A 144,179-nucleotide genomic window follows, 5' to 3' on the forward strand; every position below is an offset into this window, starting at 1 on the left:
GTTGCACTGTCCTCCCCGACAAATGAATACAGTGAGGATTTTCAAGAAGAGTGGCATGAGTTTCTACCACTCAGGAGTACCTAGATTTATGAATTAACGGTGATGATGGAAGTCTGTTAGCATCATTTCCATGCCCTAAAATCTTAGAAAGCCATACCTTGAGAAAGATTTTCTCACTCTTTATAGTATGGCTTATATTTTTGTCTACCTGTTCCAGGTAGAGTTTTTTTTCTTTCTTTCTTTTTTTTTTTCCCCAATATCTCAAGCTATATAAGATCGTGGTGATTGTAATAGATAATGGAAGCCTGATGGATAGCTAAACTAGAATTTATAATCTCAAAGAGAATATTAAAGGCTAACCTGGAGGAGGGAGGCTTCCAGAAGACAACAAAAGTCCATGAAGAATGGGGCACTTCTCAGCAACTCTCTGGAAGCAATCGTACTGAACAAAATTATACTTCTTCAGCATAATTAAAAAGTACCAGCAGTTAACTTCCACTTTGGGAAGGCGAATGCAGGTCTCTTCTAATTTGTTTAGTGTATATTTTTCTGGGGTCATTGTTACCCTGTTAGCATTTTGTTCTCTCATTCATCTTCTCCTCTGGACAAAATGACAAGATGGAAAAAATCACCTCAAAAAAAAAGAACAAGAGGCAGTAGCCACTGACAGGGACCTAATCAACACGGACATTAGTAAGATGTCGGAATTAGAGTTCAGAATGACGATTATACAGATACTAGCTGGGCTTGAAAAAAGCATCGAAGATATTAGAGAAACCCTTTCTAGACAAATAAAAGAACTAAAATCTAACCAAGTCAAAATCAAAAAGGCTATTAATGAGGTGCAATAAAAAATGGAGGCTCTGACTGCTACGATAAATGAGGCAGAAGAGAGAATCAGTGATATAGAAGACCAAATGATGGAAAATAAAGAAGCTGAGAAAAAGAGAGATAAACAACTGCTGGATCACGAGGGCAGAATTCGAGAAATAAATGATACCATAAGGTGAAACATTTTAGAATAATTGGGATCCCAGAAGAAGAAAGAGAAAGAGGGGCAGAAGGTATATTGGAGCAAATTATAGCAGAGAACTTCCCTAATTTGGGGAAGGAAACAGGCATCAAAATCCAGGAGGCACAGAGAACCCCCCTCAAAATCAATGAAAATAGGTCAACACCCCAGGAAATAAAGACTTTAAATGACACACTGGACCAAATGGACTTCACAGATACATTCAGAACATTCCATCCCAAAGCAAGAGAATACACATTCTTCTCTAGTGCCCGTGGAACATTCTCCAAAACAGATCACATCCTAGGTCACAAATCAGGTCTCAACTGGTACCAAAAGATTGGGATCATTCCCTGCATATTTTCCGACCACAATGCTTTGAAACTAGAACTCAATCACAAGAGGAAAGTTGGAAAGAACTCAAATACATGGAGGCTAAAGAGCATCCTACTAAAGAATGAATGGATCAACCAGAAAATTAAAGAAGAATTTAAAAAATTCATGGAAACAGATGAAAATGAAAACACAACTGTTCAAAATCTTTGGGATGCAGCAAAGGCAGTCCTGAAAGGAAAGTATATAGGAATACAAGCCTTTCTCAAGAAACAAGAAAGGTCTCAAGTACACAACCTAACCCTACACCTAAAGGAGCTGGAGCAAGAACAGCAAATAGAGCCTAAACCCAGCAGGAGAAGAGAAATAATAAAGATCAGAGCAGAAATCAATGAACTAGAAACCAAAAGACCAGTAGAACAGATCAACGAAACTAGGAACTGGTTCTTTGAAAGAATTAATAAGATTGATAACCACCTGGCCAGACTTATCAAAAAGAAAAGGACCCAAATAAATAAAATCATGAATGAAAGAGGAGAGATCACAACCAACACCAAAGAAATACAAACAATTATAAGAACATATTACGAGCAACTATATGCCAGCACATTAGATAATCTGGAAGAAATGGGTGCATTCCTAGAGACATATAAACTACCAAAACTGAACCAGGAAGAAATAGAAAACCTGAATAGACCTATAACCACTAAGGAAATTGAAGCAGTCATCAAAAATCTCCCAACAAACAAGAGCCCAGGGCCAGATGGCTTCCCAGGGGAATTCTACCAAACATTTCAAGAAGAATTAATACCTATTCTTCTGAAACTGTTCCAAAAAATAAAAATGGAAGGAAGACTTCCAAGCTCGTTTTATGAGGCCACCATTACCTTGATCCCCAAACCAGACAAAGACCCCATCAAAAAGGAGAATTACAGACCAATATCCCTGATGAACATGGATGCAAAAATTCTCACCAAAATAGTAGCCAATAGGATTCAACAGTACATTAAAAGTATTATTCACCACGACCAAGTGGGATTTATTCCTGGGCTGCAAGGTTGGTTCAACATCTGCAAATCAATCAACGTGATACAATACATTAATAAAAGAAAGAACAAGAACCATATGATCCTCTCAATAGATGCAGAAAAAGCATTTGACAAAGTACTGCATCCTTTCTTGATCAAAACTCTTCAGAGTATAGGGATAGAGGGTACATATCTCAGTATCATAAAAACCATCTATGAAAAACCCACAGCGAATATCATTTTCAATGGAGAAAAACTGAGAGTTTTCCCCCTAAGGTCAGGAACACGGCAGGGATGTCCACTATCACTGCTGCTATTAAACATAGTACTAGAAGTCCTATCCACAGCAATCAGACAACAAAAAGAAATCAAAGGCATCCGAATCAACAAAGAAGTCGAACTCTCACTCTTTGCAGATGATATGATACTTTATGTGGAAAACCCAAAAGACTCCACCCCAAAACTGCTAGAACTCATACAGGAAATCAGTAAAGTGGCAGGATATAAAATCAATGCACAGAAATCAGTGGCATTCCTATACACCAACAATAAGACAGAAGAAAGCAAAATTAAGGAGTTGATCCCATTTACAATTGCACCCAAAACCATAAGATACTTAGGAATAAATCTAACCAAAGAGGCAAAGAATCTGTACTCAGAAAACTATAAAATACTCATGAAAGAAATTGAGGAAGACACAAAGAAAGGGGAAAAGGTTCCATGCTCATGGATTGGAAGAACAAATATTGTGAAGATGTCAGTGCTATCTACACATTCAATGCAATCCCCATCAAAATACCATCCACTTTTTTCAAAGAAATGGAACAAATAATCCTAAAATTTGTATGGAACCAGAAAAGAAGCCGAATAGCCAGAGGAATGTTGAAAAAGAAAAGCAAAGCTGGCGGCATCACAATTCCGGACTTCCAGCTCTATTACAAAGCTGTCATCATCAAGACAGTATGGTCCTGGTATAAAAACAGACACATAGATCAATGGAACAGAATAGAGAGTCCAGAAATGGACCCTCAACTCTATGGTCAATTAATCTTCGACAAAGCAGGAAAGAATGTCCAATGGAAAAAAGACAGTCTCTTCAACAAATGGTGTTGGGAAAATTGGACAGCCACATGCAGAAGAATGAAACTGGACCATTTCCTTACACCACACACAAAAATAGACTCAAAATGGATGAAAGACCTAAATGTGAGACAGGAGTCCATCAAAATCCTAAAGGAGAACACAGGCAGCAACCTCTTCAACCTCAGCCACAGCAACTTCTTCCTAGAAACATTACCAAAGGCAAGGGCATCAATGGCAAAAATGAACTATTGGGACTTCATCAAGAAATAAAGCTTTTGCACAGCAAAAGAAATAGTCAACAAAACCAAAAGACAACTGACAGAATGGGAGAAGATATTTGCAAATGACATATCAGATAAAGGGCTAGTATCCAAAATCTATAAATAACTTCTTAAACTCAACACCCAAAGAACAAATGATCCAAACAAGAAATGGGCAGAAGACATGAACAGACATTTTTCCCAAGAAGACATCCAAATGGCCAACAGACACATGAAAAAGTGCTCAACATTGCTCGGCACAATGTCCACAATAGCCAAACTATGGAAGGAGCCAAGATGTCCATCGACAGATGAATGGATAAAGGAGAGGTGGTATACACACACACACACACACACACACACACACACACACACACACACACACACACACAATGGAATATTATGCAGCCATCAAAAGGAATGAAATATTGCCATTTGCAACAACCTGGATGGAACTGGAGGGTATTTTGCTGAGGGAAATAAGTCAATCAGAGAAAGACATGTATCATATGACCTCACTGATATGAGGAATTCTTAATCTCAGGAAACAAACTGAGGGTTGCTGGAGTGGTGGGGCATGAGAGGGATGGGGTGGCTAGGTGATAGACATTGGGGAGGGTATGTGCTATGGTGAGTGCTGTGAATTGTGTAAGACTGTTGAATCATGGACCAGTACCTCTGAAACAAATACATTATATGTTAAAAAAAAAAAAAAAAGAAGAAGATAGTAGGAAGGGAAAAATGAAGGGGGGGAAATCGGAGTGGGAGATGAACCATGAGAGACTATGGACTCTGAGAAACAAACTGAGGGTTCTAGAGGGGAGGGGGGTGGGGGGATGGATTAGCCTGGGGATGGGTATTAAAGAGGGCACGTACTGAATGGAGCACTGGATGTTATACGCAAGCAATGAATCATGGAACACTACATCAAAAACTAATGATGTAATGTATGGTGATTAATATAACATAATAAAATTAAAGAAAAAAAAGCTAACCTGAAAACACTTTTTGAGAGGATAAGATGGAAGCTGAGGAATTATTCTCAGCCTTCACTGCAGATAAAATAAAAGGAAATGAGTCAAAATTACATCACTCTTATTTTAAGAAGACAGAAGGGTGCATTACCAAGGTGCATATGGAGTGCCTAGAAGTCATTAAGATTATGTGTCCAGAATGGAAAGAATCTTATCTCCCCAGAACTCTTCTTCCCTTCTTCCCTCTTCCATTTTTCTTTAATGGTCTACCAGCCTCAGAATCACTCCAGCTCAAAAACACAGACACCATCAGTGGCATTGCTACATGTAATCCGTGGCCACGTTCCAGCAATTCTGCCTCAAACATATCATTCATAGTTCACCACCATTATTCTAATTCCGGTCTGCAATATATCTCACGTGGAGTATTTTAATAGACTCTTAAGTGGTCTTTTGGAGCTCAGACTGTCATTCCTGGCATCCATTTTGCATTTTGTAACCAGTGTTCTTTCCTTAAAGCGCATCCCCATGCATGAATTTCTTTCACAGGCTTTACTTGGTGGGCAATAGGGAATTGTCCAAAGTTTTAAAACCCATCAGTGTATAATTCATAGTTTCTATCAAGAAGTATTTGTAACAACTTGTATTGTTTTTATGTCATTAAGATCTATTCCTATAATGTAATTAATGAATATTTAATGTTTATTGAGCATCTATTATATGGAGGAAATTAGAGATACAAAAATAGAAATCAAAGTTCTTTCTCAATAGCCAGTGAACTAATATAAGCAAATTTTATATTTTATCGTTCAGCAAGCTATGAAAATATATAAAATTAGCTAAGTATCAAGGGATGGAAGAGCAGTTCTAGTCCAGTATATTCTGTGATATTCCTTCTTTTGAGTTTCCTGTTACGAGTATATCAGAAACTGCTGAACTTCTTCCGGGTACGTTTGGATATGAGGGTAATGGCTTCCGTATTTTAGAATCATAATAACTTCCCCGTGTTGTCTATGACTTTGCACATGATTTAATTATGTTTATGACAAATTAATGTATCACTATTATTCTCATAACAACAATGGATTCTGTTGATGTTTCCTTTTGAAGACCTCAAGGCATCTTAAAATACTATTGTTTAATACAGTTTCTGTCTCATCTCATAGATGTATGTATGCACATTTTGCAAATAAAGAGGTGACATTGTTTCTTTCTGGATTTTGGTCTCATTTAAGAGAATCCATATTAAATTTGCTATGTTAGTTATTTAATATAAGAGATGCCAGATTTATAGTTAGAAATTTAGCTTAGTCTTAAGTTCATGAGTAATCAAGTTTAAGTATAAAAACACAGGTATGTATATACTCACAAATGCACAGTAATTTGAAAAGGTGCTTAGATTTAAAGTAAGTGAATTTGATCCTTCTTTAGGGTTACTGTTTCTAAGTAGACCTATGAACAAAGGTTTTGTGGAATTTCCCATATGAATTGGAATTCAAATTCAAATCCCTTGTTTCCATGATTTTCCATATTACTGGGGAAGACCTCAAAGTAAAGGAATGACATGACCTCTCCCACCATCCTACACCTACCCCCAGGAGATGAACATTTTTTAAAATTTTATTTTTATTTTTTAATGAACATTTTTTAAGAAGAGATTTAATTACTAACAATGGCAGCAACATGATTTAATGCAGAAAGTACAGGTTTCAATCCAGGCAGACCTGAATTTTAATCCACTGTTTTTGTTCCTTAGCATGGTGACCTTTTTTTTAGTGGTTAATGCTAAATCTCAGTGTGTTTTTGAAAAGTCTCAGTGTGTTTTTGAAAAAAGTCACAATACCCACTTCAGAGTTCTGATATGATGAGATGAAAGTTTATAAAGCACTTAACATGTAGCAGGCACTTAAAATAAGTGTCTCTTTCTTTCTGCTATTTTTATGTAATCCAGAGATCATTTTGGAAAATGTATCCATCTAATATTTTGTCCAAATAAGATATTCTCCTATTGCTTTCCGCCTCCAACCGTTTTCAATTCAAGGTGAGATAAGCAGATGGATATGCTGAAGGGCAAAGGACAAGGTCAGATCTATGGACATAATAACAGACTAAATATCTAAATAACAGAGCTTCTTCCCATTCCTCAGATGATGTGTAAGCATTTCAGGCAGTTAAAGTGACTTCTTTGGCCACAGAAATGGCATCAGGGTCTCTACCACTGAAGTGCCCAAGTGAAGCAAACTGGTGTGTGATACTGATACAGGTTTCCAAAGCACTTAAGAAATTCCTTCAGAACAGCTCATATGCTGGGAGAATCTAGCACAGATTTAACAAAATAAGAAAACTAGGACATAGCTCATTTAAGTCTGTAATTGCATTGAGGTTCACCACAAAATTGTGATCATATCAAAAAATATACTTTGCTTTCTTTCTAAACCCTTCTCTCTGTTTCTTTTTTCCTCTGTCCCTGTCTCTCTCTCTCCCCTCCACTTTTCTGATAGATTCCAAAGACAGAGATACTAATGATCCTGACAAAGTTAAATCTGAATACATTTTCTCATGTTTGCTACAGTTCTATATGGACAAATGTTTTCATTTTCATTCACTTATTTATCTTTAGTTAATTGGTTTGAATTATAGGAAGATATGGTTGCTGAATACATGATCGTAGTGAGCATTTGCTTAGTGCCAGACACTGCAGAGATGAGGTCATAGTCCATGTATTTGTTAAAATTACAGGCTAACTGGGAAGACTGGAATAACAAATCTTAAGCATTGGGATTTGTTATAATGAATGTCCCCATGCTATTAGCTATGGAAGCTTTAAGACCAAAGTAATATGCTTCAGAGATGGATTAGGTCAATAAAGCTGACACCTTCCATCTCTTCTGAATCTTGGAGGGCAGATAGAGATTTGCTAGTAAGTCACTCTTGAGTAGGGTAAGGGGTACGTAGTGAGTAAAGGGAAGGCGAAGGCATTTCATGAAGAATATGTAGAGCATAATGCAAAACCAAGTGACAAAGTATTTGGTGGGCTGTAGGAAATTAAAAACAGTTGCTGAGTTGAGAGTAGTGGAGAGACATTTCTATGCATCCCTGACAGCATTATTTTGTGAAAAGCTGTCTGTACTATCTCCTTTACTTCCTGTCCCTTTTTTTTTTTATCTCAGCCCACTCCCATCGGGCTTTCATTCAAACCACTCCACTGAAACCAGTTCTGCCAAGATTATTAATAGTCTCGAAGTTGCTAAGTCTTATTGTTAGTTCTCCTTCTCATCCGACCTCTAGTCCACATTTGACCAAATCTCTAACTCTTTAAAGCAATTTTTCATTTGGCTTTCAGGATACACACACTCCAAGGTGTCCTTCTACATCATTGGTCTCCCCATTTCATTCTACTTGGCTGGTTCCCCACATCCTCTTGACTCCAATTATTGGAATTGCCCAGCACTAGTCCTTGACTGTCTTCTCTACTCTGTCATTACTCATTACCTAGGAAATCCCATTCTGTTGTATAGCATTTAACTTAGATACTGGAAAATCCCCCACATTTACAGATCAACTCCTAAACCCCATACCCAGCCCAGAGGTGTACATTTAACTGCCTACTATCAATGTGGATTTGAATAATACCTAAAAAACATAGCAAAATTATCACATCAAAAAGGCAACTCTTAGCATTCTCCACCCAGTACGTGCACATGAATGTGAACATGCATATATGTGTACACACACACACACACACACACACACACACAACCATGTCCCTGCCTTTGTTTAAAAAATTTTAATAAATCATGATCAGGTCAAGGTTAGATCCCTAGGCATACCCTTGGCTCCTTTTTCCTTTATACCCTATTTGGTATCCATTAACAGTATCCTGAATTCAACAATTTATTATCAGCTTTACTATTACCAACCTAGTACACAAGTTTTCACCATATATGCGTCTCAGTAAAAACAACAAAAAAATTAGTATAGACTCTTTCATATATATATGTATATACGTATATATATAATTGTATATATTATACAATATATAGGTATATGTGTATATATAATATATATATGTATCTATAACTGTACATATATATTTATTTCTAATTGCATGTAATTACTATATTCTTACATTGACAGTGAAATTAATAGGATTTTAAAATATTTATTAAAATAGTGCAAAAATATACTTGCTCATAGTAAAAGTACTGTTAATACTTTAGTAGCAGCCGTTTCACTAAAATGGCTTCATTATACCTTGGTTTACTAACCCAAACTTAGAACTAGGCTTTTACCATGGATTATTCTGATACTATTTTTAGTTGCTGCAATAACTCCAAAAGTTATTTTTAAAAAAGATTGAAATTGTGCAAATGCATGTTTCACTGAATTTCTTCCATTTCTTCCATGTTCTTTAGATTTATCAATTTTATCCACCAATTGTGAACTTTTTGCTGAAATTAGGGCACTAAAAATGTCAACTTTCCTTGTGAAATCAGTTATTCTTGCAAAGTAATCACAAGAAGTTACATGTTCATGTTTTTAGCACACAAATTCAAAATAGCCTTTTAGAATATTTATAAAGTAGTTTAAAAAGTCTATTTCTAGGGTTAAATAGTATATTAAATAGTATAAGTAACAGGGTTTTTGTGATACATTTAACAAAATTTTCAATAACAAAATCCCATTAAAAACATTTTCAAATCTTCATTTCCAATATGCTTTTTCTGAAGCAAGCATTTAAAAAAAAAATTTAATTCCAGTATAGTTAATTTACAGTGTTATATTAGTTTTAGGTGTACAATATAGTGATGCAACACTTCTATACATTAGTCAGGGCTCATCATGATAAGTGTGCTCTTTTTTTTTTTTTTAATAAGTATACTCTTAACCCCCTTCACCCATCCCCCCACCCACCTCTCCTCTGGTAACCAGCAGTTTGTTCTCTCTAAGAGTCTGTTTTTTGGTTTGTCTCTTTTTGTTGTTCATTTGTGTTTCTTAAATCCTACATTTGAGTGAAATCATATGAAATTTGTCTTTCTCTGATTTATTTCACTTAGAATATACCCTTTCTATCCATTGATGTTGTTGTAAATGGCAAGATTTCATTCTTTTTTATGGCTAAGTAATATTCCTGTGTGTGTGTGTGTGTGTGTGTGTGTGTGTGTGTGTGAGAGAGAGAGAGAGAGAGAGAGAGAGAGAGAGAGAGACACAGAGAGACAGAGAGAGAGAGACATCTTTTTAATCCATTCATCTATTGATGTATACTTGGGCTGCTTTCATAATTTGGCTATTGTAAATAATGTGCCAATAAACATAGGGGTGCATGTATCTTTTCATACGTTTTCATATTCTTTGGGTAAATACCTGGTAGTGGAATTACTGGATCACATGGTAATTCTGTTTTTAATTTTTTGAGGAACCTTTATACCAGCACACATTTTTTTAAGCTGTTACTGTCTTACTCATTGTAAACATAATGTTTACCTTGAAAGGACAAATTAATCCTCTTTCCCCTAAAATATCTTTTAATAGACTAATACTAAAAGTCATTTGTTACATGAAAGGACTCATATTTGACATACTTGTCTTTTGCAAAGAAAAATAAATGTTTAGCTCTTCTTTGCATTTAATAACTTTTTAAGTGCTTGAACACAAAATAATAAATGAACTTCTCCGAGGTGAATAGAATTTCATTGCCCCATCATATCTCATTACAAAAATGTAAAAATCTAAAACTGAATGGAAACTTTATTTTATATTAGGCATAGATGCATACCAATTACATTATATAGGAAGACACTGAAGCAGGCAAGGAAGCAAACACTTAAGGGATCAAGGAGGGCACCCTGAGAATGCCACACTGTTGAGGGAAATTGAATGAAAGCAGAAATGTGTTAACCCCCTGGGATCTGACCATTGGACCAAACGAGAGCACTAGTGTCAATCTAGCTTGCAAATAACAATAAAGCTTAATTTTTTATATAAAGTTAAATAACATTATAAATGGAAGTTCTAATCATTTCTTTTTCAACCATGTGTATTTATCTGTGTCCCTGGCCCTATACACAATAAATTGTTTTGTCTATTTCTCTCTATCCCTTAGGCATCATTGTTGTTTTTCATAATCTCATTTTTATGGTTTGTATCTATGTGTCTATTATTCCTTTCTTTTATTGTTAGGATGTAGTTTCCATAAGGGCATGATTCTCAGCTGTCCTGGTTCTCAACACTATTTTCATTACCTAAAACAGTACCTCTGTGAGATAATAGAAAAAAATATATATTGGTCTCTGTCCCAAGTTCCTGGCATGGAGCTCCTAAAACCCTTGTTAATTTCCTTGTTAAGTGGTGCGAGTACTGGGAGCATCTCTTGCTCTAATCTTTGGTCTTTGACCCCATCCCAGACACAGATCTCCTAAAACCCTTGTAAATTTCCTAACGTGTGATAAAGTTGTCTTCTGTGTGTTAATGAGGTGACTCTTGGAAAGCACCTAAAGATGGGGGCCAGTGGAACCAACCATGTCACTAAAGGCTTAGAAATTTCAGTCTAACCCCTTGACCTCTGGGTTGAGTCAATGAGTACAATAGCCAACAATTTAATCAATCATAACTAAGCAATGAAACCTATATAAAACCCCAAAAAGACTGATTTTGAAGAACTTCTGGATTTGTGAAGATGGAAAAGTGCTGGAAGAGTAGCACCCCCACAGAGCTTATAGAAGCTCTCAAACCCTTTCCACATACCTTGCCTTATGCATCTCTTTCATCTGGATGTTCACCAGTATTCTTTATCATATCCTTTTATAATAAACCTGTAGATGTAAGTAAAATGTTTTCCTGAGTTACCTGAGCCACTTCAGCAAATTATTCAAAACCAAGGTGGGGGAGGTGGTCGTTGGAACCTCTGATCTATAGCTGGTAGGTCCGGAGCACAGGTGATCATTTGGGTTTGCGACTAGCATCTGAAGTAGGAGGGGAGGCAGTATTTTAAGACTGAGCTCTTGACCTGTGAGATCTGATACTGTTTCCAGGTCCATAGTGTCAGAATTGAGTTACATTGTAAGACACCCGGCTGGTATCATGGAGAATGGCCTGGTGTGGGGAAGTGTCAGAAGTGATATGTGTGAGGGTGGTATTCTGTGGGATGAGTGAGGAGACACACAGAAGAGAAAGATTCATGGGTAGAAACTGAGTTTTTCCAATGAAGCCTGGTTTGGAATGAATGTTCAATAAATATTGAGTGAATGGGTTGAATGGAATTATTAAAATTCTTTCATGATTTTTCTTTGCTCAGAGGGCAGTGCAACTTGCATTTGATTTATTTTAAAGATCAACATTAGTGATAAATGTGAGTATTTAATTTAGTGTTTTATTTTAATTTTACTTCAAGCAGAAAGGAAATGACAGCTTTTTCAAAATGGAGAACAAAATGTTTTTTTTTAAGCCCCCCCCCCCAACATACACACACATATTGGGCACTGCTTATAATAATTCTCAAAGTTTTGGCTTTTATTTTGTCTTAAGTAAGATAAAGATTCTCACCTTGTTAATAAATATTGGATTGAGATTTTATCGTATCCAAGCTGAGATTTAGTACCATGAAATAATTATAAACATTTTAAAGGTATCTTGCTAGCAATCATTCTTTAGTACATGGACCTAGAAGTTTCCAACAAGCATGTCTTGAGAATATAATTAAAAGAATATCTATGGAGAAAAGTGACTCCTCCAATATAAAGAGTCTTTATTCCATTGGCCATATGCTCCCACAGCTAGGTAAACTCAGGAAATTGAATATGGCACAAGTTTAGTGTAAATACCAGAGATGAGACGAGCAAGGTAAGACATTTTCCTTTTCAAGGATATCATTGCCCACAGCTCTGCCCCCTTGCTTTGCAGAAGCACAGGGTCCCTCCTGCCATGGTTGTGGATGCTCAGGGAGGAATGTAGTTTGGAGGAGAGAGGGGCTGAGTCTGGCACCGCTCAGCACCATCTGCTCACTCTTGGATTCCACAGATGTTCTATACCAAAAAACTGTGTACATTAAGGATTAACATGCTCGGTGAGCACTGAGAACCCCACCCAGTGGAACATCTCTGTGGGGAGGTTGTGGCAGGGTGACAGGGAAGGCATCCCCCCTGCTGGACCTGATGCAGGGGAGACATTGAAAGAAAAAGGAGTCTCCTGCTTCCTTGAACAGCCCACTTTGCCAAAGAGTGCATCTGAGTGACTGGAGCTAAGAAGCAAATTGCACACCGTGGAGAGAGTAAAGTATGGTGGATTGAGCATTGGACAATGAGTCCAAAAGATTTGGCCACTGTTCCTGGCTCTGTCACTGACTCCTTTTGTGACCTTGAGGAGGTCATACAACTTAGCTGTGCGTTTGATTTTCTCATTCTAAAAGCCACCGGTTTCTCTTATTTTTTCTGTATTCTTCTTATTCTCAGAAGGATTTTTTTTTCTGTATTTGTTTGACTTTCAGATATGTAAACTCTTCCAGAATGTCTTGGGGGTTTGATAAGTCCCATGTATTATCATAAGAAACATATTTAAATAGCTAGCTTCATAATTATGTTAAAACTGGTTTTAGTGTACTCTCTCTTCCAAAGGCTTTCTTTAAAAGAAATATAGCAAACCATCTGTCACGTTTGGATAATACTAAATGGTGGGAACTTTGGTGCCCTTAAATGTAAATATAAATATATAGATATAATGAAAACTAATTTACTGTGTATCTTTTATTTTCATTATAAATAATTATTACTAGTTATTCATCATTTCTTAATTTTTAGTATTTATAAAAATGTGATGAAATATAAAGAAAGCAATCAATATAGTCTGTTCTCTCAACTGGTTATATTTAGGTCCTGTATCAACATATGTACTGAGAGAATAGACTGACCATCCCTAGCCATTCAATTTATCTTTTCTTACATTTGCACAACAGTCCTCTAGTTACAGATTTAGTTATGTTGCAAGAGTTAAAGGTTGCCCAGATTTGAGAAACTTGACCATGACTTGCCTGGAATTATGAGGCATGAAAATGAGGTTCCCACTAGAAGCCCTTCCTGCATTGTTCGGGTGAGTCATGTATGGAATGTATTAACATTGCCAGTAGAGAAGTGGTGTAGGCAAGAATAACCTAGATTCTGATTCCAGCTGAGGTCAGGCATCTGACTGATTGGTTGGTTCATTTGTATAGGACTAATTAGGTAGGAAAGCAATAGGAACTGTCCTGGGAAAGAATATAGTCGAAGTGTAAGAACATGCATCTTTAAACCGAGTTTAAATCCTGACTCCATCATATAGTTGTTGTGTGATACTGGCAATTTAACTAACATCTCCTTGTGCTTTGCCTTCTCCTTGGTAAAATGGGAATAACTAGTATCCCAGTCCCATAAAGCTTTTTGTGGCGATTGAATGAGAAAATTCATGAAAGTGCTTAGCATGGTGTTACCTAATGATTAGCTTTGTGGCGCTTGTTGTGGTTAGATTGCTGAGAGATTCCTTTACTGACTCCCCTATAAGGCATTGTCTAAGAATGACTCATTGATGAAGCATCTATTGCCATGTCTTAGGATGGGTCCCCACAGAAATAAATGCTGAGATAAAGATTGAATGCAAGCCATTGATTTGGTATATGATCCCTGAAACACCAGTCAAGTGGGGAACTTAGACAAGGAAGGGAAGGAAGGCAATGTGGAGTATGTTAATGAGCAGGTTACCTCTACAGGCAATTGAGGCTCATTCCCATTGCTGACCTCTAGTAGATCTTATGGAATGTTCCTCAGAGGTAACCCTCCCAAGAAGTCAGGATGTTAAGGTATTACCCTTGACTTTTCTCTCAGTGGATGAGGGCTGACGATCGAGATATTAACTTCCAGGACATCCATTCTGCTCAGTTTTGTCAGGGGGCAATTGTAGGAGGACATCTTGGCAAGCACAGAGGTGCGCATGCTGACATTGAAAGAAATTGGAGTCTCCTGCTTCCTTGAACAAGAATGCATGGAGATGAGATGCAGACTAAGCATATAACGCCATGCTGAGGCTGGCACATACTATGGATCATGGATGTGTTTATTCAAAAAGGGGATCCTTCCACTATGGATATATATAACAAATTACCATGGAAAAAATAATTTAAAAATGAAAAGATAAAATCCCATTTAAATTTGTAAATAGGTTTTTGGGGTGCCTGGGTGGCTCTGTCGGTTAAGCATCTGCCTTCAGCTCAGGTCATGATCCCAGGGTACTGGGATCAAGCCCCCTACGTTGGGCTCTCTGCTCGGTGGGAAACCTGCTTCTCCCTCTCCCTCTGCTGTTAGCCCTGCTTGTGTGCTCTCTCTCTCTCTGTCAAATAAATAAAATCTTAAAAAAGTAAATAAAATTTTAAATAGGCTTTATTTTTCAGAGCAATTTTAGGTTCACAGCAAAATTGAGTGGAAGGTACAGAGATTTCCCACATCCCCTGCCCCGCCTATCCCCTTCCCTGTTAGCCACACCACTACCCCCACCCCCCAGAGTGATACATTTGTTATAATTGATGAACCTACACTGACACATCAGTATCGAGCACAGCCTATAGTTTACCTTAGGGTTCCTGCTTGGTATCATACATTCTATGAGTTTGGAAAAATGATGGTGGGATTCGGGGCGGGATGCCCTCAAATACACCATTTTCAAATATTGATTATTTTGCATTACAATTACATAGGAAAAGCTGATACAAGAACACCCTGATCTCCTTTGTCCCCTAAAGGCAGGACATAAATCTCCCACATGAAACTACCTTGCCTGTACCAGGAGGAAAGGAGACGTTCCTACTGCCAGAGATAGGAATTTAAGGCCAAGCGGCTGTATAAACAAACCTTGTTACTCCTTTACTAATTTACTACCCCAAGTACAAACTTCTTCGTCATTAATTTCTTGTTTCTTTGTTTACAGGGTATTGAGCTGCCTCTTTTGGTCACTTCTTTGAGTTTCATATTTTTATGAGCTCCCTTACATACAAATTAAATTTGTTTTTCTCCTGTTCATATGCCTTATGTCAATTACTTATTAGACCAGCCAAAGAACTTAGAATGGAAGAAAGGAATACTTTTCTGCCCGTACAATGATGTGTATCCAGAATTATAGTATCATACAGAATAGTTTTACTAGCGTACAAATTCTGTGTGCTCTGCTTTTCATTCTTTCTCCACTAACCCCTTGGCAACCACTCTCCATTGTTTTGGAGAGCTGGCAGCAACTCTCCATTGTTTTACCTTTTTCAGCATGTCATATAGTTGGAATCACAGTATATGGCCTTTTCAGATTGGCTTCTTTCACTTAGGAATACGCATTTAAATTTCTTCCTTGTCTTTTCATGGCTTGACAGCTCGATTCTTTTTAGCACTGAAAAATATTCCTTGTCTGGATACCACAGTTTATTTATCCATTCACCTACTAAAGGACGTCTTGGTTGCTTCCAAGTTTTGGCAATTATGAATAAAGCTGCTATAAACACCCATGTGCAGGGTTTTGTTTAGATATAAGTTTTCAACTTTTTGGGTAAATACCAAGGAGCACAATTGTTGGATCATATGGTAAGAGTATGTTTCGTTTTGTAAAGAAATCACCAAACAGTCTTCCAAAGTGACTATGCCATTTTGCATCCCCACTAGCAATGAATGAGAGATCCTGTTGCTCCACTTCCTGCCAGCATTTGGTGCTGTCAGTATTCTGGATTTTCTTTATTGTACTAGATGTGTGATGCTTTTGAATTGTTCTTTCAGTTTGCATTTCCCTGATAACATATGATGTGGAACATCTTTTCATATGCATATTTGTCATCTGTGTATCTTCTTTGGTGAGGTGTCTGTTAAGGTCTTTGGCCCATTTTTTAATTGGCTTGTTTGTTTTCTTATTGTTGAGTTTTAAGAGTCTTTTGTATATTTTGAGTAACAATCCTTTATCAGATATGTCTTTTGCAAATATTTTCTTTTGGTCATTTAATTTTTACAGCAATCCTATGAAATAGATTTCTAATATTATCCAATGTATCTAAATGAGATAAAGGCAGCCCAGAGATTTGTTCTGAATTAATTTTCTCAAGCTCCTGCAGCTAAAAGGTGGCAGAATTGGGACTTGAATCCATGTCTATACCTGTTCATTAAAATGGAGTAAAACCTGTTTCCCAGCTTCTATTCTAGACCTATTTTTAACATCTCTCCAAAAGTAATTTAAATAAACACAATTAAACATAATTGCTCTTTGAAATGATATTTTACTCTTACATTTTCAATATGTGAAAATCTGCCTCTTGATAAGGATATACTTTAAAATAAATAATATATAATCAAATATAATTGTTTAAAAAAAAACAAGCTTTTTTAAAGTCTTAGGAGGAGGAAATAAAAACAAATAGAGTCTGTGAACTAAAAGTTCTGAGAATGCAAGAACACAATTTTATGTGCTTATAGCAATTAAAAGAGGCTGACAGAATGACATTTAAATGCAAAATCACATTTTAATATGACTGGAGGGGCATCTGTGTGCAGTCGGTGAATGGGAGCCAATGGTGATTAATAGATGGTGCCATGATCCTTGAACGTATGGTCCCACTTCAATATAGCAAACATCAAGGTTCAATATCAGCTTTATTTGCTTGTTTAAAAAAAAAAAAAAAAAAAAAAAACTAGATTCACAGCATAAAGCTGCTTAGTGTTAGAGCCCAAGATGTTTAAGAAAATATAGTGGTGGAGGTGAGGCATGGCCACTGTGTGCTTTTCAGCTCTGCTCATTTAATCTGGAAAACAAATAGAAGGACAGGGTATCTGTGGATATGGCAGGATCTGTTAAATATATAAAAATAGAGAAAAACGCAGGAAGACCTCTTTCTACAGAATTTTGTTGACCAGGATGGTCAGGTACCAGAATCATAAGCTTCAGTGTAGACCTTCAGCAAGTTATGAAGCATCTGCAAAAAAGGACTGAGGAGAATTCCTGTATCAGGGTTGTATGAGGACTCTATCAGGCAGAGCATGTAGATAGGCAATCATATATCCTCCTTTGTATGAGACAGTCCTGGAGTAATTATAAATTGTATGCCCTTTCACTTTTATGAGTGTCTCCGTTAAAATTACAATTAAAAGGTCACCCTACATAAAATGAACATAGAACAGTGCATGGAGCAAGGGAGTTATCAATGAATGTTAGCTTGTTTTTATTAAAGTTGTTTCTATTATTATTATTTTATATTAATAAGATAACTTTTATATACTATGTATTTTCAGCATATCCTAGAAGTTAAGTAAAACTGATACTTTTTAACTTCTTAAATTAATTCATAATTTACAGGGCCTTTAAATTGGGGATGAAATATGTTTCTATTAAGATGTGTTATATAGAATCTTTTGTTTTAATATCTGCTAGCGGAGCTGTGCATTTACACAATCAGAGTTCAGATCCTAGTTGATTCTTTCTGATTTGGACTCCAGTGCAGACATGACTGGGGGGGGGGGGGGTGTCGATAAAATTTGTAACTAAAGTCTGTCATCAGCTTTTCTTCTTTCTTGTTTTACATTAATATTGTGGTTTGTGGGATACATATAATCTCACTCCACTCAAAACGTGTTTGTTTTTGGCATCATGTTGTTAGAACCAGATTTGAAAGAGGAATAGAGATATCCAATCTCTATGAACACTTCAATTAAACCTCTTAATATGTTATATGAAAATTTTATGCTTAAAGCGTAGATAAGTATCAAGAAACTGTAAGCTCCTCAGTGGTTAGGTTTGATTCTATTCATGTCTGTCATCCCAGAATCTGCCACATTACAAGGCATTTGGCATATTGCACATGCAAACACACACACACACACACCTAACACCATTCCACATGCCACATGCATATACTTTTTGAAAGAAACTGAATATATCTTTGGAAAGCCAATAAAACTTGAGCTGGAGGCAAGTGACTAAATCAAAATAGGAAAGAGCCTCTTACCTGTGAATTGAGAAAAAAAGAATTTTAAATAAAAGTGTTAAAGCTATGGTCCAAAGAACCTTTTTTGGGATCAGTGTGAGATAAATCATAAAATAATAGCAATAATAATTAGAGAGAATTTAATAAAATAGCTCCCAAGAGAAAGAAAAGTGTGCTGCCACACAACCAAAGTCTATATATATATCTTTTAAATGGACTCACTGTAATATTATAGTAGATTAACAGAACCTGCAGATTCTTGGGTGTTCTGCTTATTGTCAGCTGTAGCCTTATTCTCTTCCCCCTTCAATCTGGGTTAAATTCAGGTGATTCTATGCAAAATTTGCAACCTTATGGCATCAAGTAGAAACTCAAAGGGCTTGGAAGAAGCAATCAACGATGGCTAGAAGGGTAGTGAGGTTATTGTCATGTCAGGTGTTCTATGTTCCTTCCATTTTACCTTTTGGAATTAGGAATGTCTAGTGAAAGCCTGTATTTATCCTGTGTCTGCCTCACCACTTCATGTTGGATTTTTAAAGGGCAAATAATTATTTCAATGGTCTGTAGGTCATAGCCAAGGAGTTGCACTTGAGGCGCTTCACCCACAGTTGGACCTCATTTAGATAACCATATTCTGGGCCTTGAGCCTGAGTTGATGGTATAATGAGATGATAATTTGGGGGGCCTTGTAAGGAGTAAATACATTTTCCATGTGGTGGAAATGTAAATAATTTGTGGTCACTTGGAGGATTGTAATGGGTTAAAAATGTTTTTATTTTGGCTAATCCTTCCATTGACACTTGCGGTCTAATACTTCTGTCTTTAAATCTGAGCTAGCCCTGTTACTTGCTTTACCAATAAAATATTGCAAAAGTGAAATTCTGGGATCTCCTAGGCTTGGTCATGAGAAGCCTTGTGGTTTCTATCCAGGTCTCCTCAAACATTGTACACTTTATGCTAAAGAGACCTGAGGTTATATAGAGCCCAGATGAATCAAGATCTCCAGTGACCTCTGCCAAAGTGCTAAGTATGTGAGTAGACTAGTCTTGGACTCTTCTGACCATTCATCTACCAGCCCTGAGTAATCCTGGTTGATGTCATGGAAGTGAAAGAATCACTTTCCTGAATCCTGAATGAATTCTTGAACATTTTAGATATAATATGATTGTTTTAATCCACAATGTATTATACTACATATATATAGTATATTATAATATACTACATAATACCATATAATACATATGGTATGTAATAGGAATAATCATCAATTTCCCATTCTTCGTTGCCATCTCCTTTAGGTGCTTGGTGAACACCAAAGCCTCCCTGAAATCTGTTGAGGATGGGAGTACAATACTACTGAGGTGTAAGTGTGCATGTGGTGTGAGGCACTGTATTTTGGACACAATCAAAATGTTTAAAGGTATTAAGTGATAGAACAGTGGAGGAATTAAAAATGAGATTGATCTGGATTCAGATCTCATTTCTACCATTAACCAGCTGTGGCCCTTAGCTTAACCAGTAAAGCTGGATCTCATAGCAAGGCTGAATGTGACCCTCTGTGCATCCTCCTCACATCAAATAGTCTTTGTTGTTATATGAACAGAGAACACTGGTTCAGTCAAGTAAGGATCAGTATAGTGGTTTCATAGCAGAAAGAGAAGAAAACAGGAGGCATATATTTATTTTTTATTTTCTTTTAGTCTGGTTATTTTTACTTACTTATGTTTATTTTTTTAAGTTTTTATTTAAATTCCAGTTAGTTAACATACAGTGTAACATTAGTTTCAGGTGTATAATTTAATAATTCGACACTTCTATACATCACCCAGTGCTCATCACAAGTGCAGGTTTTAATCCCCATCACCTATTCAACCCATCCCCCTGTCTACCTCCCCTCTGGTAGCCATCAGTTTGTTCTCTATAATTAAGAGTCTGTTTCTTGGTTTGCCTCTCTTTTTTTTCCCTGTGCTTGTTTTGTTTCTTAAATTTCAGATACGAGTGAAATCATATGGTATTTGTCTTTCTCTGACTTATTTCACTTGGTATAATACTCTTAGCTCCTTCCATGTCTTTGAAAATGGCAAGATTTCATTCTTTTTCATGGCTGAGAAATATTCCATCACACACACACACACACACACACACACACACACACACACCCCACATCTTCTTTATCCATCCATCAATCAATGGACATTGGGCTGTTTCCATAATTTGGTTAAAAATAGACACATAGGTCAGTCGAACAGAACAGAGAACCAGAAATGAACCTACAATTCAATTAATCTTCAAGAAAGCAGGAAATAGTATCCAATGGGAAAAGAGAGTCTGTTCAACAGTGTTGGGAAAACTGGACAGCCACATGCAAAATAGTGAAACTGGACCACTTTCTTACCATACATAAAAATAAATTCAAAATGGATTAAAGACCTAAATGTGAGAAAGGAAGCCATTAAAATTGTAGAGGAGAGCACCAGCAGTTACCTCTTTGACATTGGCCATAGCAACTTCTTTTTTTTTTTAAGATTTTATTTATTTTTTGACAGAGAGAGAGAGAGAGCGAGAAAGGGAACACAAGCAGGGGGAGTGGGAGAGGGAGAAGCAGGCTCCCCGCTGAGCAGGGAGCCCGACGTGGGGCTCAATCCCGGGACCCCGAGGCCATGACCTGAGCCGAAGGCAGATGCTCAATGACTGAGCCACCCAGGTGCCCTGGCCATAGCAACTTCTGACTAGATATGTCTCCTGAGGCAAGGGAAACAAGAGCAAAAATAAACTACTGGGGCTTCATCTAAATAAAATGCTTCTGCACAGTGAAAGAAATAATCAATAAAACTAAAAGGCAACCTATGGAATGGGAGAATATATTTGCAAATGACATATCTGATAAAGCTTTAATATCCAAAATATATAAAGAACTTCTAAAACCCAACACACAAAAAACCCAAATTATCCAGTTCAAAAATGGGCAGAAGACATGAATAGACATTTTTTCCAAAGAAGACATATAGATGGCCAACAGACACAGGAAAAGATGCTCAACCTCACTCATCACCAGGGAAATACAAATCGTAACTACAAGGTGATAACAACTCAACACCTTTCAGAATGGCTAAAATCAACAACACAAGAAGCAACAGGTGTTGGTGAGGAGGTAGAGAAAGGGGAATCCTCTTGCAGTGTTGGTAGGAATGCAAACTAGTGCAACCACTCTGGAAAACAGTATGGAGATTCCTCAAAAAGTTAAAAATAGAACCACCCTAGAATCCAGCAATTATAGTATGAGGTATTTACCCAAAGAATGCAAAAAATACTAATTTGAAGGGATACCTACACCCTGATATTTTATAATAGCATTTAGAACCATTTGCCAGATATTAAAAGGTGGATGTCTTGAGGCCAAAGGTAATTGGAATCCCTTACCCCTGAGAGCCTATATAGGGGCTTACATAGCCCCCCTCATATCATCTGGAGAATTAATAAAAAATTAATTAATAAAAAACCAATTGATGGTCAGCATGTTGTGGTCTAGCAGAGATGGAGGTCTCTGAGACCCCACCTTCCTAATGAGTTCGCATCTTCCATACTCCCTTTTCCCTACTTCTCTTTCCAAGCAGAAGAGAGAGAGTAGGGGAAGGGGCAGAGGGAATCTCAGGCAGACTCCGTGCTGATCATGGAGCCTGATGGCGGGACTCAGTGTCGTGACCCTGAGATCATGACCTGAGCTAAAATCGTGAGTCAGATGCTTAACGGATTGAGCCACCCAGACACCCCTCTATCTCACAAAATTCTTAAGAGGGTTAAGTAAGTAACGTAGAAAGCAGTTACTGCCATGTCTGGCACACACGTTGCATATTCTCAATAAATTGGTGAAGTATGGAATAGGATTAGTAGAAGTATTTGCTGTGTTAATGAGAGTAATAATAATGGCAAACTGATAGCATACTTGCTGCGTGCCAGGCAGTGTTCTAAGCACTGGGTGTATATTGAGTCATTGGGGCCTCATGGTAATACTACAAAGTTGGTATTACTATAATCTTCAGTTTAAGATAAGAAAACTGATACATATATGAATAAAGTAACATGTCCAAGTTCACACAACCACTGATGCTGGTAATTATGATGGAGGAGAAGGGGACAGGCAGAAAGAAAAGAGGAAAAGAAAGATGGAGATGGAAAGACAGGAGAATGGGAAGGAGATAAGGGCACAATGAGTTCGTTATCTACTGTACTTCTAGAGTCAGGGATTTGAAATCCCTTCTTTTAATATTCATTGAGACTGGAAAAGACATAAAAGTCCATTTTAACTTCCAGCTTGAAAAACAAAAATGTGAGAGGGACGCCTGGGTGGCTCAGATGGTTAAGCGTCTGCCTTCGGCTCAGGTCATGATCCCAGGGTCCTGGGATCGAGCTCTGCGTTGGGCTCCCTGCTCAGTGGGGGACTCTGCTTCTCCCTCTCCCTCTGCCCCTCCCCCGCTGCTCTCTCTCAAATAAATAAATAAAATCTTTAAAAAAAATAAAAAAAATGAGAGGCAGTGCATACATTCATAAGGTCAAAGGTCTTGCTTTATAGATACCTATGCTCGCATTGTCCTGCTCTAATCAATTCATTTGGACAAACAGGAAATGTAACCAAGCAACCATGGGAAACCAAAATGATCACATTTAGAATTTGGTAAGAAGTGGAATGAATTTGAATGTTCTTTACTGCTGGAGCTGTAATTATAGGTTTTAACTACCTGCAGGAGGTTACAAAGGTAAAGCGAATGGAATAATTCAGCATGAGTCAAAAAAATATATATCATTGAGTGGGGTGCAAGAGAATGTTTATATAAGAAATAATCATTCTTACTAACTTTCATCCAAGGCGATTTCATAATTGATCTAAAAATATAAGTGATAAAATAATGTTTGCACTTCTCCTAGAAGGAAGACTCTCTTTAAGACTAGTGATACCTATAATTTGTCATGAAAAACACTTTCCCCCTACCTTCATACTCTCTCTGCACCACTTCAAAGGAAATCAAGCACTTACAGGCATTTCAAGAGATATTTGTGTCTGTTAGAACAGCATCTCCTAAAATTAAGGCAGCATGTTAATTATATCAGAATCACATTATAAATAAAGATTCTTGGACTCCAACAAAGATGTGCTATAACAATCTCTGATTGTGGGTCCTAGGAATCTTGCATTTTTAATAAGCAACCTAGGTGATTTTATTTTGTTCAGTTAAGTTTGAGAATAAAATTAATTCAAGACATTTTTATGGAATAATCAAAAACTTTTTTGAGTACAGCTCTCTGAGCATAATTTTGGGTCCTTAAATAGTTATTCCCAACGAACTGAAAATTTTATCTTAGAAACATTGTCTTTCTAATACAGAGTAATCAGTTTTCTCAACTTCTTAGCATTGGGACAGTAATACAAACACAGGAGTATTGGTACTCCTAAATTTGGGCTCAAAGCCAATTTGAATATCTCTTAGACACCAGCATAGGTCTGCATCATCCCAGGCAATAGGAGAGAACTAAAGAAGAGTGATGGACAAAGATGAACAAGTTTCATCATCCTGCATCTGAATCAGATTACTGAATAGAGAGAGGAAACTTCATGAATGATAATACACAAATAAAGAAGGAAACCTACTTTATATTAATATTGTATAAAACTATTATGTAATGTATAAACTATATACAAATACTCTCCTCTCTGTGCTCTCATTTGTTCTCTTTCAACTGGGTAAGGAATCCTAGAAATTCTAGAAAGGGAAATTATTGATAAAAGTTTACAATCTCTTTGTCTCCATTTGCAAGGACACTAATTCTTTAACTGTGATGAGCAGAGAACATCATTATTACAGCCTTTAATAACAAGAAGAACTAACTTAAGTAACAGAATTAGATTTGGATATGGGAGTGGCACCTGGATGGCTCAGTCGGTTAAGCATCTGCCTTCAACTGAGGTCATGATCTCAGAGTTCTAGGATCAAGCCCAAGCCAGGCTCCCTGCTCAGTGGGGCGTCTGCTTGTCCCTCTCCCTCTACCTCTCCCACCCGCTCATTCTCTCTCTCTCAAATAAATAAATAAAATCTTAAAAGATTGGGACATGGGAGGAGAACAGGCAGCATCAATGGATTGAAATTAGTGGAAGATGGATTTTTGATTCCATGTAAGAAAGAAATGTTCATAAGTTTAAGATGGCAAAAGTAGACTAGGCTGTCATAACTGAAATTATAATCCTGTAGGAGGATCCAAGCAGAAGCCAAATGGCATCTACTTCTCTTGAGGTAAAGAAGATAGGATGGCTAGTTGGGATACTAGCTAAGAGGATGCCTGTTTTTCCTTCATGTAACTAACAACACTTTTTTTGTAGAATAGTAGTCTTTTTTTTTTTTTTTTTTTTTCTTAATTCCACAGTTTGTTGCCATCTTCCTTCTACTTTTGGAATGTCTGTGGTTTAAAGGGTAAACTTCAGAGACATGATGAATATGTAGGGACAGAGTTAAAAAGTGTTATATTTCCCAGCAGATTATATGTTTTTCACCAGCTGTGGCATATTAATCTATCTTAATCCCTGAGCAGTCTGTCATTAGATACCCAAAAGAATCAGACTGTCCTATAAACTAAAATTAAAGATGTAAAATGGATATAATTATGATCAGGTTTTATACTTATGTCAATGCCAATCTAATTCACCTGACCATAAGAACATTGAAATAAATGCATAAAAGTTACTATATATCTTTTGAAGATTTATTTATTTGGGGGGAGCAGAGGAAGAGAGAGAGAATCTTCAAGCAGACTCCCCACTAAGCAGGAAACCCAACACGGGGCTCAGTCCCAGGACCCTGAGATCACGATCTGAGCAGAAACCAAGAACTGGACGCTTAACCAATTGAGCCACCCAGGCACCCTTGGATGTATGTATATATATTTTGAAAACATTTTTTTTTCTCAATAAAACAATTTATGTATGTTGATGAAATTTAAAACAAGGTTTAGGTTAATAAGAGATGCCTAAATTCAGTTTTCTATATTTACCTAATCTCCTTTGTGGACAGAAACTCAAAGACATTTTACTTTTTGAAAATAAATACAATTAGGCATCTAATTAACTCATTTGGTAATTTTTTTCTTTGTGTGGATTAAATTTGTACATGCTGTATATAAAGAGATCATTATTACTGGGAAATTTAAAAATGCAGGATTTTTAAAGACAATGATATAAACAATTACTAGGTTAGGTTATCCCAATAAGGATTTTATTGTACATTATTGAAACATCTTTCTTCAGAGAAGTTTAAGAAAGTTTTGAACATTTTGTAAAAACAAAATAATACATACATACATACATTTGAGTAAACAGATTTTTTTTAATTTAAATTCAATTACCCAATATATTATACATCATTAGTAAACAGAATTTTTTTTTTTTTTAAAGATTTTATTTATTTATTTGACAGAGACAGCGAGAGAGAGAACACAAGCCGGGGGAGTGGGAGAGGGGAGGGAGAAGCAGGCTTCTCGCAGAGCAGGGAGCCCAATGCGGGGCTCGATCCCAGGACCCTGGGATCATGACCTGAGCGGAAGGCAGACAGATGCTTAACGACTGAGCCACCCAGGCGCCCCAGTAAACAGAATTTTTAAAGAACCAAATTTTCAGGTTATATCCAGTCTTTGAGGTGTGGCTATCTCCTAGTTTTTAAAAAGATTTTATTTATTTATTTGACAGAGAGAGAGAGAGAGTGAGAGCAGGAACACAAGGGAGTGGGAGAGAGAGAAGCAGGCTTCCTGCTGAGCAGGGAGCCCAATGTGGGGCTCGACCCCGGGACCTTTGGACCATGACCTGAGCCAAAGGCAGACGCTTAACAACTGAGCCACCCAGGCGCCCCTCAATATCTCCTATTAGAAATTGTATTTATTAATGACTAAATGATAGAGAATACTCACAAAAACATATAACCAAATTTTGTGTGATTTTTTTTTACACTAAGATTTTTAAGACAAAGTGATTTTATACTCAATTTTTACCAAATGTATTTAATGAAAATGAGATACACAATCTGATCCTAGGTGACATAACCGTGTGTGTGTGTGTTAGTAATTCAGTCTACTCAGATTAGAACTTTTCACTATGAAACATTTGCTACCATTTTTACCAGGTGGTCATGTGAATAAGTTCAAGCCTATAAAAGTCTGTACAGACAAGCCCAAGTCTTCCTTTCCCAGCTAATGCCAACTCTTAAAGAATTGCCAGTATCATGATATATGACCTATTCTTTTCCTTCAGGCCCTGTAAGCTTTTCTTTCCCATAAGAACTTTTCAAAATGAACACTGAAAACCCACCCGCTCTCATTTAAGTATTATAAAATTTACTACTTTGTTTTTTTTTGCATGTGTGCGCTTATTTATTTATTTTTTATTATGTTAGTCACCATACAATACTTCATTAGTTTTTGATGTAGTGTTCCATGATTCATTGTTTGCATATAACACCCAGTGCTCCATGCAGTACATGCCCTCCTTAATACCCATCACCAGGCTAACCCATCTGCCCACCCCCTCCCCTCTGAAACCCTCAGTTTGTTTCCCAGAGTCCATAGTCTCTCATGGTTCATCTCCCCCTCTGATTTCCCTCCCTTCATTTTTCCCTTCCTTCTCCTAATGTCCTCCCTGCTAGTCCTTCTGTTCCACATATAAGTGAAACCATATGATAATTGTCTTTCTCTGCTCGACTTATTTCGCTTAGCATAATCCCCTCCTGTTCCATCCATGTCGATGTAAATGGTGGGTATTCATCCTTTCTGATGGCTTGAGTAATATTCCGTTGCATATATGGACTACATCTTCTTTATCCATTTGTCCATTGAAGATGACACTACAGATAAATGGCTGGTATCCAAAATCTATAAAGAACTTCTCAAACTCAACACCCAAAAAACAAATAATCAAGTCAAAAGATGGGCAGAAGACATGAACAGACACTTCTCCAAAGAAGATATATGAATGGCTAACGGACACACGAAAAAATGTTCAACATCATTAGCCATCAGGGAAATTCAAATCAAAACCACACTGAGATACCACCTTACACCAGTTAGAATGGCAAAAATTAACAAGGCAGGAAACAACAAATGTTGGAGAGGCTGTGGAGAAAGGGGAACCCTCTTACACTGTTGGTGGGAATGCAAGTTGGTACAGCCACTTTGGAAAACAGGATGGAGTTTCCTCAAAAAGTTAAAAGTAGAGCTACCCTACGACCCAGCAATTGCACTACTGGGTATTTACCCCAAAGATTCAAATGTAGTGGAAAGAAGGGCCACATGCACCCCAATGTTCATAGCAGCAATGTCCATAATAGCCAAACTGTGGAAGGAGCCAAGATGCCCTTCAACAAATGAATGGATGAAAAATGTATTACTTAAAAAATAAATGTAATTTTTATTTTGAAAAAAATTGCAGAAAAGAGGACTGTATACTGAAATTCCATACACCTGTTACTCAGTTTTGACAATTATGCAGGCATTGCTTCATATGTTTAAACCATTCTTCTTTGCTCTCCTGTTTAAAAAATTCCTTTAAATATTTGAAAGTGTAACTCAGGCACCATAGCATCTGACTCCTACTCAGCTACAATGCATATCTATCTATCATCATCATCTGCCTATTTCAATGTATCTATTACTATTATATATATAATGAAAACTTAGAAGGACATTTTCTTACAAAATAACAATGTCATTATCACAACTAATATACTTAATAATTAAAAATTCTATTCTTGGAAGTCTGGTTTAATGAGATACTCAAAAATAACTCTATTCTTGGAAATCTTTGGCTCAATGAGATACTCAAATTCACATGACCTGTGTAGTCATCTTCAGCATGGACAGGTACAGGAGAGAAAATAGAACCTGACAGCAGGGAAGAATCCCATGTGTTTCATCAACAGGCATCCTCACATTAGTCCATATAACGGACCAGGGCCTATTCTCTGTGTCTCTGGGTAAGTCTCATCTAAGGTATGAGAGCATGAGATCATACAAGTAGAAGCTCGAGCCATCCTGGCTCAGAAGCTCCATATTCCAAGGGATCCCAAGTTACAAAAGACACTTCACTCAGGCAAGATCCAAGCTCTGGTTGCCCCATAATGTATTTACGATACATTCCTAGAATTCTTCAATGAGATGCAATCTACCAATCTTAGGATGACTTTGCTATTAAACAGTATTGCCAGGAACAGAGCTGACATTTCATTTTTACTGGGCTTTTGGGAGAGAAGAGCTAGAAACATTTTGAACCAAGGTCAATTTTTCATGTAAAAGGGGAAAAGGATTTTTGACCTTTTACTCAGAGTTCACCTACAAACACTAATCCCTTTGACATAAAAAAGCAAGTCAATACACAATTGGACACAATACACAATCAGGATTTGAACTACCAAAGGGTATTAGTATCTCCTCCATTCCGAGATCAATTGGACTTTATGTGGGGGGGAAGGATTAATTAATTTTACAGTGTCTTTTTTATCCTGATGATCATGAGGCAAATTTACATTAAAAAAACGCTAAATGAAAGTGTAGAACACAACAAGCAGAGAGCAGTAAATCTTTTGTTGTATCCCCTTTAACACGAATGTCTTTCAAATATAACATCAGTCAATCTGGTTTCATCAAATCTGAAGGCACAGTTACAACCCTGTCAAAAAAAGAACACTATTATTCTTCTGGTATGGCACTTAAAACTCAAACTGCAATACCAAACTTTATATTGGGTACAGGGCTAAATCAGTGTATAAATTTAGTATTTAGGGATTATTCTATAGGTGCAGCCTTGGCACTCCTAAATTTAGCAGTAGAAATTCCCATGCAGCTGCAGAAATGCCTCCATATTACTGTCACTGCCATCCTAAGCATTGTTCAGGGCATGGTTGGGACACACCCCACACAAGGGGATTAGGATGTTCCACAAAGATGTATCTTTGTAGTACTAGAATTTTGGCAAGTTGCTGCTGATGCCAGTGAACTCTCTTTAGATGTCAGACCATCATGTAGTCTTCCTAGCATTATGTTCTAGCACACAGCATTTTTCTTGGTTCTTCTGGTCTCCAGCACAGTGGGGTTTAGAGGTGCTTTTCCATAAAGTGGAGCCTCAGGACAATTGCAGCCAACATACTAGCTCTGACCCCTTGAACTGTCTGCAGTTATAGTCACAAAAAAGGGGTCTACAAGTTTGAGCACCCACTTTGGCCCCTCAGTTCATGATTTGACCTGTTATCTACTGTAATCTCCACAAATGGCATCGATGCACTTGCATCAATGCAGAGTCACACCTGCCAGCCAAGTTGCAGCTGAATTACTGGCCAAGTCAGTATCAGAGCTGATGGGGTCACTGGGCAGGATTTCTTCTCAGTATAAATTTGCTTTACTCCAGTTTTCCTTCATTCCCCCAAATGGGAATATCTATCTCTTGTCACACGCTACAGAATTTTACCACTACATTTAGATGGATTGACCCCCACCTTAGGCATTAGTGTCTTACTATCATCAAGTTCCCAATTTAGTTTTTCTAATAACACTATGTCTCAGCCAAATATGGTTGATTATCTAAAAGTCTAGCCCATGGGGCGCCTGGGTGGCTCAGTCGGTTAAGCGTCTGCCTTCGGCTCAGGTCATGATCTCAGGGTCCTGGGATTGAGTCCCGCATCAGGCTCTCTGCTCTGCGGGAAGCCTGCTTCTCCCTCTCCTTCTGGTGCTCCTCCTGCTCTTCTCTCTCTCTGTCAAATAAATAAATAAAATCTTTAAAAGAAGTCTAGCCCACTGCTGATACTTTTTTGTAGGATTAACTCTGGGTGGCCATGGGCTCAATTACATAGTCAAACTCACAAGATCCAAATAGGCCACTTTGGGCAGAAGTTTCCCTCAGAAGGGCACGTGGCCAGAAACAGTATCATTGCAAAGGAATCCCATGTAGCAGTGTGGGTTAAGGCCATTTTCTTCAGTGGTTGTTCTCAGGGGTAAAGCCATTTTTCAGCGACTGTTCTTTAGGCCTCCAGCCATGTAATAGCACAGGTGAAAAAGGACAAGTCACATCAATTAAAGAAAAAAATGCTAGCTTAGATTTTTAGTGTTCCAAATAGGAGACAACTCTGTAACATCGGTGTGTGTGCATGGCCCAAATGGGTCCTGAAACAGAACACACCCAGTTGGAAAAGTAACCTCATGGAGCAAGACTGAAGTCTCTCTCCAGGTACTTATAATTCACTCACAGTCATCTCAGTCCAGGTGAAGAATCTCTACCATGGGTAATTTTTAGCGTAAGCAATATTGCTTGAAAACACAGCTAACGTTTTACCTTTATCAGGTTTTCAGGGAAATATAACTAGAAGCTTCTTAACTGAGGGCCATTTTTTTTTTCATGTAAAAGAAGATCGATTTTATAAATTAATTACACAAAGCAATTTATTTATATTTTAAATTTTGTATCCAGGCCATCATTTTTTTGTTTGTTCCAATAAGAAAAGGAAAAGGAAGTTTCTTATAGCCAGAATTACAAGCTGCTTAGATTGTTGTGGTCTCCCAAGAGCTACTGCAACTTTTTCTTCTACTTATTAATGGGAAGCCCACCATCTTACCAAGATAGAGATAAGGAATGCCTGTGTTGTCCTGAGAAGATGACCCAGAGCCCAAGAATAGCCCTCTAACCTCCAATTCACTTTACTAGTATTACAGAATTGAAATACTGCCCATTAAAATGGCCAATGATAACAATTTCATTTGTCAATCCTCACATTTAATATAGTTGATTCTCTATGTTTAGAAAGCAGTGATGCCTTTAGTAAAGTCAGCTATTCATTGCATTTTTGACAGTAAGTATAATCTAGGAATTCTTAAGGTATGTGTTTTATATGTGTGTGTGTGTGTGTGTGTGTGTGTGTGTGTGTGTGTGTTTCCCTCTCCCTTGGAATTGTATTATGTGTTAAGAATTGTGGTAGATGCTAGAGATATGAAGGTGGCTAAGAAAGACTTAGTCTCTGCCTTCATGGTATGTAGAATGAAATGAGGTAATGCAAATGTAATTGGCATTCTACATGTGAGATCCAGGGTGCTGCTGGTTGAGAGGAACATACCCACTGAATGAACAACAGAGATTTGAGGTCCCTCCTTTTAAAATAAGTTCACTTTCCTTCTTTACCTAATCACTTCTTAGACTTTCTTAACAGCAATCTAAAACGTAAAATCCAGGATTATAATAGATTGCTTTTAGGTTATAAATATTCTCTCTGCGAGGCAAATATATGGTCTATTCTTAAATCTGTCTACATAAACCAGTTAAATTTGATATATGATAAATTACTCATTTTTATTTTTTAAAAAGATTTATTTATTTTAGAGAGAGAGCATGAGTGGGAGGGGCAGAGGGAGAGGGATCTAGAGAATCTCACCAGACTCCTTGCTGAGTGTGGAGCCCGACAGTGGCTGGATCTCATGATCCTGAGATCACGACCTGCACCAAAACCAAGAGTTAGATGCTTAACTGACTGAGCCACCCAGATGCCCCAATAAATTACTCATTTTTAGTAACTAATGGCTGCTTCTTTTTTGGTGAGTTGGAGAATATCTTTAAATTTTGTTTTGTTTTTTAAGAAATGTATTTTTCTAGCAAAGTCTTAAATATTGGAGAATGATTTTCTTGTTTTTGAAATAAAACCTCTGTGAATACACTTCTTGGATAATTTTTTTTCTTAACACTTTAGGGAGCATAAAAATAGTGCATAACAGTAACATTACTTTTTTATAAACAAAAAACTGTGTGTGTGTATTTATGTTGGTCTCAGGTTTTCTTTCCTATTTTTCATTTCTGTGTATTGAAAAAAAAATGTTTTACCAGGAGCCAAAAAAATAACTTCTGAGACATTTCTTTATTACCTTTTAGGATTTAGTCATGCAATGAAGTTTGATAGTACTTCTTTTTTCACTTAACTCTAATGTTCTATATATATTTGATATATCATCAAAGTAAGTCACAAGGATCTTTATTCATTAATTTAGCTAGACTCTTTTAAAACCATTAAATATCTACATTAAAGATTATGAAAAATCTGGAAAGTTTTCTTCTATCATATCTTTTATTATTTCTTTCTTTCTTTTTTTTTTTTTTTTTTTTTTTGACCAGGTTTCATTTTTGAAAAAAAACAATTATCTTTGTGTTGGCTTTCTATTCTTTGACCTAATAGACAAAATCACATTCTTCTCTGAAGATGTTCCCATGCTAATTTTGGGAGACAGTCCCAATGTGTTATCCATTTTATCCTTTGTGACTTTCAGTTGGGTATTTAAAAATGACATTCTTTTACCTATCTATCATCAAGTTTTCTATCAGTTCAAAAGTCTTTTTATAGTTCCAGTCTCCTCATTTTACACTATTTCATTGTCCTTTCTTATTCTTTGCAATTATGAGCTTATTTTTTGCTTTTTCATTTTAGCCTATCCTGTCTTAGAGAATAGAACTATTCTTTTTCTACTCTTCTTTGCTTATCATGTTTGCCTCTACACATTTGAGAATATTGAAAGTTCTCAAACTTGATTTCTGGATCTCTAATCAAATCCCTTTCAGAGATATAATATTTCTCTGAATCTCCCAACCATACTTTTCTCCCTAATTCTGAACAACTGCTCTATTGAACCACAAGTCCAGATTGAGTGCTTTCAATTTGATGAGTGACTCACTGGTTTCTGTTGTTTTGGCAATTGAGACGTTCATTACCTGGTCTTATATTACCTCTGGGCACCAGGTTAATGTACAGAGTTTCTAGTACAAGTGTCTTTTTTCTAGTAAGCTTTTCCGTAATACCTTCTCCTTTAGTCTTTTGTTTTTACTATAAAGTTCTTCCCTGGGCAACTTCATCTATTTTCATGGACTTCATTTCCACCTTCATGTTAATGGCTTCTAATCTTCATCTCTATTATTTTCTTGAACCATGAGTTCCTTGTTAAATATCTCTACTGGGGTGTTCCCAAAATATCACCAGCACAGTCTGAAATAGAACTATGGTCCCTTTTACAAATGTTCCCACCTTGTAGTAAGTTGTATCACGTGATATGGGGATACCATTTACCTTTCCCTATTAGTCTTTATCTTCATTGTCTGATTCTGAATATCATGCATAGTAATTAGGGTGCTTGCAACTTCTGTAAAAAAAAACATTCAGTCACACATTATGTTCATCAAGGGTCATAAAAAAACAAACTTGCACTTAAAATTAATTTTTAAAGATTTTATTTATTCATTCATTCATTCATTCATTCATTTATTTTCCAATGAGAAAGATAGTACAAGCAGGGGAAACATCAGAGGGAGGGGGAGAAGCAGGCTCCCACTGAGCAGGGAGGCCAACTCAGGGTCAGGAACCCAGGATCATGACCTGAGCTGAAGGCGGACGCTTAACAGAGCCACCCAGGCACCGCTGAAATGATTTTTATTGGAAAAAAAAAAACTAAATGATTTTATTACAAATATAAAAGGTTAAAACTTAAAATATGTAAAAGGTTAATACACTGTTAAATTTCTATTTGTGTCTTAAGAGAAAATTCAGTATAATTGGAGTGTCTTATCTAATTGTTTGAATGATCTCCTTAAGTACAAAAGAGATACAGAAAGTAAATGAGATTACTCTTCATCTAATTCTTTCATTTCCCTTCCTCTGAGAAAGTCCTGCCTCTAGTCTGGGTCTGCAATTGTGTCTTTCTATGATTCCTTTGTCTTTCTTTTCCTGCAACTTTTAGTAAGACCCTTAAATCCAGACCAAAAAAAAGCTGCATCTTTTGCCTCCTTCATATATATGTTTAATGACCTATGATAAAGTAATCATTGTAACTTAATAATTAGAGACATGAAAAACGCAATTATCACTTAATGTGCCCCCTAGTTCATACGATTAAAATGAAGACATGTCATATCCATTGGGATCTAAGGTAAGACTTAATAAATACTAAATTAAATGCCAAATTAAACCCAGAAGCCAAAGAGCTGCAGTCCTTCCACAAGTAAAATGTTTATGTAAACATTTCATATTTGATTTTGTATATTGATCCTTGTCTCATAATAAACACAAAACTAATTTACAGAAGAATCATTTTATACATTGTTATACTTATTAACTCAGTTAAGTCTTCTCTGGCTTGGTTACTTCAAAGAGAAAGTTAGTTTCAAAATTATCAGATGGATTAGATCAAATTAGTGTTACTTCGTATGTAGTAACAATGAGGGGATTAATCTTGGAGTGAAATTTAGATGTATGATTACTGCAGAACTTGAAGAGCATATTTTAAAACGTAGACATATATAAAAGTTTCATGATTTTTTTTTTTTTTTTTTTGAGTCTACTCTAGTTGCCATAAAATTTTGCTAAATTTCACCCTTTACATGCTTGATGGTTCCAGCTGGGTGCAATCATGAACTATGCTAACTGCATTTCTTCAGGATACTTAAATAATCACATTTTATGTGAGCATATTGTCATGACAGACAAAAAAGAAATGATAACCATATGAGTGCCAATTTTTGTTCTTAAAAATAGGTTGCTACTTACATAAATCATTAAAAGAAATAGTATACTTTTTAATTGCAAGACACAAATCTGTTAGAATTTTTCTCAAATGTCACCCTGATTTCCCTTTTCTGCCCCATCTCCAGTTATAAATACTCCTTCTTACACAGTTTTAAGTACATTTCCTCCCCACTCCAGCTGTAAGTATTTTTTCTTTTCTTTGAATTTAATTGCATTTATCGCAAATTTAAAAACAAGTAAATATAAATGCAAACAATGATTAACATGGTCACTTAATTTCTCTGTTGCTAATACTGACCTATTTGAGTGCAAATCATTATTTTTCCATTTTATAATATCTAGCACATAGCTAATTACATTTGTAGGTTTTCGAAGTTGGGTCTAAATTAAACTGGAAACATTTGGGATTATTCCCTTTGTTTAGTCTATAAACATGTCTATTCCTTCATTCCTGTAGTCATTGTTTTTTTAGTATGAATTAATTATTAGTTATTAAAATATATTTTAGTGTTCTCTTCTACTGTGTGATACAATTCAAATTTAAAAAGCCACTTCATTTTCATCCTACACCTTCATATTTTAGATTTTTTTTTCCAATGTGAACTGCAGAGATTATTTGATCTCATTCTACATATTAAGAATATGAGAGCCAGAGAGGTAACTTCCTAAAGGCCACACAATTTGTTAACAAATGTAGTTTATAATCTTTCATTTTTTTCTCATGTCTCCCACAGTAATTAATGTCGTTTTAATTATAATTCCTGCTTTATAAATGTGTCAACTGATTGCTAGAATGATTCCCACTTTTAAATGATTAAGGTTATTTGGCAGGTTTGTTATATTGTCCTGGTTATTTGTGCTATAATGTAATATTAGTGTTCTGTTTTAAGAGGAAAAAAAATTGCTAAAGATGAATTTAGTTGGAAACAGCATCACATTTTAAGCTTAAATCCCAAATAGTTATTAATGTTAATCTTATCCTTCACTTTAAAGTTTATTTTATTTTCCCTCCAAATAAATTCTGAAATTTAGTCCTAATGATTAAATAATGATGGCTTAATATTTTTTTTTTTACTATTTTTCTAAGAGCATTCATTAATATAGTCTACTTATTTAAAATACCTATACTGCATTTACTTTTGTTTAAACCTATGCAGATGAGAGACACCGTAACATATCCCACCATATAAGTCCTATGTGATGACCTGTTACCCCTTATGTGAAACCAAAATGTTTCCTTATCCAATTACTTTTCACAGCAAGTCAGGCTAAAAACTTATTAGTGTAGATGGATTCTTGAACACCAAAATCAGGGCTGAAGAAGTGAAAGAAGAGGAAGAAAAATGATTAATAGAGTAGTTAGTTTTTCTCTCTGTAAGACTGAAATAAAGGATTTGTTTAAATCTTTTTCCCCTGGGGCGCCTGGGTGGCTCAGTCCTTAAGCGTCTGCCTTCAGCTCTGGTCATGATCCCAGGGTCCTGGGATGGAGCCCCAGGTCAGGTTCCCTGCTCAGAGGGAAGCCTGCTTCTCCCTCTCCCACTCCCCCTGCTTGTGTTCCTTCTCTCTCTCTATTTCTGTCAAATAAATAAATTAAAAAATAAAAAATAAAATAAATAAATCTTTTTTCCCTAAGTGAGGTTTTTATTAAAAAACCTTAAAAGTGTTTTTTCTTTTTAGATAATCCAGTATTTTTTAAAACTGAAGAATAAAGTAATTGAAATTACTTAGAAGTGTATTTTTTTATATTATTTTCAATTTCCATTGATGAATAGTTAAGAGGTTTTAGTTTCAGTGAAATTCATTTTATTCCACGTAAATAATAAAGCCTATCTATTAAACACACATATATTTTATTTGCTCTTATAAACCAAAAATACTGGATGTGCCAGGATCAGGGAATATGTAATTTAATATATATAAAAAGCAATCACAATTCAGGGAAATACAACAAAGATACACAATTTATTATGTCCTCATATTTTTCCTGGAGTTTCCTGGTAGCAAAAGACAAAAGAGAAATGCATTTAGATGAGTATACCTTATCAGTAAGTAGGAGACATACAATTATTTAGGTTTAACGAATGTTTCTTTTTGACTAATTCTCACATATAAGTTAAATTAAAAACTGGTTATTTGTACACTGTCTTCCTTAATCAGTCACCTTGATCTTCTGTGGATTCAGAATTGATGTTATTGCCACTACCTTACTTTGCCCTCATAACTCCTTGGAAATCTCTCTGAAGTTAACCATAATTATAGTGGATTATAATCGCTTGTTTTGGTCCATTTTCTCTCCTAGGTTGTGAGCTATTCTAACTTAGTATCTTTCATAGAACTTAAACTATTTCCTGACATATGTGAAAGTACAATAAATGTTTAGTAAATAAATAATAAATGAAAGGAAAAGAGGAAGATAGAGGGAAGGAGGGAGGGAGTATATAGTGTGTGTGTATATATATATATATACACTATGCACATATATAGATGCACTATACATAACATATATGTTATATACATGTATAACTACATAGTATACACATTTTTATATCATCTATATGTTATACGTGTATATAACATATATGTTATGTATAGTGCATCTATATATGTGCATAGTGTATATATATATATATACACACACACTATATATATGTATATAATTAGATTCATTATATATGTGTATATATTTACCTATATTACATATAAATTATTTTGGAAATTCCCAATTACTTTGCTTACCCCAACACACTGGACTTCTATTATCAGGCTAAGTTTTAATGCTTCAGAATACTTAGTGCTTCATGTGTGCAGTTTATTTTCACAACCTCTATATATTCCTGCTTTAAGCAATAGAATCAACATAAACTTATTTTGTGTGTGTTGTCTTTTCTCTGGAATAAAGTTTCCAAAGAGAGTAACCAGATACAAAAATATGTGCAAAGGGCAGGAATAAACCTTAAACTATATGTATATACACAAATACTATATACTAATCTACTATATACTATTGTGCACTATTATATACTATATATTATATATGCCATATGAGTATATAGTACATATAGACTATATTATATTGTATACTATATTTAGTATATACTATATATAACACTATATATGTGTGTATATACTATTAACCATGAGTTTTATTTTATTTACTTTTGTTTGTTTCAAGTTTTTATTTAAATTCTAGTTAGTTAACATAGAGTATAATATTGGTTTCAGGAGTAGAATTTAGTGATTCATCACTTACATATAACACCCAGTGCTCATCACAAGTGCCCTCCTTGATGCCCATCAGACATCTAGCCCATCCCCGACCCACCTCTCCATCAACCGTTTGTTCTCTATAGTTAAGAGTCTCTTACAGTTTGTCTCCCTCTCTTTTTTTTTCCTTCCCCTATGTTCATCTGTTTTGTTTCCTAAATTCTACATATGAGTGAAATCATATGGTATTTGTCTTTCTCTGACTTATTTTGCTTAGCATAATACACTCTAGCTCCATCTGTGTTGTTGTAAATTTCATTCATTACTCATTCTGAGTAATATTTCATTGTGTGTGTGTGTGTATATATACATACATATGTGTGTGTGTGTGTATGTATATATATATATATATATATATATATATATATATATATATATCTCGTATCTTTATCTGTTGATCAGCTTATAGGCATTTGGGCTCCTTCCATAATTTGGCTATTGCTGATAATGCTGCTCTAAACATCAGGGTGCATGTGCCCCTTGGAATCAATATTTTTGAATCCTTTGGATAAATGCCTAGTAGTGTAATTGCTGGATTCTAGGGTAGTTCTATTTTTAACTTTTTGAGGAACCTCCATATTGGTCTCTAGAGTGGCTACACCAGTTTGCATTCCCACCAACAGTGTAAGATGGTTCCCCTTTTTCCACATCCTTGCCAACATCTGTTGTTTCCTGTGTTGTTAATTTTAGCCATTCTGACAGGTGTGAAGTGGTATCTCATTGTAGTTTTGATTTGCATTTTCGTGATGATGAGTGAGGTTGAGCATCTTTTCATGTGTCTGTTAGCTAGCTGGATGTCTTCTTTGGAATAATGTCTATTCATATCTTCTGCCCATTTCTTAACTGGATTATTTGTTTTTTGGGGTGTTGAGTTTTTTATAAGTTCTTTATATATTTTGTATACTAACACTTTGTCAGATATATCATTTGCAAGTATCTTCTTCCATTCTGTAGGTTGCTTTTTAGTTTTGTTGATTGTTTCTTTTGCTGTGCAGTACCTTTTAATCTTGATGAAATCCCAGTAGTTCATTTTTGCTTTTGTTTCTTTTGCCTCTGGAGATGTATCTAGTAAGAAGTTACTGTGGCTGAGGTCAAAGAGGTAACTGTCAGTGTTCTCCTCTAGGATTTTGATGGTTTCCTATCTCACATTTAGGTTTTCCCATCCATTTTGAATTTATTTTTGTGTATGATGTAAGAAAGTGGTCCGGTTTCATTCTTCTGCATGTTGCTGTCCAGTTTTCCCAACGCCATTTGTTGAAGAGACTGTCATTTTTCCACGGGATATCCTTTCCTGCTTTGTCAAAGATTAGTTGACCATATAGTTGTGGGTCCATTTCTGGGTTCTCTGTTCTGTTCCATTGTTCTTTGTGTCTGTTTTAGTGCCAGTACCATACTGTCTTGATAACTACAGCTTTGTAATAGAGCTTGAAGTCCGGAATTGTGATGCCTCCAGCTTTGCTTTTTTTTCAGGATTTCTTTGGCTATTTGGAGTCTTTTGTGGTTCCATACAAATTTTAGGATTGTTTGTCTTAGCTATGTGAAAGTGTTGATGGTAATTTGATAAGATTGCTTTAAATGTGTAGATTGCTTTGGGTGGTGTAGACATTTTAACAATATTTGTTTTTCTGATCCATGAACATGGGATGTTTTTCCATTTCTTTGTGTCATCTTCAATTTCTTTCATAAGTATTTTATAGTTTTCTGAGTACAGATCTTTTACCTCTTTGGTTAGGTTTATTCCTAGGTATCTCCTGGTTTTTGTTACAATTGTAAATGGATCATCCCTTGATTTCTCCTTCTGTAGCTTCATTATTGGTGTATAGAAATGCAACAGATTTCTGTCTGTTGATTTTGTATCCTGTGACTTTGCTGAATTCATTTTTCAGTTTTTTGTGGAGTCTTTCAGGTTTTCTACAGAGTGTCATGTCATCTGTGAATATGAAAGGTTGACTTGGTCCTTGCCAATTTGGATGCCTTTTATTTCTTTTTACTGTCTGATTGCTGAGGCAATATGTTTACTATGTTAAATAACATAAGAGTAAGAGTGGGCACCCTGTCTTGTTCCTGACTAGAGGAAAAGCTCTCAGTTTTTCCCCATTGAGGATTATATTAACTCTGGGTCTTTTGTATATGGCCTTTATCATGTTGAGGTATGTTCTGTCTATACCTACTTTGTTGCAGGTTTTTATCAAGAGTGGATGTTGTACTGTGTCAGATGCTTCTTCTGCATCTATTGAGAGGATCATATGGTTCTTATCCTTACTTTTATTAATGTGGTGTATGAGGTTGATTGACTTGTGAATATTGAACCACCCTTGAAGCCCAGGAATAAATTCCACTTGATCGTGGTGAATTATTCCTTTAATGCACTGTTGGATTTGATCTGCTAGTATCTTGTTCAGAATTTTTGCATCCATGTTCATCAGGGATATTGGCCTATAATTCTTCTTTTTAGCAGGGTCTTTGGTTTTAGAATCAAGATAATGCTAGCCTTATAGAATGAATTTAAAAGTTTTCCTACCACTTCTACTTTTGGGGACAGTTTGGGAAGAATAGGTATTAACTCTTCTTCAAATGTTTGGTAGAATTCCCCTCAGAACTGGCTTTGGACTTGTGTTTGTTGGGAGATTTTTGATTACTGGCTCAGTTTCTTTGCTGGTTTTTTGCTTGTTCAAATTTTCTATTTCTTCCTTTTTTGGTTTTGGTAGTTTATATATTTCTAGGAATTTATCCATTTCTTCCAGATTACCCAATTTGTTGACATATAATTTTTTACAATATTCTCTTATAATTATTTGCATTCCTGTGGTGTTTGTTGTGATCTCTCCTCTCTCATTTGTGGTTTTATTTATTTGGGTCCTTTCTCTTTTCTTTTTGATAAGTCTGGCTAAGGGTTTATCAATTTTATTAATTCTTTTAAAGAGCCAGTTCCCAGTTTCATTGGTCTGTTCTACTGGTTTTTATTTGTTTCTATATCATTTTTTTCTGCTCCAATCTTTATTATTTCCCTTATGCTGGCTTTAGGCTTTATTTGCTCCTTTCCTAGCTCCTTTAGGTGTAAGGTTAGATTGTGTATTTGAGACTTTTCCTACTTCTTGAGGAAGGCCTGTTATTGCTCTGTACTTCACTCTTAGGACTACTTTTGCTGCATCCCAAATGTTTTGGACTGTTGTGTTTTCATTTACATTTGTTTCCATATATTATTTTTAACTTCTTCTTTAATTTCCTTGTTAACCCATTCATTCTTTAGTAGGACATTCTTTAATCTTCATGTATTTGTGGTCTTTCCAAATTTTTTCTTGTGGTTGACTCCAAGTTTCATAGTGTTGTTGTGGTTGGAAAATATCCATGGTTTGATCACAGTCTTTTGTACTGGTTGAGGCCTGATTTGTGACCCAGTATGTGATCTCTTCTGGAGAATATTCCATATGCACTCAAAAAGAATATGTAATCTGCTGCTTTAGAATGAAATATTCTGAATATATCTGTCAAGTCGGTCTGGTCCAGTGTGTCATTCAAAGTCATTGTTTCCTTGTTGATCTTCTGCTTAAATAATCTGTCCATTGCTGTGAGCGGGGTGTTAAAGTCCCCTACTATTATTGTGTTATTATCAATGAGTTTCTTTATGTTTGTAATTAATTGATTTATATATTTAGATGCTCCCAAGTTGGGGACAACCATGAGTTTTAAATTTCTAACATTGAGCTTTAGTCAAAGAAATTATTTAGAAGGCTACTAACTATGTAAAAATAAAATGTAAGAAAATGGACATGTACATAATAAAATAATCCAGTGTTTAAAAATCCAGGAGAAATGATAGAAAATGTTGATCTTAAATTGCCAGAAGAAATAAAATAAAACAGGTAGTACTTTTTATAAGGCAATAAATTAATTACTGTCAATGTTCAGTATCATTTAGCCATTATCCCTGATTTTTCCAAAAGAAAAATAGCTTCAGAAATTCTTACCACATGAAATCAATGATGAATTTTATGGTGAAGATATTTTAGTGGAAATGTTTCACTGCAAAAGTATTTGAAAACTGCAGACTCAATTCTAAAGTAAAAAGCCATGGACAGTATTGAAAGTTTGGGGATTAAATATTAATGGGCATGCCTACTGTGTAGGCATGTGTTTGTGTGTGTGTGTGTGTGTTCATTACTTCATTTTAAAGGAACTTTCAAAATTAGAATTAATAAAAGTGTCTGGTCAATGGTGAATGAAGGTAGTTTAACAAATTCGGCTTCCCTGCTTATTAAACGTAAGCAAAGGAAGGATCATTTTATTTATATAATACATTTGCCAAAATTGACACTGAAAACAAGAGAGTAGTATCATTTTTCATTTCTACAGTAGGCAGATATACATGTATATTTGTTTCCCTTTTTTCAGAAAATTTGTTATAATTAAAATATTAATGCATTAGCATTTTCTTCTCATACTGTAATATTTGTTTCTATATTATATTTAGCTTTGTGAGTACTTTCTTACTTTATATGTATGTTTATTTGTATACAAGAAGTTAAAATTCACTTTTTTTTTTTTTTAAGATTTTATTTATTTATTTGAGAGAGAGAATGAGAGAGAACACATGAGAGGGGGGAGGGTCAGAGGGAGAAGCAGACTCCCTGCAGAGCAGGGAGCCCTATGCGGGACTCGATCCAGGGACTCCAGGATCATGACCTGAGCCGAAGGCAGTCGCTTAACCAACTGAGCCACCCAGGCGCCCCGTAAAATTCACTTTTCATTTTCTGGCCATCATAACTTCACTTCGTGATTATTAGTGGGAATAACTGTCATATAAAGGAGGGAGTGATAAAAATTGATCTCTTCCTGTGTCAGATATTCTAGGAGTGTCGCTATATTTTAAAACAGTTTCATAACTTTACACACACACACACACACACACACACACACACGGGATCCATATAACAGTACTACTAGGTCTCCCTATATTCTTTGTTTTCTGATTCCCATAATAGCACTTCACAGTATCAGCTCTTACTTCCCATCTTTGTCCTGATTTGCATGCAGATTTGCACACTCATGTCATCTTGAGCAAAGCTATAGTTTTCTGAAAGTGAACGAGGATACTTTTAGCCTTGGACTTAGCAAAAGAATGTTGTTGGTTTTATTCACAGATGAAGGAGAGACAGAAAAGAACACAATTCTATTACATTTGAGGAAAGGAAAACAAGTACTGTTACCCAGAAGATGGGGTCTATAAAGAACACATGTATTAAGATACTGGGAAACAATGGTAAATTGTGGGAGGTGTGGGACCATACACAGCTTTTTCCTTCTCTGTTTTGGCTTCTTCTGCTGAGCCATCTGATCCATGAGGACAAAGATCATGCCTGTTTCACCATGTAACCTCTAGTGGATGTCCTTTTTCTCATTTGTATGTGCCTCAAATGTCCTTCTTTAGTGATCTCCTTCCTATAATCTGAACCCTGTCTGCCCTGCTCCCCTGGCCCCATCATCTGAAGGGTGGGCACACGCTCTAAGACAAGTTGGCTAGAACCCCACTCATAGGGATTGAAGACCTCCAGAACTCGTTTTGAGGATATGGCAGCCCCATAAAGACACAAGCATCTGCTATGTGCCTATCCTTTCTGAGAGTCAGTTATTTCTCCCTTTTAGTGTGTAATATATTCAGAATCCTTCTGGTCATTTCCCCTTCATTTTTATTAATGCTGCAGAGTTGATTTCTGTTGCTCATAAATAAAAAAAAAACAGAGGGGTGGGGGGTTGCCTGGGTGGCTTTGTTGGTCAAGTGTCTGACTTTGGCTCAGGTCATGATCTCAGGGTCCTGGGATGGAGCCTCATGTCATCATGCTCTGCACTCAGCAGGAAGTCTGTTTGTCACTCTGTCCCTCCCCCACTCATGCTCCCTCTCTGTCTTTCTCAAATAAATAAATAAAATCTTAAAAAAAAAAAGAGAGTTTATATAAACATCAACTAGCACAGTGCCTGAAACATGGGCTGCATTTAATAAATATTTGCGGGATGGATGGATGGATAGATGGATGGATGGTTGAACAAATTGATTTTCTTCCCTGATCTGTCAACATACTGATCTGAGAGAAACCAAGACTGCTAACAAACTTGAACTTGAAAATTCAAAGCCCTTTGCTTGTCCAAGGCTGGGAAAATTTCTGCTAGAGAAACCAGAAATAAATTTCTGTCTACATGAACCTGACTTGGATAAAATGGCATTAAATAATCACTAGAACAATGTTTATAACTAGAGTATAAGAAATCCCTCACATGAATGAGTGAATTTATCCTGGAAGCAATGTGTACAGCTATTGCATTTTCTCTATGAAGCTCGTGGTAAAAACCTGGCAAGTTTGTATCTGGCCATTTTCAACTATTGTTGTAAACTGAGTTAGAGGTCCTGGCCATGTGGAAACCTGATGCCATCTCAGCCTCAAGTCTTTTTCCAATGTACCATTTTATAATTTTGAGGAAAGTCATAGCACTTTGCACCTGGGAACACGACAATAGTAGAAGAGTACAATTTATACATTCCTTATATTCTTAAAGGGGCTTGCTCCCACCTAAATTACTCTCTGCTTGATTATTAGCAATACCACTGAGGTGAAATGAACTTCACTTCCTTTTATAAATACTTCTCCAAGGAAAACATATTTTAATATGTTTAATAGTCAATTAAAATATCTGAAGTATTTTTACTTCATAGCCCTTTTGAGGAAATATATTTAAAGTGCTTCTTCAAGTAATGATCCCATTTTGACTTTACAGCAGTGTGTCTGTGAAGAATATAATATTCACTGTTCAATGACTAGTGTTACATAAAATGTAAATACAAGCTTATTTAAATGCAGCGATTAACATAAAAATGGTTCACTCTAGTGTGCATTGGGGGAAAAGTAAACATATAAAGAAGTAAATTTACATTGATTGACTCAGAGGTACCTCTTGTAATGTGATAACAATTTAAAAAACATTCCCCCATAATTCAAGTATTCGGAATATGGTTAGGTGTAATCCAATTAATGTAATGTACATGGCATTTTAGATTCATTTCAAAGTGGCAGTACATATTAAAGAACTGACACTAAAACAAACAGCCTCAAATTTTTATAACATTCCTTTGTAGCAGTTTCTGAAAAGATTTAATGTTACTGAATGTTTAGCCATCAAATTCTTTTTTTTTTTTTTTTTTTTTTTTTTTAAGATTTTATTTATTTATTTGAGAGAGAGAATGAGAGACAGAGAGCATGAGAGGGGGGAGGGTCAGAGGGAGAAGCAGACTCCCTGCTGAGCAGGGAGCCCGATGCGGGACTCGATCCCGGGACTCCAGGATCATGACCTGAGCCGAAGGCAGTCGCTTAACCAACTGAGCCACCCAGGCGCCCTAGCCATCAAATTCTTACCAAGTTATAGGATGGAAAAAAAAATAAAAGTGTTAAAGAATAATAGCTAGTATAAATTCCTGTATTAGTGAAATTTCTGGGTTCCAGTGTAAGTCAAGAAACCCAGGAGGTTATAAGCAAATATTTACTTCTGCTGAGTAAAATGTAAGCCAAAGATTAGGCCCTGCCAAAGGCTAGAGACAAAGAAACATGTTATAGATAATTTGCATACACTCATTCAATGTGCAAATTTAGATGCTGGAAATGAAGCAAGTGGACATTGACAAGGCTTGCTTGTGTATGTTATGTGGAATGGGCAAAGCCCTAGCAACGTGTCTTACATTTGATTAGAAAGCATTATTTCTAAAGGTGTCAATTCAGTTCTCCCCTCCCCTCCTTCCCTTCCTTCCTTCTTCCCTTTCTGTCTGTTCTTTCTTTATCCTACATCTTCCAAATCTCTGTCTTTCATTCAGTCTTTTTCTTTCTCTCTCTGTCTCTCTCAGTCTGTCTTTCTCTGTCTCTCTCTCCCATGAGAATTTGTATTAGTGGATAGGGCAGTTTACACTAGGACATAACAGTTTTATTTTTGTTTTGTTTATTTTGCTTTTCTGTGATGTCTTTGTAGATCCAGTGCAGGTTGTCTGGGTCTTTACTCTGACTCTGGGTCTTTCCTCAAACCAACAGAGGTGCTGCCATTTGGACTGTGCTAACTGCCACGGGAAAGGAAGAACAGGAGTGGGGGCAGAGCTCAGCTTTTAGATGTCATAAAACACTGAAACAGCACTTGCCACTTCTACTCACATGATGTCGGCCACTGTTTCTATTACACTAAGCATTTTTTTATGCCTCGTTTTATGGAATTTTAACACTTATCACATAAGGCTCTTTTTAATGTTATATTTTGTTATATTAAGTTCCTGTTCGATTGCATTGTGGTTAGAGAGTATGATATGTACTATCAGATTTTTAGTATTTGTTGAGATTGTATTTTGGCCTTTTACATGCAGACTGTAAATTTGTGTGTGTGTCTAAATGTAGATGAATTCTCTAATAACTGATAAATGGTTCTGTTAAAGTCTTTTAAGATCAAACTCGATGACTGTTTTGTTTCCATTTCCTTACTGGAAAGTTGAGATATCATTTCTTATGAACCAAAAGAGCCCCATCTTCCAACCCTGACTCAAGGTGTATGATCATTTTCCACTTTGATTCTAAGTATTCAATGTTTTCTTTTTAACACAGTGACTAAGACCTCTATATAATTAAACATTAAAACCCACTACTCCCTTTTTTTTTAAAAGATTTTATTTGAGAGAGGCAGAGAGCATGAGCAGGGGGAGGGGCAGAGGGAGAGGCAGAAGCAGACTCCCCGCTGAGCAAAGAGCCCAACGTGGGGCTCAATCCCAGGACCCTGAGATCATGACCCAAGCCTAAGGCAGATGCTTAGGTGCCCCTAAAACCCACTACTATTTTTTTAGAGGTTTAAATTATTTATTTGTTTGTTTATTTTTTTTTTTATTATGTGTGTTAGTTACCATACAGTATTTTGATGTAGTGTTCTATGATTCATAGTGCTCATTACAACATGTGCCCTCCTTAATACCCATCACCGGGCTACCCCATCCCCCCACCCCCCTCCCCTCTGAAACCCTCAGATTGTTTCCCAGAGTCCATAGTCTCTCATGGTTTTTTTGTTTTGTTTTGTTTTTTTTAAGTTTTTATTTATTTATTTGACAGAGAGGGACATAGTGAGAGAGGGAACACAAGCAGGGGGAGTGGGAGAGGGAGAAGCAGGCTTCCCGCCAAGCAGGGAGCCCAATGCGGGGCTTGATCCCCGGACTCTAGGATCATGACCTGAACCAAAGACAGACACTTAACAACTGAGCCACCCAGGTGCCACTCTCTCATGGTTTTAATATTAGTTGATGTTAGAAGTTTTTTCTTAAGTTTACAAATGAGGAAACTGAGTCACAGAGAAGGTAAATGTGCTGCTTAATGAAAGTAGATTTATTTGACTCCAAACTTCTGTGCCAATAATATGTAAAAATTAATAAATCTGCCAAGATGATACTTATTAAATTTCCCTAAAATTTCAAATGCAGAAGGAAATTAATATTGATTTTTCTTTAATAACCTTTTAATATATGTCTCAATTTGAGTATGCATGTTCGCTTTAGCCAATTTAACTTCAACATTCATTTCTTTTTAATTCAGTAATAAACATGATTGAATTTACTATACTGTATGGATTGTCATAAAACATGCAATCCAGTCAAGTTAATATGACAAGGATGCAAAAGAGACTACCAAATAAAATCAAAATATGCCATAATATTTCATCATGTTCTAAATATTACATGTTGCAAATATATTAGTGCTAAGATTAAATGTCCAATATCACTGTTATATCCTATATTTCTTTCTATTTCTTCATTGAATCTAGGACAGAGATAAAATTACATAATCAAAACATTTTAATTATAAAAAAATAGAGGTTACTAATACATTTAAACAATTTATATATTTTGGGCAATTTTTAAATGGTTAATAGGAGAAGAGTTTTTCAGGGAATTTATAACCATTCAATATTATTTAGAAAATACGTCTTTTCTTGTCTAAACACACACGCACACACACACACACACATAAATCCATAATGTTATAACCTGTGCCAGGAAGACAGGATCTTTGCTTAGAGGATTTATATCTCTGGTGCGCTTAGATTTCAAATCATTTTGATTCTGATTTCACGTATCTTTAAAAATTCATGCTTTGAAACAATAAAGTCTAAAACCTATGGAATTACTTTTGTTATAAATAAGTAATAAAACTAATCGGTGGCAGATGTAATGTATGGTGATTAACATAACATAATAAAAACTAATAGGTGGCATGTTCCTAGTGTTTTATAACATTGACTTTCAAGATAATGGTTCAACTCTAGTTTCAGAATTTGACAGACAGCCTTAGGCAACTGAGTATGGCTGAGGTAGAAGAGTGAAGATTTACTTGGACTTTCTCAACTGTTCTACTTCGGCAACAAACACCTTGACACAATGTGAGCTTTTGACTCCTTTTTGCTCCTCTTCCCTTATTTTTATGCCATTCCTATGCTTTCAGTATCATATGTGGAAACACAATGTCTTCATATTTTCCTCTCCTCTTCTCCCCTGCCCAGTCCTCCACATGCATGGTAAAGAGAAACCTATCCATGAACGTTAGGAAAAGCAAATATGAGAATCCTTTGAACTATCTTTGTAACTCTTCTTTTTTATTATGAACATATAATGTATTATTTGTTTCAGGGGTACAGGTCTGTGATTCATCAGTCTTACATAATTCACAGTGCTCACCATAGCACATACCCTCCCCCATGTCCATCACCCAGTGACCCCATCCCTCCCACCCCCCTCCACTCCAGCAACCCTCAGTTTGTTTCCTGAGATTAAGAGTCTCTTACGGTTTGTCTCCCTCTCTGGTTTCATCTTGTAACTCTTCTATAAGTATAAAATAACTTCAAAATAAAAAGGTTAAAGATATCTATAGGATAGTGATGTCAGGAAAATGGTGGAGGAGGCAGCCCTAAAACTCTTATCTGCCCATAGAAACATCAAAAACAATAAAAATAAATCTGTCAGAGCCAACTTTGTCAAAACTTTGGTAAACAGTCAAAGGTTTACAGCAACCGTGTGAAGACTGAATCAAGAAGGAAGCAACTAAAAAGAGTAGAAAAGTTTCGTGGAGTTTTTTCTTGCCCTTGTCTCAACCTACCCCCCAACCAGTGTGATGTCAGTCTTGAAAGTGACAGCCCACATTCTCAGTGTGGGATCTTGATTCCTGGTTCTGGTGGGAGCAGAACAGACTTTATGCACAAATTATTGTGTGTATCTCTTCTTACATCACTGGGGCTACCTAAAAGATGGATGCAAGGCTCTTGCTGGTGTTTCATTTATCTTAGAACTACTGCAGAAAAAGCAGTGAACATTTCTTGGCAAACTAAAAACTCACAGATGCCTGGGGCAGCAGAATATGGGTGCAATATACAATAGATTGCACAGGGCACAAGAAGAAAAGCTGGGGAATTATTTGGGATAATAGGACATTCGAAAGCACCTAGTATACAAGAATTCCTGAGGAGTCCTTAAGTTTTTCCCTTAGGCCAATCTCTAGCCTTAGAACAAGTCTAGCTAAGTTTTGAAGGAATATTCTAGCACATGCCAAACTCAAACCCTAGGAGGTATTTTTTGATTGTTTGATTGTTCGGATTGTCGTTTGTTGAACTCCTCACAAGGAAATCCCGTCAAAATAGTAGCTGAACACTAGCTAAAGAAGAGAGAATTCAATGGGCACACATGACAGAGTATAGTATTTGCAAAAATATTCTGGAAAAATCATCAAACACATGGCCTACTACAGCCTTCGACAAAAAAATACCAGGAGTTGATTTTTTTGTAAAGGTAAAATCAACAAACCCTTAACTAGACTAAGAAGAGAGAGGGAGAGAGAGAGAGAAGAGACTCAAATGTAATAAAATCAGAAATAAAAGACAAGATCCTAAAGGTAGGATGGATGCCTCAGAAAATTATCATAGGGACTATCATGAGTTACTATATGCCAACAAACTGAATAACCTAAAAGAAACAGAAAAATTCCCATAATTACAAAACCTACCAAAATTGATTCAGGAAAAAATAGAAAACCTGAATAGATCAATAAAAAAATAAGGAGATTAAATTAGTAATAAAAATTGCCAAACAAAGAAAATCCCATGACCAGATCGCTTTATAGGTGAATTCTACTAAATACTGAAAGGAAAAATTAGTACCTATTCTTCTTAAACTCACCCAAAAATGTAAGAAGAGGGTATACTTCCAAACTTAAATACCTACATCAGTGTCCTCTGAAGCATTGTTCCCATTACCCAAAGTGGAAACAACCCAAATGTATATCGACAGAAGAATGAAAAAGCAAAAAAATGTGGTATATTTACTACTCTTGACTGTTAAGTTGCTATGACAAAAATACTATAGACTGGGCAGCTTAAAGAACCAATACTTATTTCTCAGAGTTCTGGAGGCTGGGAAGTAAAGATTGGCAGAAGCTGGCAGATTCTGTCTGGTGTGAGAGCCTGCTTCCTGGTTCATAGGTGTCTGTCTTCTACCTCTGTCCTTAGGTGGCAGAAAGCAGAGGAAGGAAGAAGCTCTCTCATGACTCCCAGGAGGGCGTTAAACCCATTCACAAGGGTTCTACGCTCATGACCTCAACTAATCCTAAGTACCTCCCAAGGTACTAAGGTACTAAGTACCTAATATGAATACATTCCGGGTAGAGAGGGTTTCAATATACAAATTTTGGGGGTACACAAACTTCAAGTCATAACATCTGTACCATAAAATATTATTCAGTCATGAAGAGGAATGAAGGTCTGATGTATGCTACAACATGGATGAACTGTGAAAACATTAGAAGTATAAGCCAAGCAGAAAAATATAGATACTATCTGTTTCCACTTATGTAGATATCTAGGATTAAACAAACTTATAGAGACAGAAATAAATTAGTGGTTACCAGGGACTGAGGGGAGGGGAGAATGGGAAGCCCATTGTTTATTAGGTACAGAGCATCTGTTTAGGGTGGTGAAAATATTTTTGTGGTAGATGATACTTGTGCATCTACCTTGTGAGTGCAATTAATGCCATTGAAATGTACACTTAAAAATGGTTAAAATGACACATTTTGTTACCTATATTTTAACCATAATAAAATTATTTTTAACAGTCTAAGGGGTAATTAAAATGTTTTATAACTTGGTAGAGAGAGTGATTTCATACATTGTGAATGTTTTATATTATGTGAATTTCACATCAATTAAAAAAATTCTGGGGGCCCTGGGTGGCTCAATTGGTTAGCCTTCTGACTCTTGATTTCAGCTCAGGTCATGATCTCAGGATCTTGAGATTGAGCCCAAGGTTAGGCTCCAATCCCATGCTTGGGACTCTCTCTCTTCCTCTCCCTTTGCCCCGTACTCAACCACCCCCCACCCCCAGCTTGCTCTCTCGTTTGCTCACTCTCTCTCTCTCAAAATAAAAAAAAAAAAACTTCATTAATACTCTTTAAAAAAATACCCATATGACCTGTGAAACCTAATAAGTGACAAGTCAAAAAAGCATTTGCATTTTAATATGAGACAAACTTTGCCTGAAAGATATTTATTGCATATTGTGGAAAAAAGAAGCAATTAGTTTAGGAGTTAATATGTGGATATGTGAGTTTGCACAAGTATATGGTTGTATGGAAGGTTATATGGAAACCAAAGCAAAATATCTTTAAAATATTACTTTCATATCTGTGTTAAAAATGTATACATTGCAAGATAGCTGCTCTATACATATACATACACACACAGAACACACACACATAAATCTCATGTCTTATTTTCCATTTGTCTCTTAAAAAACTGTTACATACCCAGTCTTTCTTTTCCCTCCCTGTCCCTGGAACAATCATTTAAAGGACAAAGAGCTAACACAGGTGTAAGTTACTTTAAGTATTCCGAGACAAGTCTGTTTTTCTTATTTCTATCCATGTTTTCTGCTTGCCACAGGGAGTCTAAGTAATAGTTGAACAGGCTAATTCTACATCTTTCTTAAGTGCTAGGGAAGGGAAGAAGACCTTGAATGTGCATACATATCTAAACAGTTTTGCCTTTGTCGACTGACTTTGTGTGGTGTTCCTATCTGAAAAATCAAACATGGCTCCTACCCTGGAGAAGCTCACACATTACTTTGTATCCCTCAGGAGTGAACCTAATAAGGTATATTGGAGATCATATCACATTAATCCTCCTAGGATAAGGATTATTCTCTACTGTTTGCAGGTGAGGAAATTACAGTTTTCTGGGTATTTCAACATCACTTATCCTATTGGTCCTTCAAAGACTTTAGGAATTTAGAAACCACTATGATTAAAGCATATTAAATGCACAGATCTGATGAAATACATCTATAATGTTTACAAGACAACTGTGAATTCCATATGGAATTTTTTTATATCTCAGTCCTTAACTATTGATAGTTTTCCACTTTCAAGGTATATGAAATGAAGAGACAGATAAATGAGATATTCTTACCGGGTTCCACATCTACTCATAAAATAACCGATTCCAATAAATGGCTTTGCACAATAAGTTAAAATATGTCTGCCAATTGGCACAACTTTACTGGTGTTCTCAGTCTTTTTCCTCATGAGGTCAACTAATTGAATAGTTTTATTTTTTTTCCCCTCAGTTATGTAGTGAGACTCATAGATACATTTATAGTGAGTGCTTTTTGTAGGGCAAAGGAATAGCATTGTAAATGGTTATCTGTATATCATAGTAATTTTTGAGATCTCAAAAATGGATTGATGATTATAAATATGTCAACATATGTATGTTTATATAAATTATTTTTATATACAAGGCTATTAAATAAAAGATTATTGAGAACCAAACTAGGACATGAAATAAGACTGTGACATTAAATTAAGTTCTCAGTTTCCTAGAGTGCATATCACTCATGGTTTTATTTATTCATTTATTCATTCATTCAGTAACTCAACTTTGCCAATTATATATGTTGCTCACTGTGTGCCATGCCTGTGCTCCACTGTGAAGAGACGGGTGACCACTTGCCTTAAGAAGTGTTCTATCTAATCAGACACTATGATTAACGTCAATGGAAAATCTTTCCTGTTAATAAGTTATAGGGGAAATTTAGGTTTCTAACGGCAGAGGAACCTTGTTTTAACATTTGTCTTTTAAATATCTGGAGGAAGATGATGGAACATGCTTAATATGCTTAGATATGCTATAGATGCTATGTCAAGTATTTCATTAAATTCTCACTTCAGCTTTATAAGGTTTAACTAATGCTTTAACGGGATTTGTTTGCACTCTGTTAATGAAATGTACTGATTGCTATTACAGAAAAAGGGAATGAGAAATATCTCTCCTCTACTTCTGAACCTGATCTTCCTGACTCAAAACCTGATCCAAACTCATGTATGAATTTATTAAAAAACTATCAGTTGAGTCACCATTGACTCCTCCACTCTTCTCATGACCCATATTCAATTACTGGTCACTTTAAGTATCTATGAAATCTGATTCATTCATGAATACAACTGCAGGGATGGTAGTTGAGGACTTCATGGTATCCTACAAGGACAATGACATTATGTTCTTGTCTCACAGAATGCTCCTCAACAAATGGATATAAAACCCTGTCAATATTCAATAAAAAATTCTTCAGTGTTCCACATCATCTTCAAGATGAAAACCCATTCCTTAGCACACCATGCACTTGCTGTCATGATTTAGATCCTGTCCAACCCTTCATGTTTATGCCTTACTACTCTCCTACCTGAACTTTATGTTCCAATCTTACAAAAACATAAATTCTCCATGGCACAAACTTTCACTCAAGCTTCTGATGTCTTTGCACATACCATTTCCTCTTCCTGTAACGTCTTTGTCCTGTTTTTGCCCATTATTCTTTAAGGTTCTGTCCATGTCATTTCCCTAAAAACCTTCCTTGATCAACTCTTCGCTCCCAGTCTGTAACCAGGATGGGTAGGTAAACTCTAAGAGCAGTCTATAATGTAGTTTTACCATGAAGTGTATTATATATCTTAATTTGACCTTGCATATTGGGGTATTCATTTATAAATCTTAGCGTGGGATAGTGGTAGAGTCAGGATTTGAAGCAGGTTCTGAATGAGTGTTTTTTCTCTATTCTACACTTCTTCAAAGAGGGTAGTTTTATTAAATATGCACAGTGTAATTTATGCTGACTGCAACAATGATCAATAGATCGTTTTGCCTTCTTAGCAGAGTTGCTTCATTGACCTATTAAAACAGGATGTGGTTAAACCATAGGGCAATTTTTACATTACAGCAGTTAATAAAGTAGCACTCACTATCTCCATGAGCTTAAATGAGGAGCATTTCATATGGCTAGGTCCAGAGGAATTGAGTTAGATTGGTGAGGGAATTTGATAGCCATATCAGTGCATCCCTCATTATAATACAAACTGTAATGTAGACAGATACCTTCTGAAAATAACCAAAATCCCAATGAATTTCTTTTTTTTTAACTGAAAGCAACAGAAACCAAAGCTGAGGATTCAAGCACAGAGGAATTCCCTAAAGGACACTGGTAGCTCCAAATACTGTACAAAAGGCTGGAATTCCAGGCTGAAGATTACATAGTTAGTAGCACAGCCAAAATCATAGCTGGTGAGAACTAGATATGGCAATGTACACCAACACTATAGGGGTCTGGGTGTTATCACAAAGTACTCTTTTCTGACTAACTTTTTAGCTCCTCGCTCATGTCTGGCCAAATGAAGCTGAATGGCTGAACTTAGGTTTTGGGCTTATGTGCTAACTGCAATGAAATGGCAAAAAGGAGGATCTAGAGTCTTCAGCTTCAGTTGTGGGAGGTGAGCTCCACCTTTACTGAGACTTACGAAGTCTAAAATTTTACAAACATAAAATAGATTTGAGTTGTTGAGTAGTCAAAAAATGGCAAACATCCACTGCCATCTTTATGTCAAAAAAGGAAGAAACAAAGATTTTTTAAAAATCTATTATTCACTGAAAATTACATACCAATCTTTCTGATATAAAATGTAAGCACTTTATCATTTTTCATTGTCAGAAAAACTCTACAGTGTAGGTGGTATCATATCCACTTTATAGATGAAGATTCTGAGACTCAAAGAAATTATGTCTGTCCAAAGTCACAAATCTCATAAGTGATATAGCTGGCATTTCTTCAAAATCAGTGTTCAGTCCATTATAATACTAGTCCCCTGAAACAGTAGATCTCTCAGGAAAACAATCCACTCTTTGAAATATTTATTTTATCTTCTGAAAGGCAAAAGACCAGTTGTAACAAAAAAAAATTGTGGGGGTGGTGGAAAGCATGTTTTTTTTTTAATCTTTTTTTATTATTATTATTATGTTAATCACCATACATTGCATCATTAGTTTTTGATGTAGTGTTCCATGATTCATTGTTTACGTATAACACCCAGTGCTCCATTCAATACGTGCCCTCTTTAATACCCATCACCAGGCTAACCCATCCCCCCACCACCTCCCCTCTAGAACCCTCAGTTTGTTTCTCAGAATCCATAGTCTCTCATGGTTTGTCTCCCCCCTCCGCTTCCCCCTCCTTCCTTTTTCCCTTCATACTATCTTCTTTTTTTTTTAATATATTATTTGTTTCAGAGGCAGAGGTCTGTGATTCAACAGTCTTACGCAATTCACAGCACTCACCATAGCACATACCCTCCCCAATGTCTATCACCCAGCCACCCCATCGCTCCCAACACCCACCACTCCAGCACCCCTCAGTTTGTTTCCTGAGATTAAGAATTCCTCATATCACTGAGGTCATATGATACATGTCTTTCCCTGATTGACTTATTTCGCTCAGCATAATACTTTCCAGTTCCATCCATGTCGTTGCAAATGGCAAGATTTCATTCCTTTTGATGGCTGCATAATATTCCATTGTGTGTGTGTGTGTGTGTGTGTGTGTGTGTGTGTGTGTGTGTGTGTATATATATATATATATACCACTTCTTCTTTATCCATTCATCTGTTGATGGACATCTTGGCTCTTTCCATAGTTTGGTTATTGTGGACATTGCTGCTATAAACATCGTGGTGCACCCCTTCAGATCACTACATTTGTATGTATTTACCCCAAAGGGGGTAAATACCCAGTAGTGCAATTCCTGGGTCATAGGGCAGCTCTATTTTCAATTTTTTGAGGAACCTCCATACTGTTTTCCAGAGTGGCTGCACCAGCTTACATTCCCACCAACAGTGTAGGAGGGTTCCCCTTTCTTCACATCCCTGCCAACATCTGTCATTTCCTGACTTGTTTATTTTAGCCATTCTGACTGGTGTGAGGTGGTATCTCATTGAGGTTTTGATTTGGATTTCCCTGATGCCAAGCGATGTTGAGCACTTCTTCATGTGTCTGTTGCCCATCTGGATGTCTTCTTTGGAAAAATGTCTGTTCATGTCTTCTGCCCATTTCTTGATTGGATCATTTGTTCTTTGGGTGTTGAGTTTGATACGTTTTTTATAGATTTTGGAGACTAGCCCTTTATCTGATATGTCATTTGCAAATATCTTCTCCCATTCTGTCAGTTGTCATTTGGTTTTGTTGACTGTTTCCTTTGCTGTGCAGAAGCTTTTTGTCTTGATGAACTCCCAATAGTTCATTTTTGCCCTTGCTTCCCTTGCCTTTGGCGATGTTTCTAGGAAGAAGTTGCTGCGACTGAGGTCGAAGAGGTTGCTACCTGTGTTCTCCTTTAGGATTTTGATGGACTCCTGTCTCATATTTAGGTCTTTCATCCATTTTGAGTCTGTTTTTGTGTGTGGTGTAAGGAAATGGTCCAGTTTCATTCTTCTGCATGTGGCTGTCCATTTTTCCTAACACCATTTGTTGAAGAGAATGTTTTTTTTCCATTGGCCATTCTTTCCAGCTTTGTCGAAGATTAGTTGACCATAGAGTTGAGGGTCCATTTCTGGGCTCTCTATTCTGTTCCATTGATCTATGTGTCTGTTTTTGTGCCAGTACTATACTGTCTTGATGATGACAGCTCTGTAATAGAGCTTGAAGTCCAGAATTGTGATGCCACCAGCTTTGCTTTTCTTTTTCAACATTCCTCTGGCTATTCGGCTTCTTTTCTGGTTCCATACAAATTTTAGGATTATTTGTTCCATTTCTTTGAAAAAAGTGGATGGTATTTTGATGGGGATTGCATTGAATGTGTAGATTGCTCTAGGTAGCACTGACATCTTCACAATATTTGTTCTTCCAATCCCTGAGCATGGAACCTTTTTCCCTTTCTTTGTGTCTTCCTCAATTTCTTTCATAAGTATTTTACAGTTTTCTGAGTACAGATTCTTTGCCTCTTTGGTTAGATTTATTCCTAGGTATCTTATGGTTTTGGGTGCAATTGTAAATGGGATCAACTCCTTAATTTCGCTTTCTTCTGTCTTGTTGTTGGTGTATAGGAATGCCACTGATTTCTGTGCATTGATTTTATATCCTGCCACTTTACTGAATTCCTGTATGAGTTCTAGCAGTTTTGGGGTGGAGTCTTTTGGGTTTTCCACATAAAGTATCATATCATCTGCAAAGAGTGAGAGTTTGACTTCTTCTTGGCCGATTCGGATACCTTTGATTTCTTTTTGTTGTATGATTGCTGAGGCTAGGACTTCTAGTACTATGTTGAAGAGCAGTGGTGATAGTGGACATCCCTGCCATGTTCCTGACCTTAGGGAAAAAGCTCTCAGTTTTTCCCCATTGAGAATGATATTCGCTGTGGGTTTTTCCTAGATGACTTTTATGATATTGAGGTATGTACCCTCCATCCCTATACCTTTAATCAAGAAAGGATGCTGTACTTTGTCAAATGCTTTTTCTGCATCTATTGAGAGGATCATATGGTTCTTGTTCTTTCTTTTATTAATGTATTGTATCACACTGATTGATTTGCAGATGTTGAACCAACCTTGCAGCCCAGGAATAAATCCCACTTGGTCGTGGTGAATAATACTTTTAATGTACTGTTGAATCCCATTGGCTACTATTTTGGTGAGAATTTTTGCATCCATGTTCATCAAGGATATTGGTCTGTAATTCTCCTTTTTGATGGGGTCTTTGTCTGGTTTGGGGATCAAGGTAATGGTGGCCTCATAAAACGAGCTTGGAAGTCTTCCTTCCATTTTTATTTTTTGGAACAGTTTCAGAAGAATAGATATTAATTCTTCTTGAAATGTTTGGTAGAATTCCCCTGGGAAGCCATCTGGCCCTGGGCTCTTGTTTGTTGGGAGATTTTTGATGACTGCTTCAATTTCCTTAGTGGTTATAGGTCTATTCAGGTTTTCTATTTCTTCCTGGTTCAGTTTTGGTAGTTTATATGTCTCTAGGAATGCACCCATTTCTTCCAGATTATCTAATGTGCTGGCATATAGTTGCTCGTAATATGTTCTTATAATTGTTTGTATTTCTTTGGTGTTGGTTGTGATCTCTCCTCTTTCGTTCATGATTTTATTTATTTGGGTCCTTTTCTTTTTGATAAGTCTGGCCAGGTGTTTATCAATCTTATTAATTCTTTCAAAAAACCAGCTCCTAGTTTCATGGATCTGTTCTACTGTTCTTTTGGTTTCTAGTTCATTGATTTCCGCTCTGATCTTTATTATTTCTCTTCTTCTGCTGGGTTTAGGCTTTTTTTGCTGTTCTTGCTCCAGCTCCTTTAGGTGTAGGGTTAGGTTGTGTATTTGAGACCTTTCTTGTTTCTTGAGAAAGGCTTGTATTGCTATATACTTTCCTCTTATATATATGCCTTTGCTGCATCCCAAAGATTTTGAACAGTTGTGTTTCATTTTCATCTGTTTCCATGAATTTTTTAAATTCTTCTTTAATTTCCTGGTTGACCCATTCATTCTCAGTAGGATGCTCTTTAGCCTCCATGTATTTGAGTTCTTTCTGACTTTCCTCTTGTGATTGAGTTCTAGTTTCAAAGCATTGTGGTCTGAAAATATGCAGGGAATGATCGCAGTCTTTTGGTGCCAGTTGAGACCTGATTTGTGACCTAGGATGTGATCTATTCTGGAGAATGTTCCATGGGCACTAGAGAAGAATGTGTATTCTCTTGCTTTGGGATGGAATGTTCTAAATATATCTGTGAAGTCCATTTGGTCCAGTATGTCATTTAAAGTCTTTATTTCCTTGTTGATCTTTTGCTTAGATGATCTGTCCATTTCAGTGAGGGGGGTGTTAAAGTCCCCTACTATTATTGTATTGTTGTCAATGTGTTTCTTTGCTTTTGTTATTAATTGGCTTATATAATTGGCTGCTCCCATGTTAGGGGCATAGATATTTACAATTGTTAGATCTTCTTGTTGGATAGACGCTTTAAGTATGATTTATGTCCTTCCTCATCTCTTATTACAGTCTTTGGTTTAAAATCTAATTTTTCTGATATAAGGATTGCCACCCCAGCTTTCTTTTGGTGTCCATTAGCATGGTAAATGGTTTTCCACACCCTCACCTTCAATCTGGAGGTGTCTTTGGGTCTCAAATGAGTCTCTTGCAGACAGCATATTGATAGGTCTTGTTTTTTTATCCAATCTGCTACCCTGTGTCTTTTGATTGGGGCATTTAGCCCATTTACTTTCAGGGTAACTATTGGAAGATAGAATTTAGTGCCATTGTATTGCCTGTAAGGTGACTGTTACTGTATATTGTCTGTGTTCCTTTCTGGTCTATGTTGCTTTTAGGCTCTCTCTTTGCTTAGAGGACCCCTTTCAATATTTCTTGTAGGGCTGCTTTCGTGTTTGTAAATTCCTTTAGTTTTTGTTTGTCCTGGAAGCTTTGTATCTCTCCTCCTATTTTCAGTGACAACCTAGCTGGATATAGTATTCTTGGCTGCATATTTTTCTCATTTAGTGTTCTGAATATAGCATGCCAGTCCTTTCTGGCCTTCCAGGTCTCTGTGGATAGGTCTGTTGCCAATCTAATGTTTCTACCATTGTAGGTTACATATCTGTTCTCCCAAGCTGCTTTCAGGACTTTCTCTTTTTCTCTGAGACTCGTAAGTTTTACTATTAGATGTCGGGGTGTTGACCTATTTTTACTGATTTTGAGGGGGGTTCTCTGTGCCTCCTGGATTTTGATGCCTGTTTCCTTCTCCAAATTAGGGAAGTTCTCTGCTATAATTTGCCCCAATATACCTTCTGGCCCTCTCTCTCTTTCTTCTTCTGGGATCCCAATTATTCTAATATTGTTTTGTCTTATGGTATCACTTATCTCTTGAATTCTGCCCTCTTGATCCAGTAGTTATCTCTCTTTTTCTCAGCTTCTTTATTTTCCATCATTTGGTCTTCTATATCACTAATTCTCTCTTCTGCCTCATTTATCCTTGCAGTCAGAGCTTCCATTTTTTATTGCACCTCATTTAATATACTTTTTGATTTCGACTTGTTTAGATTTTAGTTCTTTTATTTCTCCAGAAAGGGTTTCTCTCATATCTTCCATGCTTTTTTCAAGCCCAGCTAGTATCTTTATAATAGCCATTCTGAACTCTAGTTCTGACATCTTAGTAATGTCTGTATTGATTAGGTCCCTGGCAGTCGGTACTGCCTCTTGTTCTTTTTGTTGAGGTGATTTTTTCCGTCTTGTCATTTTGTCCAGAGGAGAATAGATGAATGAGAGAACAAAATGCTAACAGGGTAGCAATGACCACAGAAAAATATACACTAAACAAATCAGAAAAGACCTGAAACTGGGGGAAAAGAAAGGGAAAGAAAGAAAAAAGCAAAAGAAAAAGATTTAAAAAAAAAGAGTGAATGATCAAATTTGATCAAGCTGGTGAATAGATCAGTGCCACACACTAGATTTTGGGCATATTTTGGTCTGTTAGAAGAAACTGCCTCCCAAAATTTTAAAGAAAGAAAAGCTTATATATGTACAAAAAAGGCTAAATATGATGAAGTGATGGAATATGACTGTAAAGATGAAAATTATAAAAGATTTTATAAAAGGAATTGATAAGATGTTGGATGAAAAAAGACAGAAGAGAAATTAAAAAAAATAAAAGGGAGAGAATGTGATCAGGCAGGAGACTAGAACAAAGACATACACTAGAGATTTAGGGTATATTTTGTTCTGTTAGAAGAAACTGTATCCCAAAATTTTAAAGAGAGAACAACTTATATATATACCAAAAATAAGGTTAACTACTATGAAGGGAGAGAATATGACTCTAAAAATGAAAAATAAAAAAGATTTTTAAAAAAAGGGATTGATAAGATGTTGGTTGAAAAAGGGAAAAAGAAAAAATCAAAAAAAAAGAAAAGAAAAAAAGAAAATTCAAAAAATTTACTTTGAAAGACTAAAGAATCAGGGGGAAAAAGCCATTAATTCTTTGTGCTGTATTCCCCTAGTCCTGGAGTTCTGCTGTTCTCATTGATCAGTAAACTTGGTTTTGGCTGGCTGTTCTTGCTGATCTTCTGGGGAGGGGCCTGTTGCCGTGATTCTCAAATGTCTTTGCCAGGAGGTGGACTTGCCCTGCCTTTGCCGTGGCCCCGCCTAAGTAATCTGCTCGGGTTTGCTCTCAGGAGCTTTTGTTCCCTGCAAGGGAAAGCATGGTTTTAATGATGCATGTTTTTACCAAAGAGTTTTCTTCAAAAAAGTCAATAGGGGGCGACTGGGTGGCTCAGTAGGTTAAGTGCCCAACTCTTGATTTTGGCTCAGATCAGGATCATGATCTCAGGGTTATGAAATCGAGCCCCATGTTGAGCCCCAACCTTTGCCCCTTTCCCTTTGCCCTTCCCCGACTCGCTCTCTCTCTCAAAAACAAACAAACAAAAGTCAAACTGTGGTTCGAATGAAAGGGGAAGGAAGTTCAGTAACAACACCTAGTTGTAACTATATTTGTTTCCTTATTATTGACTATAATGCTAATTTGTATATTTACATGTGTTGACAAGTGGTCTCTTTCTACAAGGGATTTTGTGGCAAAGACTTGAAAATGCTTTTCCCATTATTTCATTCTTCCCAAGCCACATCTCTTTTTTGGTTGATTTCTTTATGAAGAAAAATATTCCCCTCCTAAAAAAAATAGACAAAAACATAAAGCCATTATGCAGTTTTTCTCTACCAAATAATGTATATCATTGGGCCTCCACCACATATGAAAAAAGATAGATGAAATAAATACTAGTTGCTCTGGCCAAAAATTTTGGAGTCCTTCTGTACTGCTGTCTTTCTCTCAATTTCCATTCTCAGTCCATTACAAATGTTGTCTCATCTGTCTTCAAAATATATCCAGATTTTGACCACTGGTCATTACCCCAACTGCCATCAGTCTGGTTCAAGCCACCACCATCTCTTGCCTAAATTATTGTAAGAGCTTCCTACCTGACTTCTCCATTTCTGTCTTTGTCTGCCTGAATTACCACTCTGAAATAGCAGCCAGAGTAATCCCATTAAACCAGAAGAAATACTGTGCCAGTTCTCTGCTCAGAATCCTTCAATGGCTTTTCATCTCTCTCAGGATAAAAGAGAAAATCCTTTCTCTGACCTACAAAGCCTTATTGCTTCAGATACCCTGTTATCTGTGACCTTTTCTTCTCCTGGTGTTATTCTCCTAGCTCCAACCATGTTGGCCACCATGTTCCAACCCAGCATACTTTGGGCTTGGCATTTTCTTTTTCCTCTTTTCAGAATGTTCTCTGATGTGCTTGCCTGGCTTCTTCATTTCTTTCAGTGATTTCACTCAAAAGGCACCTTCTCTTGCAATCTCATTTGAACTTTCTGTTCATAGTAGGGTTTCCACATTTAGTAAATAAAAACAAGATGTACAATTAAATTTTTTTTTCAGGTGAACAAGCATAATGTTTTAGCATAAGTGTGCCCTAACATTGCATAAATATTGCACAAGACATGCTGATACTTTAAAAAAGCGTATTGTTTATTGGAAACTCAAATTCAGTTGCCTTCTTGTATTTTACTTGGCTCTACTTTCAAATTTAATGTTTCCCCTCCCTACTTTGTATTTTCTTCTTAGTCCTTATCACTACCTAACACACTCTATATTTCACGTATTTATGTTATTTATCATTTGCCTCCCCTCTAGAATGGAAGTTCTTTGAGAGCAGGATTTTAGCTGATTTCTTTACTACTTACTCCCAGTGCCTAGAGCAGTGCTTGTTCATTATAGACTTGACAAGTATTTATTGAATGAATGAATAATTAACTGATTATATAAAGATATGAGATGTCCACCCTGGGCAAGGCACCAAATAAGGTGTTTGGCATACATTACCACATTTCATTCCTGCAACTGCCTTTTGAGATGTTATTATATTTCCATTTTTAGACTTAGAATCCTGAATTTCAAACAGTTTAAAAATTTCCCTCCAATTTAAATGGAAAAGCTGAGACTCAAAATATATTATGCCTAATACTAGATTCCACATTTTGTTTTTTCAATATGACATGACAATTATTCCTTTTCCAAATCCAGAATTAAATTGACCTAAATGTTTAGTCTTTTTTTTTTTTTTTTTTCTTTTGGAGGTAGATAAAAGAGTTTGGGATATTTTCTTAAATAGCTTATTGATATTTTGAGAAAATTATATGGATTGGTAAGAACCTGATCATTGTCTAATCTCTTTGCATAGTTAATCTTGCTAATAATTAAGAGTTCAACTAGCTTAACTTAAAAAAAAGAAAAAAAGATTACAACTTACATTTTTAGAATGTATCCCAAACTAATTGAATGAACTTACTAGCTTCCAGAAATAATATTAATAGGATTTGTATTTCTAAATAAATCACTCCTTGATTTATAATTTGTTGTGCAAATTATAAGGAAATTCCTTGTTTTTATGTAGATTTCCAAATAAATTCAATTTCATCTGGAAGCTCCAAATTTCAAATTTAATGATTTTTTGAAAATTTTAATTTATGAATTGAATTGAAAAATAGAAGTAGAAATTTAAGGTAGGGCCATAGTTTTTAATACTATGCCATAGCAACAGCAGCAAACACTGAATAATCTAAACATAAGCTCAAAAGCAAGGACATGATACCTTAATGTGGAAAGAGGATGAGTTTGGGGATTCTGTAAGCCAACTAGATGTTCTGTCATTTACCTGAATCATTGTCTAAACCAACTAAGATGTCCATCATTTACTTACATTAACCTGAATGTCTAGGAGTTTTATGATTTTCCTGTATTGTGGTCTTGGACAAGGTTCTTCATTTTTTTTTTTTTTTTTTATTAGACAAGCCCTAAGAGAAGTAAAGGAGGGAGTCAGATATTACGTGAATTCAACAGAATAGCAGGAAAAGACTTGGAAGCCAAATGGCCAATTTTAAGTGAGAGGCCTCAAAATTGCATGTGTTATCAAGACTGCAGTTCACTGAACTCATTTTTATTGAGTATTTCCCTCTGTATTGGTGTATGTAGATGAAACAGTTAGGGCCAAAATTTTAAAATATTACTGCAGTATTATCACATATGGGAAATAAGAGAGAGACAAAAGTTAAATCATCTCCTAATCTTGTGGTCATGTCCTTCATTAATTCTATACTTTTTTTCTAAAGAAGTCAATATAGGGGCACCTGGGTGGTTCAGTCGTTAAGCGTCTGCCTTCAGCTCAGGTCATGATGCCAGGGTCCTGGGATCGAGCCCCGCATCGGGCTCCCTGCTCAGCGGGAAGCTGCTTCTCTCTCTCCCACTTACCCTGCTTGTGTTCTCTCCTTGGCTGTCTCTCTCTGTCAAATAAATAAATAAATAAATCTTAAAAAAATAAATAAAAATTTTTAAAAAATTAAAAAAAATTAAAAAGTCAGTATAACTACTCTACCATATATGTAACACATTTAGAAAACTTTCAGTGCTTCTTACCAGTTGTTATCTAAAACACATATTTAAAACACACAGATGCATTCATACACACATGCATTTACATTGTTTTATTTATTTGTTTATTTATTTGGTATTTAATTGAGCAGGTTAATATGTAACCTTTCTTGATTTATGACTAGCTGATGCACCACTGACCAAAAACTGAAAAGACCATAAAAATATGAAATAAGGCACAAATTTTGTTGTGTTTCCTGGTACAAAAGTTGCAAGAGCTGTTGAGTTAGCATGTCTGAATGAATACAAAGCAAAGGGCCACAATCAAAGCATTCCTACTCTTCACTGAAAGATATATGGGCAATTATAAGCTCTGTCCATGTGGTTCAAAGTATATTTCCCCCAAAGGAGGGAGTTAAATAAGAGCAGGAAGTGGCTATAGAGTCTATTAAAAAGAAAGAAAACAAAAAGGGAAGAGCAAAAGAAAAGTTTCACTTTCAAAAATTTTGCTCCAGCACACATCTTTTTCTTGTTTTTCTTAAGCCTCAGAAAATGGTATTTCAGCCATTCAATTCATTATATGTCTCTATATGGAGTTGCAAGGATAGATGATGCAAGAGGAGATGCATTCTTCATAAATGGTGAAGAAGCATTTCCTTGTTCCCTTGTCTTCTTTTTTACAGTGTAGTTATTGATTTGGGAAAGAAACAAGCAATCAGTTTTTTAGATCAATGTTTTTATAAGGGTATATTTATGAAGTTGTGAGAAAGAAAAAAAAAACTGTCAGTGTCAGACTTTATACAAGAATAACTATCTTAAGAAAAAAGGAAACTTGTTTTATTTCCAACTTGTAAAGAACTCGGTCTTCACTTCCATTCTTTTAACAAGAAATCCTGGGCAAACTGAAATCTCATGATTTGTACTGGACCCATAGGACAAATGCAGCCACAGAGGAAACCACTACCCTGAAATACAGAGGGATAGACTATCCAGAGAGATAAAGTAATGTATATCTGCCTAACTGGAGCAGAATTGGTGGAGCCATCCAAGGCATAGGATTGTTTAAATGGTCATTTTGACCAGTTGCTGGGAGCTGAATGTGGAATAGGGTGGTAGTGATAATCTCATGGGGGGCACAGTTTTAGAAAGACCTCCACACTTCTGTGGATTTTATTTCTAGATTCTCATAGTGAAAGACCAAGAAGGATTCCCTTGTTGCTCATGTACCGTAGTGGGAAGTGTGATCTTTGTAAGATAATACTCAGAGCCTTCTTCACCACAAAGGCTTACTCTTCAGCTGCAAGACTTTGGCAGAACTGTATCTCTGCTGGGAGAAGGGGCATCCTCCCTATCCAGACCCCATGGCTTTCCTGTCTCATCCGACAGGACAAACTAGTCAATTAGTATCAGGGTTTCAAGAAAATATGTTGAAAACACTATAGCCAAGGAAGAGAGCAGGGAGCATGGGAAATGAACAAACAAAAACCTGTAACACCACAGATACATTTGTGAAGGTCATACATCAAGGCACAGCCACATTAAAGAAGTAAGATTTAATTGAAGGATTATAGAATGCTACTGATCTCCACACTTTACTACCACACCAACTGGGCTCCTATAACAGGAGATATAGCTGTGATAGAGTGGCAAAGCACATAACCTCTCTGAGAAGGAGTACTTAGGGAAGTCCAAGAATAGGGACAAAAACAAGGAAGTCAGAGGACTTTGAGGCATCTGTGATACACAGCTATAGCAGATTGGCTAATTTATAAACTTATAGCCAGATTAACAGAAATAGGTAAATCCTCACATTAAGGGGCTATTTACTCCAGTTCCCTGGTTAAAAAAAAAAAAAAAAAAAAGTCCAAAAGGCAAGAAAGAACAGTCTTATAAGCCTCTCTACCTGTAGCTACAGCAAGCAAGCCTCAGAAGCAGACTTTGATATGACCATGTTAGAATAATAAGCCTGGGAATTTAAAAGAGCTGTAAGTAATGAGTTAAGCATTATAATGGCAAAGGTAGAAAATATTCAAGAATAGATCGAAAATATGAGAAAAGATGTGACAACAAAAAGAGTCAAAAGGAAATCTAAAAATCGCAAATCAGTGTAACAGAAATGAAGAATACATTCAATGTGTTTACCAGTAGACTCAGCATTACCTGGAAAGAATCAGTGAACTAGAAAATAGGTCAATAAAACTTGCCCAAACTCAAGTGAAAAAAAATTCAAGGAAAAGAAAAAAAGAAAGAAAAACCCATACAAGGTATATTACATTCAAATTGCAGACAACCAAAGAAAATTTAAAGAAGGAGTGGGTGGGTGGATAGAACACCTTATTTACGGAGGAACAAGGATAAGAGTTTTAGAGATTATGAAACTAAAGAGAGGAAAGAAAATGACATACTTACAGCATGGAAAGAAGAAAACCAACAAAATAGAATTCTATGTCCAGCAAAACTATCTTCCAGAAATAGAAGAGAAATAAAGACTCTCAAACAGATGTAAAATGGGGGAATTCATTGCCAGCAGAATTTACCTACAATAAATGTTAAAAGAAGTTCCTCAGGCAAAGGAAAATTATACAGATTAGAGACTCAGACCTACCTACACAAAGGGAGAGTGTTGGAGAAAGAATAAATGAAGGTAAAATAAAATACTTACTTTTGAGGCACCTGAGTGGCTCAGTCAGTTAAGCATCCTCCTTTGGCTCAGGTTATGATCCCAGGGTCCTGGGATCAAGCCCCCCATCGGGCTCCCTGCTCAGCAGGGAGTCTGCTTCTTCCTCTCTCTCTGTCCCTCCCCACCATTCATGCTCTCTCTTGCTTTCTCTCTCTCTCTCTCTCTCTCCCTCTCAAATAAATAAATAAAATCTTTTTTAAAAATTTACTTTTTTTCTCTTCTTAATGTTTCAAAAATTACTTAAAGATATGAAAGTAACAATGCTTGGGGGAATTATAGTATATGTATAAGTTAAATAAATGATAGCAAAGTTAGTGGACTGTCAGGAGAAACAAAATAGTTCCGTTAGTGTGGTGTTATTTGAAGTTAGATTAAAAAGGTATATTGTAATTCTAATGAAATCACTAAAAATGTTGAAAAGAAGTATAATTGATATGCTACGAAAGGAGATATAATGGAGTCATTTAAGATTCTCAAAGCAGAAAAAAAAGAACAAAAAGGAGAAAAAGAAAGAAGTAACATATTTAGGAATCACTAGTTACAAACATGGTAGATATCGATTCCACTATAGTGACAGTCACTTTAAATGTGAATGATCCAAGTGCTTGAACTGAAAGTCAGAGCTTGTCAGAATAGATTTTTTTAAATGTCCCAAACGTATGTGGTGTATAAAACATGCACTTTAAATATGATGACTAAGGGGCGCCTGGGTGGCTCAGTCATTGGGCATCTGCCTTTGGCTCGGGTTGTAGTCCCAGGGTCCCTAGATCAAGCCCAACATCGGGCTCCCTGCTCAGTGGGAAGCCTGCTTCTCCCTCTCCCACTCCCCCTGCTTGTGTTCCCTCTCTCACTGTGTCTGTCTGTGTCAAATAAATAAATAAAATCTTTAAAAAAAATTAAATATGATAAGATTGATATTCATCATGTTAATATAACATGAATTTTAATTTTTTAAATTTTAATTACAGGTAGTTAACATACATTGTTGTTTTAGTTTCAGGTGTACAATATAGTAATTCAACACTTCCACACATCTCCCTGTAATTTAAAAAAGTTCAAGTAGCTGTATTAACCTCAGGCAAAGCAAGCTTCAGAACAAGGAAAGCTACTAGGGATTAAAAAAAAAAAAAAAAAAAAGGCATCATGATATTATAAAGGTGTCAGTTTTTAGTGCAGGGAAACTATTCTGAATGATAGCATAATGGTGGATATAAGATGCTATACATTTGTCAAAACTCAAAGAAATTTACAGCCTAAAGATTAAACCTTAATGAAAGCAAATTAAAAAAAAAAATCATTTAGGATACAGGCAATCCCAGGATGAAATGCAGACTATTACAACTGATTCTAAATGTATTACAATGTATAAAACAATCTCATTGAAGTGGGTGTGGGAAAAGGCGCTGACCTAAGTAACTTTGGAAATGAATAAAGTCTGTGAAACTGGTGGTTATAGGAGCTCTACATATGCACTGTAACTCTAGTTGATAATTTCCCCCCATGGGGGTACAATTAACAGTCCTGAAACCATTGCACGTCTAGTGGAATAGAACAATTAGCTGTAACGTGGTATCAGCCAGATTTCTCACTGTTGGAGTGGGAGGTTACAGACCAGCCAGGGGAAAGGCTAGAATGACCTTGTTTAATGATACAGAGTTAGAAAGTCTATGGGCTCATTTTTAGCTTACTATAGATTTTAATGGTTCCATATAGAGATGTTTATGGATCTGTGTATATACCTGGGTTAGTATATGCGCATACATTTTCCTCCTATGTTTGCCGAAACTAGAACTCCCCCTCGCCCCACACCCACACACAACTGAAGCATGGCCTCTCTACCAATACCCAGTGAATTAGAAGATTTTTCTAGTTTTGTAGCAGGCACTATTCCTGACTTTGTGTGTCTACTGCATACCATTTCTCCTGGTCTTGTCAGATACTTCCCTTTGGTTTGGGTAAAATCCCCACACGTGTTCTGATCGGTTCCTGCTAAATTCTTGAGGGGGACCCTCTGTGACTTCTGGAGTTCTCAGTCTTGGTAAATTCTTCTCTCTAATACTCTGTTCTGTGCACACCCCTACTTGTGTTGGCTTCCTAAGTCTCTCAGTTGTATCTCCTCAAGTCATAGAATCCTCTGGGCTTTGACTGAGTTTCTTCGTACTGTACCACAAACTGTCCCTAGGCATTAAACAGGGACAATCTTAGGGCTCACCTCATTTGTTTTCTCTCTTTCAGGGGTCACAGTCTTTCATTGCTTGCTGCCATGTGTCAAGAAAAAATATTTTTAAATTAGTTTTATTGCCTGACATCTAAAATGATTTTCTTTTAATTTACATGCTTTTTTTTCCCTAAATAATAAGCATAATGCCCTACATTAATGGGTTTATTTGTTCATAGGGAACCAGGTACAGGATAAACAAAAACATAAAAAAAATGAAAAGAAAAGCATTCCTTCTTACAGTTTTTTGTTTTTTGTTTTTGGTGGGTTTTTTTTTTTTTTTTTTTTTTGGTCCTTCTGTGTTTTCCCTACCCTGTGCTACTGGCAAGACTGTGAAATAGGATGCGTTTTGTTAGGATGAGTCACTAATTCAGTGGGGTCCAACCTATGAAAGAATCCTGTCATATGAATGAATCAGCAACAGTAAAACGTCCTTTTGCCCTTCCTGTGCTTTGAAACTTTCTGTCCTAAAGTGGCTCAGGACTGAATTTTTGGGCAGCCTTTCTGGGCACATACAATGTAATAGGTTGTAAAGAGGAGGTACTCTGCTATCTTTGTTAAATGATTTTTAACAGTAATGCCCAATAATACCTAACTGTTCCATCTGAATAAGTTAGGGGTGGGGAGCAGTAAACAGCTGTGCTCCAGGCCCCTTATCTATCTGATGCCAGCCCATCTTGAGAATTTTCAGGAGCTTTTGGTTTGGGGACCTTATGAAGGATCATGTTCCCCAAACAAGTCTGAAGCAAACCTTCCAAGTCTGTCTTCTATGGATTAGGGCTCCCTGTTTCACAGAAAGAGGCAGTGACTTCTTAAAGGGGTATTCCTTAACTCCTGTGTGCAACAGTGAGTATAACACTTTTCTCCTTGCTCTTTTCTTCCCCCTTGACATTTTATGAAGTAATTTGCTTAGGAGCCCCATATAGTTGGCAGTTGAGGCAAGAGCTGAACTCAGCCCCAATTCCAGTTTCCAGGCTTTGTCTTTGACAGTTTCTGACAGCTCATAAATGGGTTTGGTGTTAAGACTCTCCTTAGAGGCTTTTTGTTTCTTTTTTTTTTTTTAAAGGAGCAATTGTGGATGTTTGATGAATTCTTATTACTGTGGCTTCCTTTTTCCCCGACGTGTTGTACAGCCATGCAGTCAACAGTAAAATGTATAAGTGCACATAAATGATCCCTGCATTGTGAAAATTGCAGCAGAAGACAAGCAATTATGTGGGGGAGTACATTAGCTAATACTGTTTTCCTTAGTTCCAGAGCCTCGGCTTTATTCTGAGTGTTGAACTCAATTTCCATATTACTCAGAAGACATTGATCGTTACTAGCCTAAGTAAATATTCGTTTTGATTGTCTCAGCAGGCAGTCTCAGTGGTCATATTTTAACTCCTCATGCAGGCAAAAGGAAACCTTTGATAGATATTTTGGCTGGTCTCTGCCATTACAAAATATGCCCAAGCAGGTGTAGAATAATAATAGCATCTGAGAAAAAGACCTTGTAAAGACTAAATTGCATCACGGAACTAATGGACTGGCTTTACCTCGTGTGATCATCCAAAGAGGACATAGAAGTACAATTGTTATACCCTCATTAGGGGTGGGTAAACTAAAGCACAGAGAACGTGAGACCTGTCCACATTCCCATGGCTAATAATAAGAAGTTCAGCTGCAGCTTAAACTCAGGAACCTGATGTGCTTATGCAGTGATGATCCAAGTATGAACTAGGCATTATTCATTCATTCTCTGCTTCTCTCTCCTTCTCCCTATTCTTGCCATTCTCTCTTTCCCTCTCATTCTTTCTGTCATTGTTTTCCTTATCTCTCTCGTTCTCTCTTGCTTGCTCTCTTTTTCTCTTGCTCTTACCCAACAGATAAAGAGGAAGCTACAGAGAACAAAACAACAAAAAGCTCCTTAACAATTCCCTTCATTTTGGGGTGCCTGGGTGGCTCAGTCAGTTAAGCGTCTGCCTTCAGCTCAGGTCATGATCTCAGGGTCCTGGGATCGAGCCCCCCTTCAGGCTCCCTGCTTCTCCCTCTCCCCCTGCCCCTGTTCATGCTCTCTCTCTTACTCACTCTTTATCTCAAATAAATAAATAAAATCTTTAACAACAACAAAAAACCAATGCCTTTCATTTTTAATATTTTGAGGACCCTCCATACTATGTAAAACATTTTACATTCTATTCACTATAGTCGAGATACGGAAACAACCTAAATGCCCTTCAACCAATGAATGAAGAAAGAAAATGTAGTATGTTCATACAATTGAATATTATTCAGCCTTGAAAAGAAGGAAATCCTGTCATACACAATTGCTTGGGTGAACCTTGAAGTCTTTATGCTAAGTGGAATAAGCCGGTCCCAGAAGGACAAATACTACATGATTCCACTTATATGAGATACCTGAAGTATTCAAACGAACTAGAAGCAAAGAGTAGAATGGTGGTTGCCAGGGGTTGGGGGATGAATGACGAATGGAAAGACATTGGGCCATGGGTATAAATTTTCAGTTCTACAAGATGAATAAATCCTAGAGATCTGCTCTACCATATTATGCCTATAGTTAACAATACTGTACTGCACACCTAAAAATGTAAGAAGCTAGACCAAATGTTAAATGTTTTTACCACAATAAAAAATTACCCTTTCAAATCTGCTCCACCTAATTTTCAGCCTTAGTACTGCTCACATCCACTTATCTAGTCAAACCCAATTTTGTAATCTCATGAGAATACCAGAATGTTCCCTGCTGGAGAACAGTTTCTGAATGTTACTCCCTGCCTTGAAAATACCTAATCTTTAATTGAACCCACGTCAAAGGCCTCTGTTGTGTGCCTCCATAGCACTTTGGTCGTGAATATTTTGCGAATTGTTGTACTATGGTATGCTAGATTTTCTAGTAACTCTGAGTTTTTCAAGACAGCCACAAAATCTTTTCATCTTTTTATCATTTTTCCCCTCGCATCTGATCTATTTATTAAACATCCGCTGCATTCAAGAAGTGGATTCCCCACCCAAGAACTCGCCTACAGGCAAGTTTAAAATATTCCTTGGACTTGGGGTTACTATAGAATTACCCAAAAATAGAGATATTTAGAATAAAAATGGCATATACATCAATCACTCCACATACACATACAAAATTAGATCAATAGTATTATTATCTCATTTTCCAGATGGAGAAAATCAGCCTGTAGAGAAATAATTGGGGTTGCACTATTCTCACAATCTGTGCATAATAAAAACAGACTGGGCACACTGATGCAGAACACAGTGCACATTCACACGTGTGTATACTTTTCGTCTTTAAGCATAATTATTTTCCATGTACTATTTTAATTTATACAGAACTTAATTAAAGCAGAGACAATGCCATTCACTTTCTTCTTCTTGATTTTTACCAACAACGGTGAGACTTTTATGAATTAAGACCATAAGAGTGAAGTAACTTGTCCCAAACCATATATTCCTAGTAACTAGCGGTACAACCACAATTTGAATTTTGCCCTCTCTGGGTGCAAAGCCTAGGCTTTTTGCACACGTGAAATCCTCAGTGGGGAGCATATTATTGTCCAAAGCATCATGATTGATAGAAATATGAATATAATACATTAGCTATTCTTGCAGAACTCACAGTATAGTATGTCTTTATACAATCACATTTATTGCAAATATGATGAATGTATGTGTGTCTGGTATATGTGAGATTATTTAGAGTGGTAATTATTTTCTTTTACATGGGAGATTGATGCCTTTAATTTGCTCACACTGAAGGGACAGCAAATCATTTACAAATGATTTCTCTTTTTATTCTTTCCCCTGTCCTGTTTCCAGATGTTTTCCTGATTTCTATCAGAATCAGTGTCCTTTGAGGAAACAGTATTCTCTTGGTGATTCTGCTCTATGAGTTATTATTCCTAGTGGCTATCCAAACAATTTTACCAAGCGTCGCATTTCGCCTAAATTGATACTAAAGCCGTTTAGCATAAGCTAATTAAAATTTGGATGTCCTTCATGAACATGCCACATGACTGATGGCGATGAGCTCCATCACCATTACAGAGTACATTACTTCTGTAGATGTGCTTTACAAAGCATTCTGGAGCTATTTGTTATGTCTGCATGAGCATGTAGGCTAATACATTTATTCTGTTTAAGAATAGTGATTTTAATAATATTAGAGTAACAGGATTGGAGCTCCATTCTGCATCCCTCTCTAATATTAGACTTCCTCCTTTAGGGTTCCTTACCTTCTTGTTCTCACAGATAGAGTGTAGATGTGAACCATTTCCTGGGAATAATATGTTAAACCAGAGACACTAGGTCTGCAAGACTAAATGCAGTTTTGAAGTCCATTTCAAATTAAGTTTTTATTTTGAAGGAAGATTGTATTCATTATAGTAAACTCTGTTAAAGATATCACAAGTCTCTCAAATGATATGTTGTTTGCTAATGATTTTGCCTGGGAATATTGAATGGAGAGAAGACTCTAGAGTCTAAAGTAGAATATTCTTTTTCACACAATGATAGTTTTCCATCTTCTCACTTCTCTGAAAGTGTATGATTGAAAAAATCATGAGAGTGAAAGAGAAACTTGAATGCTCTCAGAAGTAAAGAGTTGACTCTTCCTAGGACAATTTAATAATCTGTTGCCTTAGATGACCCTGTCATAAAATTAGAAAAAAAAAAAAAAAAAGATGGGCTATGGAGTCAAACTTGGCTTCAGTTTACTTATGCATGAAATGGAGACAATAATAATATCAACTCCTAGGAATATTTTGAGGATTCTACAAGATAATGCATATAAAAGGGCTTAGCGTAGTTCTTGGAAGTTAGTGTTAAGTGAGTGCAAAGGATGATGTTGAAGATGAGAGAGGAGATCAGCAAAATTTATAACATATTCCCTATAGTTCTAGCTTGTGCCAGTGTGCTACTTAGTAGGGCCACAAACAGGCTAGACTAGACTAGTACTCATTCATGCTCTGTCTGCTTTGTGCACAGTTGCAAAGGTCTGAGCCTTTTTTTAGGTTTCTGCAAAGCCTTTGGAAATAAATCTTTAGCTCTTATTCTAAAAGGTTCCTTTGTCTCCTCCCCAAATCACCATTGCCTGGAGAATAGGTAAGGTGGTTGAGAATCTGCCCATCAAACCTGGAGGACTAATTGAATCAGTTTGCAGTCGGGGTGGGGGAGTGTGGTGAGGGGGGAAGCAAAGTGCTCAACTGCACAGGCCAGGCAAAGTTCTGGAATGGCTCTCCAATGGTCTGGGACTATTAAAGCTCTGAGTAGTCACAACTCAGTGTGGTTGGTTTTTCTATCTGTTCACTTATTTATCCTTCCTTCACTATTCCACAGCATAAACATTGCAGTGCAGTCAACCAGTCTCCAAGATTTCTTTGCCACATGATTGCCCTCTGTTTTCCAGTGAAATCTCCTAGCTAACCAATTTTACATTCACATACATTCACATAGTTCTTAGCATTTCATGGAGAGTCACCCACCACTCTTACCACCAGGAGTCAGATGTAGGTTACTAGAACCTGTGTTGAGGAAAAGCACATGGAGCACCATGAAGAAGCAACATCCATTGGATACAATGGCAGCCTTTAAACATGGCCCTATTCAGTGTATAAGAATGAGAAAGAACAAGGATTAATAAAGGTACGTGTAGTTTTCAGAATGATATAGTATTGCATGTCATGCTTATAATGTACACAGGTAGCCATGTCATCTGGTCTATTTTACTTTGAACCTGTGCTACAAATATGCCCCTTGTTTTATATCGCTGCTGCATTGCAGGGGACTCTCCTTTACTCCTGGCTCATGGGTACAAGCGGCAGAAAGCAGTATTGCCCACATTAAGAAAAAAAAAAAGAATTTAGACAAATGGTGTCTGTTGCCTGAAACTGTTAAGATGCTAAAAACCTGGGTAAGTTAGAGGGCAGAATAGTGATCTTCCAAAAGTACTCTAGAGCTGCAGGTACCACCACCAATGGTATCTTCCCAGCACACTGCTTCCACGATTCCCCATTAGTTGAGAAAGGGTCTTAATTGCTCCTTTAACACCATGTGCCTTGCTCATTTCGGATTCAGAGTGCAGGTGGAAGCATCTCAATGGCTAAGCTTATGTTAAAATTGAGCTCTGACTGCAGTGGGATAAAAAGGAGGAAGATTCTGGATCAGGAAGGAATGTACTCCATCTTTGGAATATTTACAGAAAGGGAATTTCTTTAAAATGAGAGTGGGAGGCAATTTTGGATACTGGACAACGTAAATAGATAAGAATATCTACTTTCATTGCATTTCATCTCTTGAGTCATTCTGATTTCTCTCTCTTCTCAATGAATTCTCCACGCTGTAGTCAGAGTGAGTTTTATATAACGCATACAAGGCAGTCAGTCCTTTTAGTGCTCTTTGAATTGTACCCGTTAGGGTTACACACCCTTTAGGTTGCCTTGCAAAATCTTTTCCTCGCGTGGGACCCTGATAAATAGTTCCTGCCTAATTTCCTACTATACCAGGATCTAAAGGACACCCTCCAATGTTTAATTAAAATATTTACTCTTTCTTAAACATGCTGATGAGTTCGTAATCTTTGTGCTTTGTTTGTGCTCTTGTTTCCCTGATGAACGGAAGTTTAAACTCCTATTTATTCAAGATCTAGCGCAGAGGTCTCTTCCTGTATCACCACACTTTTTGACTAATAGAGATAGAAACTGGCATTCTCTCCTCAGGAGTTTGAAAGGAATATAGACAGGTAGCTATAATAACCCTTAGACAAGTGAACAGAAAAAAAAAAAAAAAAATGCATCAACATGTGGAGTCTTACCACTAGGTTTTACTAACTTGAAGACAGACACTGTATCTTAATCATTTTTTTTTTTTACCCATTAAAAAGATGGATAGTTGAAACAAAATCATGAAGTCAATAAGGTGTTATATGAGCCTCCTATACAAATGAATGACATGACAATTTTTTGAATTCTGGCAGAAAAAAAGTAGTAAATGGATTGGTGCATATTAGAGGCAAAAAAAGAATAATTTAGGAAGCTACTAAGTAGTCCGGGTGATAGATAATGAGTAGCAGCATTGGGATAAAAAAGAAGGGAGAGTTTACAGAGAGATTAGTTTGAGTGAATTGAAAGAACAGGGGTTTAAATCCAGATTCCAGCATTTTTATGTTAAAAATTCATTTAAATGAACCTTTCAGAGTTTTGCTTATATAGGACCATTTAATTGAAATTCTTCACCTCTATCCCAAATTGATCATATAGGCGAGTTATATCAGAAAAAAGCAGAACGTGGTGGAAACACCAACATCTGTTTCTGACAATTTACAGCTAACCCTCACCCACAGAGGAATAGGTTTAAAGACCTTTAGAAGATCCCCACCGGTGGGCATTGGCATAGGAATATCAATTTTTAAGCCTACTTGAAAATATTTCTAAGTGGGGGTTTTGCACATCTTCAAAGATTCATCCTGGTGATAATTGCAGTGAACGAGAGTTATACCTTGGAAGATAAGATCCTATCATCAGTGTGGTGATTGACAGGAAATTATAGTGGTGTTGATGACAGATCTATAATTACATTACAAATATTTATGTCTAGAAAATCCTCCCTGAATTGCTTCTCATATGGTATGACTTCTCTTCCCCTCCTTCCTTTGCTGAGATCTATTGCGATTGACATCAAATTTACAGTCTAAAAAAAATAATATGATTAAAACTTGGATAATAAATGATCACCTGATCTGAAGGCAGATCTTCCTGGTTTTATAAAGTTTGCCTCCAAGAAAAGTAGCAAATGTGGATAGAAACGTCATCTTGCTGAAATCCACACGTACTGGAAAGGAACCACATGTCTGTTGATTACTTTCACGGTGAAGCTTGCATTTCAGCTCCCAGTGCCATATCCTGGGGACCAGGGGAAATACCGAGGACACAATGATACATTGAAGCTAATTTTCAAGCTCCATCAATTCTATGAAACAATCTATCAAATTCTATCAAATAATCTCTTAAATCTATTCCTCTTTTGATATCTAATTGTTTTGCTTTAACCAAGTCCTTGACTCTGTTCATTTAGATTATTGCAACAGCTTTTTGGCCTTTATGCCTCCAGCTGACAGATTTTGCTGCTATAGTTAGATCCAATCATAGGCATTTGGGCATAAATATCTATGTTTAGGAGATAAGATAGCTTTTCATTGCCTACTACATGAAATCCGAACTCCCCACTCCGGCCTCTTGTCACAGATGTAATGAGAATCCACCGTGTGCCAATTATGTAGTTAATGGAAAGTATGACTACTATGCTTTCAATCCTGGGATGCAAGAAAAATGCTTATAGTTTACATTTACCACCTCATATTACATCCTCACAGCAATATTACATCTGGGTGCAATTATTATGCTACTATTACAGATCAGAAAACTGAGGCATACAAAAAGGCATCCCTAATCCCACTGCTCACAATTGCCATTCAAATGTATGTCTGCAGATTGCTCATCCAGTTGCCCTTTGCCTGAGACATCAGTACTTAAGTGAAGAGAAACTGCAGATCAGGGAGGTTTTGTTGTTGTTTGTTTGTTTGTGGTTAATGGCTACTTAAGATACAAATCCTGTTTTGTTTCTTTGAAAGAGATCTGAGCAAGAGGAAAGCCAAATAAATATCTATCACTCTGTAGCATTTATGGTCTTGACTATATCCAGGTAGAGTGACAGGAAGTAAGTTACTAATAACAAGTAATAGAGGTTGTGTTTGCAGAGGTACATTATGTTATGGCAAAATATCTTCTCAACCATTTTGCTTGGTTATTGTCATTTCTTCCAAGAAATCAATGCTATTGGAGATGGATGACAGCCGTGACCTGGAAGGTATGATTGCACTCTGAATAGCAAGCTCTTTCTGTAGATGTGCTTTTAAAAACTGCAATTTCCTCTCCAAGAGCAAAGGTCATGCAATTCTCTGAATTGCCAGGCAAAAGCCAGGGCACATTGGCTGATGCAACCCCTCCTACTCACTTGGAAAAATTAGGAGGTTGTTGGAGACAGGTGTCATTGGAGGTTTAGTGATTACTTTGCTAGAAGAAGTTCCTTTAAATCAGAAGCTAATGTGATTCCTTCAGCAGTGTTATTTAGAGCTAGCTGCTGGTGGAGGAAGACGGGCCACAAAAGGAATTTGATTTCACTTGTCATTAATTTTTAATCTGCTTTAGAGCCATCTTTAATTTCTCTTTGTAGTTTTCATAATTTTCCTTTGTGTATGAGGGTAACATTGCTCCTTGATTATCAGTCCAAGGATAAGAATGATTATTTATTTCAGATCTACCAATCCCAGCATGCTCTGTGCAGACTTCTGTGAGTCTGCAAGGAAAGAGACATGTGTGTTCTGTGCCTACCAACCTGAAAATGCAGAGTTGTTAAAGCCTGACAATAAAAATCCAACTTAAGGGGAATTACATGTCTCTGAATTGTTCCCTTAAGATATGACATTGGGAATAAATGGATCTGACTTGGAAAAATGTGTATACCATGGTCTACATAGCTGCCAACATTACTTACTACTGCAGTGGCCTCTTCCACATTCCTTACAGTACTTCACTACTTCCCGTCTTCCTTGTCTTTTGCAATAACTATGAAGATAGCCTCCAAACTGTCTCCACATCTCCTCTGGAGTGGTGCTTCTAAAAACGCAAATTGGATTATGCTGGCCCTTGCCTGAAAGCCTGTCCGAATTTCTGTGTGATTGCAGGCTGCACTTGGCATTTTTAAAAGTGGCAGCCAGAGTCCGTTAACATCTGGTGCTGGGCCATCTCTCTTGTTTTGTCCCTTCACATCATCTCTTGCTTTACAGCCAGTATATATATTCTGGCCCTTTCCAGGGCACAACAGTATCTTTTGCCAATTTTATTTTTCTTGATACCTACCTCTTCCCTTAGATCAGAGAGAAACCTGAGTAAGTCAGTGTAAAGAAGTGGAGGTTCTCATCAGAAAGATACTAGAGCTTCTGACTCCATTGAAGGTTCAAGAAGCAAACCATGCAAAGGGCAAAAGTACTGCTTTATCCAGAGAAGAGAATCCTGCCAGATCTCTTTCTGGCAGGAGTCTCTGCCTCCTACCATCTGCTGGCATCACCCTCTCTCACTGAACGCTGGCTTCTCCCCTGTGGTGTGTTGAGAAGCAGAGCTGCCAACACGTGCGGAACATCACGGTCTTACGCTTCTGTCGCTAGAAATGGTGACTCTCTTTTACAGTTCTATTTTTAAAACCCCAGAAAGTACTTGAGTTGACCCATTTGGACCAGTAGTCTATTAACTTCTGGATTAATTATTTGTAGAGGTGGGGATTAAAAAATATGGGCAATCTCACCGAAAACTTTTGGTTGAACCGAGAGAGGAACAGTTCACCAAAATCAAGAGGGGGTGAGCAGTGAAAGAGAGAGAGAAGGGTTTATACTCCAAAGAGAGACATCCTCTTAACCCTTCAGGCTAGCCTAGATACCTCCTCTTGTACACACTGATCATTCTCTATTTTGTCACTGCTCGGTAACTCCTGTTTTCCTTTGAGAATGAAGACAGAAAAAGTTACTGGATTACAATATTTATTTTTGTAATTTTTATATAAGAGTGTATACATATAACTAGAAATATTACTGAAAATATTCTGTGCACAAGTATAAGGGTTGGTGGTCTGAGAGGAGGATGACACCAGCTTTATAGCAGTATAAGTTGGGGAAGTTTAATTTTTGTATGTTTTTGAAATGGGTTGAAATATGCATAGTTTGGCTATTATTATATTTTTACTTTTACCTTTCCTTATTTCACTTACTGCCACAACTTAAACATTCTGTGCTATTAAAAACATTTTGTGAATAAGTTTTATTGGCCATTTAGTATCACATCATATAGTATGGTTAAAGATTCCCCTCTTGTTGGAAATTTATTTATACTTAATTGCATTTTTAAAATATCAAGTAAATGTTTTGGAGGTCAAGGAATTACAATATTGAGGTTTTTCCCTCGACATAAATTTCTAGAGCTAGAATTACAGGGTCAAAATATATGAATGCTCTTAATTCGTATTGACACCTTCTTTCCTAATGAACAATCTTGATCATAATGTGTAAATGTATTCCTTTTGCCATAGACTTGCTAGAGTTTTGTATTACTGTTTTAACAATGATTTGATAACAGAGAAATGAATATCATATTATTTAACTTAAATTTATTTATCCTCTTAGAAGGTTTTCCATACATTTCTAAAGCACTCATTTCTTACCTTCTGAATGGTACCTGTCAGTTACTACTTCAAATATATTTCAGCAGATTGTTTATGGAAGTTATTAACACAAACATTAAGAATAGTAATTATAATTGGAATTACAGCTTTATGCATTTATTAATAGCTTTAGTGACTAAAGTTTCTTCTCTATATTTTATTTTCATTAAAGTTTTCTTTTTGTCTTTTTAAAGCTTTTATTTTAATGCCAGTTAGTTAGCATAAATGTTACATTAGTTTCCAGTGTATAATATAGTGATTCAACAGTTCCCTACATCACCCGGTGCTCATCACAAGTGCACCCCTTATTGTTGTTTTTGTTTAAATGATTCACCACGTCTGAAAATTTGAAAATCTCTCCTGTACATAAGTATTCTAATTCAAAGCCCCAAATTACCAGATTTATCCTTCCTGGAACCATAATTAACATACCTAGGAATCATTTTATATATTTGGTGAGTGAGACGGTTTAATGCTGTGTTTGGATTTTGCCCACAGATTTCTATTTTAAGGACTGAAGGGATTACAAGAACTAAAGAATCTGATGAAGGAAAGAGCTCAGGTGTGGGAGGAAGAGGAACTGGCATCTTTTCCCATCCCAGTCTGACCAGTCACTTCTTTCCTAGGGACCAAAATTCCTTCATAGCTCAAACAAGTTAGTCATGATAATGACTGTATTCCTTCCAGCCCAAACATTTTATGATTCTACAGTGACAGCACTCCTTGGAAAATTATGTGCAGCAGAAAAAGACTCAAGGAGACACGGAACACATATGGCGATTGCCTGAAGTGGTCACTGTACTGGGATCTCTGTCAAAGTGATTATTTTCTTAAGAAATTTTTGAGACCTCTGGTATTAGTGTTCTGGGTGTGCTGTAATGAAGTACCACAAACTAGGTGGTTGGAAACAACACCAATTCATTCTCCCACAGTCCCTGAGGTGGCGTGTGTGAAGTCAAAGTGTCTGTAGGATTAGGACCCCTCTGAGACTCTTGAGTCACATCCTTGTGTGCCTCTTCCCAGTGTCAGGTGGTGGCCATTGGTCTTTAACATTCCTTGGCTGGAAGCTGTGTCACTGCAGTCTCTGCCTGTGTTATCACATGCTTTTCCTGTGTGTCTCTGTTTTCACACAGCCTTTTTCTTCTTCTTCTAAGAATACCAGTCATATTGGAGTAGGGCCTAACCTAATGACTTCATCTTACCTTTAATATATCTCCAAAGACCCTATTTCCAAATGAGAATGACTCTCTCAGGTACCAGTAGTAAAGACTTCAGTATATGTTTTGGGGGGGACACAATTCCACCTATAATATCAACACACACACACACCTATATTTTTATTGAATTAAAGATGCCCTGCTGTCTCTATTCAAGAGGCAAGAGCAGGAATGGAGCCTGAAAGTCTGTGCAGGATGACTCTTGCTTGGCATTGCAAACTCTTCAATCCGCTAATAGATATTCTTGGCCCGAGGACCATACATAGATCAACTCTTAGAAGAGAGAGGGATGCGAGTGATGTTCTAACTAAGACGGGAAAACACATCCAGGGGAGAATTGAGAGATTAGAGATTGACTTCACATTTTGTGACTGTTGTCATAACTGAACAAAAAATTAACTCCTCTCTGGAAATAAATGGGAATTAATTTGTCAATGTCTTAAGCATATAAAAGATAGAACTGGATTTGAATTCACTCAGAATTATGTGACTTGGAGTCCACATTCCTAATTGCAGCACTAATTGCAGATGTTACTTAACATCTCTGAACCTTGGGTGCCTTACCTATAAATTGAATAATAATCTGCTTCAGGGGATCACTGTAAAAGAATGGATGCCTGGCACATCATGAAAAACTCCATAAACTTAATTTTTACTGTGGAGTCCTTATGCTGTTTTCCACAAGTGAAATTTTCAGTATTTTCTCATCAGATTGGTGGCTCTTTGAGGGTAGAGACTTTGATGTCTCTGTGTCTGAAATAGAGTCAGCACCAAGCTCCAGTTGAATGACTGAGAGAATGAACAATTCAACGAACTGTCCTCAGAGTTTCCAGGCAATCTCTGCAGAATTACAACCACAGCCTGGGAGATTCCTAGCGCTTTTTCCTCCTGTTATGTCTGTCAAAAGAATGAACTGGACATGAAGACAAAGACAAGGAGGGAAATGACTTAATAAGTTACATGGGTGCCAGAAAATAGAAAACAAGTGCAGGAACTACAAAGAGGCAAAGCAGGGCCTTGGGGAGACTCATGAATTGAGTGGATATTTGTGGAAGAGGGCCTGGGTGCAATGGTTGCAAGTTCCCTTCACTGTGAAGCTTAATTAAACACAATGCCAGGTATTCCCAACCTATTTGACCCTCCGGAGTATTTATGATGCTATGACTCTGCTTTCATTAATTCCTGGGCACATGAGCTCAATCTTCAGAAGCACTACAAGGTTATTAAGTGGGAAGAGTTGGGGAGTTTTTCAGTGTTCCTTCTCCAGCCCCAAAGCTCATACTTTCAGCAAAGTGTGAGGAATGGACAGTTATGAAACAGCAGCAGCTGCTACTGCAGGGCCGTGGAGGGTAGCTGCCCAGTAGGTCTGGTAGAGGGGCTCCGGGTGTGGGGGGATCCATACACTTAAGAACAACTGTAAGTCAAATGCTTTTCTGTGACCAAATCTAATGTTTCCAGCTGACTTTGCTCAGAAGATCGTTCTTCCCTTTCACCTGTCTTATCTGCTTATTTTTTTAAGTCCGTGTCTGATAGCAGCTTTCTAGGATGTTCTCGTAAGAGAGAATTCTGTGGTTGGAAGAGGGTCAAATGAAATCATTGGTGTCCCAGGAATTTTTTTTTTTTTTTTTTTTTTGTCTGCTCAAGGAGGAGGTAGGAGGAAAAAGTCATTCAGTCACCAAGGGGTGACTGCTCCTGGGAACATGGAAGGGCAACTAATATTTGTTGGATTGCATTACAATTATTTTATCAGTAAATCCTCCCATCAACCCTACAAAGTAGGTTTTATGAGCTCTGGTTTAGAAATCAGGAATATGAGACTCAGAAATGTTAAGAATCATGCTCTTGGCCACGAAAGGTGATGTGGCAGAGTCTGGTTTTGACCAGGTCTGTTGACACTTTGTGTTATGTTTCCTTGCACATGGGGAAGTAGAAAGGCTTACTCAATAAAGCAAAAATGATGATTTAGCACCTCCTGTGTACATGTACTGTGGTTGGGGGGTATACATACGGATAAGCATATAAGCCGTGAGACCTTTTAGTGAGTATTTTATTTATCATGGTACCTTCTTTCTGTATCTAGCACAGTATCTGACATATAATAGACAACTAATGCACTTCTGTTGAATGAATTCATAATATCACCAAACCAGCCTTTAGTATTTGTTTTCCAAATAGACAGTGATGCCATAAATTAATTAAAGTGTTAATAAGGATTTGTCTGTTGAAAGAAAAAAAAATAATCAGTGTGAATCAGGAGTTCACAGGGAGAGATCCCTTCTGGATGAATCTATAGGGAATCCTTCATGGAGTAGGTGGAAAATGAACTGGTTTTGAAAGGTAAACATTCACCAAGTAGAGATAAAGATTTGATAGGAAAGGTCTTCTAGGTGATCTACAGAGAGGAGCCCATGGGCTCACATTTCTTGAGTACTCTTTATATGACTGCAATTGCAGATGCATAATAAAGGCTAGCTCTATTCCAGGAGTTCTGTTTACCCCTTTATTAGTTTCCTGGGTCTGCTATTACAAATTACTACACACTAGGCTAGGTGGCTTGAAAGAATAGAAATTTAGTCTCTCACAGCTCTGGAGGCTAAGTCTGAAATTCAGGTGTTGGCAGGGCATGCTGTCTAGGGGAGAATCCTTTTGTTTCCTCTTCCTGGCTTCTCTTGGCTGCCAGCAATCCTTGGCCTTCCTTGGCTTGTAGATGTACCAAGCTGTTGTCTGCCTCCATCTTCACATGGCCTTTTCCCCTGTATATCCATGTCCACATGTCCTTCTTCTTATAAGGACACTAGTCATTGGATGAGGACCTGCCCTCATCCAGCATGACTTCATTTTAACTTGGTTACATCTACAAAGACCGTATTTCCAAATAAAGTCACATTTATAGGTTCCAGGTACATTTCCAGGAATTTGAGGGAGAAGAGTGCTATTCAAATCAGTACGGTCTCTGTGGTTATTGGGACAGTAATAAAGGATTTGAATGAGGTCAATGTGATCTACCTTTCATATGCCCTGTATGTACTAGGATGTCTGTGTCCTGACTAATTGAATTTTAGGGTCTGTCAAAACTTTGTGTATTTCAGCTTACACCCCACTGCTGTCTGACAGTCACCTCAGCAAACATTTTGCTGTTTCTCTCTCCCCAACTCCCCTCCGGCTGCTCTGGTACTCACTGGCTGCTTTAATAGTCACTAAATTCTCCCTGCCCTATAGTCACTAAATCAGGCTCTTAATAACATCCTATTAGTTGTTTAAAATAAGGATTTGAAGCAAACCAGATAAGGTTTGGGTTTTTTTTTTTTTTTTTTTGCATTTTAATTAAATTCGCATTGATTTGGAAAAACAGATTTATTGAGACCTTAACAACCACATAACACACATAACTGAGTTGTTAAGTCTCGATAAATATTTTTTGGGAAATCAATTGACTTTTGATTAATGACAAATTATCTGTTTTAATAAATCTCGATGAAATAAAATGTTGAGTGTAGGTGGACATTTTAATTAAACTGGACTTCCTTATTCTTATACCTAACTACCTTGACCCAGAACTGCTTATTACAGCCTTTTTCTTTGAAGAAAGGAAAAAAAAAAAAAAAAGACATGTCCATTCTTCTGTTTACCACAATAAGTGAGGAAAGACAATGACATTTTTAAATCTGCCTGTAAATTAAATAAAAGCTTCTTATGGACACCTTCTCACAATCTCCCATTTTCTCAACAAAGCCTTCCGTGACCACCCTATATAAAGTTTTTAATCTTTCCAACCCATGTATGTTTTCTTTACATACTTTAAGTGATTCGAAATCTTGCCATTTAACTGTGTACTTCTTTGTTTGATACCAGACCTCACTCCCAGTTATAAACCCCATGACAGCAGCAAGCTTGACTGATGGAACTGATGTGTCCACCATTGCACTGAGAACAGGACCTAGTGGACATCTGTCCCTCTTCCTTCTCATCTTCTTGACCTCATACATTCCTCTGTGCAGGACTCCAATCAGTGATCAGCTGAGAGGTCTCTGTGCTTTACTAATATATGACTTACTTGATGTTTGGGGTTCCTTTCATGTGCCCCTCTGTCATCCCAACCTCCAGTACCAGGTCTTATGATCAGATCCAAGTAGATGTCAATAAATGCTTGCTGAAAAAAAAAAAAAAAAGTGCTGTGTATGAAATACTGGAGCCCAGTGTAGAGTCACAGAACTTCTCTAGGCTTCTGCCATTCAACTGGGGTGGGGGTGGTCTTGCTCTGCACCCCTTAAACTCTTCATATTACCTAAGTCCACCTTAAGAATACACAGCTGTATTTTCTAAAAGCTTGATCTATATCCTTTTGTTTGATATTGATAAACTGTTGACACCTTGTTTCATTGGACACCTAAAAATAAATTGTGCCCAGTGCACCATAAATTACTACCTTCATATCATTTGTACAGTGTCAACACTCTGCAGTAGGTTGTTGCAGCAATAGCCACGGGAGAGGAGGAAAGAGTTGAGGAGGGATGAAGCCACTATATCTGTGAACCTCTTCTAGGAGAGACCAGGCTGGCATGAAAAGGTTTGTTTGCACCTGAGTTAATAAAACTAAAATGCCTTTGCTTCTAGAGAGTAACTATGGATTATTATTATTTTTTTTAAAAAGTAGAACTGCCAGATATATATTCAGGTGACAATCTGAGCAGATGTTCTATTTCAGGCTTTATGCTTGGCAAGGCAATGATTTTTTGGTATCCTGTTATTGCACAAAAACTCTGGTAATTAAATATTACTAGCTCTCTTTTATATTGAGAAAACTGAGCCTCAGAGAAGGTATACAACCAGCCTAGAGTCACACAGAGAATAAGGAATAAAAGCGAGTTTAGAACTTAGGAATTCTAGCTCTGAATACAGTTTTTTGGTTTTTTTTTATCTTTTAAATTTTGTTTTTGCTTTGAACTCTTCTGATGAATGTGACAATATAGACTGGATTTATAAGCAGATCCTGGGTGTCAGTCTAGCCTAAAAAGACCTGATTGATATTTATAGGGCTAGGTGGAGGTCAAGGCCAAAGATCCAGACCAAACATTTGACATCTACTAGGTAGTAGATCAACAAATTATCCAATAATGATAAAAATAAAAATCCAGCTAGCAGAATTTATACACAGCACAAAGCTAAGCTTAGCTGTATCTTAAGCAACTGGTATCCCACGAGGGTCAGTGGATTGCCCAAGGTCATACCACTAACACATAAGAGGCCTGGGATTCCAGTTTGGGATAGACATTTTAGAATTATCTCTTAAGCACTAGCCATTTATATGAGGAGGGACAGCCCATTTAGCTGAAACCCCAGTCCCCAGTCTTAGTGCTTCGGGTTGATAACTGGGCTTGTCAGTTGGTTACACTTTCTCCTCTGACATTTCTTTCCTTCATTCCCTTAACACCATCATCTCTTGATTGACAACCCCAAAAAGACTGTGCAAAAATCTCCCCTTGAATTTGCTAGAACAGTCTACTGCCTGCCTGATATATGTGTCTGTTCAAAGTGTGGCACAAATGTTTGGTTAAAGATAATGACCCAGTCTGAAAATTACTGTGATAAAAATGTCATGTAATTTTCCAGGGTGACTTTGAAGTAAGGCTTACCATATAAATGTGGGAGATTGAGAGAGCCAGCTATTATTTTCTTCCTTGATGAGCACTAAATTAGTGTCTTCAGTGGGCAGTCTCCATGTTGTTAATTTCTTTCCTCCTCTCCTTGTGGCAGGGCTAAAGCAATACCAAAGACCATCCCAGAACAGTAATTCCCATGAGCATGGATTTTCTTTTTTTTTTTCACAACTCACTGCTTCAAATAGTTGAAAGGACACAGTTTGAAGTCAAGCGGAACTTTATTGGAATATCAGCTCTGTGTGGATTTACAAGAACTGAGCGAGCCCCCATTTTCTGTCCTGTAAAATCAGATTTTTTTGCAAGCATTAAATGAAACAAAAAGTGTAAAATAGTGGCATATAAAATAGTACTTTTCAGTTGTTAGTTTGAATCAACATTTTATTTGTTCAAAATATGGATTCTTGGGCCTTGCCCAGTGAGATTCTGATTTAAAACACCTTGATTGGAACCCAGGAATCTACATTTCTAACAAGCATTCTAGGTAATTCTAATGTGGGCTAAGCAGCGCCATGCTCTGAGAAATATGACACTGAAGGATATAATAATTATAATAACAGTAACAACATACTTACTATTCATTGTGTGCTATGTGTAAGGCACTGTACATTAATCTACTCTGCACTTGGCAGAAAACATGACATCTTACTCAGTAGATGCCAGTGTTTGCCATTCTCCTCTTTTTTCTCACTCAGTGTTTTCTAAACATGGAATTCTTAGAGAAAGAGTAGATGTAAAGGAGGCTCAGTTGTAGGAAGCAGAGTTGGCTGATCCGAGGCCAACTTCATGTTGGGAATGAATCTTTCATCTTCAGCAGGTATTCCTGGGAAGAATTTGTTTCCCAGTTGTGCCTGGTCTTTAGAAGTTACCCTGTCTACATGAACTTTTGGAATTCTCCTTCCCCAAGAAACTATCTTATGGACTTGCCCAACGACTGTTTAAACAGCCCAGCAGTGTACCCACTGTTGTGGAAAAATGGTGCCATTTTCTCCGTGCCATAGGTAGGAATAACACACACACAAAAAAACCTTTAATATGCCTCTATCTGTTTTGGGTTGTGTCTTGTACACATTTTTATGCTTTTCCTTGACTTGTCTGTACTATTACAGCCTTTCAGTTTATGTATTTTTTTCTTCTTTCCATAACTCAAGTCTCTCTATCTTTTTAAAGATGAGAAATTACTGATTCACTAGACCTCATAATGTTTGTTAAATCACTATGCCATTTTTTAAAAACAAAAAAAATGCCCGCTAATATTAATATACTATTATAAAGACTACTATCATTTTTTTTTTAAAGATTTTTATTTATTTATTTGAGAGAGAGAATGAGATAGAGAGAGCATGAGAGGGGGGAGGGTCAGAGGGAGAAGCAGACTCCCTGCTGAGCAGGGAGCCCGATGCGGGACTCGATCCCGGGACTCCAGGATCATGACCTGAGCCAAAGGCAGTCGCTTAACCAACTGAGCCACCCAGGCGCCCAAGACTACTATCATTTCCCCCATTCTCTCATTGTGCAGATGGGCAATGAGTCAAAAGTATTCGCAGGCCACATGCTGTGTATGAACAATTTGGTTTTCTTTTTTGAGATCTCATATTCAGTATGAAATATATATGGTTGACTGAAGTCAGTAACAATGTTCTCTCTGAAGGTCAAAACTTCTGACTGGTGACTCAATCTAATTAGGTTAAGCTTAAGGTGATAATGTGTGGATTGTCAGCAGCTAGAACATTTATTCTTATTTTTTTTTTCTAAACCAGTGTCCTTTAAAACAGTCAATTAACATGCTGCAGAGAAGAGTTTCCAGATAACTCGAGATTGAATTGAAAGGCTTTCCTTCCCCTGACAGAGCAGAGAGGTTGAGTACCTGACTTCCCTTTCAAAGTTAGTGATCCATGCAGCACTTCTGATTGGAAAGATGTGAACCTTTCCAGTCCTTCGTGTACATATAAGTGGAGGTGCTAAGGAAATTAGTCAGAGTCTGGCCAGGAAGAACTGAAGGATAGAAGAAGCCTAACTGCCCTCCAATGTGCCTAGCTGTCCCTGGAGTATTGTGATTTACAGTTTTCTTACTTAAAATCCTGTATAAAGGAATTAGTACAGGATAGTAATATCTAAAGTAACTACTGAGTCACAAAAAAACTCTGCAAAGTAAAATCATTTCTATATTATTTAATATTTTATTTGAAATTTGCCCTGGCAGGCTTCTACTTGGGGAACTTTAATAGAAAGCTGGCAGATATGATCAAGAACCTCTCTTTATATTAAGAACTATTGGACACCCACATTGCTTGTTTCTGTAATCTTTAAATATTCACAGAAAAAAACAAAGTAATAAGAATTTCTTAGGAATGAATAGCTCACCCACAATGCACAAGAAGCATAAGGACTTGAACTAGGTAGAAGAACTAGAGAAGCATCATCAGATGAAGAGGCCTTGATACAGTCCCCAGACCCGGCTTTCTGAGAAGTCCATTTATGTCTCTGGACTTTTATCCTTTTCCCCTTACAATGAGGGTACAAACTAGAAGAATCTTAGGTCCCTTGTGCATAAATGATTTGAATCTAAAATTTGGTAAACAAATGAATGTTAGGTGTCGAATACACGTCAGGCATTGTGGCGAGCCCCATCAAATACATTGTCCATACCATACCCTCATGGAGTTTAGGGTCTACATGGGAAACCAGCAGTAAATTACAATGTAATGATGAATGGAAAAAACTACTGAAAAGGGAAGGCATCACTTGTATGGGAGTGTACGACAAAATGGCCTGGCCTAAGCTACAGGACGCTGAGGAAATGACACAGGAGAAATCGGGGAGAAAGCTCAGGAGGTCATTGAAAAGGGAATGAGGGCAGCAGTACATTTATTTCAGGCAGAGGGAGGGCAGTTGCAAAGACTGAATGGGAGGAAGGAGCAAGATAGAGTTGATCACTGACAAAAAGAGCAGAATGAATGAATCACAAAGAAAAACACAAGATGAGTGCAGGACATGAGTCAAAGGGCACATCAGCAAGATTTGGGGATATATTCTAAAACACTGGGAAGGCACTGAGGATTACGACCTTTGCGGTCGTGTCATGAGGACATGGCATTTTAACTATTTTGGGAGCTATTTGGAGAAAATACTGGAGTAGGGCAAGAGTGGATACAAAGAGCCCAACTAGGAGCTTACCATTCCCACCTTGTAAGACCCCCATAATGGGTCTAAGAAGGAGAGTGAAAACAGATAAGGAGAAAATTATATGGAGTGGAGACATGCATAGTAGGTAAAATCATGAGAGGGAGAGTGAATACAGGATTTCAGGTGGTCGACCATTATAATTCCCTAGACGTTTTGGAAGAAATTACGAAGCAGACATTTTTAAATGCTTATTACTTCCTCAATATAAAAAAAATGAATAATGGAGCAATAATCACTTATTGAGATTCTAGCCCTTCATATATACTTTAAATATGTCTTCTGTTTTAATTTCTATAAGGAGGCATTCTTGTATACATATAACCAATGAGAAAAGAGGAGGCCCTAGATGTGGTATATATATACAATGGAATATTATGCAGCCATCAAAAGGAATGAGATCTTGCCATTTGCTACGACATGGATGGAACTGGAGGGTATTATGCTGAGCGAAATAAGTTAAACAGAGAAAGACATGTATCATATGACCTCAGTGATATGAGGAATTCTTAATCTCAGGAAACAAACTGAGGGTTGCTGGAGTGGGGGGTGGGGTGGGAGGGATGGGGTGACTGGGTGATAGACACTGGGGAGGGTATGTGCTCTGGTAAGCGCTGTGAATTGTGCAAGACTGTTGAATCTCAGATCTGTACCTCTGAAACAAATAATGCAATGTATGTTAAGAAAAAAAAAAAAAAGAAGAAGATAGCAGGAGGGGAAGAATGAAGGGGGGGAAATTGGAGGGGTAGACGAACCATGAGAGACAATGGACTCTGAAAAACAAACTGAGGGTTCTAGAGGGGAGGGGGCTGGGAGGATGGGTTAGCCTGGTGATGGGTATTAAAGAGGGCATGTTCTGCATGGAGCACTGGGTGTTATGCACAAACAATGAATCATGGAACACTACATCTAAAACTAATGGTGTAATGTATGGGGATTAACATAACAATAAAAAATTTTTTAAAAAAAGGAGGCCCTTTTCACGAAGAGATATGCAAATGTTTTGACATTTATGACAGAACCATGGGTAAACACGATTTAATTATTTGTCTGATCTTATTTAAGTGTCTTATTTTCTCTGAGACTCAGTTTCTTTATGAGGCAAGGAGTAAAAATAATACCTAAGCTTTTTCTACCTCTGAAATTCTGTTCTTTCTTAAGCCTCTCACCAACTTTCCTTCAAAATCCTATGGTCAGCCTCTGATTGTTGACCCAGTATAATTATGTGTCAGAGTAATTAACCATGTGCTTGCAGCTCTCTTGTGCATTTTATAGTGTGATTGAAAGGCTCTGATCTCCCCAGTCACTGAGTACTGGAGGGAGACCCTGATAATCCTTAGATCTAGAGGAAACCAAAGCTGTTAGAGCATGTGGGCCTCATTCTTTACCATAGGTCTCATTTTCTGGGACACGCCTGCATCTGCATTTCAATCGGAAGCACACGCACATCCATTAATCAGCCATCACAGGAGAGTGAACACAGAGCTCAGACCATCACTGTCTCTCTCTCGTTAGCACACATTACACTGTACCCCTTGGATTTATTTTTATCATTATTCTTTTTGTAAAGGAACGTCAAAGCCTAATTTCTCTATTAATATTGATGTGTTCAAGTTCTTGAAGCCAATTACTTTAGACAGTTAAAGTATTTAACCAATGCTTAGAAAATCTCAAGGATGTTAACATTAGGATCTGTGGGAATGATTACATGATGCATGGTGTAAGGCATCTCGTTCATTTAACAATTATAAAAGGAGAGAGGTACCATCAATTGTTATTGCGGCACTTTGAGGAAACCAATTCAAGAAAAACCACTTGGCTTGTATTCAGTGAGGACCCACAAAAACCCAAATAGTACTATTTACCTTTTCAAGACAAGGGTCTTTTATTATCCTGTTTTGCATCTCCTCCAACCCAGCTGATCTGAATGTTCTCAATTATGAGTACCTCTGGTTTCACTTTGTAAATATATCTTGGATCCATGACAGCTCTCCTCTGTTGCCACTGTCTTCCTTCAGCCTATCATTACTTTTCATCCAACTGTGGCAATAGCTTTATAACAAACTTCTTATCTCCATTCTTCACCCACACCAAGCATTCTCCACAAAAAGTCAAAGAACTTCTAACATGCATTTTTGCCTAGAGACCTTCAATGGCTTTTCATTTTTAGTGGGGGACATCTGAGTCTTTCCTAGGTGCAGAGTGGCCCCTGGGATTCTCCCCTGCCCTCTCTTCCATTCTCATTCTGTCACTGCCTGTCCTGTGTGTATTGATCAGCAGAACATCACTGCTCAAGACAAAATCAAGGACATTTTCTGTCATCTCATCATTTAGAGATATGTTTCAGGCTGAGGGAGCAACTTGAATTCCCAAAGGGCGGAACATCGTCAGGCAACAAGAAGGGACTTTGTGGAAAGTAAGGGGGGAATAAATCCAGAGCAATAAACAGAGGATAGATGATGCACTTTTCTAGAAATCATAAGAAGGAATAGGTGATGAGGTAGTGTGATCATAGGAACAATTTATTTGGATGAACATTCCATGTCTATAGACCAACTCCAAGAGAAGTGACACCATTATCAGAAATCTCTTTGGTATGCCTGGCATCAGAGCACGGATGTTGGTTGTGTCAGGCTCGCAGAACGATACCCTAAATCTCCACGATAGAGACAGGTCTGCAACCTGGACTACACAATTTATGCCTCTGGAACTTCATTATTCATCTGTTGGCCCATTCTTTCCTTAGATATGGTGATATAATTTATGCTAAAGCAGCATTTGTCAAGCCAATTCAACTAAAATTCCCTTGAAAAATCTTTAAAATCACCCATTCCGTAGGGCAGTTTTCCATGGTTTTCCCCTAAAAATGTCCCTGATATATGTGATCTGATATTTGTTGGAACGAGCCCTTTTTGCATGCATAACTTTTCTACTCACACATAAATATGTGGCCTAGCTCTTGCCAGGCGACAGGGATAGAGTCCATCTAATGATCGAGGGAGGGATAAGACATATACATCATGATAGTTAAAAAATAACGCAGAATATAAAATAACCGGGAAGAAAATAGTAGCATAGATATCATCAGGCAGCTCCTGATAGATTACAGTGTGAGTGGCAGGGACAGTAATTACAATAGAATTGGAAGAGGGGTCAGAGAGAAGGCTTTGAAAAGGAGATGGATTTGGCGATGGGTCTGAAAGTACAGGTGAGATTTGAGTGGATGGAGAGAAGAGGGACATTCTTGGTATGTGAGTCTGTATGCTGAAATTACCTTTTTAAACAAATGAAAAATTATATCTAATATACAGTGAGGTTCTCTCTGAGACAAATGATGCAGCCGGTCCTACAAATGGGACTTCCCTAGCTGTCAGGGGGTTCCACAGACTGAACAAGTGATGGGCAGGTTAGAGGAGACAACAGTGAAAGGTCTGTCTTTTTGCTAAACTCACAAAAGGCATCAGCCTGGAACTCGTCAAGGGAAAGATGTCATTAAAGTGGGGATAAGCTGTTTATGAGGCTGCCTGCCATGGTCTTCTCATTTCCCACATTCTTTCAGGATTTTACAAATACTTGTTGAGTGACTACCCCATGCCAAATTCGGCCGTCATTCTTTAGCTGCATCTGAACAGGTCCTGCTGTTCTTCATACTGTCCTGGGAGGCACTGTCTTTCATTCCTGTCCCAGAACAGTGAGAATGAATCAAAGCCACATCTTTGTAAAAAGCCCTTGACTTGAATCCTAGCCTTTTCTCTCATTATCTCTGTTACCTCTGTCAATTTACTGATCACCTCTGAATTTCAGTTTCCTCATCTGTAAAACAGAAGTAAGAAAGCTTATCTCATCCATCCCACCAGCAACCTTGGTAAGGCAGGGTTCTCAGCCCTGAGTGTACATTAAAACAATGCCTGGGTAACTAAAAAACAAAAACTAAAATAAACACGCATACAAACAAACACATAAAAAAACAAACTTAGGCCTATGTCCCATCTCCAGAGAGTCTGACTTAATTGAACTGAGTAGGAACTGAGCATCGTATTTTTTTTACATTTTCTCTACCTGGTTCTAATTGTCATCAGAAGTAAGAAACAGATTAAAATACATAAAGTAGCAAGTACTATACTTGATCACAGGATTCTAGTAAATACCAGCAAGTGCTTTTTACTTTTTCTCCAGTTTTTTTAAGAGTTTATTTATTTATTTGAGAGAGAGAGAGCAGAAGCAGGGGGAGGGAGAGGTAGAGGGAGAAGCAGACTCCGCACTGAGCAGGGAGCCCGACGTGGGGCTCAATCCCTGGGATCATGGGATCGATCCCCTGGGATCCATGACCCTGGGATCATGACCTGAACCGAAGGCAGACGCTTAACGGACTGAGCCACCAGGAACCCCTTTTTCTCCAGTTTTGATATGGTAACTGGAAAAAAGGACATTTGAAAGATACTGATCTATAAAAGAGTTGTGTCTGGGGGCACCTGGGTGGCTCTGTCAGTTAGGCAGCTGGCTCTTGACCTCAGCTCCAGTCTTGATCTCAGGGTCATGAGTTCAAGCCCCATGTTGGGCTCCACACCGGATGTGGAGCCAAGTTAAAAATAATTTAAAAAAATAAAAAATAAAAGAAGAGTTATATCTGGAATGTATAAATTACACAACTCAGTAAGACAAATGACCCAATTAAAAATGGTTAAAATATTTGAATAGATATACAGATATGAGAAACAAAATAAGTGAATAGAATGCCCAAGAAATTATACACAAAATAATTAGCCATTAGAGAAATGTAAATTAAAACCACCGTGCACTATCTGAAATGACTAAAATGAAAATGACGGACCGTATGAGCTATTGATGAGATGTAGAACAGCCAAAACGCTCATACACTGCTGGTTGGAACATAAAATGGCACAACTACTTTGGAAAACATTTTGGCAGTTTCTCAAACTGTTAAATATTTGTTTATTGTATGACCTAGCTGTTTTAATCCTAGATATTTACCCAAGAGAAACAAAAATATATGTCCACATAAAGACAGTGTACAAATGTTCAAAGCAGCTCTATTTGTAATAGCCAAAACTAGATGTAACACAAATCTCCATCAAAAGACAAATGAATAAACAAATTGTGCCATATCCCTACAAAGGAATGCTACTCAGCAATAAAAATAAACTATTTTGGTATGCAGAACAGTATCAGTGGATTTTAAAATAATGCTGAGTGAAAGACCAACAAAAAGTAGTACATACTGTCTGAGTCCACTTACATAAAACTCCAGAAAATGCAAGTTAATATAAAGGGACAGCACATCACTGGTTTTCTATATATAGGGTAGAGCAAGAAGGGGGGCAGGAAGGGATTATAATGAGGAATCTGGAGAGATGAGGGAATTTTTCGTTATCAATTATGGTGATCATTTCATGGATATATTCAAATGTCACAACTGATCAGATTTTACATTTCAAATATGTGAAGCTTATGGTATTTCAATTTTACCGCAATAAACCTGCATAAAATACTAAAAGACAAAAAAACATGCCTCTGGATGGAGGTTGGGTCGACATAAGAGCAAAAGACTCATTAAAATAAGATGCCTACCTGTACCATATAGGATGTTTTAAAACCATTTTTGAGCCTGTATTGCTGTCTTAACAAAGATATTATGCATTGTATGATCTATATTTTATTGCAACTTGTTTTAGCTATCTATTACTACCTAGAAAATTACCCTAAAATTTAGGTGCTGATTTATCTTCTCAGCTCAAAGACTGAGGCTGGAGTCATATACCTTGGCAGTCCTGAAGCATCATGAAAGAAATCCAGCTATATTGACACTGTAATGTTGGAGAAATCAAAAGGAGATTTTTCTTAGAGATAGAGGGATGTGCCCAGAGAATCCCATCTGTTCTAGTATCAGTCATTTGAATCCTGCTGGACCAGCAACACTCATGAGTGCAAAAGTCCTCCAATGATATAGCCCCAGCCTTTGAACTGCCCCAGCCAGTATCTAAGGGAGCAGAGATGAGCTATGTTTGCCAACTCTAGTCCAAATTAGAGATCCTTTAACAAATCAAACCCTGTTTCTGTTCGAAGCCACCATATCTTGTGGTTACTTGGTACATGGCATCAGACAACAGGAAGAAATTTGGGTACCTGGAGGTAGAATGTCACCCACCATCACAAAGCCTAAAACATGTGGTTTGGGGGACTGATGGTGCGTAGAAGCTAGAAGAACCTTAAGGAAATAGTTAGTGAATACGTAAAAGTCCTAATGAAGACTATTAGTGGAATACTGAAGGTCCCTTAGAAGGCCCAGGGGATGGAGAAAGGGTCATTCATTGGATCAAGAGCCACAAACAAGGTGCCAGAGCATATGCCCTTTGACTCCAAATCAGATAAATTAATAGGATTTAATTAGTAATGCAGATTTTATTTGAAGTTCAGAGCAAAGCCACTAACTAGTTTAAACACTGAAGTGACGTGGTATAATTTATACTCCAGAAGGATTACTCTGGCTTTCATGGAGAGAATAGATGTCATTGATCCAAACTGACATAGACCAGTTAGGAGACTATTGTGTTAGTCCATGTGAGCCATGATGGAGCCTTTGACTGTGGTGGTATTAATGGAAATGCAGAGTGCATGGACCCAGGAATTATTTTGGAGGTCGAGATAGCAGGCAGAGCTTGATGGTAAATGGATGTGTAGCAAAGGAAAGTTCCCATTTTTATCTGAGTGAATCTTAAGAAGGTCAAATGAAATAACTGGTGTATAAGTACCTTATAAGTATAAGGCTTCTTTTAAATTATCATGCCATTTCATGCCCTGACATATCAAGAACTCAAAGCAGTTTTGCTTGACTGTGTTCCAGCTCTGTCCTCTATAACACAATTGCATCTCATTCAATAGCCTTAATGCATACATGAATACCATATAATGCTCTGCCCGCTTTATGGATGAACACTGACTATATCTAAATGGTATCTATATTTCCTTTGAATACTGCAAACTGGTATTTGATCATTTCATTTTCCTACGGAAGGTGAAACATGATTTTCAATAATCCATAAAGACAGACATTTGTTTCCTTTGTGAAACTGTACCCTTCAATGATTATTCCTCACATTAATCACAGCAAGAGCAATTCGTAAGGTAATCTCTTTCTTCCTGAAGATAATAAATGTCTGCTGTTGACAGAAAAAGTGTGGAAAGGTGAAAGGCAGGGTGAGCTCTGTGTGTTTGTGAGATAAACAACTGTCAGCCTCTCCTAAGACTGCTGTGATCGTGTGAGGGCAAAGTTGCCTCTTTACATAACGATGACAATAAAACTAATTTTTCTCTGACTGATGATTCAAAAGATTTCACTGGGGATATCTACCCTATAATTTGTGTCCAGAAATGTAACTTTATTAAATGCCCCAAATTCATAGTTCATATTGTTAAACACTGAAGAAATTTGCATCTGAAATTGCTTGTACAGCTACTCTCTTCCTTAAAATCATTGGTGATGTATTGGCCCACTGAAGTCAGAGATAACCTAGTAGTTTCCTAATCAGAAATCACCAAGACCTTAACCAAATGTGAAATCTTGAATGGGAGCTTAATCTGGGTTGTTAAAGGTATGAAATACATTTGAAGAAGAAAAATAGGTGTTTTCACCTAACATTCTTGGGGATATATTTTAATGGTTGTATACCAATGAATTCCACTTGGTATTTCTTGTAAGCAAAAGGAGAAGGGGGTTGACATTTATTTAATGCTCATTTTGACATTGCACTTTATGAATAGTTTCAGTAGATTGCCTCGTTTAATTCTGATGAAAGCCAAGCAAGTTAGGTGTCTCTATAAAGCTTTTTATCAGCTTTTTAAAAATGAGACTCAGATGGGGGAAATGTGATTAGCATAGGTCATGACAATTTCTGAAGATCTTATAAATGTTGCTATTACTAAAGGTAGATAATGTCTGATTCCTAGCTCATGTTTTCTCTATTATGCCAAACTAGATGATGCATAAAGATTTCAATGAGTTTTTAACCTCAAGAAGTTTTAACAGTTTGGGGGCACCTGGGTGGCTCATTTGGTTAAGCATCAGACTCTGGATTTCAGCTCAGGTAATGATCTCAGGGTCATGAGATGGAGCCCCCCAGCATCAGGCTCCGTGCTGGGTGTGGAGCCTGCTTAAGATTCTCTCTTTCTCTCTCCCTCTGCCCCTCCCACGACATGATCTCTTTCTCTTAAGAAAAAGAAAAGAAATTTTAACAGTTTTATTAAAAAATAATGTTTTATTCATAGTACCACACATGCCCCACAAAATTTCTAAACTCACAACCATATGTGTGAAATCTCCTCTTCTAGAATACTTGGCCTTTCTGGAAACCTCTCACTCATTCAAGACCCAGATCTCATGATCCAGACCAAACCTATTCCCTTCTGGACTGAATTCCCTAACTCCTACAGAAAGAACTTATCGCTGCCCCACCTCCACACTCACCACACATGTATACCCCTCTCATGCAACATTGCATTAAAATAAATAATTGTATGACAGTCTATTTGTCTCCCCAAGCTTCCTGGGAAATACTCCAGGGAAGTGACCTATATTATTCAACTCTGAATCTTCAGTACCTGGCACACAGTTGGATGCCTGGCACAAGTCACTAAATTAATCTTTTCTTAATTAATTAATTGATAAATGGACCCATACTAAATTTAAAATATTATAGTGCCTGTTACATATCTGATATAAATATATTCATATACCTTTAGCTAGGTAAGGAAGACAACACATTTACAGTCAAAAAGGAATGTTAATTTCTAAATAATTAATATAAGCAATAAGAAGTTCAGGTGCATTAGTCCTTCAGTCATAGTGCCCATTTTGTAGCTTAGGAATGGGGACATTTTAGGTGTTTTCTAACATTTCCTGAAGTCAAAATATGTGCCCTACACAAATACATGAATGCATTTTGATGACTATATAAGTGAAAGAATGGATAGGGGGATGAATGAATAAATGAATTAATGAAGTTCTTACATACAATGAGTTATAAAACAGTTCTAATCACTATAGATATCAGACATTACACAAGAGACATCACTTTTCCCTTTAAAAGTGGAATAATATATAAAGGTCAAGATAGATTAAATAATATTTAATACATGTGTTATTACTTATAGCAAGGAGATAGCCATATTTCTTTTCTGGTATGCAAAATATTAAAACCAGATCTTTCCTAAATTGGAGATTCTTTTAGGAAATGTGAATAGTTAAATGCTTGTATCACTTTGGAGGAAAAATGAGTTTCAAGGGAGACTGAGAAGATTTTAATGGTATGGCTAATCTTTCACTCACCGAGTTAACTGTCTAATACTGATCACTCCACATTACAGGCACCTTACTAGGTGCTTTAATACATGAACTCTGGTCCTTAAACAAGGTAACCAACTTAAGTCATGTTTTGTAGCATATTTGGATGAAGAAAGAATTTTGACAAATTAAGTGTCTTGCCTGTGAAGATTTTATTGATTTATTTTAGAGAGAGAGAGAGAGATCATGCACATGGGAAGAGGTGCAGAGGGAGAGGGAAGGAGGGAAAATCCTAAGCAGACTCCACGCTGAGCATGGAGCCTGATGTGGGGCTTTATCCCACAACCCTGAGATAATGACCTGAGCCAAAACTGAGAGTCAGATGCTTAACTGACTGAGCCATCCAGGCACCCCTATGGCTACGCAACTTATAAGAGATAGAAGTCCATGTAGATAGAATAATAAAGACAATAAAGTTAGGTACAAATGGAGGCAAATGAAAGAAAGGGAGAGAAGATTATGGCTGTGTTCAGGATCAGGAAATACTTCAGAGTAGTCAAACTGGATCCATGGCATGAATCTGAAGAGGTAAGAAGGAATCCCCCAGGCAAACAAGAATGAAAAGGTATTCAGAGCAGAGGAATTACCCAATGCAAAGTTATGTATGCAGAGGAAGAAAAGAGAGCCAAGAAACTTCTCAAGTGTTGTTACCTTGAACATAGAGCAGGTTAATAAAAGATGGAGGATGAGGCTGGAGAGGTAGGGCTAGGTCTCAGAAGGTCTTTTACACATGCTAAATTTTTCACATTTTTCTCCGTGAGGTACCAGTGAAAGGTTTGAGCAAATCATACTGGCATTTTAGAAAGGCTAGTCTGGTAGCGTGGTTAGCCTAGATGGGGGAGTGGTGGTGAATTAGGTGGGAAGTGATGTTAGGAGGGTATTCTAGAAGGCCAGCTGAAAAAATTGGCAAGAGAAAATAATGAAAATCCAAACTACAGCAGTACTTGTGGGATAGAGAGGTCACAAGAGAAATAGCTTTAGGAGGCAAATTTGATATGAATTTATAATTTCTTTCATGTGGTTGAGAAAAGGAAGGACAAATTTAGGATGTGCTCTGAGTTTCCCCACGGGTGGTAGTGGGAACCTCACTATCAGAAAGATGCATACAGGTCAAAAGATAAAATGTCCTAGCATTCAGTTCATGTTTTCAAGTGCACATTCATCTTTTAGTTTTAAAATATGTAAGATATTTCAAAACATTTTGTCAGTGGTGATCAGATATCTTTGACTCTACAGAAAAGACATAAGAAATTAGAAATCTTTCTAGATCTACTCAAGTTGTTTTTTCTGGAACTTAAACATTGTAGGCTTTTGAATTTCGTTTTTCTAAGTGAATTTTTATGTTCCATCTTTATGAATTAATAATCTGAATTATGCACACACGAAAGATCCTTTTTTTTTTTTCCCTTCTGTGATTGTTCTAGATTGTGCCATCAACTTGTAATCCACTGGCTATCTTTATCTTTTTTCCATGACTTAGCCCATGCATCCTTTTAAAACACCCCACCTTCTACCAATTCCTAAAAACATATTTAAGTGCACATACTAAATAAATATTTATCATACACTAGGCATCAGGGAAATACAAATTAAAACTACAATGAGGTACAACTTCACACTGATCAAAATGACTAAAATTAACAACTCAGGAAACAACGGATATTGGTGAGGATACAGAGAAAGGGGAACCATCTTAAACTCTTGGTGGGAATGCAAACTGGTGGAGCCACTCTGGAAAACAATATGGAGGTTCCTCAAAATGTTAAAAATAGAACTACCCTATTCTAGCAATTGCACTAGTAGGTATTTATCCAAAGGATACAAACATAGTGATTCAAAGGGGCACATCCACCCCGATGTTTATAGTAGCAATGTCTACAATAGCCAAACTATGGAAAGAGCCCAGATACCTATCGGCAGATAACTGGATAAAGAAGATATGACATATATGCACAATGGAATATTACTCAGCCATCAAAAAGAATGAAATCTGCCATTTGCAATGACATGGATGAACCAGGAGGGTATTATGCTAAATGAAGTAAGTCAGTCAGAGAAAGACAATTACCATATTACTTCACTCATACGTGGAATTTAAGAAACAAAACAGATGAACATAGGGGAAAGGAAGGAAAAATAAAATAAGATAAAAACAGAGAGGGAGGCAAACCATAAGAGACTCTTAACTATAGGAAACAAACTGAGGGTTGCTGGAGGGGAGGTGGATGGGAGGAAGGGTTAACTAGGTGATGGGCATTAAGGAGAGCAGGTGATATAATGAGCACTGGGTGTTATATGTGACTGATGAATCACTAAATTCTACCCCTGAAACTAAATATACACTACATGTTAACTAACTTGAATTTAAATAAAAAATTTAAAAACATTAGAATCCTAAACAGACAGCACTTTGATTACCTTTGAAGAATTTGCAATAAAGAAAGAAGTGATAGAGAAAAGGTTATGACCTTTAAAAGCTCATGAAGCAGCTACCAGCAGGAGTTTATACCAGGATATTTATCAGAAACTCTTCAACTTTTCCTATGTTTTTAATTACATATCCACTAATAATCATTGCCTGGGAAGTAGTACATTTGAATATCATCATTTCTGTTACTTCTTTTATTTCTTAAAATACTTTATGGTAATTACACCTGGTTGCCTGTTCCAACTATTGAGTGGGATTTCTGCTTTGGGTTTAGGTTGGTTTGCTTGTGTCCTGGTGATAAGTTTGCTTTCAGGAGGACACCCTTCGTGTTAAGTTCTAGGAACTTGATGGATGGAGATGTACAAGATAGCTTTAAACTGTCACGCTTTATGAAACAGCCTGGGACATTAATTGAAAATCTAACACATTATACTTCATTTTGTGTAAAATGTACAAACGTTCTTTACAACTTTGACACTTCAGTAATCACTTAGAAAAAAAATCTTAGGCAAATCATACGGGAAGATAGTTATCTTCCATCCTTAACAAATCTGACTGCTTTGGAAATAATCAACTCATAAATATTTAGCTAATATACACCCAGAGCAATGGATTGTGCAAAATTAAATGCCTCATTGAAACAATTAATTTCAAATGCAATGATTTATTGAGCATACTTTACTGGAAATTTAATAGAAATATGGACTCAAAGTAATTTGAGCAGAGGATGTTTGCAGTGTCTTTGATTTCTGGCCAAAATATATGCTTTCCTACCCTGCAGGTGAACCTCAAGAAAGAGCAAACTTCCAGGAAAGCTCTCTAATTGAATCTGTGGGTCAGAGTTTGATGGGAGGAGGCAATGGCCACAGATAGTAAAATAAATAAATAAGTAAATAAATAAATAAATAAGACTAAATAAATAACCAAAATGAAGTAATCCTTTCATATTTCACATACCTCCTGCAGCTAAGCCCTCAGGGAAGATAATGCCACTTCAGTAAAAGCTTGTTGTCATCATGAGTCCATTTCAAAAGAATACAGCTCATGCTTCTCAGAGCATCAATAACCAAATATATCCCCCAGGCATCTCTGAAACATTCAGTCTTGAAATTTCCTGTAAGCGGGTCTGTGCTTGGGCTTTAAGCAAGTGTTCCATAGAGCAGTGGAAGGCAGCATGAGTAGTAGGAAGACCTGGATGGAAAGATGGAAGAGGGGCACCTGGGTGGCTCAGTTGGTTAAGCGACTGCCTTCAGTTCAGGTCATGATCCTGGAGTCCCGGGATCGAGTCCTGTATCAGGCTCCCTGCTCAGTGGGGAGTCTGCTTCTCCCTCTGACGCTCCCCACCTCATGTGCTCTCTCTCTCTCTCTCATTCTCTCTCTCTCAAATAAATAAATAAAATATTAACAAAAAAAGGAAAGATGGAAGAGTGTGGATGGAGATGGGGGAGGGGCACAGGGATGGAGCATCAGGAGGTGATGGACAGGTGCCTACATAGTGTCTTGGGTTAATTTAATCTATTTGGTGTAACTAAAAGGGCACTAAAGTGGGACTCTGAAGACCTGAGTTCTAATCCCAATCTAGCTGTTATTGATCTCCAGAAAGTCATTTTCTTATTTGTTAAATGTAGTTTTCTCACCTGTGAAATGACAAACAGGCCAGAGAACTCTATAAGATTTTTTCCAATTCAGGCACTTATGAACTGACTTTACCTTATAAGACTCCTTTTTTTTTTTTTTTCCAATTTTGCCAAATACAGCATTCTTCTAAAAAGTGGGGTGCATGGTCTGGTCATACTGTTTTCTGAATGTGTGACTGTGTAAACAATGTGTAAACAGATGTTTGTTCCCAGTGACCTCAGAACTTCTAGAAAGTTAGTGAACATAAACAAAATCGGGGTTCCTTCATACCTTAATGATGTTACTTTTTAATTTACCTAAACAGCAACTTGTATCATTAGTCCCAAAGTCTCAGCATATGGACAAGTATTACTCTCCAGTCATCATTTTAAGAAGGAAAATGCAAAAATACATACATACAATCACACAGAAGTGATGGAAGCATGTGAAATTGGGGTTTTACCACTAGCTTACTGGTTGTATACACGGATATTTTATCATACAGTTTCTTCTTCTATTCCTAGAAATGAGTATTTTCTATTACTCTTTTTAAAAGCTTAAGAGATAGGAAACAATGTGTGTGTGTGTATATATGTGTTTGTGTTTCCATAGTTTTGTGTGGCACTAATATCTACATCTAGAATTTCTCCAAATTTTCTTCCTTTAGGAAAGCAAAACAGACTTCATAATGTAAGGGCCAATACCATTGCCATCAGCCAGGTTAGAGTGTTTTTCTGTTAGTTGGCTTTGTAAGACATTCAATAAGCTTGAATCATCAGGTCTGAATTCTAATGTGCTAAAAGAAAAAGGTGGAGTCTTGCTTTCTTAGCCTGTTTTTTTTTCCCCCATAAAGCATGCCTGAGATAAGGGCTTTTGTACAGTAGATTATTATTTGAGAAGTGATTCCAAGAAACAGCAGAAGAAAAGGATGAGCTGACAATGAAGGAGGGAAATCTAATCTGAAGATGTTATTAAGTTGGCCCACACTGTTTGCAACTGGGGCTCAATTAGGAATGGTAACCTCTGTGGAGCTGAGCAGAATATACCTCAGAATCGTCAGCCCAAGAGACAGAATATAGGAGTTTCCATATGTTCTATTCTTCAGAAGCTCTTTTCTGCTCTCAGATTATTTGATTCAATGAATATTGTCTTTATATCTCTTCTTTATAACACATTAATTAGATCATAGTTTTCCACCTCAAAACTATTGACATTTTGAGCCAGATGATTGTGTGGTTGGGGCTAACTTGTCTGTTGTAAAATGTTTAACAACATCCCTGGTTTCTAGCTACTAGATGTCAGTTGAACCCTCATCTTCAGTTGTGACAAGCAAAAATATCTCTAGACATTGCCATATGTCTCTAGAGGGCAAACTCCTCCAATCCTCCTTAAGAACTGCTAATCATTGAGCTGGGTGATACTCAAGACACAGCTATGACTTATATTTGTCTTGCGAAGCTTGTTCTCAAGAAAATTAGTACAGTTTTTTCTTTTCTTTCTTTTTTTTTTTTTTTTTTGATAGTCTACAACCAGTTTTGGATAAAACTTTATCTCATAAAATAGTAAAAGTTAAATGGCTCTCCAGATGTTCCTTAACACTAAATATTGATTAACCAAGAAAATGAAGTTTTCTTTGATGCATTCAAATCTTGACCATTTTACTATTTAGTTTTTTCTACCTAAAGCTGCCTGATCTTGAGTCATTTCACTATCATTCCACTTTCATTAGTAAACAAGGAGGGGAAATAATAACATTTCCTCAATCAACCATCATAACAAAACCGTGTTAAAACACCTAACTCTGTGATTAACACCCTGCTCAAAAAATGATCACTATTGTCAATAATAATCACTATGCTTCTTAAGAGAACAAAATATAATTTTGAAGCAATGTCTTTTGTATAAAGATTTTAGATATCTTCCACATTCTCTACAATTGTGATGGGTTGCTCACAGTTTACCTTCATTCCAGAATAAACTCAAGCAAAGTCAATTTGATCCAATATGGCAAGTAATCATTAGTTAACTTTGTGTTGTAAAAATTAAATGAGCTTGTGTCAGGCACTATGCTAAAGCTTTACATACAGTAAGTAAATCTTGACAAAATGACAGTGACAATGCTTCTCTCCTTCACCTTCCATCACAGGGCAAGACACTTTCCTAGGCATTTTAGGAGATTAACAGCTGAATAAAACCTGGATTTTTATCTAAAGGAGTTCATGGCATAGTAAAACAATACTTCTCAAAATCAAATTTGCATATGAATCAAGTAGGATTCTAATAAAATGCAGATTCTGATTTTGTAGGCCTGAGGTAGGATCTGAAATTGCATTTCTGTCAAGTTCCAAGTGATGCCAATGACGTGGGTTTAAGGACAATTCTTTGGTAGAGGGCAATAGTCATGCTATGAGGAAGAAGATAGCAGTTCTTTCTAGCTGGAGAAATTAAGGGTGGCTTTGTAATCAAATCTTCCTGTGGCCGCAGACCAGATTAGTGCTTGACACATAGCAGGACCTTAATACATGTTCAGTAAATAAGTAGATCAGTGAAGAGAGCATTTAAGTGAGTTTTAGTGGATAGGTTGGTTTGAAATTGTGGCGATGGAGTTCAAAGATGTCTCAGGGGCACCTGAGTGGTTCAGTCAGTTAAGCATCTGACTTCAGCTTAGGTTGTGATCTCAAGTCCTGGGATCAAGCCCAACAGTTGGGCTCCCCACGTAGCGGGGAGTCTGCTTGTCCCTCTGCACTCTCTCTCAAAGAAATAAATAAAGATCTTTAAAAAAATAAAATAAATTTTTAAAAAGATGTCTCAGATAAGGATCATAAGTCATAGATGTGAAAGAGATCAACACAGGTTTAGAAGTAGTTCTCAAACTGTAATCCACTAGATGAGCAGCATTGTATCATCTGAAAACTTGTTAGAAATACAAATATTTAGGTCCCACCAAAACCTATGTATGAGAACCCCTGGGGGTAGGGCCCAATAATGTGTGTTTTTACAAACCCTCCAGGTGATTCCGATGCATCTTAAACTTTGAAAACTAGTAGCTTAAAAAGCAGATACTGGTTCCCATTATCTACACTTTAGAGTATATAGAAAAGGAAAAAAAGGTCTAAATGGAATTACAATGACAAGGACATGATTGATAGCTCTAGCATTCCATTGGTTTTAATCATAGGCTGACAGGACTAAAGATTTGGTTTCTCCCCTCCTTTTATTCTCAGTATTGGATCCATGAACATTGCCCACACAGATACGCTTGTGCCTCCTCACAGATTCACATAGATGCATAATGAGGACCAGGGAGAACAGAAAACGAAGCTGAGTACAGGCAAGGAGAGGTTCAGGTGAAATACTGTGAAGTAGGCATAATTCAGAGCTGGGCAAAGGCTGAATGAACCAAATCCAGGAATGCAGAAGAGGAATCAGGGAAGAGCTGAAGACAATCAGTAATCTGAAATAGTTCATCTTAACGAGACCTTAAGATGTCAAACAGTGAGCCCTGGAATTCTGTACTCAAATGCCAGGAATTCTTTGGATGACAAAACTGTCAGCAAAGAACACAACGAATCCTTTATTAATGGCCACCAAAGCATCATTATATTCTTATTAAATATACACAGGGGCTTTTTGTTGTTAAATTCTGAATAACTTCTTTAATAAAAGCTAAGATGAGAGAGTCTTAATATTTAAATTATTTAAATTTGTCCAAACAAAATGTTTCCCAAAGTCAGCAGAGGGATACCTTCCCAAGAGCTTGCAAGGGAAGAGGGAGGAGAGTATAGCAATGGGGGAGTGGAAAGAGTCCTGTGTTACAGTTCTACCACTATGTCTGTGACTTTTGGTGAGTTTCTTGCCTCTCTCCTTAAGCTTTTGTGTTGTTATTCATTATAATACAGTCCCTTACCTTTCCACTAAGTCTCAGTGTTAGCTACAATAACCCTTGAGAAAGTTATTTTAAGATTACAAAGGGCTAGGTGCAGTTTCATTGAGAACACTAGTCTGAAACCAGTCTTACCCTTCCTTCTCTCCTGGCTCTTCGGCTCCCTGATCCTCAGGATTTTTGCTAAAAATTCATAATTTAGCCATATAGATATACACACTTATAAATTATTATCAGCTCTTTTGCAGATATTCTCTTTGAAATATCCAACTAATTTTCTTCAAAATTTTCAGGCTATCACAATCATAGATACCATCAAGTAAAATGTAAATTCTCTATCCACCCAGGAGAAATGTGTAATTTATTGATGAAACTGCAGGCTCTATTTTATTTATTTTTTCTTGTTTACTTATATGTCCTGTGCATTTATTATTTAGTGATAAGCAAATAAGAGGACAGGCATTATTATCTTTGTTATATGCCGTTTTCCTTGGAAGAAGACACTGAACCTTTGTTTCCTCATTTACAGTATAAGAAAATTATTTATTATAAGAGCTAATATTTGTGAGTACCTACTGTGTGTGATTATTTACAATTATTCAGACATCATAGTTCCCAAACTCATCAGATGGCTGAGATAGATCCTTTCCAGATAACTTGGGCAAGTAAATCATCCACATGCTTTACCTGAATTCTTTTATTTATTCCTCATAGCATTACTAAGTTCTCCTCTGTTTCCATTTTTGATGAAGAGTTTAGACTTAGTACAAATAAGGAACTTAGTCAGCAAGAGACTCCAGAGCCTTTACTCTTAACCATTACCTTATGGTCTGTATGGAATTAATCTTATCATGACTCTTTTTTGTCAATCTATTCATTGCTGCTTTTCTATACTGTGATACGTGTTTTCTCCAGCATTCTGCATTCACAGTTCCTAGTATTCGGTAGGGACTCAGTAAATGAATTTTGAACAAATGTATTAAATACTTACAAGATAGTCCCTGAGTTCAAGGTGAGTGAAAGATGAGGAAACAGGAAATGGATCATCATTCCTATGAAAGAGGGAAGTACTCTAGGAACATATTAAAGAGAAAACTGGCCACGAGAGGAAGGACAAGCTTCTCATATTTTTGCAATCTCTATCCTGGGGGCATGACCCCAGAAAAATAAAATTGATTTGGCATTAGATGATTCAAAGTTAACACAAATATCTGATTCTTCACTCAGTCAGCATACATCCGAGCTTTGAGCGATGGGGTAGGAGTGAACCAGGGAATTGAGGAGATGGTCCAAGCAGACACTTGGAAGCATTCATGCTTTGTATGTTTCATGTGACAGTCTGTTTGGGAGACTGATGGGAATAAAGGTGAAAAATGAGATTGCAGGGGTAAGCAGGAAGATGTTACATGACATTGGTAAAGAATCTGGACTATCTTCTGGAGATAAAGCATTTCAGGAGAGGAACAGCAGGCTCATCATTTTGATAAGTGAAGGATCTTTCTGGTAGCTAGCTGTATGGCAGAGTAGATGGAAGAAGGCTGGACTTAACACGTAGAGTACCAGGAGAAGGCTATTAAATTGGCTTATGTGAGAGGTGATGGAGCTTGGAATTAAGGCAGCAGCATCAGTGAGAATGGAGAGAAAATGTGAGAGTGGAAGATACAAATATATATATTTTTTCATCAAGGGATCATCCCATGCCCAGGGCTAGAGAAGAGGTCAACCAAACCAAGAGATGTCCCCCCAGATGCTGATACAGCACAGTCGAGTAGTGGATTCCTTGGCTTGTCTCCAAATTACATTTTGTAGTCTCTTATTGCCTTATTAATTGTCTCTATTCCCTCTTAGTAGCATCAGGCAAAATGAATTTCAAAATCCAGATGTGTGGAAGAAGTATCACTAACTAGAGCTTCAGCAAGTATTAAACTCCTACTAAACATATTTAATTTAGAGTTAATAAGGTGGTGGTATGGAAATTAAATCCCCCATGATTGTCGGGGAAGAGTACCTATTGAGGTATAAATATATGAAAGATAAATCTACTTGCAATGTAATTAATTCAAATCTGCAGAACCAATAAGTGTGTGACGATGTTCCTATTATTACATTACACTTGTGAGGAATGCTCAGGAATTTAATTAGCATTTACCCATACAACTAAAGAAAATGAGATATTAAGCATGCTATCTAATTAACTAGCTATAGATTGCCTGTTAAATAAATATTAAATGTATAAACACGTGAGACCAGGCTGAGAATATGGCCCTAACTAGACATCTCTTTTCTCATGAGGTTTTCTCTCTCTCTCTTTTTAACAATTGTAGTTAATTCCAAGAACTAAAAATACACAGAGGCCTTCAGTGCTATCTATATGCTTTGTCCATATGATGATTGTCCCTTTAGGTCAGTTAGACTTTGCCCTCATCCTCTCTCACCAGAGTTAGGCTAGAGTTTGGCCTGGAAGACTGCATGCATTATCCAAGGAAATCATCCTAACACTGTGGTCAGGTTTGGTAGATTGTCAATATCACCACTTTACAGATAGAGCCAATGTGGCCATGTTAATTTGCCCAACATCATTCAGCAAGGAATTGGTACACATTTTATCATTGCATTGTTGCTAAATATCCTCCATCTTCTACAAAGCAATCATAATGATCTTGTTGTAAATCAGATGTTACTCTTATAGTCAAAACTCCCAAATGGGGGCACCTATGTGGCTCAGATGGTTAAGTGTCTGCCTTCAGCTTAGGTCATGATCTCTGGGTCCTGGGATGGAGCGCTGTGGTGGGGCTCCCACCTCAGCGGGGAGTCTGCTTCTCCCTCTCCCTTTGCCTCCCCCCCACCCCCGCTCGTGCTCTCCCTCTTTCTCTCTCTCTCAAATGAATAAATAAAATCTAAAACAAAACAAACAAAACAAAAAACCAAATGACTTCTCATACTACAATCAGTATATGCTTCAGTCATTAAGGCTCTGCGTGATGTGTCCACTACTCATCTTCCCCCTGATCTCATATCCATTACACATTTGACCTCATCTCTTATAACTCTCCCCTTCCTTCTGCCCCTGCCACTGGTATTTTTGCTGCTTCTGGACCATTCTAGCCAAGCTCCAACATCGTGGCATTTCCACATACTGCTTTGTGTCACTCCTTCTTCCTTTATATCTTTGCACAAATATTACCTTATCAGTGAGGGCTTCCCTAATAATCACTCTTCATAAAAGAGTGGTTTCATTCCTACCACTCCCTATCACCTTAACTTGCTTGTTTTTCTCCTACCATGAGACATACTACAAATTTTACATACTTATCTGTTACCTATCTATCACCTTTAACTCTAATAGAAAGTCCACAAGACCAAGGATTCACATTTGTTCATTGCTACATCCCTAGCACATAAGCTCATGGTGCCTGGCACAGGGCAAATGCTTCACTGAATATTCAATGAACAAATAAACAAATGCTCTGTTAACAACAGCATCTATGTCATACTAGAAGGTTCCAATTGATTATAATAGTCCCAATTTCTATACTTTTCAAAGTTTGGGTCAATTGCTGTAACATTTTACATGGTTAGAAATGAGTATTGCTCTTTGCTTAATATTTTTCTTTGGATTTTTAACATATCCCCTCATGCATATTCAGGATAAAATATATCATCATTGAATCAAGTTTACTTTGCATTCTCCCCCAATATTATTAGGTACATAACTATCACCTTGCTGTTTTTTTGAGACTTTCATCATACAGTTTCACTAATTCAGGAGAGTTCAAATTTAACCAGATGCTTCAAATATCATGTGAAATGATCTCACAAGGAATTCTGTGGGTCACGGAATCATTTTTCTATACACTACCAAGTTTTCAACTCTGGAAATTTACACCATCTTTTTAGAACGGACCTCAGGGGTTTTTTGTTGTTGTTAAAATAGGGAATTGCAATGTGTAACCACTAAGGTCACTTCTAGGGAATGGAGTGGCACCTGATGAGCCATCATTTAGCTCCACGGATATTCTAGAGTACTGTCTGATACATTTTTTTTTTATATATATACATTGCCTCATTAATATGTTTTCTGTAAAAATGGAGGTGATTAATACTTATAACTGCATCCTTAGGAAGCCCATTTTTAAGACACAGAACTATAAATATTGAAGCCAGTATTGAATTCCTATCCATCTGACTCCAGAGACAGCACCATTTCTGTTTTTCCACTTGGGCTCAATAGTATATGTTAGGAAAAAGAGTGAGGCATTCTTTTCAAATGCAAGGGTTTTATTTATTTGTTTGTATCTCTCATTGCTTTGATAAGAATCTTTGGGTTTACAGTTTGCTTGGTTGATTGATTGAAACCTAGCTCCAAAGATGGCTTATACTGAATTCCGCTGAGACTCTTAGCCTGTCTTGATACAGAAAATTATCGAAAGCTTAGGGAAGTCAGAATTCTGATGAGAATTCACCTGCTTGGCCACTTCTGAGCTATGTCCCTTGAGAGATTCCAGAGACTATTCCTTGCACTAAGACTTTGAGAAATACATTAGTAAGGGGAACAATGACATTCTTGAGAAACGCTGTTATAGGTCTTTTCTGTAGGCAGGAAAAACACTGGATAGTGATGCCACTTAACTGCTTCCTGAATCCAGTGAAGATGATGAGATGCCAGAATGGTGGGGGCCAAGTGATGACCCCTACCTGCCAGAGATAAGGTGGATGTAGTTACCATGATGAGTGGCAGAAAATCTCTGGACTGGTGAAAAGAAGTCTGAATTGAATAATTACAATAAATAATTACAAATTTTCCAAGAGTTTCAAGATTTTCACCAGTTCACAGACTCAGAACCCCTAGCATGGAGGAACAGAGGCTGCATCGTCTTACCACCAAAATTTTATACTGAGGATATTCCTCCTAGCTTTTACCAAAGGATCCTGTGACCAGTTCCAAAAGTAAGTGTGCACTGGGAAAGAGAGAATGACCAGTCTTTTCAAAGATTACTGACATTGATTTTAACTGTTACTCAATTGTGAAGACCCAAAATACTAGTATGGTTTACCAGGAGACTCCATGGATAGAGGTCAAGTGATTAATAAAGTTTTGGTTCTGTTCCATTTCATGGTGAGTTTGGATATGTCACAGAACCCATTCCATGGCTGTTTCCCAAGTTCCGAAATGCATAATTGAAATGCAACTGGCAAAATCTTCACACTGATGTCTAGGAAGGGGCAAGTTAAAGCCTCTAGTACTGCATTTTTCTATTTTAATGGTAAAGCCAAAGCATTTGTGCATTTCTGGAGGAATTGCAAGGATTAGACCCATGATCAAGAACTCAAAAGATCCAGGGGCAGTGATTCCCATCACATCTATTCCCCACACAATCTGGCCTATATGGAAGACAAATCAATCTTGGAAATGATCAGTGGATTATCCTAAATGTCACCAGGTGGTTACTCCAATTGTGGCTGTTTTTTTGTTTTGTTTTGTTTAATTTTGTTTTGTTTTAATGTAGCTTCTTTGCTGGAGTCCACATCACCAGACCTCTCAAATTTTTGACCATACTGGCCTTCTTTGTCTTCATTATAGCAGGCTGTCATTTAGGTCCAATTTACCAACTGCTTACCATCCCTAGAATGCTATACCTCAAAATGTTATTTATCCTCAGCTTAAAAATCACTTCTCAGTAAGACCTTTGTATGCCACCCAAAATAAGAGACAGTTGGTGTGCTAGGTCTTCAGGCTCATTGCTCCACATTCTTTGCCACTCTTCCTAGTCTATCATACTGTGGTTGTGTGCCCCAGGTTACCCGTAGACTAGGTGTTTAGCACTGATTTGAGAGCAAGAACACAAGAAGAAGAAAGACTCAAGATACCAAAATGTATCTTGGTATCTTGTCAAGTCAAGTCCTGACTATAAACCTCAGACCAACACTATAAGGCAAGTGTTACTAGTCCCTTTTTATAGGTAAACATATGTGATGCCAAGAGTTTAAATGGCTTGGCCAAAAGTGACAGCTAGATCCAGGAGATGAAAATTTGTGTGATGCCAGAACTTTGTTCCAAGGCCCCACTGCTTTCTTTCAAAGAAAATTTAGTTATCTAATGTTTAGACTTATAAAATCCTTCTCTCAAATATTCTTTTCCCTTATACTATTACGTATTATGACACAAGTTAGGCTGAAAACAAAGAGGATTAAATCCTTGCTTTACAGAATGGAATAAAAAAGAAGAGAATTCAAAAAAGAATATTTAATTAATTAAATTAAATTAAAAGAAAAGAATTCCATTGTTCCTCCTCCCCAAATCATCATTCTGCAAGAAGAAAAGAGTCCTTATGTCAGAATTAATTTAAAAAGTAGGCCAGATATTTATTCATCTTTCCTTGGTTACCATGATCTGGCCAAAAACCTGGATCACAAGAAGTCAAAATTCTTTTGACTTCTCTCAACCCCACAATTGTGAATCCAGCTGGCATGGGAAAGTGGGTGGCCTTGAACACTGCATTTTTCTTACCAGCAAGATAATTTCTTCAGCTCCTTCTTCATCTGAAAATAGAATTAAAACAAAAATATAGCTCTTTAGCAGGAAAATTATACCAGAATACAAGAAAGAGCTCTAATAAAATGGGAGAAAATTATCTCACGCCAGATGTCAGAACAGCATCATCTAGACATCCCACCTCCCCTCACCACCACTACTATCTACCACGTACACCCATATACCCCAAGGGAGCATCCGTGGATTTTGGTCACTGTCTTTATTGTGAGAAGCCCCCCATACCATACACACACACACACACATGCACACACACACACACACACACACAAGGATTCCTTGTGGTATGGAGCTGAGGTCTTACATTCAGAGTAATGAATGGAAGTGGAGATACTGAAGTGAGACAGGAAAGGTTCTTCTGTTCAGACTACTTTTCATAAGTTCCATAACCACTTAATTTCATCCATTTTGAACCTACTGATGCCAGTGTCATTGATTTAGTCAACATATTTATGGGCTGTCCATGCTACACCAGTTATTGATAGTGTCTTCATTTTGTATTTTGGTGCACCCGTTTTCCCCAATATGAGTGAAGCATCTACTATTTAAGTTTTAGTTGTGGTGCTAAATGCTTGATACACATTATCTTATTTAATTATGGCATTTAACCCTCAGAATGTGGATGATGGTTAGTTATTACTGTCACCATTTTGGGTACACATCAGGCCAAATATATTGAATGCCTTGCTCAAGACTGAGTATCTAGTAGCTGTTGGAATGAGAATTCAAACTCAAGTCTTGTTGTTCTTGTTATTACTGCCTTCCTTCTATGTGGCTTTTCCTGGTCCCCTATGGAATAAATAATAATTCCCTCCTTAAAATTGTTTTATTTCCTTTATACTTTTCTGTCTTAATTGTGTGTTATAACGTGGGCCCCCTTGCAGACTAAGAGTTCAATCAGATTACTTTTCACCACCGTATTTCTGGTACCTAATGAGATGCCTGAAATAGAGAATATACTAAGTAAGTCAATCCTTGTATTTCTTTGGGAGGATTATATAAAGGAGATACATAGAGTTAACATGTTTAGAGTTGACAAAGGAGTGATTGATCTTCATTTGCTGTGGGGCAATTGGGGAAAGCTTTTCAAAACAGGTGGCATTGGAAATGAGCCTTGAAGAATAGATAATCATAATAACATCAATTATTTGTAATGCTTAGGAAGGTAGAAAAGGTGGTTAGATGAGAGAAAGATGGCTATGTGTAAACAAACATTCCAGTGCCCTTCTAAACCAATAAACAAAAATACTCTCATAATGCTGAATTTACCAATAGATCTGTCACTTGACTTCAGGTTTTTGCAAGTTAGTGTTTATAAAGTTAAATGCTGAAAATCAGAGAGCTGTCAGGAGTGAGGTAGAGAAACAGTGACATCTCTCCTGACCCAGCCTAAACTAGAACACACAGATGGGAAAAAGGACATGCCGATTGTTAGCTTGAATGGTGTGCAATGAACCAGATAGAATGATCCAGTGCGACAGCCTGGAATGTGTCAGAATGGATTAGGGACAGAGGTCAAAGGTAGCCACAGAGTGTCTCACTAGCTGACAGTTCCAGAGCGAAAGTTCCAGTGGACAGCCCCCCTGAGAGGCCCTGAAGGCAGTGGGCTCCACAGGCCAGCGTGTGATGGCTGCAGCAGATGGGGAGGCCCTGGCCACAGACTCCCAAGTACGCTTAGTGCATTTGCCTGAGGGCATAAGCACATTCATGTCAGAGGCTTTTTTTTTTTTTTTTTTTTTTTTAAGAAGTGGGTGGGGGGATATCAGGTGCTCTAATTAGTGAGACCTATTTACACTTCTAAACTGTGAAGCCAGTGTCCTCACAGGAAAACCTAGTGTCTTTCAGCTGCATTTTAAAGAGTCGTTGATAGTTTCAAATACTAATCATCTCACCTTCCACAACATAAGGTATTTATAAAGGGGAAAAGAGACCAAAAAAAATGTTGGTGGAGGAGGAGACGGAATTTTTGGCAAATTCTGGGGACAGCAAATGGTGACTGTGGTTTGAATGCTATTGGGGCCAACTGTCTACATTTGTCTACTCTGCAACAAATTTGTCTTCATCCACTTAGTGCTTACACCCATGTGGAACTGCTTCCCTCCTTCTCTCCAACATAGGCACTGTGATTCTTTTCACCTCTCTTGAATGCTCCAAATCTAGGGAAATACTCCTTTCTGTGTTCATGCTTAGTAGGCTTCTTTTGTGGGTGGGTAAGGGCAGGATTGGCGAAGTGAGAAAAGGAAACCACCAGAACAAAACCAGAACAGTCAAGAAGAATATGCATCCCCACACAGGATGCCTTAACCCTGAAACAGACTGTATGGTGCGTCAGCCTCACAGGGCTTCTAAATTACTGGTGCATGCACAGATGAAATCAAAACAAAGGTCAGCCTCTGCCCTTCCTTTCCAATTCAGCTTCCTTACAGTAGCAGCCATTTCTGAAGATTTTTTGTCTTGCTGGTTTCTATTCTCTTTGAATGTTTACTTTCTGGTTGTTTTTGCTGTTTTTTTAACCAGGAAGGAAGAAAAGTAAAGACTCGATCTGACGAAGAACTCTTGAATGCCTATTAATTTTTAAGCACTGTGCTAGGTGTTCGTATATGGTGTCTAATTTGTTGACTTTAGTTTTTGCCACTACAGTACAGGTCAGTTATACGGAATGTTTCATGTGATTAGCTGATTATGAAATACAATATAGAATACTTATGAGTTGGCATAAAACTCAATAAATATTTGTATTTTTTTTAAATTTCCCATATATAAATAATTTTACAAAGTTATGTGGGACAGTTTTGTTATTCTTGATGCCAGGCATTTGGCTTCATTATCATTTGATCTGAGGGTTGGAATAGATTATAGGGATTTTTTCCTTGAGCAATTACCTATATAGAAAAAATAAGTGGTGCATTACAGATAGAGTTTTAGACTCCACTTAGTCCACTTAGTCCCTTGGGCAGAGCTCTTAATCTACCTGGGCTGCATGTTCATCAATAAAAAAAGTAGGAGGGGCGTCTGGGTGGCTCAGTCGGTTAAGCGTCTGCCTTCGGCTCAGGTCATGATCCCAGCGTCCTGGGATTGAGCCCCGCATCGGGCTCTGTGCTCATCAGGGAGCCTGCTTCTCCCTCTCCCTCTGCCTGCCTGCCTGCCTGCCTGTCTGCCTACTTGTGCTCTCTCCCTCTCTCTGTCAAATAAATAAAATCTTTAAAAAAAATAAAATAAAGTAAAATAAGTAGGATTTATATAATTTAATCCAAGATCCCTTCATAAGCTAGTAGTTTAAAATCAAAAGCCCCAAGTCTCAAGGCCATGAATTCTTAGTTGATTGTGATATAGAGGTAGAGTCTAAGTAAACAATCACAGCAATCGCATTTATGGACATAAGAAGTGCAGGAGATGGGTAAACCGTATGAGCACTAACATTTGATTAATGTGCCACATGTTCTCATCAGATTATTTTTTTCTAATCTCACGATGTCTACCATTTCATATTTTTCTTTCACACAATCATAGTAAAACTCGGGATTTGTTAATCCCGATCAGTTAACTTGATCACACACAACATGTGTAGGTAGCTGGGATTTAAAGCCCCATATCTGTGTCCCCATAAGCTACTATCACATGATTATCGACACCTGCCATTAGTCTAGTCATTGGAAAAGTACTTGGGTTGCTATGCTAATGACAACAAACCCCTGTCCTTGAGAATTTTCATATTTAGCAGAGCTAAAAAATCATCCTGTTCACAGTATCTGTTAGTACATGCCTTTGTTATTGGACCTTGACAGGGAAAGTTCAATGAAAATTCAAATAAGATAGTAATTACTTTGGGGTAAGATGTATAGAAGGTAACGGGCTTGGTAAGAGAAACAAATGGAAAGAAGGCGTCCCAAAGTACAGAAGATATAGACTTCTGGTTGGGGACTAATGTTTCTATGGATTCTCTAGCTCTGTGGAGTTGACTGCAGAGTTCTTTTTCTCACTTTGCTTGGCATCTGTTCTTTCTCATTCTGCCAAAGTCTAACTTAGTAATTAAGCCCACAGAGCCTTTCGGTGTGTTACATATGCACCCCTTCCGACAAAGGATAGAGAGCACTGCATACCAGGGAGCCAGTGGTTCATAACTCAAGGAAACATGTCTCTGTTGTGTTGCCTTGTGCTGGGCACAGACAGGAGTCTGCATTCCCTTCTACATTTGCTGGCACAACGTAAACCCTGGCGTATAATGGATTATGTTACATATATCAAATTATGAAATGCACAATTCTTTTGAAATTTCTCTAAAGGGTGCCCTCTTATCATTTTTTATGCATTCTAGGGCTGTGGTAGATATAAATTTATCATTTGAAATTCAAATGGTTGTAGTTAGAAAGCTGCTGACTCGTAAAAACAGGAAATCTAGCATATATCAGGATTGAACGCAATGCATGATTTGCTAAATGTTTATGATCATTTCAATAAATTATTGAATTAGCTCTGTAGTTTTACAAATATGCTTGAAAAACATTCAAATGGTTATAAGCAATGAATAACACTTTTTTGGTCTTTTGCCTTACTCAGAAAATAAATTTCAGCTGACAAGCAAGTTTGAAACATAGAAGCCACTCATCAAAAGAACAGTAAAATTCAATTATTTAAATTTTTGCTAGGTCCACTGGAAAACTGACTTAAACTCGTATTATCAGTTTGGCTCTTGCTGTTCTACAGTATTCAAAATGTTATTGACTTCCGCATTTTTCCACAAAAAAAAAATCTTTAAAATTAAATCTAAAGTTCGTGTAAAATAGTTCAGGCTGATAGAATTTTAGGATTTAATTGTGACCACTAGAAATTGGAACTGGACAGAGACCCAGGATTCCAATGACAACTGAGATAGAAATGCATGTCAGAGACCATTTAATATTTGCCGACACCTGCACCATCTGTTGGCTCTATTTATATAAATATGGACCAGTTGGATCCTAACATAAAGTTGAATGGAATCTGCCTTGTTCCTCTCATCTAAATGTGTAAGCAGTATGCTAGGGTTTGCTAATACTCTGAGTTTAGATGACTCAGGACCTCATATTGACTGATTTTTTTCAACTTATTCTTTTTTGCCCATATTTTAATAGAAATACTAAGCTAATTCAGCCTGTCTGGTTTGGGAACCACTATTTTTCACTCTGTGTATAGGCTTGAATTGACCAGGTAATAGCTAATATCCACATCATTGAACAGATATCTCCTGAGATCTCTCTTAGTTGATGCATTTATTTTTTACTGATATAAATGTACATCACAAAACAAATTCCTACAAAGCACTTCCTCTGTGCAAGGAACCTTGTTCAATGGTAGAGATACTTTGATCTACCATCACCCCTTAGACCCATTGGCATTTGCCATTCGTAAAGTGTGAGTATCCCTCCAGCCCAATTTTTATTCTTTAATACACTTACATGTATCTAAGAATAATAAGCAAGTGAACAGTATAGAAACATTTATGTAAATTAAATGTAAGGTTATATCAATAGGATGAAGAATGTCATACTCAAGGGCAAGGATTGTTTAATGCATTATTTAATGTAATGCAATATTAGTTTTGTTTACATAAGTTCAAAAGTTGTTGAACTTGTATTGCCCCATGGTGGAAGTTGATCCAATGCTTGATTCTCTCATCAAGTCTCTTAGGTAGGCAAGAAATAATTATTTAATCTACAATATTCAATAGGTAAATTTTAGTCCGAGAACTTTCTCAAACTCACACTTGGCAATTAAAAACAGAGGATGCCCATTTAAATTTAAATTTCAGATAAATAATGAGTAATTTCTGGTGTGAGCATGTCCCATACCCATATTTGGAATATTCCTATGCCAAAACAAACAAAAAATAGTATCTTATGTTTATCTAAGGTTCAAATTTAACTGGGATTCTCCATTTTATCTGACAACCACACACATAGTCATAGTAGTTATAGGATTCAAAAACATATCTTTTGATTTCAAACCCAGCATACTCTCTACAGTGCCATACTGGCTTAAAATGGTGACTTTAAGCTATCACGATTCCCAACCACAGGGTAATGGCAACTCAATATCCATAATTTAGATAACTAGCAATGTAGAAACGATTGATATAGTTACCTAACCAATACTACCTGTGTCAAATAAAGGATAATTATAAAGATTCAGATCAGGCCTTCTTTCAGTGTGATCTGTCCAAGCCATGATCACATTACGTTTTTTCCTTCTCTTGTCATCCTAAGTGTATGTTATGTGTACTCCATTGCCATTGACCGGTACAATTGATTAAATTAGTACAGAATTTGACTAAAAGTTATTGAAATCTAAGAAAAAACAATTACCTTGAACCTGCATTATGTCTTGTGTTGATCATTAATTTATTATTATTTATTAAGTCTATGAATTATAATTGATTTTTTTTTTAGTGCACCATGTTTCCACCTGGAATAAAATATATTTAAAGTTTTCTCTTGTGTTGACATGCTAAGCATAGTTCACCACCATGTTTTGTTTGTGGAAAAAAAAAAATGGATAGTTTGTTTTCAGTAAAACACTCAACGTGCATAGCAGACCATTTGATTATATAATAAGGCTTTCCTTTATATATATATACATATGTATATATATGTCTTATATATAAAGACTTTCCCTTCATCTTTGATAAAATTTCTCATCTTTTTCTGGGTCATTTACTTTAATATCAAGTCCCAACCCATGTATTCCTTGGATAACAAATGTCAGCATTTGATAGGAAACAGTATTTGCTGAGTGATTAAGATGATGGCCTGGAAGTCAGACTGCTTGGCAAATATATGTCCCTTTGATTTCTCATTGTGTGCCTTTGGCAAGTTACATGGCTTCTCTAACCTTAGATGCTTCTAACGTAAAATAGACATAAAGACAAAACTTAGTACAGGTGATCTCACACAATGCTTGCAACAAGGATTAGAAAAGTACCTACTTTGCTAATGGAAAAGCGCCTACTCCAGTAGGCACTTAGGATTATGATTCTTACTTATCTATACCTTATAGAGGAAGGTTGGTTGGTTGGTTGGTTGGTTTATCTATCTATCTATTTATTTATTCTGGAACTCCTCTATCAAATTCACTCATGAACATAACCCTATTTATCCTTCTACTTCATTGGAATAATTTACTCTTGGTTTCATTTTTTATTGTTGTTGTTTTATTCTCCTTTCTGATTATTACTATTAATATTACTAATAATAGATGCAGATAGTGAACAGGATTCTGTGTTGGGAATCAGGAAAAGAAAAACAAACTATTTTTTATGTCCTATGTACTGCTGATCATCTGTGACCTTGGGACATTTATCTAAATCCTCATCACCATTTTGTAGTCTGAGAAACTATATGTTATCTGCAAGAGTGGATGTGAGAACTGGAGATAAAGTATCCCAGGCTTGGTGAGTTCTCAATAAATAATGGCTGTTATGCCACTCAGTGAGAAGAGAGGTCTATTTTAAAGAGCAGCCTTAGGATCATAGCCTTTCTACTAATTTTCCTCAACCCCCTTTGCCAATAGCAATCACTCAATATGCCACACCCCCAGATATTCATTTTGGTGAGACTCATTTAAGAGTAGATTGGAATTATTTATGGAAAGTTGAAGTAGACTTCCTCATAACCCAAATAGAATTTATTGGAATTCTTTGAAATTATAATTTCTTTAGAGTACTAAAGCCCTGAAAGAAGGGAAATTATAAAATATGTTTGCATTCCTGGGACAAATACATTGACCACTTCTTATCATCTCTTTAAAAGAAAGGAGGAAAATATGCAGTGAGTGCTCACAATATGTTGGCTCAGTGCTGTGCATTGCTGTATTTCACAGGTCAGAGGAAAAAATAATGAGATTATTTCTTCCCATCTTAGAAATGAGTCAGATAAACTTAGATCAGTACACTATACACACAGACAAATTATTCTCTCCATTTCATAGATAAGAAAACTGAGGGATGAGAAGGTAAAATAATCCTCACAAATTGTGTCAGGTAGGTATAAAAGAGGCTAATATATCATAAGTACCAATATTTAAAAAGTGACTCAAAAACACCAGTTCCAACCCCAGATAACTTTGCAAATCCATAGTGAGCGCAGTCGGCGTGGGATTATTTCCCCTCAAAGGGCACACGTGCCTGGAAATCAGGGGAAATGGCTCACATCGGGAGTGTGTCAGTAGTGGGTTGTGTGTTTTCAATACGCAGGGGCAAACTACAGAGTAGGCGTAGAGTAGAAGCCTAAAGTGCCGCAGTGACAACAATCACTCCTGCATTGGCATTCAGAGAGAAAAGTGCTTGTCAAGATCAAAATGCTAATCAGAACTTGCTGGGAAAGTTAGTTGTTCCCAGCTGCAGCCAAAGCAGCACGTTGCTTGAAGCAGCTGTCCAATATATTAGCACCTCGTCTTAACCGAATTGTCTGTGCAAGAGTGATCAGAAAATGGTCCAAAATAAAACCAAGGAAGTACATGTTGCATGAACATCAGAATGACCACAATTAGTTCTATTCATTAGAAGTGAGTGTCACTAAATCCAGGACCCACTTAAAGGGAGAACATCATCAGGGGCATGGATTCCCTGATATGGGGATTATTAGTCCATTTTAGAGCCTGCCTGCCATGTTATAAAATGCACCTAACACATAAGACATACTCAGTAGGGGTGCCTGGGTGGCTCAGTCAGTTAAGCATCTGCCTTTGATCAGGTCCTGATCCTTGGGTCCTGGGATCAAGCCTCAAGTCCAGCTCTCTGCTCAGCAGGCAGTCTACTTCTCCCTCTCCCTCTGCCCACCCTCCCCCACCCCTGCTTGTGCTCTCTCTTGCTCTATCTCAATAAATAAATAAAGTCTTTAAAAAAAAAAAGACATACTCAATAATTGTCAGTTGAAATATGTTAAAAAGAAAACCATAGGCCCAAAATGGTGTCACTTACGCCAAGTCTGGCAAACCAAGATTTAATACCTAACCTAACTATAATTTCAACCCCTTGGGAATATAACCTTTAACCAGTCAATATGGAATGTCCTGGTCAATACTAGGAAATTTACCAATAGAATCCTTCCGCTTCCTTCAGGAGGACAGCAATCTTGCCAAACAACGAATTCCTTGTTATTAAATCCCTTTCTTTCTTTTTAAGCCCTCTCTCTGCAGTTAAAAACCTTTTTGTTTTGTTTTGTTTTTGTTTAGCATTGTGGATCATCCTTTACTTGCTAGATGGGATGCTGCCTGATTCATGAATGGGTTGATAAAGCCAATTAGATCTTCAAATGTACTCAGTTGAATTTTTGTTATTTAATAAATCTAAAGTCATGTTAAAATGGTTTTCTGCAGATTTGTCTTAATATGTAAAATGAGTGTGATAATTTTTCTGTAGTTATTCTTCATTTTATGCAGGTTTTTCTACGTGAACTTGATTGGTAGTGACTAACGAATATTAGTTCTCTTCTGTCTTCTCTCCCTTAAATCTTAATATTCCTAGATCTTGAAATATTTTTATATCACATCCTTTAAAATCTGCAATGACCTTTCCAGCAACTGAACTAACCAACTCACTCTCTGCATCTAAGAAAAAACAAATATTATTTTTATCTTAAATGATTATAAGAAAGAAATCATTGTTATCCTAATGGACAGGTTTAAGATTCTAAAGAATGAGGATTATCCCAACAATAATAATTTTGGCATTTGTTTCTTGTTTTAATCTGCAAATAAATCCTCGCCTCACTACATAATTCCTTTTATCCATGCAAAATAGTGATAGTAAACTCTATAATACAATGTTTTTGCTCTAAAAAGGTGTAAAACACCTAAAAACGAGGTAATCATTTCTTCTTAGGGGACTTATTTGGTTGCAAACAGCATTTTAAGAGAGAAATGGGAAAAGAGAACTGCAGTCATCTCAATGGACCCATGTTTCAAGGGTTTCCAAGATTTTACATGGTAGTTACATGAGATGCTTCTTCAGAATGCTGATTTTATGGACTTCAGATATCAGTTATCAGTTGATATCCATACTGAAAACTCTACAAATGATTCTGATGCGCCCCAGTGTATACTGAGATAATCAGACAATATCTGTGTCTGTATCAATAGAAATAGCTATATCAATCTCTGTCTATATTTATAGCTACATCAACATAATAAATGTAATTCCAGTCTTAGCATTTATATCTTTTCCATTCAGGAATAAAGAGACATATAGTCTGGTAAACCAAAGTACTGGACAGCAGCCCAGTCCTGTCACATGGATGGGAAAGTACTTTTTGACAGGGGCAAGGGAAGTGGATTTAGAACTCTTCCTTCTTATCCCATCAAGCCATTTGGCTGCCCATCCATCCATAAGCTGCCTAACAAATACTGTCTCCTCCCTGTTTCCCTTCCTGAGGACAATTTCATGCTGATCAAAATCTTCTCAAAAGTCCTCAGCCCCTCCTACTCCACAGGAATGCCCCTATTTGGCCAGGTACTCAAATCAATTTGCCTTTGCTTAAACCTCCAGGGGAGATGTCATATGGTGAGTCTTTCTTGATGCCTGAGATTTGTCCAAAAGTATGACACAGATTCAGTATTTCTGAAAGTGAGGCATGTGTTTTGGCCACAGTTCGCAGTGGATTTGAGCTATTCATTTTCTGTCAAGAGGTTTCTTGGGTTCCTTCTGGCTGTTCACTTTGAAGCTGATGGATCATGCTTTTGTTTATTTAATAGACATTGACCTTCTAATATGTTTATGGAATAGCTCTAGAAACTCTGGGCAATTAAAAAATGAGTTAGATGTGCTCCATGACCTTAAGAAGCTTATAAACTCCTACGGGTAAAACAGATTGTTTCACTGGTAACCGTAAGGGTTTAATATCACAGTAGTCACTCAATCACTGTTGGTAAATTAAGGAGATCCTAGAAGAGAATTGTCATCGTACCACTGAGAAAGCTAGAGGAAGGATTACTAATTTTCATGTTGTGGGACAGAAAACACCTCTGTCCTTCCACTTCTCTAAATATTGAAATCTGATGCACCTCCCAGGCTTTCCTTAACCATTAATGTAGAAATAAAAAATTCAAGCAGAAGGTTTTGCCTGAGTAGAGAGGTGGAAAAATGTATGATATATCTGAGAAATGATGAACAGATTGTGGGATTAGGCGTATGGAGAGTATCAGGTGGAATTAGGCCAAATACAGAATCATGAGATAAAGACAGTTTGGGGAGGATAGTTTGTGATAATTAAATAACACATCCCCTAGGTACAACAACAAAAAAACCCCAGCCACCAGTCCCTTAATTTCTTCTCCAGTATGTGTTTCCTCCCCATCGCTGTCACTCTCCTCCTCTGGCCTTACAAATTTGACAAAACTCCCTTGGGAGAAAATGTAACGGAATTGATTTCTGTTTCTAAGCAGCAGGCCATCTTTAGCTTCTCCTGAATATGGTCAGTTCCATCCTATCTCCTGTTGGAGTTGGATGGACCGATGGATTTGGCATTTCCTCTTCAGAATGTGCACTCCTTGAGGAAGGATAGCTTGTTTGCTCAGTCAAGCTAATGGTGTCAAAATCAATTTCCTCCATGCATAAAATCAGCAGAAAGTGAATACTGAGCTTTCAGGAGCTTGAATGGGTGGATCATTGTATTACACCCATGAAAATTGGATCCGTAACTCAGATCCTCAACATATTTGTGTTTTATCCTTAGAAAACATGTTGGGTCCTCTTGGTGTCTCATATGTGTAAATACTCAAACATAGGAGGTTCTTTCGATATTTAAAATACTTGAGTGTGTCTTGTAGTCTGTCTGATGGGCTTGATCATCTCATAGTTGTGTATAAAAGCTAACACACATAAAAGTTGCAGTGGTTCAAGGAGGTAAATTAACTCACATAACTGATCTACTGATAGGAGTCTATATATATAAACATACAAGATTAGAAATTTATAAGGAGAGAAGCCTTTAGAGAATTCAGTGCAATTTCTCATCATGGGCTGTTATCCCTATAGTGTTGTCTACTTAATCGTTCTGATTTAGACCTCAAAATCTGACTTGCTCTTGAGAATAAGCAATGTGATCAGCTTGGCTGGGGTTGGACTGTTCAACTCAGGTCACATATTAGGCAGGTATGTGAAAGGACTATGTATATATAATTTAGGCATTAGACAGATGAGGTAGAAGCTAAGAGTGGGTAATTCATGTTAAGGAGATATTAACCAGATTACTCCTGATGTTCACTCCGCTTCTGCTTCCGTAGCAGTTGCCAGATTTTGTGTTTCACGATCCAGTAGCTGCATTGGGTAAGTAGTCCAGAGAAATTGCTATACACTGCCATTTATTAAACATGTGAAGGGTGCTAAATATTGTCTAAGCACTTTCCTCATCTAAAGAACAAAGGTATTATTATTATTACATCCTTCAGAAGGAAACTGGGAGAATTAAGTAATCTAATACATCTGAAATATCCAGTGGCTCAGAGAGGTATTCTGCATTTAAAATGCTATCATTTAAAATTATTTATTGAGGTGCTATCTATGCCAAGCAATTTGCTAGGCACTGAGGGTTCAGCACAGAACAAAAGATACAGGAATACTGATTTCATGGAGATAATATTATAGTGGATAAAGACAAGCAATAAACAAAATATGTCAATAATCAAATTAATAGGGAGGGGTAAAGGCTATATAAAAAAATAAAATGATAAAACATAAAGAAGTATCCATGCAAGGTCTTCTAAGAGAAGTTAATCTTAATTTGAGATTAAATGAACAGCAAAAGTAAATCATATGATAACAAAGAGAAAGAGCATTTCTCATGATGGGAATTTCTAGGTAAAAACCTTTAAAGGTTGGAGCATTCAAGGACCAGAAAGAAGCCACTGTGGCTTGAAAGAAATAAGGGCCGGGGGTATATGATGTGGAGTGGTAGGATATAAGGTAAGAAAGATCTATAGGAGCCACGTTATATAAACTTTGGTAGTCCCCAGTAATGAGCTTGGGTTTTACTCTCACCTAAAGAGAAACTATGGAAGAGGATAGCATGACCTGACTTAAGTTTTAAAATGGTGTCAGTGACTTCTGACTGCAGAAGAAATTATGGGGGAGCAAAAGTAGAATAAGAGAGACGACTTCTCCAGCACAGATGGGTGATGGAGATGTGTTGAGTTAGAATGTCAGCAGTGGAAGTGAAGAATGACTGCTCTGGAATAACACTGATCAACGGAACTTTCTGTGATGATGTTCTATATCGGAGCACTTGAAATGTGACTAGTATGACTGTGGGATTCACTTTTTACATTTTATTTGATTTTAATTCATGTACATTTAAATACCACACATGGCTACTGGTTTCTCCATTGAGGTGTATAGTTCTAGAAAGTGAACAATTGGAATCAACCTGACATGACTTCAAAAGTCCATGTTCTTAACTACCACCCTGCAGTGCATCACTTAAAACATGCAAAAGAGACATTCTTGAGTTGCTCCATTTCTAATGCCTCCTGGGCTCCTTGACACAGAAAATGCTATCACCAACACAGAAAGAATAAAGGTAATGCCACCCAACACTTCCTCACTATTAGTGCTTCTGCAGAGGATTGCTGCCTTGCAATCCCCCCTTTTGATCATAGCGTGTTCTATAAAGTGAGGAGGAGAGACACGTTTACTTTCTAAGAACACTTAGTCGTACTGGTAATGTGTTTAGTACCAAAGACCTGCTTTAAATTATGAAGAGGTTGCATTTAAAACTGTCTCCTTCCAGTTGATTGTTAATTTATGGCATCATTATTAGTGACAACAAATAGCTTCTCTGGTATGGCAGAAATGCAGTTAGATTGTCACGGACTGTCAGTTGTTGTATTTGGGTGGGATTTTTTTTAAGGCATCCCTTATATAAGCCTCTCATGCTAATAATAATAGAAACAGAACTTGCTGTTTTCTTTTTAGGGAACGGAAGTAATTATAAGCACATTCTATTATATTCAGAGAGAAAATTGCAGCAAGGAAGTTGCAGTAAATATTAGGGTCCTCAAGATTCTCCTTGCTTAGTGCCTACATTTAGTAAGAGCTCAATAAATATTTTAAATAATAAATAAATGAATAATGTAATAAAAAGGCCTTTAAAATAAAACGGCAGAATGAGTATTTCCATGTTTGCCCTTTTTCTCAAATAATCTCATTGGTTGTTGGAACCTTATTCCAGTATTTCTCTGAGAATATGTAAAAACTCCTTTTGGAAATTTTTCAGTATCCTCTACATGATTAGTTAAGGGAAGACATCATTTCTAGCCTGGTCAGTAGCGGGCGGCGGTGGGGGAGGGGTCTTAGGAGCTCTGGGAACTCAGAACAAAGGTACTCAAAGACTTCTGACTGTGCATTGTAAACCTCTCCACTGAGCACCCTGAGTGAATAGGGATCAGTGCAAGTGCCTTTTGAGTCCCTTGCTCTGTTATAATAAACAATCTCTCTGAGGATCCAAAGCAATGTTTCGATTTAGCAAAAACCCAGCTCCATCATGGTGAATAGTGTAGATAATTAAATTTGAAGAGGTTTTTGTTCAAAGATGCAATATGATTATAAGTACATAAAACAAGCTCATAAACTGTGGAATGACTGCAAGAGATTCCCCAAGTATTCTCTGAGTCTCAGTGGTGCAGTTGGACTTTTGCTGGATCTACTCTAAAGGAGGAAAAATACCTTCAACTTTGGTTTCTGAAGACTAATAGCATTGAGAAACCTGGAACCCCCTGGAGAATCTCAGCAGCAACCTGCAATATCTGAGAGGCATATTTCTGGGATAGACACACTGACGGAAGTGCCAGGCTGTCTCTTCCTAGAGACGTTCAAGAAACCTCTAACTGATCAGTCTAGTAGAAGGACTTCCGTGATATTTGCAATCAGCAATATTCATCTTATTTGTTACTTTTACAGACCCTTTTATGTTACTTCACATAATATTTGACATTGAAGGAAAAGGAGAATGACAAATACATGTTAGTTTCAGTAGGCTTCAATCCTAAATTCTTCTCCAGGAAAAGAAAGTTGATCGTTCAAATATCACTCTCTGCGACTGGTCTGCCTTCATGAAGTTGATTCCATGAAAACCTGCTGAGCAACGATGATGTTCCAAGTCCTGGGCCAGACCTGGGAGAGATGTGGTTCTTGCCTGCATAGAAATTTTGGTAGATGTATTGCTACTAATGAGATTCCACCTCATTGCCAATGCTGTCCCCTGAAAATTGTGGGGCTCATTCTGCACTTCTCTTGCCCATAAATAGTTCAATATTTATCAAGCACTCAGGACTCATGATGCACTGAATTCTACCCACATGGGCAATAGTGGTCAAGTGACACTGATACCAAGCTACCAAGACACTTGTTCTTCTCTATTGAACATGAATTGTCTCCAAGTCCTATATCTTCATTGACTATGGTCTTTCCTGCAATCTAGACTTAGATATCCAGTAGGAAGATGAACATAAAATCACTGTCTCAGAATTAATATGTCCAAAATGCAGAATTTTACTTCTAGTCTCCAAGCATCTTTTTCCTATGGTCTTCATCTGAGATATTCCCTCACCACTTACTCAATTGCTCATCACAATACCCAGAGTTATCACAATCCCTTCTTTTCTTTAACCTCCACATCCAATTCTTTATCTGTTTGTTCCAACCACACTTTGAAAACATCCAATCTCTTCCACCTTCATTGCTACTACCCTAGTCCAAGCTGCCACTGTCACCAGTCTGGACCAGTATAGTACACATCTTGTTCATCTTTCTCTCCCACTCTTGTCTGGCTACGCACCATTCAATACAAATCAATGGAAGGATGCTACTAAAAGCAAATTGCTCTGAAAAAAAAACAATCACTTAATCACCGTTTATTGGATGTTTATTTAAATTTTAAACTTCAGATGTGGCCTAAAATGATTATCTCTCATCTGATTATCAAATACAAGCATAACTCATTTTATTTATTTTTTTTAAAGATTTTATTTATTTATTTGACAGAGAGAGACACAGCGAGAGAGGGAACACAAGCACGGGGAGTGGCAGAGGGAGAAGCAGGCTTCCCGCTGAGCAGGGAGCCTGATGCGGGGCTCGATCCCAGGACCCTGGGATCATGACCTGAGCTGAAGGCAGCTGCTAAATGACTGAGCCACCCAGGTGCCCCACATAACTAATTTTATGGTGCTTCACAGATATTGTGGGGTTTTTTGGGTTTTGTTTTTGTTTTTTAAATTGAAGGTTTGTAGCAACCTTGCATCAAGCAAGTATATCAGTGCCATTTTTCCAACAGCATTTGCTCACTTCATGCCTCTGTATCACATGTTGATAATTCTGACAATATTTCATACTTCATTATTATTATACTTGTTATCGTGATCTGGGTTCATCAATTCTGAGTTGCTGAAAGTTCAAATGATGGTTAGCATTTTTTTAGCAATGCAGTATTTTGTAATTAAGGTATATACCTTAAAAAATGACACTTTGTCCTGACACAGGACTAGGTGCTATTTGGTATGAGGATTTAGTGAGAAGATGCAATGGAAAACTCTTTCAGACATGCACATGTGAGGATTATTTTTTCTGAGAAATGTGTTCTGCCATTTTTTTAAAGACATAATGCTATTGCCCACTTTATAATAGTCTACATTATAGTGTAAACTTAAGTTTTGGATGCACTGGGAAACCAGAAAATTCATTTGACTTGCTTTATTGCAATATTTGCTTTATTGGGGTGGTTTGGAACTGAATCCACAATATCTCCAAGGTGTTGCTATACACAAAACTCTTGCTGACCTCAGTGCATTTATGGGCCCCCTACTGGTAAATCTCTTCCAGGCTTCTCATTTGATTACCTGGTTTCTTAATAACACTCAGATCTCTTCAGCAAAACCTCAGTCGACTGGCCCTCTCAAAAATATAAAGACTCTAGTGTAACAAACCAGTCACAGAGGGGCAGATACTTTACTATTCTACTTATATGAGGTATCCGAAAAAAGTCAAACTTAGAGAAACAGAGAGTAGATTGGTGGTTTCCGGGGTTAGAGGTGGAAATGAGAAGTCGCTGTTCAATGGGCATATATTTTCAGTTATGCAATATGAACAACTTCTAGAGATCTGCTATACAACACTGCATCTACACTTAAGGATACCGTATTCTATACTTAGAAATATGTTAAAAGGGTATATTTCATGTTAGGTGTTCTCACTACAGTAGTAAAATGTAAAGCCTCCCTCCTCCTTATTTTATCACATCACCTGTTGAATTCCTTCTTTGCAATTCTCACTGTCAAAAATTATTTTATTCATTTGAATACCTATTAGAACACAAATTCGACTAGGCGGGGGCAGGGTGATATATTTTGGTTCTGCTGTCTTCCCAGAGTCTAGCATATGAACCAGCACATAATAGATGCATACTAAATATTTGTTGAAAGAATAAATCAAGAGGTCTTTGATTCTGAACCTGCAGACCATGTGAGAAGCACTCTACCACTGAGGATATGTCATTATCACTCAGGGACCTTCTCGCTTCTTTTCACAATGGAATCCCACAAGGAGGCAGTCCTCACTTCAGAAACTGGCGCATTACAGCTATTGAGTTTTCAGAAACACAACGCACATTCTAAATATAGTGCCAAGCGTTCAGTGATTTCAAAATAGCTCTCCCGAGGGTGTTTAAAGGCCTTCACTCAAACAAGCCACCTCGCAAATTAATTTGCTAGTTTTAAATCTTTATTAATGCAAATTGACTCGATACAGTAAACATATACAGACAAGTGTTCAGGTTTCCCCTTGCTGTCTCCGCACACTGAGGCAGTGTTAACAGCGAGCTCTGCAGAGAGACACAACTTCAACAAAGAACATGGTTGAGCCTTCCCTTCTAAGCTGACCAATTTTCTTTTCCCAAAACGAATCTCACACTTGCTTTAAAAGGTGATGTTATAATTCCCCACATACATCTTATCCCCAGAAGGACAGAAATTGACATGATATTTCTGCAACAAGAAATTTTTAGAATAATCAGACCTGAACACTGATCAGCTTGAGCAGACATGTGGTGCAGCCAAGTTGTATAGTGTCAGCGACTGCAAAATGTAAAACTCACACAGGAAAGATGGAATCACTTGCTCACTGTTCTCCTTGCCTGAAATATACACATCGCTTCCTGGTTCAGGATGCCCGATGGAAGGCCAACTGAGGATAAAGACAGAAGGCCAGACTCACTTTCTTGGTCTCCAAATGGCAGAACACATTTCTTACAAAAAAAATCCTTACATGTGCTCAATATTGTGCATGTCTAGAAGAGTTTTCCACTGCATCTTCTCTTTAAATCCTCATAGCAAATAACATCTAACCCTGCATCAGGACAGAGTATCTTTTTTTTCCCCTTTTAATTTATTTCAAATATAGATAAAGATAATGGGGAAAGCCTCCTTAATTTTATGAAAAAAAAATAAGTTAACAAATGGAGCAGAGGTGGGACATTTTGAATTGTTTTAGTCTGTAACCAGGATGTTAACTGACATAAAGATTCAAGTCTCATGCACTGAATAAATGATTAATTCAAGAATATGATCATACCTCTCTACAGAGAAGAAAACTAAAGGTCAGAGAACTTAGATAGTTATATAACTAAATATAAGTATAAATCTATCATCTTATTATGTCCCCTTTTCCTCAGCCAACCTGTCAGCTAGGCAAATGCAAACACAATTTTATAAGTGAAAAAAAAAAAAAAAAAAAACGAGAATCACAGAAATTTTAAGGGTTAGACAATATATGGTTAGCTGTTGAAATTAAAAAGCATCTAACAAATAACACTTCAGTTAAATAATGGTTTAGTATTGTTTTAATTGTTTTAAAATTCTCTTTCTTCCCCAGTTAAAGGAGGAGGGAAAAAAAAAAAGCACAACCATTCTGTTCTTCATCCTCCATTTCTGTCTCTGTCCTTGTAGATTCCAGTAGAATAATCATAGGCAGCTGGTGAGATTTGGTGTCGTTGGTTTGTTTTTCCCTAGTTTTTGGCAAAGATCTAAACATACCTCCCATAACTCCATGGTGATTCTAGATTGTCTTTGAAATGAACATTTTGCCTTTTTTTTTTTTTTTTTCCAAAGAGCTGTAGAGTTGTAATAATACAAAACATTTGCCAAATTGGGCAGTGATCTATGTGTTTAATAATCATGGACTCTTCGGGGTGCCTAGGTGGCTCAGTTGGTTAAGGTTCCGACTCTTGATTTCAACTCAAGTCTTGATCTCAGGGTGATGAGATTGAGCCCCAGGTGGGTCTTCATAACTTCTCTGTGAGGTCTCCGTGGTGAGCTCTGGGCTGGGTATGGAGCCTGCTTAGGATTCTTTCTTCCTCTCCCTCTGCCCCTCCCACCTCCACATACATTCTCTCTCTCTGTCTCTAAAATAAATAAACAAACAAACAAATAGATAAATAATCGTAATCACAATGAACTCTTTTAAGTATCTAAAGAGTAGTATTATAAAGAAAAAGCTATGGGGGTGCCTGAGTGGCTCAGTCGTTAAGCGTCTGCCTTCGGCTCAGGTCATGATCCCAGGGTCCCGGGATCGAGCCCCACATCAGGCTCCCTGCTCAGCGGGAAGCCTGCTCCTCCCTCTCCTACTCCCCCTGCTAGTGTTCCCTCTCTTGCTATCTTTCTCTCTGTCAAATAAATAAATAAAATCTTTAATAAAAAAAAAGAAAAAGCTATGGCAGGTTTGTACGTGTTAAAGATAAATTACTTTTGTCAATTATCCAACTGGACTTGGAGGGTCACTATCATTTGGTACCCGTGACACTTGAAGATTAGAAAGGACTTCTCCTTAGAAGAAAACTGTGGAAGTATCAAAAATGGTTTGATTTCCCATATCTTAAATTTAATTTCTGAATTAGAAGCCAATTTTTCCCCATGGACTGTTTTTTCTGCATAAAAGAAAAATATATGTGCACTGTCTGATTATGATAGCTACTAGTCACATGTGGCTTTTTTTTTTTTTTAATTATTTTATTTATTTATTTGACAGAGAGAGACACAGTGAGAGAGGGAACACAAGCAGGGGGAGTGGGAGAGAGAGAGGGAGAGGGACAAGCAGGCTTCCCGCTGAGCAGGGAGCCCGATGTGGGACTCGATCCCAGGACCCTGGGATCATGACCTGAGCCAAAGGCAGATGCTTAACGACTGAGCCACCCAGGCGCCCCAGCCACATGTGGCTTTTAAGCAATTGAATTGTGCCTAGTTCAAAATGAGATATGAGTAAAATGCACACAGGTTTTCAAAGACATAATACAAAAAAAAAAAAAAAAACCTCATAATTATTGATATCAATGACATGTTGAAATATAGGATTTTTAGTGTATTGGATTAAATATTATTAAAATCAGTTTAACCTGTTACTTTTTACCTTTTACATGTGGACCCCAAGAAATTTAGAAATTTGTGTGTAGCTCAAATGGACAGTACTGGCTTAAATATTTTAGAAGTGTATTTAGAAACTGCAAAGGTATAACCACGTATTCCAAAACCTTCTTCACCTGACAAATATTGAATGCTGTTCTCCACTTTATACTTGGAAATACTTACCCTGCAGTGTGTACAAATTATCTTTGATATGTCATTTATTTCAGTAATGTGGAGAAAAAAAGCTCATAAATAGTGCCATTTTTCTCTTTTCATAGAATTTTAGTAAAGATGAAAGAGAATGGGGAAAGACTCCTAAATTTCATAAATAATTAGGTTAAGAAATGGGGCAGAGGCAGTTGAGGGATAGAGACATTGTACTTTAAGATATTTGGAAGCCCACTGGGCGCCTGGGTGGCTCAGTTGGTTAAGCGACTGCCTTCGGCTCAGGTCATGATCCTGGAGTCCCGGGATCGAGTCCCACATCGGGCTCCCTGCTCAGCAGGGAGTCTGCTTCTCCCTCTGACCCTCCCTCTCGTGCTCTCTGTCTCTCATTCTCTCTCTCTCAAATAAATAAATAAAATCTAAAAAAAACAAAACAAAACAAACAAAAAAAAAAGATATTTGGAAGCCCACTGACATATTTTTATTTCATAATTCTTTGTATTTGATATAAAGAAATGTTCACAAGATAAAATTCTCAAAAAAAAAAAAATGCAAAACCACATACACAAGATGGCCTTTGGAGGGGGTAGGGGAGACTAGAATGTAGGGAGATGCACTTTTATGTTTAAAAAAGTTGTTATTTCGATGTGATCAATGTGGGTAGATTGATAGATTATGGGTGAGTTCTGTTTTCCCCTTAGGATTTATATTATAAATAAATGTGTTTTTTACATTATCTACAATCAAGATACAGTAACTTTATCTGAAAGTATTTCTTTATTAAAATACAAAGTATTTCCTTTAATAATTACCTACAAAGCTTTTAATACTAGCCAGCAGTAAGAAGGAGAACTTGAACAGATTTCATTCCAAGAACCAAGAATCATCAAAGGAGTAAAGTTTCCCAGTGAACATGGCCAAAGTGAAACACTATTAAAATTTTCTCTGTAATTACATGCACCATCCAGTCTATACAACAGAGACAGATGGTAGGAGCCTGAGGCTGTGTCCATACAATCTGACTCCCAGGTACTTTTTCAACTATTTCCCCATTTTCATGTATAGAAACACCACAAGCAGATCTTAGCGGTCGGCTCCCTGGAGAAACGGAATCTAAAACTTTGTGAATTGGATTGAGATGCTTTAGGATATTTTTCCCACATAAGGACAAACATAAGCTTTTTAACTTAGGATGTAAATAGATGTCCTGGTAAATTTCAGCAAAAACAGACCTCAGAAGGGTTAAGAATGTCTTTTGTCACTCCCTAAGCAAGATAAAATGAATCTTTATACTTCTTTTGGCAAAAGGATTGAAGGCAAAAAAAAATATCTTCCAAAGCAGAATAAAAGGATATATGGTGCTTTCTATGGGAGATATGGAAAGGAATTTTTATCTAAATGGATAAAATGCATTTTCAGATAGAAAACAGAGATTTCCGTGAGCATTTGTGCAAGAAAATTGAAAGACTAAATGAGTCAAAGTCATCACAAATAAGGAGACATTTCACTTGAAAAATGTTAATAGAAGTAAAATGGATGGAATATATCAGAAATTGGCCTGCAGATGACAAGCAGAGCTGACAAAATATAGGCAGATGCCCGTTAAGGTGCCAAACCTTGAAAGCACTGGAAAAAGTACCTATCAGGGAACCAAGATGATTTTCAATGAATTTAAAATGAAAGCTTTGCATTGCATTTTTACAATGTAAAAATGTTTCTTAAATATTGTCATAGGGGAAAATTGTTTTATCAGTAAAGTGTTTGGTTTCATAGCCCTTAAGCCTTGAGAGTCTATGAATTTATCTCTAATTTGGGGTTGGAATTATTTTAGATAATTCTTGCTAACCAGTTAATGTACCTCTATTTCTAGTCATTTATTAATTCAACAAGTGTTTGTAAAGCAGCTACTATGTATCATTTATTATGTTGGCTTTAAAAATATAATGATGGACAGAACACAAGTTTGTCTTCCATTGCTTGTAAGGAAAAATATATATACATTTATGACTACTCTATTTATTTAGTTATTACTGGTGTGATAATAGGAAGGAGAAGTGGCTAAGGCATGTGGTCAGGTGCTGAGATTTAAAGACTTCTCTAAGAAGGTGACCTATGAGTTGAGATTGGAGGTATCAATAAGGATTAACCAGGCAGAGAGGAAGTGTTATAAAATGCTCTAGGCTGAAAAAGCAGCCAATGTAAAGACCCGAACTCAGGAAGGATTGGGAGTATAGTAGGGACTCAAAGAAATGTGTATGAATAGAAAGAAGACAGAAAGGGAGGGAAGGCACAAGGAGGTGGAAAGGGAGGTGAAACTAAACCATAGTTAAGGATTATACATTTTACGTTATACACAATGAAATCAGAAAGATTGAAGATGTTTTTGAAAAACAAAACAAAAAACTGAGCTTTTCCGTATAATAATGGCTGATAGTTATTGTGCACCTTTTAAGTGATTTTGCATGTATGATCCCATTTAATGGGTTGATAGTTCATTGGCTGGAGAGAAGAAATTGTGACTTAATATCTTTGGAGTATAAGAGTTGAATACTTAGTTGTGCAAAGCTTTGAATAATGTGTGGTGTCTCCTAAGTGTATTTCATTTTTTTCCTCTTGGACATTAATAAGATGTATTCCCTTATTAAAGATTCTGAGAAGCTTATGTAAACACTTTAACTTTACTAATCCATTGTGTCCCAAGTATCCCATGGATTTTAAATTCTGTGAAACATTTTTTTCTTAAGAGGTGAGCTAGGGGATTTGTAAAAATTCCTAAAAATATCTGTCAAAGATGTTGGGTAGAATTACCATTGGATCTGTGGTTCATAAAGAGACTTTGACAATGCTGAGAGGTTAGACTTTGGATGAAAATGATTGAAACCAGTAAAAATATAGTATTATAAACACCATGTATCCTTAAAAATACAACTAAAATGTCATGCTGTGCTACTCAAGTCTTTAGAAACACCATCCTTTCCTGCCCATAAACATAAAAATGTAGAAGTCTTAAACAGAATGCTAGTCTCTGCCTGATACATTTTTTTTATGACAACTCAGTTATCCATTTAATCTCACAAGTATTTGGAGCTCAACTTTAGAAGTGAGAATCTGTTTTCAATCTCTCTGAAACATGGTAGGGGACAGTTGAATCTGATGCCTGAAGCCACTTCACACGGGCAGAGGGATAGCCTTTGCCAATGCTCTGGCCACAGGCCTTCAGAAACTCTGTAGTCTTGGGTTTCACCAGCCTGCTGACTCTAGTTCCAGAAGTCTGTTGAGAAGAAATCTTTCCCATTCTGTCAAAATGTATGTCGGTGATTGAAAATCTGCAAGCACATTGGCTACTAACCTCATTTTCATGTTGGACCCATTTGAGTCATGAAATTCATTGCTCCTCAAGGAATCCACAAGAGCACTAACTCACAGTGGTTCCTCAGGCCCCAGATTCTCATGAGTGATCACCTTAAATTATGTCATGAAGGGACTTGTGATTAAATGAATGAGCACCAGAGTTTGACAACAGTAAATCAGCAAATAATCACGGGCATGGAAAAATATATGTGTGCAATTTCACAATGCCTCATATATCTGCATTTGCCTTGGCAGGCTTCAGCACTCCCTGCATCGAGCAGAAGTCATCTTTTATACTTAAGTTATGAGGACAAGAATATTCAACTTTGTTTGTTATTCTTCTACCCATTTATACCATAGCACCCACAACTTTCTACTTCAGAGGCTTCTGATGTACTTTGAGAATCCTTAATATACTTACTGTAATTTGTATGAGCTTAACTTAATTTGTTTAAAGCTCTGCTCTACAGAATTCTGCCTGAATTTTTTTTTAAAGATTGTATTTATTTATTCACGAGAGACAGAGAGAGAGAGAGAGGCAGAGGGAGAAGCGGGCTCCCAAGGAGTAGGGAGCCCGATGCCGGACTCGATCCCAGGACTCTGGGATCATGACCTGAGCTGAAGGCAGATGCTTAACCGTCTGAGCCACCCAGGCGCCCTCTGCCTGAATTTTTAATACTAAGGTAATATTTTGCAGATACCATAAAAAATACAATATTTTTGATATGCAAGTAGTTCTCATCAAAGAATAATTCTTTAGACAAGCTAATTACCTTTTATACAAATTTAGGGCTAAGGTAGATGTGCAGAATGTTATTGCTCTGGGGATGGTTTCTACAGATGACACCATTTCAATTTTCCATAACAATATTTAATTATTTCATTTTATTTAACCCTGAGAAAAAGTTCTCAGACATATGCTAACATTAGAGCAATTATCACTGATGATAATCAGTTGCCAATATTTATAGGTGCATAATTCATAAACTAATATATACTTTCATGTTTAAGTAACCCTACTTGAATAAATAGAATTCAGACTAATTCTAAATTAAGACTGTACATCTTCTTAGGTTTTTTTCTCACTTCTGTATTGAAGAATGGGTAAGAAAGTCTCCTTACCTCACTGACATATTCTCCCAGAGTCATGTTATTGAGACAAGTTAATGAGAAAAACACAGACCATAATATTAGTCACAGTCCGTTTTTTATAAGCTTGATGTTTTCCAGGAATTCCCTAGAATTGTATTTATTCTTCATATTGAGAGATATTCTTTGAAGGCTTGTAAACACTTCATCACAGTTTATGGATATATATTCTTTCTCTTCTACAACACTGTTCCTAAAAATATTTGCTTCTATAGACCCCCCAAACACTTAATTCAATTTCAAGACAAATGGTCACCATAAACACCTTCAGAATTTTGACACCTTATTTTGCTCACATATCAAAGGATTAAACATGACTAAACACTTTGAAAGTTGAATTGTGAATATAACTTGAGTTTAGGCAATTTGGCTAAGGCATTCATAGCCTGGAAAACCTCTGGGTTTTGTTTTATTTTGTTTTTGTTGTCATTGTCATCACTTTATTTCAGCTGCCACACTTAATATTTGGCACTTCATATAATTTCAAGTTTAGCTTTCAACTTACAAAAGTGTCATTTTATTCTACAACTTATTTATCCTTTGAAATTATTTTGAGTATGTACAATGTGCACTGATGCTGCTACAGCGGTATGAAACAGATGTGTGTGTAATACAGATGTGAGACTATAATCCTTACTTTCAAGGAGCTCCCCTGAGTAGAAGAAAGAAAACTTAATAACAAATGTGTTACAAAATAATATATGCTTTAGGAAATATATAAATCGTTGAATGGATGCTCCTATAGAGAACTTATTCATTGAATGGGAAGCTATCATGTAGGGAGAAATTTGAACTTGGTGGTAAAGAAGGGTAAAGTTTGCACATGGGAAAGGGGTGTTGATCTGTCTCAGGTGGCGGGATAGTGCTTATAAAGGTAAAAAGAATGAAAAGTTGGAAAATCAGGCATTTTGTATTATGTGAATTAAATGCCTTAAAGTATGTGATCCTTAAAGGGTAGCAGAAGGAAGGGAAATTAAAAAAAAAAGTGAGATTCTGAGCAAACTTACAATACTTTTGATTCCAGAGCTCTGCCCACTCCTTCTGCTCTAAACTCTTATGGTCTCCATTACCATGCAAGTAATCTGAAAACAGCATGAAAGAAAAAGACTATGGAAACCAGAGAAACTGAAGATGATCAAGAGCTAATTTGGGGCTTTCCTAGGAGTTAAAACTAGGGATAATGGGAGTTTGGAATTGGAAATTACAAAGAGAAGTAGAGAAGCCGCAATGCCTGTTGAACTGTTACAGAGACTCTGGTAGAAGTTTACAGGGCTGGTTTGGAAATTGACTCCCTTTTCCCTTTTATAACACATATGCAAAAATGATGGTGAGGATCAGAACATAGGTTACAGGAATAAACATATTCTGTTTAATACACATGATAATTTTGGAAAGGGTTTTGAGTAGAAGTAGCAGAAATGAGTCTAGTTTTGAACATTAGATTTAAAGATATCTTCAGGAGTTCACTGATGTGCATCCTTTTATCAAGTAGCTAAAAATCAGAAGCTGGAGCACTTGGTGGGAAAATAATAAAGCTTTAGCTATAGGAGACACTTGGTCAGGTAATATAGTTAAACCTATTAGATCGGATAGGATATATCATAAGGAGAGAAGCCATGTAGTGTATCTAATGTTCCATGTATCAAATGAGAAGTAAAAAAGCCAGAAAAAAGAGTAAGAGTTTCCAGTCTCAGCTATAACATGGAAAGAATTTAGAAGTCATCATCCCCGTCCTTATAGCTAGAACAAGATGGGTAGACTGAAAATCAACATCTTTCTGGCACCTTATCAGAGAACTGAGGTTTCAGGGCAAATAGCCAAACCAAAACCTGGAAAGGCAGGTAGATCCAGAGAAACACAGTGGGGATCTGCCTACCCTGGGCAGAAGCCACTGGAGCCATAAACTCTAGGTACAATTAAGTGGTAATTTTGATGAATTTCTGTAGGATGCCTATGGACTCGCTTGAGAGTGAGAAAATGCTAGCATCACTCTTAGAGGTTTCTACATCTTAATAGCTTTTATCTCCAGGAATCCCACCAGGTTCTCACAGTGAAGATCTGAGAAAGATCCCCTGGTGATTCTCTGATGTTGGGGAGGATGAGGGGATGGGAAAAGAAGTTATTGTGAAATATGTCCAGAACCTTCTCCATATCAAAGGCGTACTATCCAGGGAGAAATCAAACAAACTAACAAAACTTTGTTACTTTGACCACAGTCTTTTCCAAACTATAGAGAAAGAGCCCTTTTCCCTTCTTCAGCCACTGCTACTGTTCTTGTATGGAATGAGAGGGAAAAGAAAACATAATCAAAAGGGATAAGAAAGTCAACAAAACTGATTGGGGATGTTGCAGCCAGGGAGAGGAATATGGCTCAGGAGAAAACTGGTATACCAATGTAAAAATACTTGTTAAGGTCACAACCTCAAGACACAGCTCCATGAAAAGACAAAAATTAGTCAAATGTAGAATGCTCCCACCCCCAGCATGTTGTACTACAACAACAGGAATCCAGTGTTTCAACAGTGGACTGCAGATGAAAGAGCTTCAACGCATAGACTTTCTCTGAAGAGGAATACATAGGGAAACCCCGAAGAAGCAGGAAATGGAAAAACAAGTTATTGGAGGGATTTGAAGACTCTGGTACCTAGAGTTACAAAACCTAACTCTTAGCCAGGTGAACATAAATATATAAAATGTCTTTGTATCTCAGTTCCAGTTACTCAATACAACATGTCAGTTTTCAACAAAAATATTCAGAGACAGGCCAAAAGCCAGAAAAAATAAAATCTCAAAAGACAAAGCAATCATCAGAAGCAGGCTCATATACAATACAGTTGGAGTTATCAGAGAAAGAATTTAAACTATCTGTTTAAAATGTTAAAGGCTCTAGTGAATGCAATGAACTCTTAAAACTCCACAATAAGAAAACAAATATTCCATTTAAAGTATTGGAACAATCTGAAGATCACCTCACCAAAGCAAATATAAAGGTGGCAAATAGCATATGAAAAGAAGCTCAGCATCATATTTCTCTAGACAAAATGCAAATTAAAGAAACAATGGGATATCACTATGAACCTACTGGATGACTAAAGATTTTTAAAACTGGCAGTAACAATTGCTGAGGATGTGAACAACAGGAACTTCATTCATTACTGGTAGAAATGCAAACAAAGTGGCACAATAACTGTGGGACACGGTGTGACAGTTCCCTGCACAACGAAACATGGTTTTCAATACAATTCCAGCAGTCACACTCATTGGTTTTTGATCATCTTATTTGGAAAGTTATGTCTACACGAAAATCTTCGTGTGAATATTTATGACCACTTTTTCTCTAATCACCAAGAACTGGAAACAATACAGTATCTTTCAACAGGTGAGTGGTTAAGCAACCTTTGGTGCATCTGTATAATGGAACAATATTCAGGGATGAAAAGGAAGGAACTATCAAGCTGCACCAAGATACGGATAATCGTGATCACATTTTGCCATTGTGAAAGAAGCCAGTCTGAAAAGGCTACCTACTGTAAAATCCTACTTTTGTGATATTCAAGAAAATGTGGCACTTTAGAGATAGTAAACAAATCACTGGTTGCAGGGGATTTGGGAAGGCTGTTGAATTTGTGATGCACAGGGGATTGCTAGGGTGTGGAAATTTCTATGACACTCTAATGGTGAAAACATGACACAATGTTTTCTCTTTTTTATCAGA

Source organism: Phoca vitulina, unplaced genomic scaffold, assembly GCF_004348235.1.
Source record: "Phoca vitulina isolate PV1807 unplaced genomic scaffold, GSC_HSeal_1.0 scaffold30, whole genome shotgun sequence".
Lineage (NCBI taxonomy): Eukaryota > Metazoa > Chordata > Mammalia > Carnivora > Phocidae > Phoca > Phoca vitulina.